The sequence below is a fragment of the Dipodomys spectabilis genome, unplaced genomic scaffold (genome assembly GCF_019054845.1).
Source record: "Dipodomys spectabilis isolate Male_0828 unplaced genomic scaffold, ASM1905484v1 ptg000136l, whole genome shotgun sequence".
Lineage (NCBI taxonomy): Eukaryota > Metazoa > Chordata > Mammalia > Rodentia > Heteromyidae > Dipodomys > Dipodomys spectabilis.
The window spans coordinates 6,161,215-6,305,393 of NW_024870813.1; the positions used below are offsets into that span (position 1 = coordinate 6,161,215).

The window sequence follows — 144,179 nt, forward strand, 5'->3', positions numbered from 1 at the left end:
AATTAACCACCAGAAAACTGGAAATGGAGCTGTTGCTCACGTGGTAGAGCACTAACCTTGAGCAAAAGACCTCAGGGATAGCACCCAGGTCTGGAGTTCAAGTTCCATGACCAACAAAAACAAGGTTGGAGATGTGGCTTAAGTGAGAGAGGACTTGCCTAGCAAATGCAAAAATAAAAGTATTAAGGCGGCAGAGCTGAGGTTGAACAAAACCCACTGATTCTGCAATTCAATCAACCCCAAGTTCTCTGTGTTGGGGTTCAGAGGGAAGAGGGGGGAGGAAGGTGTGGAAGCCAACCTTCCTTCTAGACCTCAGGGCCAGACATGATGGTGCTGTGCTCGCCTGTGACAGTAGAATGATTGTTGAGGAAATGGAAGGCATTTTTTAAGAAAAAATTCAGTCAGGCTCTGATGGCTCATGCCTGTAATCCAACTACTCAGGAGATTGAGATCTGAGGATTGTGGTTCAAAGCCAGACAGAGCAGAAAAGTCCCCATGAGATTTTTATCTCCATTAACCACTCAAAAACTGGAAGTGGCACATGGTTCAAAGTGGTAGAATGCTAGCCTTGAAAAAAAGAGTTCAGGAACAGTACCCAGGCCCTGAGCTCAAGCCTCACTACTGAGATTTTTAAAAAGGAAGGAAGGAAGGAAAGAAGGAAAGAAGGAAGGAAGGAAAGGAAGGAAGGAAGAAAGGAAGGAAGGAAGGAAGGAAGGAAGGAAGGAAGGAAGGAAGGAAGGAAGGAAGGAAGGAAGGAAGCAAGGAAGGAAGGAAGGAAGGAAAGGAAGGAAGGAAAGAAGGAAGGAAGAATTCAGGGACAGACACACAAGAGGAGTCTTCAACGGAGCAGATTTCTTTAAACAAAAGCTAACTTTGATTGAAACAGGACTGACTAAACAGCCATACTGCTTGCTCAAAGGAACCTAAGGGGAGCAGCTTCATAGAGAAATCAAATGGGCTCCCAGTGTTTAGGCACTTTCAGTGGTAGGGTTCAATGATTATGCTAATGATTTATGGACATAATTGCAGAGTTTTCTGAGAAATGGGAGTGCATTTCCGAGACCCTGGGAATGGGGAGTGGTGTCCTTAAAGCCAAGATGGTGATGGGGGGAGGTAAGCTGTAAAATTGGGACTTTATTGAGGTGTAACAGAGACCTCTGAATATGTTCTAGCATTAGGAGCATACCTGTTGGGGTCATTGCTGAGGACCATTTGGCCACTGCACCTAGAAGCAGCCTTGACGGTAGCCAATTGTTATTTCAGAGCCATGGTATCACAAGATACTTGACAACATATATCTGAAATGGAGCTGCAGAGCTCTGTTCCCCAGCTCCTCCGTGAAAGGATTCCCTTTCTACATGCCCATCCCTTGTCCTGATGACCTCTAGCAATCATTCCTATCTTAAGTTATGACTCCATGCTGGCACATGGTTGACCATCTATTTTCAGGTAACGAATAGATATTGATTGTAAGAACTCAAAGTCTCTTGCAAAAAATAGGAGTTTGAGATCTTAGTCCATTTATTGTTGTGAGAATACCTGAAGCAGAGTAATTGATAAGGGATAAGTTTCCTTTAATTCATGGTTGCAAAGGCTAAGTCTAAAATCAAGGCCGTGGCATCGTCCTGATTTCTAGTGAAGGCCTTGTACTGTGTCATATCAAGACGAAGGACAGAATGGCAGATATGATTTGGGGAGATTATTTGGTGGAAGGCAGACCTTCAGCAGCTAAAGCAGCAGAACACAGTCTGTTATGATAATCCCAGTGAGGGGCTCCTGACTTGTGTCTCTAATGAGGTGGGACAAGAAGTGAAGGCCCCTGTAACATGCCTTCCCTGCTATGACCTCAGTTAGAGGAGGAGCATAGACATGTGAATGGTTTCATCCTTCCTTGAACAGCCATGTCATTTACTCTGAGCCTCTCTTCTGACTTTAATTAGTTCTTTACATCTTCTACTAAGACTGTGTGAATGTGTGTATGTGTGTATATATTTCTACCTGTACACTATAACTCTTTATCTTCCTTTTCCAACATGCCTTGGACATATACACAAATCATCAGGGCAGACATTCAAAAGAAAGTCTCCCTCTAAGCACAACTCTACTTGTTCTATGGAAAATTTGATTCCTCTACAGTTCCTTCCAGTCACTTCTCTTAGTGGCCAGAAGATTTCCCACATGAGCTTTGAGAACAAGTCTTCTTAGCAAAAATATCTGTAGTTCACCGCTACCCTCCAATATTAATTGTCATGGAAATATTACCATAACCTACTCAAAAAGTGGGAGTTGTGGCTTGATGTTCAACAAGACCCAGTTGTTGCTCATTAAGCACTGAAGCCCCAATGTTAAACATCTGTGTCACCTCAAACTCCCAAAGTCTTAGTGCCTGTCTTTTTAGTGTCTCACAAAAGCACAGTCAACATACTCAAGCATTCCAAAATATCTTCCGGATGATCTGATTGCTGAGGGTTCTGAATGCCTTACTGAGGATCTGATTGCTGAGGGTAAAGATTCCCTACAAGGCTGTGGGAGAATGTAAATATATGTTCCTGCTAGACTTCCTTGCTTAAGGCTCAATCATATTGTCAAAGAGGTATGGAGTCCCAATAATCATTCTGGAACTCTCCTCTCCCCACTCCCACAGTACTTCCTCGGTTTGAAGCCAGATTCTTGCACATGATGCTGCCTTTCCCACCATGATTTCATGCCTAGAAAGACTGAGTGAACTTCCCAGTCAAATTCCACCCAAATCCTACCTCCCAGAGTGGACACAGCTACAGCCCATACTAACAAACATCATTAACTATTATCATAAAGTCCAAATAGGCAAACAAATGCTATCCTCCTCTTTTGTGCCCCTTTATGGACATACTTCTACAATAATTAAAAGAGCTTTCTGGCTCTACACAACTTTGAGTTAAGGGGTGGGAGAAGTCAAGTCCGGGAAAGGCATTTAGAAGGTATAATTAATTACATTAATCCCTTTTAACAATCAAGGCAAGTGAGACTCAGAAAAGCTAAGAGCTTCTGAATCCCAGAAGGGAGAACATGGTACTTAAATTCAGGTCCTCTTGTTCTGATGACTTTTTTCAGTGTAGCCTCTCTAGGCAGGAAGTTGCTCTAATTGAGCACCTACTAGGAGCCAAGTGTCCCACATAATTTCTCTCATTTGACCTGGAAGTGTTCCATGGGGAAGATGTCACTGCAAAACAAGATTGTAAATAGCTTGTCAAGGTAACCCAGAAAATAAGTGACTGAAGCAAAAATAATAAGTGACAAAAATTTAAATCCCCTAACAACAAATCCTTAAAGAAATAACTGCCCAATATATAAGTGGGCTAAAGACTTAAAGAGAGACTTCTGTGAAGAAGAAATAAGAATGGCCAATAGGCACATGAAGAAATACTCAACCTCTCTAGCCATAAAAGAAATGCAAATCAAAACAACATTGAGATTCCACCTCACCTCAGTTAGAATGGCTATAATCAAGAACTCTAATAACAACAGATGCTGGATGGGATGTGGATAGAAGGGAACCCTACTGCATTGTTGGTGGGAGTGTAAACTTGTTCAACCACTTTGGAAAGTAGTATGGAGGTTCCTCAAAAGACTTCAGATAGAGTGCCCTTATGACCCAGCAATCCCACTTTGGGGCATTTACCCAAATGATCACAAACAAGACCACACTAAAGCTACCAGCACAACTATGTTTATTGCAGCATTATTTACCATAGCTAAGATATGGAACCAAACCAGATGCCCCTCAGTGGATGAATGGATCAAGAAAATGTGGTATATATATATATATATATACAATGGAATCCTATCCTCCATCAGAAAGAATGAGATTGTCCCATTTGTTAGGAAATGGAAAGACTTGGAAAAAATTATATTAAGTGAAGTAAGCCAGGTGCAAAGAAACATAGGTCCCATGGTTTCCCTTATTTGCAATAATTAGTATATGTCTGAGACAAGCAGAAAAGGTCAGATAAGTTGATGTTAGGTGAAATGAACCCCAAGATAAGGACCCAAATAGTTTTACTTTCTTGCTATTGTTTCTAACATATTTATAAGATTATTTCTTTGTTGCTTTGTATGTCCCTCCCCCATGGTATAACTTCTGTTTTTCACTGTATTTGTTGTTGGTATAATTTGTGGAGGGGAAGGGAAAACCAAATTGTTTAAATAGGGAGACAGGTGGACCCATTGCAACAATGAGATGTGCAAGACGTTATATGGAAAAACAAACTTTACAACTTTGGCACAGGGCTTGGGGGGGAGGGGAGGGAGGAGATGGGAAGGCAGGGATGGGAAGGGGAAACAAAGGAGGAGGCCACAATGCTTGATAAGAAATGTACTCATTACCTTGCTCATGTAATTGTAACCCCTCTGTACGGTATTTTCACAGTAAAAAAAAAATGGGGGAAAAAAGTCTAAAACAATTGAATGGGCTTAGTTTCTGCCAGAGTAAGGGGCAGGGGTCAGAGGTGAGAGCTACATGGGGTTGTCAGACTTTAGATGGGAGTGTGTGCCGAGCTTTTCCCTTCTCTGTCCTAAACTCATGACCATGACAGGTGCTAAAAGCTTCTGGGCTCCAAGATCAGATCCCGCAGGAGCCATGTCTTTCAGAAAGCAGATAATGTTTCAGAGATGTGGTTGGCTTTCTATTCAATCGCGTTTTAAGAAGAGGCCATGCCTGCTGATGAGCAACAGCGGGAATGAATCCAGGTCAGAACTCTCTCCGTCCTGAAGCGTCCCTTCCCCACACTCTGTAAGGCCAGGGCCCACACAATGGAAGAATAAAAGGTAGGACCAAGCTATCCTCTCTATGAATAGCGGTAGCTAGAGAAGAATGAAAGAAATCTTACTCTTTTCATTGCAGCTTTTATTTCTTCTCTGACAAAACATTGTGTGTGAAAGGTCACCCTTTGGGGTTGGTGGCTTTCTTAAGAAGGTGCTTACTTGTTCTCTAGTCCTTAGTCAGGGACTACGTGTGTCAAAGATGGAAAGGTTGATTGGCCGCGACTCATAAAATCTTAAATTGTGACCGTGTGAATAGGTAAAAATAAAACTTGTCTGGCCTCAAAGATTCAGGCTTTAAAAAATAAATCATTGAATTTATGAGTTGCTCAGCTTTCAGATATTTCTCACCAATGCTGGCTTTTGATATAAACCAGTGAGACACTGATTTCCCAGAGCAGTTCCGGAAGTACATCCTGTTTTCACCCATCTGCCCACTTGCTCAATGACTTACCTGTCACCTATGAATCCATCAGCCCATTTGTCTATCCACCCATTTGTCTACCCATCTACCCTTCCCATTAGGTTCTCATATGCTGTTGGCTGAGTACCAGGCTCTGTCCTATACACAGAGGTGCTATAGGAAACTCAGAGACATGTTGCCTACCTAGCAGAATTGTCAGAAATATAGCACAACCTAGTTGACAATGATGTGTTATTTCCCAAAATACAATAAGCCAAAGCTTTGGGCCCTGAAGGCTTAAGCTTCCTCCTGGCTGGATGAATTTATGTGAACACTTTTATTTAAAGTACACACACACACACACACACACACACACACACACACACACACACACACACAAGAGTTCCCATGCTGTCCCCAGGTGCCAACACTTAGCCAGTTTCCAGTCTGCAGGAGGTTTTGAAGACCCTGGATCCAAGCAGGTGGGAAGACTGGCATCGTGCCTTGATACAAACTGCTCTCTGCAGGCAGCTAAGCTGGAGAAACTTCTCTGTGCCTAATGAAGAAGAATTGGGCTGGCAGCAGCCCTTCACCTTGGCTACAGTTTACAGTCACCTGGAATTGTTAAGAGTCCCTCTGCTCAGACTGGACCCAGACTCGTTAAATCGAAGAAACAAAGGTAAGAGCCAAAGATCAGTAGTCCTGTAAGTTCCCCCAGGTGAACCCAGTGGAGGGCACACTCCCAGTTCTCAGCTCCAGCTCTGAGAACTGAGATGGTCTTGGTCCAGCCCCTCACAATCAGCTACAGAAAGATGAAGGCAGACAATTCTGCCCTAGGAAGAATCACAACTCTAGACAGGTGATTCATGCTTGTAATCCTAGTTACTCGGGAGGCTGAGATCTGAGGATCATGGTGTAAAGACAGACTGGGCATACAAATCCAAGAGATTCTTTTTTATTTATTTTTATTTTTTTTACAATTGTGTCCCATTCCAAGTACAGTGATAATTCTTTTTGGTACTTTTTTAATTGTAAAAATATTGTACAGAGGGGTTACAGTTACATGAGCAAGGTAATGAGTACATTTCCTTATCGAGCATTATTGCCTCCTCCTTTGTTTTTCCCCTACCATCTCTTCCACAACTACTCCCCCCGCCACCCCCCCCGACCAAGTTGTAAAGATCATTTTCAACATAGTGTCTTGTACATCTCATTGTTACAAGAGACTCTTATTTCCAATTAGCCACCAAAAAGTCAGAAGTAGAAATGTGGCTCGCGTGATAGAGTGCTGGCCTTGGACAAAAAAAGCCAAGGCACAGTACCCAGGCCTCACTACCAGCATAAAAAAATAAATAAATAAATACAAGTAAAACCAAAATAATGAATAAACAAATTGTTGTTTTATGTACCACAAGTTCCACATAATAATGTATACACTTCGTACGTACTGGTCACGTGGGATTGCAAGTGGTCTTTTCTATGGAAACATGAGGAGAATCACACTCCAGCTAGCACAACTCTCTCCCAACAGAACCATGCAGGGCTCCTCTGCTATCCCCCCCTCCCACCACCCCACACCCCCTCCCCCCACCCCAGCCTGGGTTCCAGCCACCTCCAATCAGGACACATCTTCAGTGGCCATCAGTGCCCAGGTTTCACCATGCCTGCCAGAGGGAGGGGCATTTTGCCTGAGGTGGAGGGAGGTACCATGTTGGGGCCTTGGGCCTCAACTTTCTAGTCCTCTCTGTCTAGAAAGAACTACAACGTTTGGCATTTTAGCTCTCTCAAGGTACAAAGTTAGGCAGTTTAGCTCTTTCCTCTTGTCTCTTGCTTGCTTCCCCTTTTCACTCCATCCTCTACTCCCTTCTTACATGATTTCTTCCCTTAACAATGAATTTGAATTGACCATCCAACCCCTTTTTTGCTTCTGCAAAGAAGTTCTGTCCCATCTCTATGAATCTCCCCTCTGGACAACAAGACCGTCACCCTAATTTTTGTTTCCTGAAGCATATGGCTTGAAGAATCTTCCTTTGCTGACTGCTGCAACTGCAGGCTGTATTTTATCAAAATAAAAAGCTGTGTGTTGGGCTGGGAACCTGGCTTAGTGGTAGAGTGCTTGCCTAGCATGCATGAAGCCCTGGGTTCAATTCCTCAGTAGCACATAAACAGAAGAAGCCAAAAGTGGCACCGTGGCTCAAGTTGTGGCGTGCTAGCCTTGAACAAAAGAAGCTCATGGACAGAACCCAGGCCCTGAGTTCAAGCTCTAGAAAGGGAAAAAAAAAGCTGTGTGTTTCCTTTGTTGGCACACCCCACAAGAACCCACTTGCAACTTCAAAAATGGTTCCATTAAATGCCAGCTCTGTGGAGCAACAAAGCATGCTCCCAACCAGGCCTTCCCAACCTTGACTGCAGTGAGCATCATCAGCCCAGGCCTTCAAGGAGGAGGCCTGAGCCCTGATCTCCAGAGATTGTGTGTGTGTGTGTGTGTGTGTGTGTGTGTGTGTGTGTATGCAGGTACTAGAGCTTGAACTTAGGACACTGCACTCTTACTTGATGTTTTTCCCCCAAGGTTCATCTTCTACCACTTAAGCCATACCTCAACGTCCAACTTTTTGGTAGTTAAAAGTCTCAAGGACTTTCCTACGCAGGCTAGCTTCAAACCTAAGATCCTCAGATCTCAGCCTCCTGAGTAGCTAGCATTACAAGTGGGAACCACCAGCACCCAGTGAATTGGAGTTTTAATTGGTCTGCAACCAGAAGCCAAGCACCAAGGTTGAGTTGCATATGGTCAGAGCTGACACCACTGTGCTGAGGAGTCCAACGCTTTGTCTGCTGGGAGACCTGCCCTGATGGCCAAGGAGACTTCTTCTCTGACGAGCCTTGACCAGGGATGGACACAATGCAGTGAGGTCTCCTCTCTCTTACCCTCCAGCAGCTCTTGGCTACCTCCAAACTCCTCTGGTGGCACCCATACCACTGCAGGAAGCCACCCTGCAATTTTCAGAACGAATGCAATTTTCAGAATAAATTGTTTGGGCCTGGTGTACTTTTCAATCACCAAACTCTCTGCTGCAGACATCACATGCACCGCTGGCCTCTCCTCAAAAGCCCCTAGTCCAGCTGAGGAGATGAGTACGTGAACAAGGGCTCACCCCTGCGTGATGATCTGTGAATTCAGTGGGAGCACAAGGAACTTTCAGGGAAGGGACAGATAGGACCAGCAAGACCAGAGTCCAGCCATGTGTAAGGAAGATGGAATGTAGAGAAGAAATTAGAAGGAGCAGCAGGTAAAGAAAAGCCCAGTGGCAAGGAAAGGGTTAACTATGGGGAAGAGATTGGAACAAAGTGAAGAGGAAAAAACGACCTCATTGTTCATCCTATGACTGGGGTCCTTGTCACCTCCTCTCTGGAACTTTCCTCTGCCTCATCTTTTGCTATATATCACAATTGAGGGAAGGGGGCGTAAGCCTTAATCTGAACTGTCATGACATCATACCTAACCATATTAACAAAACTCTGTAGTAGCAACTAACTTTCAGACCATGTTCAACTCTCTCCACATGACTCACAAATGTCCTTTCCATAGTCCATTCAAATCAAGATGAAAAGAAAAATGTTCACCTGTTGTATTTGGTATTTCTGCCCCTTAAGTTTTTTTCAATTTAAAAGTCTCTTCCTTCCCACTGTTTTTTCCCCCCCCCTAGGGTCATTTTCTTTTTGAAAAAGAGATGTCATTTGTCCTATATAGTTGTTAAAGCAAATTGGAGACCAGACTTGAAGAGTCCATAAGCAAACAAAGCCAGTTAGGCCTTGCTACAGTTCAGATCTTAAATGTCCCACCAAATGCCCACAGTTAAAGGCTCAATCCTCAGACAGGCAGTAACGGAAGCTGGTGGGCCATTTAAGAGGTGGAGCCTAATGAGAGGCCTTTAGGCCATTGAGCTCCCACCTTTAAAGTGGATTGTAGAGACCCCAATTTCTTCCTTTTCCCTTTCAGTTCTTGCATTGTGGTGCTTATGCTCAGTTACTACCAGAACCCGCTGCCCCACCCCCTCGGCCATCTAAAAGCAATAGTTCTGCCCAATCATGGATTAGAATTTCCAAAACTGGGCCAGCATAAACCTCTTTTCTACAAAAGTTCATTGTCTGAAATGTTTGTTACAGTGGTGGAAAGATGGCCAACAGCTTTCCTAAGTGTCTTTAACTGTGTATGTTTTGCACACATAAGTGAAACTTAAACTATTTCTTTTCAATGCCTATTAAAGGAAAAACAACCTCAGCTGCATTGATCACAACTTATAATTAACTACCCAAGGACTTTGCCATGGGATAGACCAATCAGAAATTTTCATCCTGTAAAATGTGTCCCTTGGGTTCTCTCTGTAGATGTCCTGATCCATTTTTGGTTTGGAGAGCTACCTAATCCACAAATTGTTGTTTGCTCAAATAAGCTCTTCAGTTATATTGTCTCAGCTTGAAGTTTCATTCTGTCTTTGGCTCCCTGCATTATCATAGGAGTGAAAAGTCCCCAGCATGAGTAAGAGGCAGAAAAGCTTGCTAAGAAAATATTTTCTCTTTCTTTCTTTTTCCTTTCTTTTTCTTTTTGTGACGTTCTTGGGCTTGATCTCAGAGACTCACATTCTACCTTGGCCTTATTATAAGCTCACAGCTGGCCCTCTACCATTTGATCCACATCTCCATTTCAAGCTTTTACCAGTTTGTTGGAAATAAAGGTCTCTTGGATTTGTCTGCCTCCACTGGCTTTAAACCAGGAACCTGAAATCTCTAACCTCCTGAGTAGCTAGGATTACAAACATAACCCACCAGCACCCAGCTTGGGAAAATACTCTAAATAAATCAAGTAAAACATTCAGTTCTTTTTCTTACATGAATGTCTCAACTTATGGTTTGAACTGAGGGGAAAACTATAGGGTGCAACTATTTCCACTTTATGCTTACTTTTTGGGGTGTGCTCCAGACTGCAGGAATGAGGCGGAAAGGTTGTGTCCAGGAATAAAGGATCCGTCAACAAAGGTAAGAAGGTACTAACTGAGGTACTAACCATCTCAGGAGAGATGAAGAAAAACTAACACAGTGGAAGAATGTTTCCAGTTGTCCCCTCTACATCCCCTGAAACAGAACCCAGGGAATACTGAAACCTGTTCCACCTGAGCCACTGGCCTGCCCTGCCCCCTGTAGGTAGGAATCCTTCACAGCAACGACAGAACTTCTGCCCTGATTTCAGACCCAGAATCTTCCAAAAAGGCTCTCACCAGGTGCCGGTGGTTCACGCCTGTAATCCTAGCTACTCAGGAGGCTGAGATCTGAGGATCACAGTTCAAAGCCAGCCTGGGCAGGAAAGTCCATGAAACTCTTATCTCCAATAAACCACCAGAAAACCAGAAGGGCTCTGTAGCTCAAGTGGTAGAGCACTAGCATTGAGTTGAAGAGCTGAGGGATAGCGCTCAGGCCCAGAGTTCAGGCCCCACAACAGACAAAAAAAGGCTCTCCCCCAGGTCTCATTTGACATCCTGTCCTGAAGGAGTAGATCACCAGCTTTATATCCCTAGGAGATTGTCCCATGTACCTTCCCATATACGTAAATGAGGAATGGAAGAAATAGGGTACTCTAAATACAAGGAGCTAGATGTTAACCTTGAAAAGGTCTTCCAGTCACAAAATATATACAATCAATGGTAGGAACCATCGGACAAAATGGCTACATATTCAAGACTACATATTCAAGACTATATATTCAAGAATGCAGCATATAAGTTATAAGTGTGGTGTGGCTATTTTCTTTGTTGATGTGGATTGGGTGAAATATGACTTTTCAGAGTTCATGTTTGAAAAGCTTAACCCTGAAACAATCCTAGTAACAGTGAGTCCATGTCTGAAGTTGCATAGCTTATGCATCCCAATGTCAATAATGAAACCCAAATTTTGAGTGACTTGGTCAGAACAAAAGCTAGCTTCTCTTCTATAAGTATTTGCAGGAAAAAATAAACGATACAATGCCATAGAGAGATAATCAAAGCATATGAAACCAAGAAGAAAACTGAAGATAGGAGACCTTTTAGAGATGTATTGGGTGATTGTTTGATAAATATGAATTCCATCTTTCTTAATTTGGGGAAGATTGGGAGTATTTGCAATTTATTTAGTTTGTGTTTTGTGATATTTTTTCCTATTTTAGATATGCATGTTTATACCTTTTTTAAAAACTTAGAAAAAAAGTAAAGTTACAAAATAGATGAATTAAGTAGTGATAATTGGCTTGGCACAGTGTGATTTAACAGAAAGATTCTTCTAAATCTCCCAGGGCATTTTAATTATAACTTCATAGAACATTACAGCTTGACGAGAACTTTGAGGTGATTCGTGTACTTGATTCCTGTCTGAGGACAGACAGATGAGGAATCTAAAGCCAAAAGAAAGAAGAAAGGAAAAAAACAAGGAATCAAGGCCAAAGTCACACTGGAAGATAGTGGCAAAGTCAGAATTAGAAGCCCCTGCCTCCTATTCACATCTCCCCAGGTCTCTGGGCACAAAGCTGCCGCTCTCTGAGTTTTGCTGAGGGAAACTTCCTTCATCTACATTGAAGCCTACTTACAATGACAAAGCCAGGTACCCAGGCCTAGCAAGTGGAAAGCAGGGCATGTGCCCACAGTGTTGCTTTTAATCCACACATTGTACCTTCTACACAGACAAGCTCTGAGCTTCCCATCTCGCTTGCAGAGGAAGAGGCTGAGGGTGCCTCCTGCTGGCCAAATGAAATATTGAAGGCCTAGCCACCTCTCCTCGCAAATTTTGCTTGGGACTCCATGGGCTTAAGGGGCATAACTAAGAAGTGGGACTAAAATGGAAAAATTCCCCCATACTACAGGGGAAAAGAAATATTCCATAGCCTGTGTGTGTGTGTGTGTGTGTGCGCGCCGGTACTGGGGCTTGAGCTCAGTAACTCAAACTCTTGCTTGGCTTTTTCACTCAAGGCTGCTGCTCTAGCTCTGGAGTTACACCTCTACTTCCAGCCTTGGGTGGTTGATTGGAGATAAGAGTCTCAAGGACGTTTCTGCCCAGGCTGGCTTTGATTCTCAGTGCTCAGATCTCAGCCTCCTGAGTAACTAGGATTACAGGTGTGAGCCGTCAGCCTCCATCTGGCTCCATAGACTATTCTGTCAATTCTCACCAGCAATCAGGATTCAACCCACTGAGATTCTGAAAGGATGGAGAGGAGGAAATGGGCCACGGATGCCTTGAAATTTATCATGTCTTCACATCACTCCACGAGATCTTGTTAAAAAATAAAAGGCACTGATTGGCTAGGTCTAGGGTGGAGGCCGGGATCTTGCATTTCCGATGAGCTCTCAAGTGCTGCTGCCAATTCTAGTTCCACATTTGGAATGGCAAGAGGATGGATGACAGTACATAGACTTTAGAATCAGGCCTCACTGTCCAAGCCTCCAATCACACTATCTGTGTGATCTCATACAAGAGACGGCTCTATCTTCAACCTAAAATGCTACAGATTTAAAATGGTAATGTCCACACCTGTCTCATGACGCTCTCGTGTGGCGTGAACAGATAACAGATGACAAAAAAGTACCTGGGATGATGGCTGGCTCACAGTGGCCATTCAGTGACCTTTACCACCCAGCAGGCCATTGACCAACAAGGGGCTTTGATGTGCACACACACATAAATCACAGCACCTCACGCTCACACATATCATCATTTCATTGATGAGTGCCTCGTCACCAAGGCTAGATCCCCCTGCTGTGTGAACCCCAGGATCACAGTCAGTTCACGGAATGGTGGTCTCTGTTGTCTCTGATGGATGAGCACCTCTGTTTCTATCCCAGCTGGAACAACGCTGTGCACCAAGATTGATGCCTGGCCACCACCCAGAGAGGAGCTGCATTTTACACCTGCTCTGAGCAGACAGTGGAACCTGACCTGCAGGCAAAACGTTGTCAGAGCACAGAGGGAGAAAGCTGGTGCTGCATGGCTACATCTAGGCTCACACGTTCATATCAGGGCTCTGCAAATGAGCAGCCTCAGTTTCCTCATCTGTACACTGACATGAGGATAACAGTATATCCGGCGTTGAGCATAGAATGTGCGGATATCTTTCAAAGCAACCCTCTTCCTTGCCTCGGTTCCACTTGCGTGAGAGGGCTTAGAAGTTAAGGGAAACTTGGATACTTTCTTCATTACACCTCTGCACCTACCGATGTAGTTAGAAACAACAGGTGTTATAAATATGGTTTAATAGAAACATTATTTTGCATTCAAAGAGTTTAAAACAGGCATCATAGCCTGTAATCCCAGCTACTGAGGAGGTAGAGATAGGAGGATCACAGTTCAAGGCCGAGCTGGGTGAAATGTTAGTGAGACCTAGCCCCCCCCCCCAAAACAAAGAACAAATCAGGTATAGTGGTGCATGCTATAATCCCAGCTACTTGAGAAGTAGAGATGGGAAGATCTCAGTCAGAGGTTGGTAAGCAAAAGTGTAAGAGTAACTGAGAAAAACACTAAAAAGTAAGCACTGTGGACTATGGTTAAGGGACAGTGTGCTTGCTAGACAAGCAGACTTTGAACTGCTTATATAAATAAATAAATGTAAGCAAGGGGAGAAAGAAGGAAATGAGAGACCAAAAAAGAGGGAGAAAGAGGGATAGATTAGATTACTAAAAGGTTAAAGGGCCATCTCCCCATTTGGGTCATATTTTGAAACAGAGTGACTGAAACATTTATGTCCTATCTCCCCCAACACTGGCTTCCAGCTTACTCTCTCACACTCTCTAACACATGTACTCTTAATCTCTCTCTCTCACTCCTCTCTCTCTGTATCTCTGTCTCTGTCTCTCTCTCTCCCCTCTCCTTCCTGCTTTCATGTCTAATAATGCTAAACTCTCATAACTCCCCAGCCCCAGGCTCCCTTCCACACATCCACGTGCATAGGTGCATGCCCCTCCCTTTCCTTCTCTCTTGCTTATCCCAGACTTCCCACTCAAACACCACCTGTGGCTCTAGATTGCAACAGAACATTCATCAGGTAGTTCAAAGGATCACCAAGAGCCGGGCATTATAGTGGCATGAACCGTCATCCCAGCTCTACAGGAAGTATACACAGGAAGCTGCTCCTCATGAGGCCAGCCCTCAGAACAAAGCAAGATCCTACCTGAACAAGCAGCAAGAGGGGTTGGGCAGGTGGCTGAAGTGGTAGAGCGCTTGCCCAGCAAATGAAAGACCTGAGTTCAAATCCAAGTAAAACCAAAAAGAGAAGTAATTTTTCAAAAATTATTGGAGGATGAACAAAAATGAAAGGAAATATGGTCAAAACCACAGCCAAGGCCATGGGTCTGTGCACAACCACACTGCCAGCCTGCAGCCTACCTTGGCCCAGCTCTGGCACCATCACCATTACAAGAGCATTATCATTATCATGGCACCAAACCTTTCCTGGTGCACGTCCTCTATGTCACGTACACACACACACACACACACACACACACACACACACACAGTTCTTGAACTGTGCCTCCAATGCCCTTTCAACTTAACCATCTGCTTTGAAAGTGTTCAAAATACATTTCTGTGGCTGCTTTCGTCTCCTTCCCCAAAGCTGACCTTGAAAGAAAAATCATACATGAGTGATTTATGAAGCAAGTTCTCCCAGACTCAAGAGAAGATCTATGATGGATAGGGGCGGGGAGGGAAAGAAGAGGAAATAAAGAAGTCCAGAAATGGGAGAATCCTGGCCAGAAACAGATCCCAGGCAAGAATGAACAGAGTGTATAGCTTCAGGCAAGAATAAACAGAGCATAGCTAAACAAGAGGGCAAATAATACCTCACCATTGCCCCTAAACTAAATCAAGGTGCTATGTTTCCATAGTCCACACTGAAGAGACCTTGGGGATGGCAGCTGGGGTTAGAGAACAAGATGGAAATCTTAACTCCAAGATAATGCCTTGCAAAGGAGCTCTGATCGCTCTAGAGCCACCAGCAGCAGCAGGTGAGAGCTGCAGAAAGCAGGATAAGAAGCCAGGGTGGTGAAGGGGCTGGAAAATGAGCTCACTGGCCCCATCCACTCCAGAGCCCCCTCTAGAACCCACAGTGCAACCTGTCTCTGATTTGTCCTTGTGCCTCCAGCACCCAGCACTACATCAGAGTCTAGCAGGCATTCAGGAAATAGACAACTGAGGAGTGAACACACACTGGCTGGACAAGACATGTGGGTTTCCAGGGGATAAAAATGAAGCAATAATAGGGATACAGGTGGACCCATTGCAACAATGAGATATACAAGTTGTTATGTCAAAAAATGAACTCTACAATTTTGGGAGGGGGGATTATGGGTGAGTGGGTAGGGTGGGATATGGGAAGGGATGGGAAGGGGAAACAAAAAAGGAAGCAACGATGCTTGATAAGAAATGTACTCATTATCTTACCCATGTAATTGTAACTCTTCTGTATGGAATTTTCTTTTTTTATTATTTTTTTATTGTGAGAATACCATACAGAGGAGTTACAATTACATGGGCAAGATAACGAGTACATTTCTTATCAAGCATTATTGCCTCCTCGTTGTTTCCCCTTCCCATCCCTTCCCATATTCCCCTCCTCCCCCCACCTTGTCCTCCCCCCACCCCCCACCAAAGTTGTAAAGTTCGTTTTTCGACATAACAACTTGTACATCTCATTGTTGAAATGGGTCCACCTGTATCCCTAGTTAAACGATTTGTTTTTTCCCTTCCTCTCCACAAATTATACCGACATCAAATACAGTGAAAGCATGGGTTATACCGTGGGGGAAGGACATACAAAGCAACAAAGAAATCATTCTTATAAATATGTTAGAAACAATTGCATGAAAGGGAAAACAAAAACAAAAAAACATTTGAATACTTATCTTGGGGTTCATTCCCCTAACATCAACTTATCTGACCTTTTCTGCTTGACTCAGACATATACTAGTTATTGCAAATAAGAGAAACCATGGGACCTATGTTTCTTTGGGCCTAGCTTACTTCACTTAATATAATTTTTTCCAAGTCTTTCCATATTCTAACAAATGGGGCAATGTCATTCTGTCTGATGGAGGCATAGAATTCCATTGAGTATATATACCACATTTTCTTGATCCATTCATCTACTGAGGGGTATTTGGGTTGGTTCCATATCTTAGCTATGGAAAATACGGTATTTTTATTTTGGGGGGGGGTCCGGTTGTGGAGCCTGAACTCTGGGCCTGGGTGCTGTCCCTCAGCTCTTCAGCTCAAGGCTAGCACTCTACCACTTGAGCCACAGCACCACTTCCGGCTTTTTTCTTTTTGCTTATGTGGTGCTGAGGAATCGAACCCAGGGCCTCATGCGTGCAAGGCAATCACTCTACCACTGAGCCAACCTCCCAGCTCAAATATGGTATTTTCATAATAAAATTTTTTTTTAAAAAAATGAAGCAATAAGCCAGGCGCTGGTATCTCACGCCATCAAGAGGCTGAAATCTGAGGATTATAGTTCAGAGCCAGCTGGGGCAGGAAGATTAGACTCTTATCTCCAATTAACCACCAGAAACCCAGAAGTGGAGCTGTAGCTCGAAGTGGTAGAGTGCTAGCCTTGAGCAGATAAGCTCAGGGACAGTGCCTGAGTTCAAGCCCCATGACCAACAAAAAGAAAAAAAGGAAAGAAAAGAAGCAGCAACAGAAAGCCTGAAGAACCAAGCAGGAAGATGGCAGGCATAAATGGAGGGTTTCCAAGGCAGATTTCCATTTCTTTTACTGTTGTACAAGTCCTGACCACACCATCCTCAGAAGGGATCTGCTGGGGTCTCCTGGCTCTGCTCAGGGAGCACTGTCTCCAGAGAAGGCAGTGCACTTTTCAGTTCCCAGACCCAGCAGGATTATAGCTTCCTGACCCTCACAGGGGGAAGAGAGGTGGGGATAGAAGCTACAGTTAATGTGAGCAGCTTCTTGAAGTCATATAAAATAGCCGAAGGACACGGACGATTGGCTGCGGTCACTTGCTTGTCTTTGCCCACTAGCAAATGCAAGGTAGGACCAGATATGCTTGTAAGCCCCTGACAGATGAGCTTTCCCAGGAGAACCTAGAAGGCTTCATCCCAGCAGCCTCTGAAGAGAGGGAAGGCAATTTTGAACCCTCTGCCTTTGGGCTGGCCATCCTCAGAGGAAGCTCAAAGTTACAGGGCAATTCCTTCTCCCAGTTTAAAGAGAAGACCCTGAAACACACAGATAATGACCTGGGCTCTGTCCCTGAACTCTTTTGCTCAAGACTTGAGCCCACAGCTCCACTTCCAATTTTTTTGGTAGTTAATTGGAGATAAGGGTCTCAGGGACTTTCTTGCCCAGGCTGGCTTCGAACCACAATTCTCATATATCAGGCTCCTGAGTAGTTAGGTTTGAGCCTGTGGTGCGTGGCATGACCAATGGTGCCCGTCAGGCACACTATTTTTTAGGGGGACGAGGTGAGAAGTACTGGGGATTAAACTCAGTCTCTCAGACACTCTACTGCTTAGGCCACCTCTCTGGTCCCTTTTTTCCTTGGTTATTTTCAAGGGACTCGATGATGGCTGGGCTGTGATCCTCCTGTTATTGCAGATGAATGACAGACAAATGACTTCTGCTTTCCCTGTAGCTGAGGTAACAGTGCACACAGCCATTGATTGAGATGGAGTCTCATGGACTTGGACTTTTCTACCCTGGCTGGCCTCAAAGAGCAATCCTCAAGCTCTACCTCCAAAGTTACAATATTACAGGTGTGAGCCACTGAACCTGGCTCAGACGCAGGGTTTATTGACCCTGAGATCTTTCCTCCTTCAGAAATCTAGACATGCAGTACCCATTAGGGTTGTTTTCATCAGGGAACCAGAAAATCTGTCAAATCCTTGCTTCTTTTGAAAGTTTCTTCCAAATTGCCTTTATCATTAAAAAAATTTTTTTCAAACATTTCCCCAAGTAGAAATGATAGAAAAATGGATCTCCACATCTCCTCAGCCAGCTTGACAATGACCAACTCAGTTTGGCCTGAAGGCCAAAGGCTGAATTCCAAACATAAGTGAACTACTTAAAAGGCCACAAATTCACTGAACCTTGTTCAACCCTGATCAATGCAACCTTTGCACAGGATACAGATTCTTCACATTGGCAATGGAAAAAGCATCCGAGCAAAGGATAGAATACCTCGAGTTGGCTGAGCAGTCTCCAAAGGAACCACACGTTTTAGAGTTCTGGAGTGTGAGCCTGAAAGGATTCATGGCACCCCACCCGGCTTGGGTGGGGTCTGACAATGAGCCATCTCCCAGCCCTCCAGGTCAGAAGCCTCAGAAAGGCAAAATCAGGAAGTAGAATGGGCCCACCATGATGTCATATAGGCCCTATGTACCTGAACAGAAAGACTGCAATAAGCAGACAAACCATTTCCAGTGTGGCTATGCAGGGGGAGCAAGAACGTTCATGTCATGTGAATCCTATAGCAGAGATCAGCCAGCCAGGGTCCATCAGGGAAGCAAGCAATACAGACCCCAAAGATGAGCAGCTGTTGAATGGAATAGAGCATCTCCTGACAAGCAGACGACCCCTAGCCAAACCCATCAGACACCAGGATCCACCAAAAATCCCCCAGGGCTGGAAATCCACCCTACAAAGAAGACAAGATTGTAAACTGCCTAATTTCAATCTGAAAAACCTGAGTTTGTCAGTAATTGGAAATTGGAAATCAGGACCTGGACATTGTCCCTTAGCTTTTTCACTTAAGGCTGGAGCTTTATCACTGGAACCACAGCTAGATGTCTAGCTTTCTGGTGTTTCATTGGAGAGAAGAGACTCAGGGACTTTCCTGCTTGGGCTGGCTTTGAACTGTGATCCTCAGATCTCAGCCTCCTGAGTAGTAGGACTACACACATGAGCCACCAGCACCCAGCAAGGTTGCATTGCTTGTCCTGTTTCCTACGTTAGGCAGAATGTCATTGACTCCCCCAAAGATACGATATCTTTATCCTGTACCCTGTGGAGGGAGATACTTTCCTCTAGAAACATAGCCTTTATTTCCTTAAAATATGCTCCTGCGGAGGCTCACACACAAGCAATGGCTATCAGCATCTGTAGTATAAGAACATTGTTGGTGGTTGGTTTTTAAGATCCCTGGATTATATATCTCGATGGAGATATATTCTTGCTCTCTGCCACCCTGGGAGTCTGACCTATTTGTTCCAAGCCCTTCAAGAGTTCTAAGCCTGTGACTTTGTCCAACTAATGGGGAGATCAATAGGCATTAGAAGGAGAGAGAGAGAGAGAGAGAAAGAGAGAGAGAGAGAGAGAGTCTCGGTATGTATTTATTGCCCTGGCTGCCTCTCTATAGAGTTTCTTGAGCTGGCTGTAACCCTGGACAAAGCCCTGCCCTTCCCAAATTACCAACTCTGTGTGTACTCTCTGTTCTACATTTTCTTGTCCCAGTCCAAGTGGGTAACGGCTAAGATGATAATTGAGTTTTCCTCAAATGACCCTTTTTGAGGCTTTCTGTTCTTCCTACAAAGACAATGGCTAAAGCAGATCTGCTCTGTCTCAGCCATACTCGAGTGTCTGCAGAAAACTTGTATATTCAATGAGGCAGAAACATGAAAAAAGAAACAGAGATGGGGGGGAGGGAGAAGCTTGTGCATCTAAAATGAGTTTCTAACTTTTTCTTCTCTTTGAGTCATCATTGTACTTTTGAGTGCAGTTGGTTAGAAATTACAGTTTCAGGGGCTTTCAAAATTGTTGGGAGAGATGGTCCCTCCCTTAAGCTAATAATTGAATTGCTTAATGGAGAACATAAACTTCTGTGGTGAATACTGATGCTTCTTCTTTAATGGTGTTCTGCACATCACCTCCCAGCCTGGGCTTTCTTACTCTTCTATGTGTATCAGGTAAATGTTGTTAACTCACAGTATTTCTCCCCTGGTATATACTAAGTAATAAAAATTAAGTTGTTGCTAAGATGATTTTATATTTCTGCTTCAGCTGAATTAGTGTCTGCTTTTTTTTAAGGTTAAGAATGTGTCTAAGGGAGTGTTGTTAATTAGTTTCCCAGTGGCCATTCTTTCAGGGACTCCATGCATCTTAAACAAATTGCTAAATTGTTCATGGCAAACAGTATTTTGTTAGACAGTCTTAGGGAACAGTCTGATTTGTTCCTACAACTTGTGCTAGAGCCAGACTCTGGGCTACCTGTGATACTGCTTAGAGTTTGGGTTTGTTTTCTCTATGGATTAAAGAATTAAAGGGCAGGAAAATGTTTGAGGTAGTCAGAGCAGGATCATTTTGAAAGCAAAAGATACAGCAAAATGGAATCCTTATATAAGAAGGGGTCCCTGAATGGGGATATAGGGCCCCTCGTTTTCCTCCCCCTAAGGGTGTGTTCCTAATCCAATTGGTCCAGGGGTAGATATGCCCTACAGGGAGTTTCATGATTGGTTCTCCCACTTTGCAGCAGGAACCTGGAAGTTTCCCTATGACAGGATTCCCTCCTCTCCAAGCATAAAAACAGAAAAGCCTCCTGATTGGATGGAGGCTGGGGACAGGCCCCAGGCCATATCCATAAAGAGTGCATGCACTAGGACCAAAGGCCCCATGGGTTAACTGCTTTTGTCACTTTTCCCTACCACATTTATCTATCTATCTATCTATCTATCTATCTATCTATCTATCTATTGTCATTCTTGGGGCTTAAACTCAGGGCCTGGGCACTGTCCCTGAGCTTCTTTTGCTCAAGGCTAGCCCTCTACCCCTTGAACACAGCACCAATTCAGGATTTTTCTGTGTATGTGGTGCTGAGGAATCGAACCTAGGGTTTCATGTGTGTTACGCAAGCACTCTACCACTAAACCATATTCCCCCCTACCACATGAGAGCCGATTTCAGACATCATTTTTTATCCCTATCTACCTAGCCAATGACAACTAACTTCCCCTCAATAGCTCACAGAATTTTTAAAATTAATTTAGTGATATATTAAAACACTATTTTCTCATTTCTGTGTAATATTTTGGTAGGTCTCTTTGTTGTATTGGTCATAAGTGCTCTTTACTTTTCACAAATCCTTAGAAACTAGAAATTGAAAAGATGTTTAATTATCCCAAAGAACTCTTGTAGTTCTGTTCAGCCACCAGCTGCCAATAGAAAGATGAGACTGAACACAATACCCATGCCAGATACAAGAGCCGGTTCATAGTGCCCAGGGAGAAAGAAGAGTCATTAAAGAATGGCAGAATGAAAAACAATCATTGCAGCCAGAGTAAGCCAGATTTAAAGACCCTCGAGATCTGAGAAGAGGGAAATTTATCCAGTGGACATACCAGCATAAAGATAGAAAAGGCAGTTAGCAGGGCACTGTATTGATGGAAGGAGTCAGGAAAAGAAACACGAAGAGCAAAGCAATTCATGGAAGGTTTCAGCTCAATGTCTGGTGGATTCTAAAGTTATCAATACAAAGTCTACCATCTCCTAGGCTCACAGAGTGTCTAAGTCTGTGGGTGCATACTGAAACTCTTGCATAGAATTTGTCCCTGATGAAAAACTTGGCTATGCAAATGCTTATTTTGTGGGATAAGGCAGGAGGAGAGTATAATATCCTTAAAGGTCCATTTCAGTTCTATAACACACACACACACACACACACACACACACACACACACACACACACACACACACAACTGTGGTGTCTCCAGATCTTCACTTATACCGATGGTTCCTCTCTTACAAGCCTCCTCCATTCTTTTTAACATTTTAATTGTCTTTTCAAAACTGTGCTTTTAATTGACATAACCTTTACACTTACTTATGGGCTATACTATGGTATTTGCATACATGCATATATGATATGATCAGAGTAATTAGCGTTTCTGTCTTTTCTTTGTATTTGGAGCCTTTGATAGATAAGTTTCTATAGACTATGTTCTCTCAACTAGACTATAGAACACTAGATCTTATTTCTCCTTACTACACTTTAGGACCCTTTATCCAACCTCATTCTACACTTCTCCTGTCCCTACTCTTCCCAAGCCTCAGTAATCACTATTCTACTCTCATCTTCTCTGAAACCCGCTTTTATTAGCGTCCAATAGAATAGCAGACAGTATTTGTTTTTCTTTGTATGGCTTGTTTCACTTAACACAGTGTCCTCTACTGACATCTATTTTGTAAAGAATGCCTGGGATTTTTTGTTGTTGAGTAGTATTCCATTGTGTGTTTATACCACATCCATGTTCATCCAATTGTTTGTGAATAGTTCTGCAATTCACATGAAAGTCCCGGTATCTCTTTCCTTTTTCCTTCGGGTATATACCCAGAAGCAGAATCACGGAATCATTTTTATGTGAAGTCTCCTTACTGCTTTCCATAATGGCTATACTAAGGGCTGAGTGTGGAGCTCAGTGTTAGATTGCTTGTTAGTACACAGGAAGCTTTGGGTTTGATCCCAGCACTGCAAAAGGAAAAGGAGGGGAAATAGGTGGACATACGGCTCATTCGCTTTCCCACCAGCAGTGTATACGAGTTCCCATGCTTCCCAAGCTCAGCATGCTTGTAAACATTTCTTATTTTTTACTTTTTTTGTTTGGCAATAGCCCTTCTGAGTGGGGAGAGATGACATTTTGAGTTGCATTTCCCTAGGGATTCCACCTGGGAAACATTTCAAGACATTAGTAAAGCAGTGTTTTTTCTGGATAAGACTCCACGAGCGGCAAATGGGATGCTGTGGAATTCTGAGCTTCCGCAGATCAAAGGAAACAGCCAACGTAGTGAAGGGACAACTAGAGAATGGGAGACAATGCTGGCAAGTATTCCTACAGAAGTGAGTTAATATCTAGAATAGGCATTAACAAAAAAAACAGTAATCTGGAATTTTTATGGGAAAATGACCTGAATGGATATATCTCCAAAGGAGCTATATATATGGCTGACAAGTAAACAAAAAAACATTCTCAACACCAGCTCTTCTCAGGAAATGCAAATCAGGACAGAGAGTCAGACTATCTACCAAGCTTGCTTCATGGATGACTATAGATAGCTCAAGCCTGCCAGGAGTACACCTGTAGCTAAAGTTAGGTGTACTAACTTACTGCTCAAAGGAGAACACATGCCAGACAAGTCATGGGACGTTGAAAGGGAAAGTCAGGAAATGTACTGAGACTGGGGAGCTGGAATTGAATATCCTTAGCAAATATTGCTCCGAATCTGTAAGCTGGACTTTGCTGGAGTGTTCAGTGGTTTGGGACTTTGGAACACAAACATCATGAGATGTATACCCATGTCCCTAGCAGTATTATCACTGGCATGAAAAAGTAAAAACAAGTAACTCCTGCCTGTCATCCTAGCTGCTTGAGAGGCTGAGATCTGAGGATGACAGTTCAAAGCCAGCCCAGGCAGAAAAAAAATCTATGCAACTCTTATCTACGCTCCCCCCCCAAAAAAAAAATAAAAATAAAAAACACCAAAAAGCTGAAAGTATTGCTGTGGCTCAAGTGGCAGAGAGAACCTTGAGTGAAAAGCTAAGGGAAAATGCCCAGGCCCTGAATTCAAGTCCCAGAACCAGTGCACATGCACACACGCACACACACACACACACACACACACACACACACACAAAGCTGGGTTCTCAAAGTGTGGTCTTTCTGTGCAGCCACAGAAGACCCCTCCCCTCAGCTTCTTAGAAATTCAGGAGCTCATGTCCAATCCCAGACCCTTTGCAAGAGGCTCTACACTTCTAACATCAGAACACGTTGTGCTCACACATTCCAGTTTGAGAAGTACTAGTTTAGGATCTAGGCAGACTCAGCAGCCTGTGCAGATTCATCTCTGCTCTGAGCCTTCCCAGAGAAGCATCCCATGGAACATACAGAGCCTCTTTGAGCCTTGGATTCCCTAAGTACAAGATGAAGAGGAGAATGTAGTCTCCCTCAGCATGACTGTGAGAATTCATACACAAACATGCACACACACACACACTTCACAGAACTTACACCAACATTTGTCAGTATGATTACAGAATCTTACGTCATTTTCATAACCATTGTCTGAAACAAGCAGCATGTTGCATGGCCCAGAGAATGGAGAGATTCATTGGGAAATACAAGTTAGTCCTGAAGGTGAATATTCAAGAAGCTAACTCACACTTATAATCTTAGTTACTCAGGAGTCTAAGACCTAGAGGATCACAGTTCACAGCCAACTCAGGCAGAACAATCTGCAAAACTTCATCTCCAACTAACCAGCAAAAAGCTGGAGGTGGAGGTGTAGTTCAAGTGGCAGAGTGCCATCTGTGAGCAAGAAAGCTGATTAAGAGTGAAAGGCTTTGAGTTCATGCCCCAGTAATGTCACAAAAGGAAGGGAGGAGGGAAACAAAGGAACAAGTCCCAGATATTACAGCTCTTGTTTTCCTTTAAATAGTGCTCTCTCCCCTTTTATCCCATGAACCCTCAGACAATCCCCAAGAATAGCTACCATGAAGAGAATCACCCTGCATCTGTACCCCATTTCCCTTAAGTCCCTAAAACTTGTCTTCCATAGTTGCATAGTACCTTTCACCTTTCACAACTTCTCTTTCTAGCTATAGATTGTAAAATTTCCCTCTACTGAGTCTTGTAGCTAACTGACTGCTTTTCATTATATGTGTAGAGCTTAGAAAAAGAGAGAGAGAGAGAGAGATGGGAAATTCTTTTATTTGAGAATCCTGACATTTACTAGCATAATAAAACTCTCGAGATGAAATTGCCGTTTTCCAGACAGTAATTCCATTTGCAGGACAACTTATAAGGAATTTATTTTAAAGCCAGGTAAAACCTAAAATATATGAGACATGCAGAAAGTGCAGACCCCAAATAAAACAAAATAAATGTGCTAGGGATAGAAAAATTCAGCTGTTGTCTTTCACATATTAATTAGGAGCTGACAAGAACAACAGCCCGGGGACTCAGGTTCTCAACCCATCTTGGTCTGCGTTCAGAGCTGCTGCTGGAAGTTTCATTCAACACGTTGGAAATCATCACTTCATTTCCCCTGACATGTCCCTTGCTCAGCATGACATTGTTGTGGTGTCTGTAGCTGCGGTTCATAAGACATTTCATTTGGACAGAGTTTCCCTATTTGTTGTTTAACTGATACTGCCAGCTAGCAAAAGCCAACGGTGGCTATACCGAACATTCCTCTTCCCACTTGTGTGTAGTTTTAGAGAGGTTAAATGATTTCAACAACTTCTCACGGTCGAAATGGAACAGAGCCAAATAGAAGCTCGGTACCTCTGAGTCCCAGTAGGAATGAGGAAATTGGAATAAAACCAGCTATGGCTTTAAATTAATTCTGCACTCTCAGTGCAGCGCCTCTATCACTACCTACCCAGGGAGGCAGGCAGACTGAGAGGAAGTTATAGAGCAACGTTGCAACACTGATATTTATTAAACACAAGTATACTGTGGGTACTTACCCAGGTAGATCCTGGTGGCCGGAGATCCTGACTTGAGACTTGAGTCTGGGATATAATCCCAGAGTAAAGTAGGGAGAAGTGCATAAAATAGAATGTATTGTGTCATACTGATCTTCCCACTGCCTGGTCTCCTCACATCATTATTCCATCTTACAGGACTGCCTTCTATGGGTCCATAGTAAGAGCTGTCCCTTTACAGCAGAAGCTCAAAGAGGAAGAAGGGGGGAGAAAGAGCCAACCAGCCTCAGGCTCCCACTGATCTAGTGTCAGCTACTATAGGCCTTAACTTACCAGCCCTTTTGAATGTTGACTCCTCAATACGAGGGGATGAGAGGCCTATATACAGTACAATATGTGGGAAAGCACCATGTGATCCTGATCAACACAGGCAGGAAATGCAAACCCCATGCAAAATTGGCTACAGGGATGGTGGCTGGGGAGACCAGTGATCCAAGCTCCAAAGAATGGGTGTGGGCAGAGGTTAAGCAGAACATAAGAGATGTTGAAGACAGCTAGCCAGTGAAAGAAAGGAGTTCCCTGATGAACCCAGACTCCTACTGTCCTCTTGCATTCACCAAATACAATGACGTGAGCATTTAGAATGTGAGTACATGAAAGGGGGAAGATTTGAACCTTCTCGACTCCAGAGCCTATAATCTACCCATCATAAACTGCCCCATGTATTTGGCCATAAATGTGGAACATAAATTCCACACAAATAGGCACCATCCCTGAGAGTTACTAAGGAGTCATTGGAAGAGTCTTCTGGTCAATATAAAGAACCTACTTAGATGAAAGACCAGCAGAAAGACCAGATGAAAGATCAGCATATAACATGAATACGGAAAGTACCCTAGAGAGGAAAGGTCCCTATAGTGTCTAAAAACCATCCTTAAGTTCATAACCTTCCCCAATTTGGGGACACATCCATAAGAATACATGAAAGCCAGGTATCAATTGCTCATATCTGTAATCTTAGCTACTCAGAAGGCTGAGATCTGAGAATCATGGTTCCAAATCAGGCACAGCAGGAAAGTTTATAAGAACCTGATCTCCAAAGAACCACAAACAAGGCCAGAAGTGAAGGTATGGCTCACGGGGTAAAGTACCAGCCTTGAGTGAAAAATCTAAGGCCCTGAGTTCAAGTCCCAGCACTGACACATTTTAAAAAAAGAGTACATGAAATAGCTGGTTAACATTACTAAATCAGGGTCATAATAAGATTCGAAGACATAGGAAGGTGACAGAAGAAGTTGAATAAGGAAAGTAGCACAAAGTCAATCATCAGTCCTGGCCTGAAAGCCTTGGGTAATCCCAGTGGTCTTATCAATGAGGGCAATGAACTCCATGCAAGACGCAGTGTCTGTGGACTCCACACAAATCCTTCATTTTTACGACTTTATAAAGAATGAGAAAGGGGAAATAACTTACTAGAAGTCATTACTGACAAGCATTGGAAAGCTCTCCAAAATGCTTTCATTCAACCATCATTGACTGAATATCTACCATATGTTAAATTCAGAGTTAGGCACTGAAATCCTTTCGGGTTGTTAAAAACTGACCCGTGCACTCAGGGAGTTCCAACAAGGGCAGCCATGACCAATAGGCTTTGTCTTCTGCCGCCATCACTAGACTCTCCCTGAAAGGGCTACGTTGGTTATCAGCCATTTCTGTTCTGAGCTCCACAATGGGAACAGTCACACAAATTTCATCTATGCACATTCCTTGAGATTGATTCATGTATGAGTTCCCCTTGGATCTTCCAGAAGGCTGTAACATTTAAGTTGGAAAGTTTGCCGAGTTTTTTTTTTAAGGATGCCCAAAGGAATCCAATTCATAAGGGGAAGAAAAAAAATCATTCAAACAACAGATGGTAGTCTGGCGGGCTGTCTCTCTGCCCACAGGGTTCCTGCAGCAGCTCTCCTCCTGAAACGGTGATGATTTCCTCCTAAAATAGAAGAACAAAAGGAAAATTCACTTGTAATTATGAAAGTGGTTTAAAAAAAAGTCACCTCAAAGAGTCTGCCTCAACATCCTGATTCCTGCTCTAAGAAAGGAGCCCTTCAAGTACTGGAAAATCAAAGACATTGCTGGGCACTGGTGGCTCACACCTATCATCCTAGCTACTCTGGAGGCTGAAATTTGAAAACTGTGGTTCAGACTCTTCAAGACTCTTGTCTCTAGTTAACCAACAATAAGCTACAAGTAAAAGTGTGTCTCAAGTGGTTATGAGCAAAAAGCCAAGTGACAGAGGTCCTGAGTTCAAGCCCCAGAACAAATTATTTATATATATACATATATAAGTATATATATGTATAAACACATATGTGTATATACACATATATACATAGATATACATAGATATTTACATATATATCTATGTATATATTTACATATATCTATATAAGCATATGTATACATATATGTATATATGTACACACACACACATATAAAATTGTTTTATATATAGTGCCAGTCCTGACAACATAGAATTACAATATAGAATGTATGAGTGTGTGTATGTGAGTTATGTGTGTGCGTAGTGTGTGTCTTATGCCAGTCCTCAGGCTTGAACTCAGGTTCTGAGCAGGTATTGTTCCTGAACTTTTTTGCTGAATGCTAGTACTCTACCACTTTAGCCACAGCTCCATGTCTCAAATTTTGGTGGTTAATTGGAGGTAAGAGTCTCATAGACTTTCCAGCTTTGACTGGCTTTAAACTATGATCCTCAAATCTCAGACTCCTGAGTGACTAGTATTATAGATGTGAGTCACTGGTACCTGGAAACACTTTTTTTTTGCCGGTCGTGGGGCCTGAATTCTGGGCCTGGGCGCTGTCCCTCAGCTCTTCAGTCAAGGCTAGCACTCTACCACTTGAGACACAGTGCCAGTTCCAGCTTTTTCTGCTTATGTGGTGTTGAGGAATCAAACCCAGGACCTCACGCATGCAAGGCAAGCACTCTACCACTGAGCCACCTTCCCAGCCCTGGAAACACTTTTTAAATAAAAAAATAGTAGGAGGGAGGCCAGCGACAAAGGAAGGATCTTGAAAACAAGATAGAAATAGATGGTCTAGAGACTGAATGTAGAATTAAAGCTAAAGTTGAAGTCATGCTGAAGATGAAGATCCAACATGTTAACCTCAGATAGATCAGGAAATGGTAGGAAATATCCTATGATACCCCCTTCCTGGATAGACAAAGGACACCCCTAAAGTTCAAATACTCTCATGCCAAAAATAAGCTACTTATGGTCAACTCCAACCCCTAGAGCATGAAGAGACTGGGTTGGGGGTAGAGGAAGAGAAACTGGGCAACCATGAGTAGACCAGAAATTAAAGTTGGAATATCACATCATAAATGCAAAATTTATAAATATTTAAGGATCACTATGACTATAAAAGAAAGATGCCAAAGTCAATCATAGAACTGATTCCTAAGAAAATACCAAGTTCATAAAGCAAACAGAAGGAGCCTTTGAGAGCTGTGCATGAACTTTCTCAACAGAATAAAATGAGTCATCCATGAAGCAAGAATGGGCATGACATTTTTACTGAAATTTTTCAGTGAAAGAACTAAAAAGGCATCATGGACATAACTGAAGAGCCATTGAGAAGCTGAAGAAATGACCGGATCAATAAGAAAGATATCCAAATCAAAAAATAGACAGCAGATATGAAGAGATGGCTTCCTGCTGAAGAAGAAATCACAGTGACCAGTGAGTATATGAAAAGATCCTTTGCTTCAGGGGAAATCTGAGAAATGCAAGCTAAACAATTGGGAGACACAGTGTCTGCTCACTGACAGGGAAAAAATAATCATGAAATCACCAATAAATCCTCAGCGCTGGCAGCAGTATAGGGAGAAAGCCTGATACGGTTTTGGCAGGAACGTAAACTGGCATCATGCATTGGGAGGGCAATCTGGCAGATCTTTGCTAATTAAAATGTGCCTACTTTTCTTTCCAGCAAATCCAGTTCCAGCAATCCATCCTAGAAAGTTACTACTTGTGTGTCCATAGGGAAGGTGACACATGCATCGTGCAGAGGGCTCTGGAGCACCGTTCAAGGTCGTAAGAAACTGGAAGCTGCGAAATGGGTGTGAGGGAGGAATGTAAGTGATTAAGCTGTGATTCACATTGATTCCTGGGGACCTCGTGCATTTACAAGGATTGGCACTGTACGGACACCCAAAGATCTCATAGACACATCTTTATAACAGCCGACGCAAGTGTTAGGTGTTTTGTTCCAACACATTACAAAATAATATCTCTGGGATGGCAGGCATGGCTCAGGTGGTAGAGCACCAAAGAGTGAAAACATCAGATACCAAGTTTGAGTCCCAATCTTGGACTAAAAAAAAAAAAACCATCCTATTATCTCATTGAAACTGCACAGTGAACTCAAGAGAAGACTTTAGGCCAATATTCAGACTTTAAGTAGTGGCCTAAAATCATGCTTTATAATGATGTTAGGATTTAAAGCAGTGTTCTGATTCTAAAGACCAGGCTTCCACACACTTAATTTCATGATTTATTAATCATGTTTTAATATAGAAAGTTGCTGAGCTGTAAATAAAGAGTTATCTGATTTCTGTGAAAAGTGATTTTAAAAAAATGCATTCCCTTATGTCCATAAGTTTTTAGATTAGTTCCCAGAAATTACCAGCAAGCTGGAGAGGAAGGACAGAAACAGAGATTTAACATGAATGAGGCTTTCACCTGGTGTTGTGTTTGATGTTTCTTACAATGTAATCAAGAAGACAATGGTGTGATTAAAATTCAATTTATAAGAGATCTCCATGTGGGCACATATGATACCTCCTCGTAGTGCCAGAAATCCAATGGTCAGTCTCAAAAGAGTTTACATTTGGAAGAGAATAAAAGGCTTCACAGCTATCTGATCTGGCCTTCCTTCAGAGCCCTGCCCTGAGAGACAGGCATTTACCCTTTGCCTGAAATACTTTCCGGAACAAGAAGCTCATCATTGCTAAAGGAGCTTGTGATAGACAGGGCAAACAAATATTGTGGCACTGGCAGGGTGCACACGTTGTGGACTGACAGCTGCAGCTTAACTCCTGGTTCTAGCTGGTGTCAGCCGCCAGACCAAAGCCAAGCTTTTCAGCCTCGCTGGCATTGGCTTTCTGAACTGTGAGTGGGCTAATATGCTGGGGCTAACATCCTCCCTAATAGAGCTTTGAGATTACATGAGGGCAAGGAGTGAAGAGCAGGCGCAGTGTCTGACTCATCTTCTGCTTGCTCTGGCTTCTCCCAACACAAGGAGACAGCTGATCCTGGTTACTCCCGATTTCTGGGCAGTGGTCTATACCAGGTATTTGTGAATGGGGAAATTTTCCTTCCTCCTTATCTTTCTTTTTTCGTTTTGGTTTTGGTTTTGGTTTTGGTCAGTTGTGGGGCTTGAACTCAGAGCTTGGGCACTGTGGCTGAGCATTTTTGCTCAAAACTAGCACTCTACTACATTGAGCCACAGTTCCACTTCTTGTTTTATTTTTGTTTTATTTTGAGTGGTTAAATGAAGATAAGAGTTTCACAGGGACTTTGTCTACCTGGGTTGGCTTTTGAGCTGCAATCCTCAGATCTCAATTTCCTGATCTCAGCCGCCTGTATAGCTAAGATTACAGGCTGGAGCCACTGGCACTCAATTTCTTCTTCCCTATTTTCCTACCTTCATTCCTCCCTGCTTTCCTTCCTCTCCCTCCTCTTCCTCCTTCATTTTTCTTCTACCTGTTCCTCTCTGGCTCTCTTTGTCTCTCTCTTCTGTCTCTGCATCTGCCTGTGTCTGTCTCTCTGTCCTCTTTTCTCTTTCTTCCCCTCCATCTATCTTTATTTCTTCTTTGAAACAGTTTTTCCTACTTTGCCGAGACTGGCCTTAAGCTCATGACCCTCCTGCCTTAACTTCCCAAATACTGAGATTACAAGCACCACCACACTAGGATGAATGGGTAGTTTTCTGTGGGCTTTACACATAAGGGCAGGTTCAGAGCTGTTTTTCAGGCCCTGGTAATATCCATAATGAGATAAAGTTACCCGTCTCTGAGAGTCCCTGTTATAGCAAAAGCCCAGGGCTGGGAAGGTGGCTCAGTTGTAGAGCGCTTGCCTTGCGATGCATGAGGCCCTGGGTTCGATTCCTCAGCACCACAGAAGCAAAAAGAAAAAAGCCGGAAGTGGCGTTGTGGCTCAAGTGGTAGAGTGCTAGCCTTGAGCTGAAGAGCTGAGGGACAGCGCCCAGGCCCAGAGTTCAGGCCCCATGACCAGACCCAAAAAAAAAAAAAAAAGCAAAAGCCCAATAAGCAGAGTCAAACAATTCTGTGATCCTTTCTCCATCTTCAGAGCTCAGGTAGATGCTGGAGACTTAGAGACACCATCACTGTCTCACTAAATATTAAATATACCCATTTGCCTGGTCTTAATGATTTGAATTCATTCTCCCATGTCTAGATCATCCGCTCTCTCTAGTGTGTCTTGCCACACTCAGAAGCTACCAGAGGCCTGGTGTAAGGTATCTTTCAGGTGACATTTCCAAGATTGAGATACAGACTTGGAGGAAGGATCAACCTACCCAACCCTTGTTGGTGACCACAGGGAGCACTCAGGTCCTCAGATGAGAAGCAGCCTAGGGACAGGGTGACAGGTGCAGCTGTGAATCACAGCCGGAGACAAAGGAGTACACTGGGCCTGGACAACCTTGGGTCTCTTCTGCCCAAATGTTCTATAGCTATGAGACTGGCAGCCCATGCTGGGCGCTCACAGCCTTGCTTTGGCTCTCTTCAACCCAAGTTTCTGCCCCTGTCATGCCCAAGAACACCCTGAGGAGGGCTGGCTACCTTGTGGAAATCAATGAGATCTGTGAGGGTGGCGTGACGATTGGGGTCCACTCCCAGGAAGCTGTAGAAGTCCCCAGAAGCATCCACGAGGAAATGCTTGAAGCCCCTCTGCAGGCGGTAGGAAAGGGTGTACCCCCAGATTTTCTCACTGACACGGACCAGAAATGCTCCTTCAGCCATGTTCTCCAGGAGCTCCTCTGCATCTTCTCGGCTAATTATTCCTAATTTTAGAAGGAAAATAGAAGTCAATAGGTTCTGCACCTCCTTCCTCTTTTTTTCTCTGCTCACCCCTGCCCCTCACTCTGTGGCTCTGCCCATGAGCCCAGTTGTGCTGTCAGAGCTATGAGAAGGACAAGGCAGACAAAGGACTGGGTAGAATTTGATGCAGAAGGGATATCTTGATCCAGGGAAAACAGCCATGAACCCAGTCTCTACAAGAACTTGAGTTGAAGCCTGGCATTGGTGGCTCATGTTAGCTATCCAGTAAGGCTGAGATCTAGGGATCATGGTTCAAAGCCAGCCCAGGTAGGAAAGTCTCAACTACAAATGAACACCAAAAAGCCAGAAGTGGAGCTGAGACTCACTCAAATGAAAGAGTGCCAGCCTTGAGTGATAAAGCTAGAGAACCAGCCCTGGACCACGAGTTCAAGCCCCAGTACTGGAACAAAAACAAAAAAAAAAAAGAAAGAAAAAAGAACTTTTCTTAAGCACCCTTCTTACAAATAAATCAAGAATAATTTAGATTGATTGGCGATGCAAGGAATTAGCAATGAACTAGAATAATAGCATGTATCGATTACAAATACAAGTCAGCCAACACCACGCTGTGGAGGGACGGAGAGCCGACTTTGATGGGTTACACCCAAATGACTGATGGTGGCCCCTGCTCTTACCAACCTGGTAGTCTAGGTGAGAACCTAAAATCAGTACTTCCCCTTAAGGCATACTTCCTCCAACCACCCATGCACATTGGGCATGAAGCTTCTTAGTTTCACAACAGGACATTTCTGTTCTGAGAAAAGAATCCATATAGGTGTCACCACCATAGGCAATGAGGTCTTCAGTCTACTTTACTGTACAGAAGCCGGATCTAGCCTGGAAGTGTTTCTCAACTGGCAGCAACCCCTGGAAATGCTGTCAGGGAGAGAACCACGGTCTTTGGGATTATATAGGACAGGCCTGGTGTCTGCGAGGCCAAACTGCATGATGGGGAGGAGAAAAGGGAAGCCAGAAGAGGTAGGTCTGCTCCCCCAACTCTGCCCTCTGCTTGGTTATGGGATCTTCTAGCCCAACGCTTAATTTCCCAATGTCTTTTGACATTTAACTGATCATCACCTATCAAGGCCCATGATGGCTTTCCCGTCAGACACAGGATTCTCTGAGGGTATTTGTGAAAATGTTGAGCCCCGTGTGATGAACTGTAGTACACTGACCCTACACACACACACACACACACACACACACACACACACACACTTGTTTGCTCTCTGTCACACTCAGGAAGATGGCATGCGCGTGCCAATACTGGGTTTGAACACAGGGCCTTGTGCTCTCAACTGGCTTTTTCTGCTCATGGTGGGCACTCTACCACTTGAGCCATACCTCTACTTCTGGCCTTTGGCTGGTTAATTGGAGATAAGAGTCTCACAGAGCCAGGTATCAGTGGTTCATACTTGCAACATATCTACTCAGGAAGCTGAGATCTGAAGATTGTACTCTAAAGGCAGCCCCAGCAGGAAAGTCCATGAAACTCATATTTCTAAATAAACATGTATTATATATAATATACAGATATATCTTATATGTGTGTGTTCATAGACATATATAAGAAATTATAAAATAATATTCATATATTTATATTTCTAGAATGTGCATGTTAAATCACCTAAATTAACCACTAAAGGCAGAGGTTGAAAGTGTATAATCTCTAAATAATGAAGGTCAAAAATAGGATGAGAAAAAAATAAATTTTCAATAAATCATGAAAAAGCAAATAACAAAAATAAGAATGCTGCACTTCTATCCAATTTTGAAGTTCACAAAACTGAATGCGATAGTGTCTGGAAGTTAATAGGCAAGCAGTACAGAAATCAGAAGGAATGATGGTTAAAAAAAAACTGGAGCCAATGATAGCACCCCATGAGAGGTGAGAACTGATCCACTTCCCAGCCCATTGCTGCGTCTGCTCCTCGGGCTTTCTTATGCTCTTCACAGATGTGTATGCATACATTGTACACATCCAATATTGCCAGACCTGGTAGCACACACCTGAAGTCCCAGCTCTTTGGGAATCAGGGATACAGCTATTAAAATGATGAAATACTTGCTAAAAATTGAAGAGTTAAACTTGAAGAAAAACCCTAAAACCAGAAAAGACTGGACTATGTTTCCAAAAGATTGCCAATCATTTTCTTATTTTTTTTCTTTTTGTTAATTATTATTTTAAATCAATATATAAAAAGTATATAGGCTGAGTTGGGTACAGTGGCCCAAGCCTAGTTCCTTGGGAGGCAGAGATTTGGGACATCATGGTTCTAAACCAGCCCCAGTCAGAAAAGTTCAAGAGACTCCATCTCAGCTAATCTATGGAGATCCTGGCACATCTGTCATACCAGCTACAGGAAAGCACAAGGATCATAGAACAGACCGGCCCAAGCATAAAGTGAGACTTAACCTTAAAAACAGCCAATATGCTAAGCACCAATGACTCACACCTGTAATCATAGCTACTCGGGAGGCTGAGATCTGAGGATGGTGGTGTAAAGCCAGCCTGGGCAGAGAAGTCTATGAGACTCTTATCTTCAATTAATTGCTGAAACAGCTGGAAGTGGAGCTGTGGCTCCAGTGGTAGAGCACTATCCTTGACGAAAATTGTTCAAGAGCCCAAGCCCTGACTATAAGCCCCAGGACTGGCACTCAAAAAATAATAACCAATGTAAAAGCAGGCTAGGTATGTGGTCCAAGTGATAGAATGACTGCCTCCAAGCACAAAGACATGAGTCCAGTCCCTCATACTGGCCAGTGCTATACATATTTGTATAATGCCAAGTGATATTTTGACTCAAGATTATCTTTGAGCATTTTTGAAATCACTAACATGAAATAGTGATCCAAAGTAAGATGAGATTCCCTTATCAAAACACATAAATTAGACATTCCATCTTTTGCATAACCTTCAAGCAACAATTCCAGAGTGTGGAGATAGAGATAAAGATATAGAGATGGACCAAGGTGACTACCTGGGAGATGCCAGTATGGTAAACTGGAGAGTTTTCTCTTGCAGAATTGACCTGTAAGCCTCATTACCTGGCAAAGCAGGATATCTGCCTGCATCCCTGGTCATTTCCTACCAAATGCCAAAAGCACCTCTCAGTTATGACAGTCAAAACTATCTGTAGACATTATCAAAGGAAGTCATGATTACCCAGAAAGAAATTACTGCATGGATACCATCCAGGAGCCTCTAAGGCATGTTGATAACTGAACAAGAAAATTTACTCTGTATTTTATACTGTAATGTATAATGCTACTTATGCAAAACCATGGCTTCCATCAGGTACCTATGGCTCATGCCTGTGATTCCAAGAAGCTGAGAGCTGAGGTTTGCAGCCAGCCTGGGTAGAAAAGCCTGTGATGAGACTCTTCTCTCCAATAACCACCAAAAATCCAGAAGTAGAAATGTGGTTCAAGTGGTAGAGTACCAGCTTTGAATGAAAAAGCTAAGAGACAGAGCCCAGGCCTGAGTTCAAGCCCCAGTATCAGAAATATTTTTTAAAAAATACCATACCTTCCATCATATCTTTACAATCACAAGATCTATGACCACAATAGTCCCATCTGTTACACACACACACACACACACACACACACACACACACACAGTATCTTCATGTCTACAAGAAGTATCTAGAATTGAGAGTATTATTCCATACCCAGCATGAATAAGACATAAGCATATGCCCACCACTATGCTAAGAAATTTATAAGCACTAGTTCAATCAGTCCTCGTAATATCATCACATCAGTATTTCTTTTTTTTTTTTTTTTTGGTCATGGGTCTTGAACTCTGGGCCTGGGCACTGCCCTCAGCTCTTCAGCTCAAGGCTAGTGCTCTACCACTTGGGCCACAGCACCACTTCTGGTTTTCTAGTGGTTTATTGGAGATAAGAGTCTCACAGCCTTTCCTACCGGGCTGGCTTTGAACCGTGATCCTCAGATCTCAGCCTCCTGAGTAGTAGGCGTGAGCCACCGGCGCCCGGTTCACATCATTATTTCTATTCTCATCGTTTTACAGTGGAAAACAAAGCTAAGAGAGATTGAGTCAAACTAAGGGATAAGGCTGGCTCAAGAGAAAGAGACAGAGTCAAACAGAGAGAAAGAGAGAAGAGGGAGGATTGGAGAAGAGATTAAGTGGCCAAACCAGGAGAGAAGAACATGCTTCTAATTGACACTCATATTCGTGTGTGTGTGTGTGTGTGTGTGTGTGTGTGTGTGTGTGTGTGTGTGTGTGTGTGTGTGTCCTGGGACTTGAACTCAGGGCCTGGGCACTGTCTCTGAGCTCGAGGCTAGCACTATACCATTTGAGTCACAGCTCCACTCTCAGCTTTTTAATGGTTAAATGGAGTCTCACAAACTTTTCTGCCCAGGCTGGCTTCGAACCACAATCCTCAGATCTCAATCTCCTGAGTAGCTAAGATTACAGGCATGAGCCAACTGGTGCCCACCAAAGTCTATATTCTTTTTCTTTTTAATCTTTAAGTACTTGTACAAGGGAGCTGCCATTTTAACAAAGCAGGTTATGAATATGATACACCTTGACCAATGTCATGCCTTTCAACATTTTCATCCATCATTCCCCAATAAACTCTCACTCTTCTTAATTTTATAGGATATACATTAGATTCGTGGCTACATTCTCCCCCTCTTCCTGTCTTCATTAATCCACCCTTAAAATGTTGTACAGAGGGGTTACAGTTACATGAGTAATGAGTTACATTTCATAGCAAGCATCCTCCTTTGTTTTCCCCCTATCATCACTTCCCTTCCCACCTCCTCAACTCCTCCTGTCTCCCCCACCCCACCCCACCACACACCCTGCCATTGTAAAGTTCCTTTTCAACATAGTATCCTATACATCTCATCGTCATAATGGGTCAGGCTGCATCCCCATTTAAGCATTCTCCAATATCTCTTCCCCTCCCAAAATTACAAAAAAAATGTATATACAAGGTGCAGAACACCGAGAGTTCCCTTATCACCCAGCAATCCCATTTTTGGGCATATGCCCAAATGATCACAAACAAGGTCATACCAAAGCTACCAGCACAACCATGTTTATCACAGCATTATTTATCATAGCTACAATATGGAACCAACCCCAATGTCCTTCAGTAGATGAATGGATCAAGAAAATGAGGTATATATATATATATTGTATATATATGAATTCTATGCCTCCATCAGAAAGAATGACATTGCCTCATTTGTTAGGAAATGGAAAGACTTGGGAAAAAATTACATTAAGTGAAGTAAGTCAGGCCCAAAGAAACATAGGTCCCATGGTTTCCCTTGTTTGCAATGACTAATACATGTCCAGGACAGGCAGAGAAGGTCAAAGGCTATGCACATATGACCACGTGAGATAATGTTAAGCAAAATGTACCCCAAGACAGGGACACAAATGTTTTTTTTCTTTCTTGCTAGTGTTTTTTAATGTACTTACTGTGTGATTCTTTTGCTTCTTTTGTATGTTCTTCCCCTGACTTTGCCTTTTTAAGGAATTACACTCTTAGAGTCTTCTTTCAAATCTACCATATTTCAGTTAGTACATTCTTCTTATTAGAGTGGATAGTCTGTTTTCCTCAGGTGCAGCCCAGACCCAGTGCCTTCCATGCAGGAGCTCCTGGAGGAACACGTGTATGTGGTATGGATGGGCCTAACCCACTCTCTCCTCAGGCCTGCTGTGCTCCAGGCATAAACCAGAAGGGCTCAGGCAGGAAGTCTGTGGAAACCACTCAGTCACCTGCTATTCAGGATGAGCCAAAGACAATGAGCCAGTGGGCATTGACCACAACCAAACAATCAATACCCAGAAGGTCTAAGTTTGGTCAGAGGCTCCACACAAGTAGTGTGGAGTAGAAGATGAGCAGTGAGTATAAAATCTGCAAGCAGAAGGCACTGGGTCTGGACCAGGGAAGATTCTGGAACCAACCTTCCATAGATACAGAGGTATGACTTCCCTTAATCTTCCAGCCTTGCTGGAACTACAAAGACCCTCTGCCCTCCATTCTAGGCACAATTTCTGCTCATAGATTTTACAGTCACTTCTGCACACCCCACCCCAGGATTTCCTATGAATGCCAAACTCCAAAGATGATCTATTCCATTATATAAATGATGTAGTCTTTGTCTAAGCTATGATCAACATCCTATAGGTAATACTTTGAGTCATTTTGGGCTTGCTTATAAAATCTAATACAACATTTTTTAAAACCATGCAACACGATGATGTTCATTGTACGTTCAACCACTGTAGGAGCTAACTACATTTTCCATCCTCAGTTCATTGAGGGATTGGCAGATGTGAAAGTCATGGATATGACTGTATCTATCACTTTGCTGAAAGCTGACACCAAAGCTAAACAAGTCTGGGTGGCCTGCCATTTATGGCCTACCCTTGAACAAGTCCTTCTCTCTTTGATGATGAGAAGGACTCACATTGATACACACAAGCTCTTGGGCCAGATTAAGTGAAGGACTGCCCATGGGAATCCTGGATGATGGCACTACAATGTTGGTGACTTCTGGGTAGGACACAAACTCAGTTGGCTTTGGTCTTGGTCAACTTCAAAGGTCGATGGCAACTGAATACAGCTGTAATAGGACACCAAGACAAACACCAACTATACAACCCTGAGCCCTTGACAAGGACTAAAAATAGATGTGCAGAGCCTGCTTGCTGGTGTGCAGGACTCCATTGATGAAGCCTTCAAGAATGTCCAATGCTACAGCGCCCCCTTTTGGGTATCTACAGAACACGACAATGTAGAAATCGAGATGGGCCTTGCCAAGAGAAGCCTCTATTCATCCTTTATGTGTTGCATCTGGATGTTGAGAGAGCCGGGAGTACAGAAGGCCCAGCACACAAGCCCTCTACCAACATATCACAGCAGCCCCTCAGTGAGAAGCCAGCAGCTCCTAGCCACCACCCCCCCCCCACTCAATTCTTACATCAGACTGCTCTCTGATGCCTTCCTTAACCATCTTGCGGGATCCCACACACATGCCCTCAAATAACACCAACAGCTTCACTGATAAAATATTTGCCCCTTTGCTGCTAATCAATGGCAGCCCCAGATGAGAAAAGGTATTTGTGCTTTTAAAAGTCGCTGGGTTCTAATGGACCCACAAATCACACTCTAGCACCTCCTCAGAGATAACCAGGTATCCGTCCCCAGTCCCCTCCTCCAACTCCATTCCAGCCCCTGAAACCATTAGCTTAGCATTGAACCTGAGCCACCAAATGAGCTCTTATGATTTCTCTGTTAGCACTTTATCCTCAGAAGAAGAAAAAAAAAACAAAAATGTAAAGAAAGAAACGCAAGCAAGCCAAGCACCACGTTTCCCTTTTTTTATGTGTCTCAATTTATCTGATGTGCGTATTTCTTAAAGCCTTCACTGCGGCTTCGCCTCATCAGCTGACAATTCCTCCATTACTGCTTAGCTATTTCTCATTCATTTTTGTGACTTCCCTTTCTTTGTTATTGCCATACTTCCTAGACGATGTCATTAAAGAGGCTGGAGTTATTAAGCTCTTCATTCGCCACAGTTTCTCAAAGCATCCTAAAGCCACGGAGAGTGTGATAAATGAGTTCATCTTTTATCACCCCAAATGAAATTTCATCATGGTTAAACTGCTGAGACAAGGGTTTCACTGGACAAGCTTTTTGGTTCCAGGTATATTTATGCGCAAGATCAACCCTACACAAGTCCACAACTGTCCAGGTTCTAATTGCTAATGCCACTTGGGCCAGTCAGCCTTCTGTCATCTTAACAAATACGCAAGACAATCAACTTATAAGGAATGAAGATTTATTTGGGCTCATGGCTCTAGACTGTGACCTGGCAGACCCAGTGCTTTCAGGCCATGCATAGAGAAGCTGAATGGCAGTGGCAAGGAATACATGGTAGAGCAAGACTGCCTGCCTACAGCCGGGAAATGAAAGACAAGAAGATTCCATGAGGTCACCATCCCTCTCACAGACATGCTAGCAATAACCTGAAGACCTCCCACTAGACACTAACTCTTTTTTGTTCTTTTTTTTCTGTGCCAGTCCTGGGGCTTGAACTTAAGGGCCAGGGCACTGTCCTTGAGCTTTTTTTTTTTGCTCAAGGCTGGCACTCTAATACTTGAACCACAGAACCACTTCCAGGTTTCTGGTGATTAACTGGAGATAAGAGTCTCATGGACTTTCCTGCCTAGGCTGGCTTCAAACCCAAGATCCTCATATCTCAGCCTTCTGAGTAGCTAGGATTACAAGCCAGGATCTACCTCTTAAAAGTTTCTGATGCCTCCCAACAGTACAACCTTGAGGACTGATCCTTTACCATACAGTTATTCAGGGAATATTCCAGACCCAAATCCTCATGGTAACATGATTTCTGAAGCTAGCTACATAAGGATCCTGGGATACAACCTACTTCAACTGAAGATGTAAATTTATATGATTATTTGCCTAATGCTAATTCCATACTACACTGGCTACTTGCTAGAGTAGAAGCCTGGTGATTTTTCTCTCTATAGACTGGTCTTGACTGGTCAGTCCTGTTGACCTTCTGACAAGAAAACTGTTCATCTTCTTTTGCTTTCAGTCTATGCACTTCCAACAGAGTGTACTCTGCCTACTCCATTCCAGGATGCAATGTGACTCTGGCCTGTCCAATCACACATTACCAACTCCCAGCCACCAGGCTTGGTTCAGGTATGAGTACCTGGCCAAAATCAATCCACCAATGCAATGATTGGGACTAATCTTGGGGCTTCTGGGAGAAAACATGCCCTCCCTGCTGGCTGTATTTGAATTGTGGAGAATGTTGGCACCCTACCTCTGTGTGATGATTGATTGAGGATGAAAATAACATAGCAGGTAATAAGACTCAAAGACAGAAAACAACAACAACAACAATCCAGGGGCTGAAAGCTTGTCAAGTACCTTGGATCAAGCAAAGCCTGAAGATAGACCTACTTTTGTTTCTTTTCAATTATATGCGCTGAAAACGTCTCCTTTTGTTTATATTGCTCTGTAGGGGTACTTTCCCATTGTTTCCCAGTGAGCATAAGTTTTGTAAAGGTAGCAAAGTGGTCAGTTCTGTCTGCCATTTTATGTCCTGTCACTTAACATCTGCCTCGCCCACTACAGAGCTTGCTATTAATAATCGACTAGTTAATACTTTTTAATTCCTTAATACAAGAAGCCTCTTCCCAGTGTCCTTGTCCTGTTAGCTTAACAGTCCCGAACACTGGCAGCTGCCTGCTTGACTCTGACTATTGCATAAGAATACCTTGCATGGCAAGCAGCCATCCACTCCCCCAGCTGGGGAGTTCTCCAGACGGCAAGAACTATCAACAGCAGCCCCCCCCCAGGAGCTTTCTCTTCTACTAACGTGCCCTGTGCCTCTTTAAACCCACATCTCTGGACCCAGGTATCATCTCTTTAATAGCCTCCTTTTTCTCAAGACAGAGCTCAAAACACTGAGAAACGATGGCTCTGTTCTTCCATCTATTCCACCCCGCAACCTCTCTTTTTGAAAAGGCACAGTTCCCAAGTCATCCTTTTAAATGATTTCTATTCCTTTCCCTTCCCTCAAGCACTTTTGAAGCAGTAATGTACACAGGGCGTATAAGGATGGGAGCACATTTTGGATCCTAACAGATTCTAACCTTCTCTGTACCTTTCTAAATATGGCCAGTGTAAGAAGGTTCCTGTCCTGCTTTGAAGCAATTACTCTGCATAGAAAAGGTCACCCCCATTGGCAGGCTTCCTGCAGATTGTACCACCTAGGTGGATGGGGCATGCTTGCTACCCACTGGATGTGTGATAGAAGAAGCATTAAGCCAAGAACACCTCACCAGCCAGGGCCCTGTGGCTCATCCCTATAATTATAGCTACTCAGGAGGCTGAGGTCTGAGGATCACAGTTCTAAGACAGCCTGAATAGGAAAGGCCGTGAGACTCTAAGCTCCAATTAATGACAGAAAAAGCCAGAAGTGGTGCTATAGCTCAAGTGGTAGAGTGCTAGCCTTGAGCAAAAGGAGTTTAGGGATAATGCCCAGGCCCAGAGTTCAAGGCCCAGGACTGGCCAAAGGTAAAAATAAAAAACACCTCTTGGTAAGAAATGTACACATTATCCTGCCCATGTAACTGTAACTCCTCTGTACAGTATGTTCACAAATAAAATTAAATTAAATTAAAAAATAAAAAATAAAAAAATAAAAAAAATAAATAAAAAAAAAAAAAAAAAAAAAAAAAAAACACCTCACCGGACTGCAGCTGTCTCCCTACTTAAGCCCAGGTGAGTCCCACTCAGGACCCACTCCTAGCATCTGAGCAGAATCCCACAGGAATAACTCACCAATAACTCCATTCTCGATCACATAGTCCCATTCTGTGCCAAGCCCTAAAGGCAAACAGCACTACAGCCAGTGGATTGCTGCCAAGCCAATAAACCATGGACCATATTGCAAGTGTTCTCTATAAGTAAAGTTCCAGAAGAGAAATGGGTTCTGAATGAGCCAATGTTCAGGCAAAGGATGCTCTTAATAATTTTAAATACATGCTGAAGTCCACAAATATATTTTTCTCCAAGTTAAGACTGTATGCACTGGCATTTCTCAGGAGTACTTTTATATGACTGAAAGTTTTTTTCCCCTATTTCCTGGAAGATAACAATGAGCAGAGAAGAAAGAAGGAATTGCTTTTCCTTCACTTGTTTTGGTAGTGTTGTGTCCTAGTACGAAGGCCTGGATACTTTCACTTTGCTCTTTTTGTTCAAGGCTGACACTCTACCACTTGAGCCATAGCTCCACTTCTGCTTTTTAGTGGCTCCTCAAAGGTAAGAGTCTCATAGACTTTCCTGCCCAGGCTGGCTTTGAACTGCAATTCTCAAATCTCAGCCTCCTGAGTAGGTAGGAATACAGGAATGAGCTTCCCGTGCCCAGCTCCTTCACTTGTTTTAACCTAGACCTGATTGGGAAACCTATAGTCCCAGAGGAAATCCAGCCCCAGTCCCATCTCCCTCACTTTGTTTACCAGAAGAGGTGGAGTTGTGGGCAGTTGATGCCAGACTCCAGAACCTGTCAGTCCATGCATCAATTTGGCTCCTTGTAAAAGACAAAATGCTTTGTCACCTGGATTTACAGGTATCCTGTAAAGCCAGTTTCACAGGTGAGGAATTACAGGTCACATACTCAGGGTTGCATAGCCATTTGGATTACACTAGGTACTTCTAAATATTTGAGGAAAGGGGAAGAAGTGCAAATCCAGGTGTCATAGTCATTCTCAACCCTCAACTAGAATCTACCTAAATTAACTAAGAATGTCTTACCCAGGAAAGGAAAAAAAACACCACCCTGGGATTGTAATAGATTGTATTGTTGGCTCCCCAACTCCACCTCCTTTTATGTACAACTTTGAAGCTCCTCACAAGAAAAGGACAGAAGGTGTTTTTCCCACCCCTCCAGTCTGTGACAAATCAGGGCCAACAGTATGAGGCAGTCAGGGCAGTGCACTGCTTCTAAGACTTAGAAAGCCCTACGTGCTGCCAATCAATCTCTGGGCCTGTTGCTATCACCATGAGAAGGGCAGGCTGGACCAAGCCCAGGGGCTCCTGGAGGGGCAGGAGAGATCCATGGTGGGCCAGCTAAGAGGTCCTAAGGTGCTATGCTGGCAAGACCAGAATCCCTGCCGACCAGCAACAAACTCTCCCTAACAGGCTGGTACAGGCTGCCTGTGGGCTGGTAAGTTCCTTATTTCTGGGGGCTGGGAACAGAAGGAAGCTGAATATCTGTTTTTCCAGACTTTGGCGTTTGAAGAACAGATAATGTTATGAAAAAAGAAAAAGTCTCCCTCTTCTTCCTCACTTCACTCATCTACCCCTCTCCTCTTGGTCTCACTCCTCCTCTTGCCTGTACCCCTTTCCTGGTGCTTATTTTGACCTATCATTTCTAAATAATTAAACTATTTGAGCTCTCCATAGAGCCTTTTACGAATCAGTTAATTCCTGTGTAACCACTTGCCTACCACCCAACATGTTTACTCATAGATTTAGAGACACATTCATTGTAGATATCACAAAATTAAGAAAGGTAAGAGCTGAGGCCAGCGTCTCACACGTGTAATCCTAGCTATTCAGGAGACTGAGATCTGAGGATCATGTTTTAAGGCCAGACTGAGCAGGGAAGTCTGTAAGGCTCTGATCTCCAATAAACCACCAGAAAACCAGAAGTGGCACTGTGGCTCAAGTGGTAGAGTGCCCACGTTGAGCTGAAGAGCTGAGGGACAGCGCCCAGGCCCAGAGTTCAAGTCCCATGACCAACAAAACAGGAAAAAGAAAAGTGAGGTAAAAGGGTAGGTTGAAGTGGGATGAGAAGGTTAAAGGGGGTAACACCAATCAAGATGTATTGTATTCATAAACTGCCTTGTTAAATGGCATCTCCCCTGTACTACTTAAAAGATAATTTTAAAAAAATTAATGTCTCAGGAACAACAAAAACCTGCTCACATTTTGACTTTCCCAGTGAGGGCAATGTTGAAATGTAAGCACTCTTCACTGTCACTATCCATTGACAAACGGTAGGACATCTTGACACTACTGTTGAAAGAAGGATGGAATCATAGAATACAGCACAGTCCTTTTTTAAGGAAAGTCGCTTGGTCATTCTCCACACGAGACTTGACTGCTAAATCGACTCCCATGTCTTAGCCACTTTCCTTCCATCTGTGTGGTAGGACCTGCAGCAGAACACGAAGTCAACTGCATGATTTCTGACACAGTTTGTTCTGTGACATAGAACTTACTACTTTTTTTTTTTCATCGACCTGCAAAATAAAGCTAAAGAAACATTTGGACACCTCTATGCTTCCTGATTCCATTGGCTGCCATGAGCACCTAGGAGCAAGCAGTACAGTGCCAACCTCCTCCCTCCACAGGACATTTGAGCTGCACTACAGGTGTCAAAGGTGCTATGCAGCATTTCCATGACAAGAAAAATGCATCCACAAGAAGGAAGGTGGTGATGATGTGCAAGCTCTCTCCAGGGACACAGGGACACACACACACACACACACACACACAACATGACAGAGGTGAGGGGCAGGAAATGCCCAGAGCCAGCCCCAGGGACTGCCTGGCTCAGTCCCTTATGAGTGTTGACCATCTTCTCACTGAGTCACAAAGAGCCACTCCATCCTTCAAGTGGACATGTGGCGCCCTGGTGAATGGTCATTATACTAGATTCCACCGTTGATCCAAACCATTGACAACCTGGTGGACTCTGGCTGATGAAATGTTAGCAAAAGTGTCAGGTGTCACTTCCATACAGAAGTTTTAGGGCCATCTTGTGACTCAACAAATTTTCACCAAGTCTGATAGACGAGGCCCCTCCTCTGTCTGAGGTCTAGATTAACTTCCACAGCCACCCCCCACCCCAAGAGGCATTGACACAAAGAGTGAAGGCCATTGAGCCTTTGGGTATGCTTGTTACTGAGCCTAACATGCACATGATGACCTGCACAGTGAAGGTGCTAGGACATAGGGCCCAGCCCCTATTGAACATCTAGCCAATAGAGAAGACAAGCAAATCTCTTACATGTGGTTCTGGATTTTCAGATTGTTCCTAGTCTCTGAGGAGATGCACCCACCTCCCAGGGCCCAATTTGAAGAAGAAAGGGCTATTCTATGGAATTAGGAAGTCTGGGATCTAATTCCAACTCTCACCCTTCACTTTTGCCCTCAGTCATTCCTCCCATGGCACCAACTGTGGTGGGCACTAAGGAAAACAGATAAGGTCCTTAGCCTCCTGTGCCTACTACATTCAGGCGAGAGAAAATACAGACGCCAATGGAACAAGCAATTTTAAGGAAGTGAAAAGGTTTGATTGAGAGGAACTGAGAAAAGCTGCTTGAGGAGAGGATATTCCAAGTGAAGAAAGCAAATATATCAACCATGCGAATAGCTTGAGGGAGATAGCAAAGGGGGAGCAGAGCTATCACAAGGGCAAGGGGTCTGTGACAAGAACTGATGACTTATCTGAGGAGCAGAAAGAAGGCTCCGGGGCAAGGTGGGCAGAAAAGGAATGCTAGGATGAAGTTGGGGTGGGGTGTAGGCCTTGTTACCTAGCGGGGCTGCAGGATGGCGTTTACAGTCCACTGCATGTATAAAAGAATGCAGAGCACTGGGTGCCAGGAGACTGAAAATGGAGGATCACAGCTCAAAGCCCACCAGGGAAGGAAAATCTGTGAGACCCTTATCTCCAATTGACTGCCAGAAAGCCAGATGTGAAGGTGTTTCTCATGTGGTAGAGTGTTAGCCTTTAACAACAACAAAAAAAGCTCAGAGACAGAGCCCAGTCCTTGAGTTCAAGCCTCAGGACCATAGTTGCACATAAACAAAAGGAAAACAGAGGAAGCAGGGAAGAGACAGGATCTGGTTAAGGTGAAAATCGTCTTAGGATGCTGTGGAGAATACACCATTTCAGAGCCAGAATAGTAGGGAGACAAGAAGGCAGCCCTCTGCTTCCTGGTGGCTGACCCTTTTTTTTTTTTTGGTCAGTCGTGGGGCTTGAACACTGGGTCTGGGCGCTGTCTCTCAGCTCTTCAGCTCAAGGTGAGCGCTCTACCACTTGAGCCACAGCACCACTTCTGGTTTTCTGTTGGTTTATTAGAGGTAAGAATCTCACAGAGTTTCCTGCCCAGGCTGGCTTTGAACCGCAATCCTCACATCTCAGCCTCCTAAGTAGCTAGGATTACAGGCATGCGCCACCGATGCCCAGCTTGGTGGCTCACCTTTGTGGGCTTTGACAGTTGTGGGAACCCTAGAGCCCCATGAGAGCTATGTGTGGGTGTAGCTGTGTGAAGGATGATTGGATGGTGTGTGTAGAGAAAGCCTGAAGCCAGCGGATGACTGCTGCTGCATGTTAGCTCTGTTGCATGCTTCAGAGAAAAACAACCGAGACACAGGATTCGGAATGCTCACCATTACACAATGATCCCATCCAGAGACAGGATGAGTGCTTCCTCTTTTGTGTGCCCTAAATGTCTACTGCCTCCAGACCTCCAGTTATCTACCTCCTGGAAGGTGCCCTTTGTTCTGTAAACCCAAACTACACCAGGCTAATGTGTACTGTATTCTCTTACCAGTTAAAAACTGAGGACAAGCCTGGGCACTGGTGGCTCATGCCTATAATCCTAGCTACTCAGGAGGCTGAGATCTGAGGATCTCAGTTCAAAGCCAGCCCAGGCAGGGAAGTCTGTGAGACTCTTATCTCAAATAAACTACTCAGAAAAAGCTGGAAGTGGAGCTGTGGCTCAAGTGGTAGAGCGCTAGCCTTAAGCACAGAGTTCCAGGACAGCACCCAGGCCCTGAGTTCAAGCCCCAAGACTGGCAAAGAAAAAAAAAAAAAAAGAGGACTGGCCCTCTTGGTGGCTCATGCCTGTAATCCTAGCAACTCAGGAGGCTAAAATCTGAGGATCAACATTTGACGCCAGCCCAGCCAGGAAAGTCTGTGAGATTCTTATCTCCAACGAACCACCAGAAAACCAGAAGTAGTGCTGTGGCTCAAAGTGGTAGAGCACTAGCCTTGAGCAAAAAAAGTTCAGTGCCCAGGCCCTGAGTTTAGCCCCTATGACCAACCAACCAAAAAAAAAAAAAGAACTGAGTAATCTCAGGTGCTCACTGAATCTGTCCCCTGGGCTCTCTCCTGCTTTTCTTGACCATATATGTCTTGCATATATTTTCTTGCATATATGTCTAGACTAATCCTTTTCAATCTCACTGCATCCATTGGACAAAATTTGTCACCTGGACCAACAGTGCCACTACCTTTGTGCCCTCTGGCAGTGCTACCTATGCCTAAATTGCCCCATTTGTGAGCTTGTTGCCTGTACATCACAGCTCATGTGCTCTTCGGGCTCCTACAGGTGAGGGTGAAGTACAAGTGACCTTGCCCTGTCTTTTATGCCTCCTTCTGTGCACCATTAAGGCCTTCACTGAAACCACAGCCATGCCCAGAGCTTACCTACTACATCTTCCCTCTGCCAACCATCTACTAACCAAGATACCAGTTCTCTGGGGCCAGCAATGGTTCTGGGATTGTCTTTCCATCTAGATAGAAGGGGGAAAATATGCAGAGGCTAGCCAGGAAATAGCAAAGCAGTTCTTGTCACCAGGACAAATGCAGGAGAAATACAGGCAAAGGTAGAAACTAGCCAAGCTTCCAAGAGACTGGTAGGTGGGACAGAGAGACAAGTAAAGTCAGATGGATGATCATTGTGGCAGATCAGATCGTTCTAGGAGTTTCCAGGCAAAGCTGAGCTCAGTGCTGGTTAGGGAGTAAAGACTCAGGAACAAAGCCAAGATAAAGCTTCTTCTAAAAAGCTGGCAAGTTGAGAGAGCACAAGGAACAGACAGGAGCCATCCTGGATCCGCCAGTCCTCACCGACCTGCCAGCTGCCCAGAGACCCAGGAGCAAGCTTCGTCAAAACCATCTGCCTCACTAGAAGAACTGCCCTGTTGACTCTGAAATTCATGAATAAATAATAAATGCTTCTTTGTTTTTAAGCTATTGACTTTCAGGGTGATTTGTCAACCAGTAAGAGCTAGGGGATGCAGACAGGGGACTGGTGGCTGGCAAGCCATTCCGATTTTTCTACAGCAGTTTCTGCTGAAGTCACAGCACTGTGTCTCTGCTTAAAGCCATTGGTGTGTTCAGATCTGGACTGGGGCCATGACCTTGAGATATATTCTTGAACTTGATTTTACAAGTCACTTGGTAACTTATGAACACTTCCTCTCCTTGTGGAGCCTCAGTTTCTACATCTTCAAAAAGGAACGAGATGACAAACAATGAGCCACCTAGCTCTAAGACTCTGTTTGGATGACTGTGGCCTATTTATTCAGCTGTCACTCCTCAACAAGATTTTTTTCAGAATTTGAATGTGTGGAGCTATGGCTAGACCCCAGGCTACAAACTCAGATAGCAATAGGTGAGCCCTTCTGGCCAGCAGCTCAGAGTCCACTGAGAGCTGCCTGTCCCTTGAGCAGAAGGACTCCTCAGTGGAGCCTGGATGGCCATGGGGGCCATAAGATGGAAATGAGCAGGACTGGTGTTCACCTCTCCATCAAGCAGATAGGGTGCATGTCTTACATCCCGGGGGCCTCCAGCAAGAAGCTATTGGGAGCAGAACTGAGGCAGTGCAGACAGAGCCTAAATTCTCCATTCCTCCTCCTCCCCCTCAGAGGGAAGCAGAGGAGTAGACACCACCTGTTACCAGGCCCAAAAGAGTGGTCCTACCATGGAACCAGGGGGCGATGGATTTGGTGTTCCTCTCGAAGCCAGCCTGTCGAGGCAGCTGCTCCTCCTTAAACCAACGGACGATGACTTCTCTGGAGAGTGGGCGCAGTGGGCGCTCCCACGTCCTGCTGAGGCCAGGGACAAGGACAGGAGGGAGAAAGAGGCAGAGAAAGAGAGGGATGGGAAAGGGTGAGAGAGAAGTGGAAGGAAGAGGGAGAAAGAAAACAGAAGGGAGAAAGAAAGCAGAAGGGAGAAGGAAAGCAGAAGGGAGAAAGAAAGAAGGAGTAAGAGAGGGAAGGGAAGGGGTAAGGGAGAAGAAGAGGGAGGGAGATGAATAGAGAGAGGGAGGGAGAAAAAAAAGAGAAGGTCACTGAGTATATGCATGACACCCATGCTTGTGCCTATAAAGAAAACCCCAAATGCCCTGGTACTTGAAAAAGTCCCATTTGCACCTTATAATGCAAAAGCTATTATTTTCCCCCCAAAAAATCAAAGTGTTATCCCATGTTTCAGAGAACCACACAGGAGGGAGTGACACAAGGACATGAAGATGTAAAAGAGAAAGAATGATGCTTTCCAGGGTAGGGATGCATGCGTTCTCGGGGGACTACCTCTCTCCCCTCCCCCTGCTCCACCAACAACAGCTGAAGAGTTTTGATTTGTGGCCTTCTCGAGGGATCCTGTTGGCAACTAGAGCCCACACTTTTTGAAGGCAAACACAGAAGAGCAAATAGAGAGAGAAACCAGACAACTTGCTCTGGAAAAATGGCTGAAAGAGGAAAGCAAATAAGAACGAAACAAAACCAGCCATTGTCTGGCCATGGACAGGGTATCGGTGAGGGGGTTGGGGGAGGGTGAGCCTGGGAAGAATCTAAGGACAGTGGACCGGACACTTGAGATGCTTTCTCACAGGTGAGCTATGATTTCGTTGCATCTATGTCAGGACTACAGTTTGTTGTTGTTTTCATGTTTGTTTGTTTGCAGAACTAGGGGTTGACCTCAGGGTCTCCTGCTTGCAATGCAAGTACTCAGTTACCAAGGACTCGAGCCAAGTCCTAGACCATTTCTGACTTTAGTTATGTGTCAGGTAGAGTCTCACGCTCCCCCACCACCACCTCCAGGCTGGCCTCTGACCCCTGTCTTCCTATCTATGCCTCCCACTAGCTGGTATGACAAGTATGCACCACCACATCCAGCTAGAATTGCAGTTCCTAAGTGCACACAGGGACTGGACCATTTTAGACCCTGGTCACATTTGAGTTAGTCTACAATGGAGCCAGGAAGGGCTAGACAGCACATGACACACAACAGGCTCCAATAATGTGTGGAGTCAGTGTAGCAGGACCACACCGCATAAAACATGGTGAAAATACTTCTGATAAAACAAGGCTTTAGCCCACCTGGAACAACCCTGGCCTCTCTGTTTTCCAGCTGAGCCTGGTACATTCCTGTTTTGTCATTGCTACCCACCTAACAGCATTGGCATTCACAAGTCACTACTGTGTCTTTAAGCATAACATAGACTCTAACTCCCCATCTGGTATTCTGGATATCGGCCCTGAACCAACATACTGGCATGGAACTCAGCCTCACAACGGATCCACTTATACTCACCTGCGTGCACACACACACAAGAACAATAGTGAACACGGAAGATGACAGAAAAGATGCTGTAAGAAAAGTAGAGGGCCAGGCTACACTGCACCACTTAAAGCCACTGTGCCAGCCTGATTCTCACAACACCCAAGGCAGACTACTTATAAAAAGGTTTAATTTTTACAGTTTCAGAGGCTGAAAGCCTAAAAGCAGGCAGCCCTATGGCTTCTGCCTCTGATGAAATCTAAGGACCAGTAATACCAGGGCAAGAGCAAGTTCACCAGCAACAGATCACCTTGCAAAGAGTGGCAAAGAGTGGTCAGGATAGGGAAGTTATAAAAACTCACTGCACTGAGAACTAGCTCAGAACTGTCCATATAGATTACCTTGAGTCCCTTCCCCTGTCAGGCCTCCCCCTGCCATCCCCCTCAGAGACCTAAGGATCCTACTTGGTGCCACCTAACATCGTCACACTGGGAGCCAAGACCCCACTGCATGAATCTTGAGGGAGGGACAGACTCAAACCACATCCAGACATAGCAGCCGTCATCCTCAAGTGTGTTCTTCAAACCCAGCACCTTTTAGTCCCCTCTCTAGGCTTTGCTCCAGTCCCTACAACCTTCCAGCTGACCTTGCTGTCCATCTTCCTGAGGATACACACACACACACACACACACACACATCCTCCTTTCAGTCTCTGTAATTTCTGTCTCTCTGTCTCTCTCTGTGTCTCTCTGTAGCTATCTGTCTGTGTCTCTCTGTCTCTGTCTCTCTCTTTGTCTCTCTTTGTGTCTGTCTGTGTATCTCTCTCTGTCTGTCTCTGTGTCTCTCTCTTTGTCTCTGTGTCTCTCTGTGTATCTCTGTTTCTCTCTGTCGCTGTATCTTTCTGTGTATCTCTGTCTGTCTCTGTCTCTCTCTGTCTGTCTCTCGGTGTCTGTCTTTCTCTGTCTCTGTCTCTGTCTGTCTGTCTGTCTGTCTCTGTCTGTCCCTCTGACCCTCTGTCTCTCTCTGTCTCTCTCTGTCTCTCTGTCTCTGTCTGTCTCTGTCTGTCTCTGTCTGTCTCTCTCTCTCTTTCCCTCCCTCCCTCCCCCCCTCTCTCTTGTACTAGGGCTTCACTCAAGCTTGTCACTCTGCCACCTGAGACACACCTCTACTCCCAGCCTGTTGCTAGTTAATTGGAGATAAGTGTCTTGGGAACTTCTCTGTTTGGTCTGGTTTCCAACCATGATCCTCATTACTCAGCCTCCTGAGTAGCTAGGATTATCTACCTGGCCTTTCTCTCTACCAAGCAGACCTAGACACCCTACCCCACTCAGCCTCTTCTACTATATCCCCCCTAAACAGCTGCTCAGAGAAAAGATCCTCTTAGTTTCTAGGGCTCTGCTCCTTAGAAGGCAATGGGGGCTATAAATAACAGTGAGGACTGTCTGCTCCCTCTTGTCTCTCTGTTTCTAAGCAGTGAATCTGGATTTGTTTCTAGGCAGGGAACTTGATTCCCCAGAATATAAATGCTAGTGATGAGACAGGTGTCCCAAGAGCCTCCTAGCCAGCAGCCAGCCACACTCCCACACCTGGGGTTCTCCTGCCTTGGGCAGTATGCATCTACCCCTCCACATGGACAAAAGTGTGCCCACCCCTCCACATGGACAAACGTGAGAATCGCCTGCACCAAAGAACTCAGGGCAGTAAGCCCTGCTGTGTGCAGGGGCTGCCTCTCCCCTACTGATTGCACACAGCCCACCCGGAGCCTGGAACACCATGAACCATGCAGCGTCATTGCAGACGCCCAAGGGACAGATAATAGGCTTCTTGTTCAAAGCACACAAGCAGGAAAGATTTTTCAATTTTGCTCCCCAAACTCAGAAAACATAAAAACATTCACTTTATAAAAATCGAGAATTTCCTCATAGCCATGCAATCTACCACCTGAGTGTAAGATAAATGGCAAGCTGAGGGAAAAAAAATGTTTCTCAGAAATTTAAAAAAAAAAAAATCTAAGTTTGGACACCAGTGGTTCACGCTTGTAATCCTAGTTCCTCAGAAGGTTGAGATCTGAGGATCACAGTTTGAAGCCAGCCTGGGCAGAAAAATCTGTGAGACTCATCTCCAATTAATCACCAAAAAGCTACAAGTGGAGCTCAAGTAGGTCAAGTGACAGCATTGAGCCTTTTGTGATGAAGAGAGAGCACAAGGTTCTGAGTTCAAGCCCCAGTACCAGCATGTGTGTAGGCACCACACACACACACACACACACACACACACACACACACACACACAGTCTTTCTGCCTAATATTTAAGGAGTATCTAGAAATCAATTTTTAGAAAATCTGGTATGAGAATCAACACACAGATAAATACAAAGGCAGCAGGTGCCAGTAACACACCTGTAATCTTAACCACACAGGAGGCTAAGGTCTGAGGACCCCAGTTTGAAACCAGCCCAGCCAGTAAAGTCTATGAGGCTCTTACCTCAAAATAGCCAGAAGGAAAAAAAAAAAAAAGCTGAAAGTACAGCTGTGCTTCAAGTGGTAAAGCACCAGCCTTGAGCAGAAAAGTTCAAAGACAGCACCCAGGTCCTGAGTTCAAGCCCCAAAACTGGCACCAAAAAAGAAAAAAATATAAACATATACAAAATGCTTGATTCCTCTCACGAAGAAATGCGAGTTGGAATCTGCTCTGAGATGTTATTCTCACAGAAAACTTGGACCACACCCTGCTGGCCAGGCTAGCAAGGAGCATAAATACACACCAACCCTGCAGAGGGTCAAATACAGAATCCCTGACCCAAAGCTCCCACTTCAGAAATTCCTCTTGTAGATAATGATTGCAATTATATGAAATTAATTTCTAGGGGATGACGATTCAAAGGACTGTTAGTGATGAAGGTTTGAAATAACACCAATGCCCACAATAGTTTTTCGTAAATATCTATTTATAAGTAAGAATTGATTTGTAAATAAGCATTTATTAAAATAATATGTACAATATTTAAAGTATTTATATCTATGTATTATATTGATACTATATAAAATATACTATGTGATATATAAATATAAGAATATAAAAATATGTTCATAACATTTTTGTATTTATTAAAATATTTCTAAAATATAAATGTATTAAAATTATAAATTAGTTTAATGATAATAAATGCAAGAATAATAAATGTATAAATAATGAATATTTATCAAAAACCCTACTTGTGGGCACTGATCGCGTTCATGGACATTCCTGCCCGGAGCTGGCTTCCAGCTGGGACCCTCGGCTCTCAGTCTACTGATTGGCTCAGCAAGGCTGAGCAACTGCCAACTTGTAAGCCTGCGGGAGTGAGCCCCTGCCTGCGCCCCGCAGGACACTGCGGCCCGGGAGGGGAAAGCCCCGAGCCCCCCGGGGGACCCCCAGGCCTCCTCCCCCCCCCCCGCGGACCCACCTGGCCGGCGCGGCGCGGGGCGATGGGGGGCCCGGGCCGGGGAGGTGATGGTAGAGTCGGGCCTCCCGCGCGGGGTTCTGGCCGAGCCCCTGGAACATGGAGCTGAGGCCGGCGACCGTGCCCTCCTGGATGGCCCGCAGGGAGTGGCGCCGGGACTCGTCGCGCGCGCGCTGCGCCCCGCGGCTCCGCTCCTCGTCGGCCGCCTTGGATCTGCGTACTGCAAGGAAGAAGGGGAGCGTTGGGCCTCCGTCCGCGACCCTCGGGGGGAGGGGGGCTGGGGGGGCACACCTGCAAGGACCCCTCGGGTCAGCGGCTCCCGGCTGCACGGAGCACCAAGCCCCAGCTCCAGTGACCCGCGCGCCCAGACCCAGGAGTGTGGTGGAGAAGTGGGGGGAAGAAGAGGGGGTCTTCGGACAATGAACACTCTACAGGTTCGAGACTCGAGAGGCCTTTTTCTCTGGCCTTGTGCATTTTGTATTCCTCAAGAATAGAACATGTCACCGCCGAATGGCCTTGAAAATACCGTGTGTGAGCTGGGGGCCTGTCATTCTGGCTACACGGAGGGGCTGAGATCTGAGGATTGAGAGTCAAAGCCAGCCCAGGCCGAAAAGTCTGTTAGACTCTTGTCTCTGATCAACCAGCAAAAAGCCGAAAATTGCAAGTGTGATTTAAATGGTGGAGCACCAGCCTGGACTGGAAAAAGCCAAACAGGAACTCAAGCCCTAATACCAGCGCTGCACGCACACACGTATCAGAGTTCATAATCTGTAAGGAGCCAGAGCAGGAGAATTTCCCTAGATCTATGTTGGAGGGTGGATGTGTTTTTCCCCACTCCAAACTCATGCTGAAACTTGCTTTAATATAGCAGAGTTGGGGGAGGGGCAGGGAGCATGATTGAGGTGTGAGACTGGATTTCATGGAATGAATTCATTCTTGGAGAGCCAGTGGTTAAAAGCAGGTTGGCTCCTCTGTGCTCACTACCTCTCCTCTTGCCCTCGGACTTCCAAGAACCCTGAGACAAAATGAACCTGTTTCCTTTTTCAATGAGCAGCCAAAGGTGTTCTGCACAACAACAGAAAAGGAACCAAGACAGTCGGCAGAGATCGAGAGGAGACTTTTCTCAAGAACAAAAAGAAGCAGAAGGCCATTCCAAGCAGGAAAGCTGGGCTCTGGGGACCCACTGACTTTCAGATACCAAGAAACCCACAAAATCTGCCAGACATTGTGTGAGAAACTCAGACTGGGTCAGCATGCCCCATACCAGGCTTTGCAGTGACTCCATTACAAGTTGCTCTAAAACCCCATGTCCTATCAGGGCCAGTAACCCTGAGGACTTTACCGTCCCCAGGGGACAGCAAGATGGTGACAGACAGATAGGGATTTATGCCCTTGACTCCTGCTCTGGCATTGGGCAAGTTTTCATCTCTCTGGGTCTTAGTTTTCCCAATCCTGAGAAGTAGAGACATTGCTACCCAAGGGCTGCTGGATAAAGTATCTAGAATCCCATTCTTATCTCTCCTGCTCAGCTCTTTCAATACTGAAGACACATAATAGTGAGCTTTCTCTCTCTGTCTCTGTCTCTCTGTCTCTCTGTCTCTCTCTCCCTCTGTGTCAGTTGTGGGCTTAAAGTCAGGGCCTGGGTACTGTCCCTGAGCATTTTTGCTCAAGGCTAGCACTCTACCACTTAAAGCCACCATGCCACTTCTGACTTCCTAGTGAGTCAAAGCCTGCTGGGGCTGGCTTTGAACTGCGATCCTCAGATCTCAGCCTCCTGAGTAGCTACAATTACAGGCCTGAGCCACCAGTGCCCAGTTATGGGTTTCCTTTTGACAGGATCCCTGTGAGCAGTCCACATCTCCACAGGTACAAGCAGGCTAGTTGTTGTAAGAGGGTGGATTTTTGCCATTTTCGTACATAGCGCACGCTCATTTAGAGCCTGGTTGTGCCGGCTCAGTGCTATGCAGGACAACTATTGAGACTGCACAAGCCACACACTGCACACCACCAGGGGGCGCAGTTACCACATGGTCATCATAGCTGTCTTCAGTTACTTGAGCCATTTTCTGATAAATGACAGAGGAATTGTGTTTCTGGTTTTCACAAGGCCACTGTGTTTGGATGCTGCTGGCTGCTAAAGACTTCTACATACTAGCTAACAAGTTCTGCTGTGCTTTGCCAGAGATAACAGGAAGCTACAAAAAGGAGTCACCTAGGAGCGCAGCACAGCATTGGCTCACGCCTGTAATCCTAGCTATTCAGGAGGCTGAGATCTGAAGATCAAGGTTCAAAGCTGCCCAGGAAGGCAGAAAAGTTTGTGAAACTCATCTCCAATTGTGAAACTCATCTCCAATTAACCAGCAAAAATCCAGAAGTAGGGGGTGTGGCTCAAACGGTAGCATGCCAGACTTGAGTGAAAAGAAGCTGAGAGTGTGAGGCCCTGAGTTCAAGCCCCAGTACCAGCACACACACACACACACACACACACACACAAAACACACACTTGATTGAGCTCCTGTGGTAGGAATAAACCTGATAAAAGAAAGAATGGAAACCTGGAAAATAGAAATCCAGAAGAATAATAGTAGGGAATCTGAGCTAAGACATAGTCAGGAAAAGGACTGAGGAGAGAATGGAGGGGCAAGTGGGTGATGAATTAGAGATTAAGAAGGTGGTGTCTACATGTGGGCTAGTGTACGGCTTGGTAGTGAGCAGGAGAGAGAGAGATCAGGATGGCAGCCAAGATTTTGTCCTTGACAGTAAAGAATGGTACCGGTGGAGGAAGAGGAGACCTGAGGCTTGGAACTGGGAAGGAAGAGCCACCTGTGGAGTTCGAGTAGCTCTGGAAGATCCTTTATTGCTGCCCCCAGGCCCCGGTGGCCCCTCTCTATGGAAAACTTGCCTGTGGTTCCTGGGACAGGCTACCTCCCCTCTCTTCTTCTCTCCAAGGGGTAGTGTCAGCATCTACCCTCATAGGTCAGGTGACCAGCACCATCCTGTAGAGCAACATCAGCAAGTGATGGGTACTGCCGTCCCTGAAAATCAGTGGGGAACCCTCCAACACAGAGAGATGTGGGCCATGTGAATGGCTGCATCTGTACTTCATCTCTTCATGTACAGAATGGTATGGGGGTGGGAGGCTCCTAGGGCTGCTTCGACATGCCAGGTCGTATATGAAAAGGGTCCTGTTGTAGAGGCTGTGAGATCAGGACACCGGTGTGTCTACTTACAAGGGAAATGGTTAGGGGAAGGAGGCTGAGGGAGGTTCAGGTGTTCCTCTCAGGGAATAGAAAAAATGAAAATCTGTGCACCATGAAGGCTTCCTGCACTGTTAGAAGAGGAAATAGGTACGTAGGTGTTGGGGGATTCCACCCCCCCACCTCTTTCTCTCTCTCTCTCTCTCTCTCTCACACACACACACACACACACACACACACACACACACTTTTGTGGGCCCGTGTCACCTGAAGAAAATGTGTGAGTTGGCACTAAAGCAAGTTTCACCAGCAGCTAACTTGGGCCAAGGAAAGAGGGGGGCTCTCAGCCCTACCCAGAGTTCCTGGGGATAATGGCCAACCATCCTTATCCAGCTGGTAATGGCTGCTCACAGTGCCCTCCTGTGACCATCAGGCATAACTGCAGGAGTCCCTGAGGACCAGCAAGCACTACAGGAGAGTTGGAATGACTCCACCTTGGTAAAACTAAGCCCGTAGGCATTCTAGGGCAACTCTAGGTGGCAGAACCCTGGACGAGGCACACATCGGATACAGAGAGGCTCAGGAGATCACTGGTCAGAACTGTAATGCCCAAAGTACATCAGCCAGAGTCTGGGGACACTTCAGACTACTTCCAGGAGGTCCAATGTGCACCCCAAGGTGAAGGGGTCTGTATGAGTCAGCCAGGATGTTCTCCTCCTGAGATGGATTTGGTGTCCTTTCAGTTCATACATTTTTTTTTACTTACAATGGAATTATGGGGATTTCACCTCTTTTAACTCAAGTAACAATGGTGTCCATAGAGAACCTGCACAATCAGTTCTCCTGCCCAGCAAATAGAAAATCCCTTCTTTTGTATTGTCCTTGAGCTCACCTTCCCAAACCAAGTTATACTTTGCTCCATCCCAGTTCCAGGCCAGAAACCATCCTCACCAGCTCAGCCAAACTTAGCCTCTGCCCAGCCTACTACATGTTAGATCTGACTTCGGACCAGGATCCAGGTATGCTCTTTAAGAAGGAAGGGGATGGAAGAAACATCACAGGACCCTGAGCTGAGCCTACACACACACATTTTTCCCTGAGCTCTGTCAGCATTCTCGGGGGCAAGGACAAGAGAATAGGATTCCTCTTGTTGGTTTGGAACTGCAACCCAAATAAACCAAAGATAAGGGTGAGCTGAGCTCCAAAGTCATTCACACCAATAGTCCTAGCCATTCAGCTGGCTAAAATCTGAGCAGCAGGGTTTCAAGCCAGCATGGCAGACAAATCTAGATAATTTTATTACCAATCAACCAGTACAAAGCCAGAAGTGGAGGTGATATTCAAGTGGTAGAGTACTATCCTTGAGAGAAAAAGCTAAGCAAGAGCAAGAGGCCCTCAGTTCAAGTTCTAGTGCCAGCAAACACACACACACACACACACACACACACACACAAAATGGACAGGAGTGGATCCAGGTCTTGCTATTTGCTCTAAAATCTCATTTACATTTCTAACCACACAATACTAATAAATAGCATTTCCTGGTTCATCACTAAATCTCTGGGCCACAAGACATTATTGAACTCTACAGTCCTACAAAGTTGAAAAATTATCAAATGAACTGGCCTATTAAATGACCTGAAAATATTCATAGAAGCTAGAGGCCTGGGATGCAAGCTAAGTACTAACTGTACTCAAGTGATACTAAAAGAGGTAACATCCTTTTATTTTTAACTTGGAGAACTTAATTTGGCTGTTTTATTAAAACCACACCCCCTCCCCAGAGTAATGGCTCCCTCGATCCTTCATATTAATCAAAATAGCTTTGTTAGGTTTGAATGACAAGCTTGGAGTTTAAGTCATCTTGAGACTGGGGCTTCACTATGTAGCCTGACCTTGACCTCTCAATTCTTGATTTGTAATCAGGCACTGGTGGCTCATTCATGCCTATAATCTTAGTTTCTCTGGAGGCTGAGATACGAGGATACTGATTTGAAGCCAGCCTGGATAGAAAGCCCAAGAGACTCTTATCTTCAGTTAAAGATCTTATCTCCAGTCTCTTGTTTTATCTTTATCCATCCTGAACCCAAGGCCATGACTACATTATAATACCTCCCATGACTGATGGCATCTGCTTTGACTATAGGTTAACTGTGTCCCCCAGAGTACCACTCATTGAAGGTATGATCACCGGTATGGCAATACTAAGAGTCAAGGAGGCCTTTAACAATGGAACCCAGGAGGGCTGGTGGCTCACACCTATAATCCTAGCTACTCAGTTAGCTGAGATAAGAAGATCACAATTCAAAGCCAACCTGGCAGGAAAGTCTGTGACACTCTTATCCCCAATTAACTGACAGAAAATCAAAAGTGGGCCAGGAGCCGGTGGCTCACACCTTTAATCCTAGTTACTCAGGAGGCTGAGATCTAAGGATCTTGATTCAAAGCCAGCCCGGACAGGAAAGTCTGAGAAACTCTTATCTCCAATAAACCACCAGAAAAACGTGCTGTGGCTCAAAGAGGTAGAGCGCTATCTTTGAGCACAAAGAGCTCAGGGATAGCACCCAGGCCCTGAGTTCAAACCCCACAACTGACCTAAAAAATGCAAGCAAGCAAGCAAGAAAGAAAGAAAGAAAGAAAGGATCCTCCATACTAGTCCTGGAAGCCTGGGCACTAGTTGCATCAGGCCTGCTGGGGGAGGTGGTGCTGTGCAGATATGTTGTTTGTGGCAGCCACAGGCCAGGGCTCATCATGTGTGCAGCAGGGGAAGTGGCTCGGGTAAGAGGATACAGGAATGACCTCAGTTCCTCACAATGGCCCAAATGGAACCTGGAACTCGGTGTCCCGGCAGCCACACCTCTAACCAGCCCCAGCCTGCTCACTTCTCAGGAGACAGTGGAGACGGCGTTATGTTGCCTTGTGGTCTCCCCGCCTCGCCCAGCTCCGGCCTCAGTAGCTCGTGGGGAGAGCGCCTGGCCCATGCCTTCAGACGCTGGACGGCATCTGGATCCGGACCTCCACATTCCTGGAGGTTACCCTGGAGGAACCCTCAGGCAGTCACAGCCAGCTCAGGGCAGGCCTACAAAAGCCAGGAAGGCACTCTGACTTCCCATGGCCCAGCCCAGACCCCCAGCGCTGAGGGTCTCAAGTTCGGAGTAGGAACATCGGCCAAGATGCCCCCACAGCAGGCTGTGGCAACAAAAGAGCCACAACAGCACCAAGGTACCTTGGATCTCGGCCTGGCTCTCCCTATGACTACCGAGGGAGAGCAACTTCCAGATCTGGTGGAAGAAGAGGAGTTACTGAATGGTCCAGCTGCTGAAGACCAGGATCAAGCTCTGCCATCTCCAGCTGTGGCAACTGAAGACGACCTAGCTGCTGTGGATCTTGAACTGGCTGCCATGCTCACAGGTCCTGAGGGAGGCCGACACCCAGCTCAGGAGGAAGAAGAAGGTTCCTGCAGTGACCATGAGGCTGTGGACTTCGAACTAGCCCTTCTGTCCTTGGCCATGACAGAGCAATATCTGGCAATGGCAGCAAGAGAGTTCTAGCAGGTTTCTGATGGGCTGGATCTCAACAGGGACTACTCCCTGTATCTGAGGTGTTCTTGGCTCCTTTTTGACTCTCCTGGATGCTTTTGAGATTAATGGGCTCTGCTCTCAACTAAAACAGACCCACCTCTACCCGTGAAGGAGAACTGAGTTCCTGCAGGCTTAGCCCAGCCTCACCACAATCCAGATCCCAAAGGACAAATTCTGGGGTAGATGTCAAGACCTCATCTTTCCTACATCATCCTGAGTGAGCTCTATGGAGCTCCTGCCCCAACACCAGAGGCCTCCTTCCCTCCCACTCTGGAAAACACCTGTTCCTTTTTTTCTTCTTATTTTATTCAATATTCAATATGTAACTTAAAGTGGTAGTTTTAGTAAGCGTTCATTGTTTATTCAAAAACAAACTGGTCCTAGCTAGGTTCTGGTAGCTCATGTCTCTATTCCCAGCTACCCAGGAGACTAAGATCTGAGGATCAAGGTTTGAAACCAGCCCTAGCAGGAAAGTCCTTAAATTCTTATCACCAATTAACCACCAAAATGCTAGAAGGGGGAGCTGGGAAGGTGGCTCAGTGGTAGAGCGCTTGCCTTGCATGCCTGAGGCCCTGGGTTCGATTCCCCAGCACCACATAAGCAAAAAGAAAAAAGCCGGAAGTGGCGCTATGGCTCAAGTGGTAGAATGCTAGCCTTGAGCTGAAGAGCTGAGGGACAGTGCCCAGGCCCAGAGTTCAGGCCCCACGACCGGACCCAAAAAAAATTCTCGAAGGGGAACTGTGGCTCAAGTGGTAGAACATGGGCCTTGAGCAAAAAAAGCTCAGAAACAGCATTCAGGCCCTGGGTCCTAGCCCCAGGAACACACATACACACACATACACACACACATACACACACACATGGATCCTAGTGGGAGGTAGGAGGGATATTAAGTGGTTCTCTTGGGAACATGGGAGTTAGTCCTTGGAGGAACAAGTTGTTACAAGAGCAAGGCTGAACTGCTGTCTGGCTTCTTTTTTTAATTTTTTCTTTTTTTTTTTTTTTTTGTCAGTCATGAGGCCTGAACTCTGGGTCTGGGCGCTGTCCCTCAGCTCTTTAGCTCAAGGCTAGTGCTCTATCACTTGAGCCACAGCACCACTTCTGGCTTTTTCTGCTTATGTGGTGCTGAGCAATTGAACCCAGAGCCTCATGCTTACAAGGCAAACACTCTACCACTGAGCCACCTTCCCAGCCCCTTGTCTCACTACGTGATCTTCCTCTAGGATGCCATCTGCCAATGGGGCCCTGGCTGGAGCCTGCACTATGCTGTCTGGACTTCTAATCTCCACAATGTTTTCCTTTCTGAAATCTAGGGTATTTTGTGATCCTATTGGAAAGCAGACCAATATAATGACCTTACTTTGCTCAGTGCTGTTCCCCCTAATATGACACCTTTTCTTGCAGTCTACCTATTATTCCCCAAATCAAATACCACCTACTACACAAGATGTTTCCAAAAAGCTTGCTTTTCTCCAAATGGTCCTCCCCATCCCCTTCCCCACTCCATGTGTTTATAGAAACTCCTATTGGGACATCTCATTGAATTGTAACAACTGTTCATGTGAGCCCCTTTATCTAGAGTGTGAGATTTTCAGGACAGGAAATGTACCTGTAGGCACAGTAGGAGCTCAAGCAATATATCTGGTTGCTCCTTGGTTGGAGGGGCAGTGTTGAGCACTTCTCACGAGCTGCAGGCCAAAGCATTGCAGGAAAATCACACTGTCACTAGGATCGCCTGGAGCTTGCGTGCTCAGAGATACCCAGCTCTGAGCTTCAGTGGAGACAGCACCTCTGTGGCCTTTTGGGGGGCTGATTCAAACAACTTTGTTATTCCAAGTATTCTGACTGGTGCTCTTACGACCTCTGCCCACACCCCTTGAGAGTGGAATGTGGGAGTTCAAGGGCTCCTTGGCAGTGTATTTCAGAAACTCCGCAGGAAGGAATCAAGGCAGGCTCCTGGCTGCTTTGTGCAATTTCCTGTGTGGATAACCTGGGACCTGGATATCCTACATCTGTCTAGTCCTCAGGCTAGAGCACAGGTCCAGCAGCAAGGAAGGAAACAAACCTTCACTGTAGCAGATTCCCCAGTCGCGCCTGCTGAATTTGTGCTTCGCTTTCAGTTTCTCTCAATAAAATAGAAACACCAAAACCTACTGTGCCTCAAGGCGCTCCTAAAACTTTGTGAATTCTCAGGGTTTGGCACATATAATTGAATATTTTTTAAAAAAAATCTGACCTCCATGCAAAGGGCACAAACAGACCATCAGGAATATGTAGCTTTATACCTGTAGTCTTAGCCCCTCAAGAGACTGAGATCTAGAAGACTGGAAGTTCAAAGCCATCCCAAACAGGAAAGTCTCAGAAATTCTATCTCCCAATAAGCAGCAAAACACAGAACTGGAGGTGTGGCACTAGTGGCAAAGAGCTAGCTGTGAAGCTGGGCAATGGTGGCTCAGGCTTGTAATTCAAGCTACTTGGGAGGCTGAGATCTGAGGATCACAATGCACAGCCAGGTCAAGCAGGAAAGTCCATGAGAGTCTGATCTCCAATTAACTACCAGACAAAAATCTGGAAGTGGTGCTATGGTTCAAAGTGGTTGAGAACTAGCTTTGAATGAAAAAAGCTCAGGGACAGTGTCTAGGTCCAGAGTTCAAGACCTATGACTGAAGGGGTGGGGAGGGAGACGAGGGGAGGGGCAGGGGGGTAAGGAAGGGAGAAGGGACTAGCTGTGAGCAAGAAAGCCAAGTTACAGCATGATCCTGAGTTCAAGCTCCAATGCTAGGGAAAGGAAACAAAACCAACAACAACAACAAAAGTGAAAGAACCATGGCCCGGAAGTTCTCAGTGGAACCACATCACCTTGGACCCTGCCCTTGATGAACAGTGAGCTTTGCCTATGATATGTATGTGTGGGCCTGTCCCTGAACGGAGAAAACACATGATATGGACCCAGATCCCAAACCCCACAGCCTGGCACTGTGACTTCGGGGCCTTGCGGAGCCTGGGAGGCCTCCCCCTCCCTCCCATGGAAAGCCTTTCCTACAGCTAGTTAGTCGAGAGCCAGCCTACAAATCCTTGCACCTGGGCCAATAGCTATCTGCCATAGTCTCCCCCAAGGCCTGATATGAATGACCTGGAGGGGCTGCCTCCATCCAGAGCCCAGTGGAAGTACATCCTAAACCTGCCTGTCTTACCTCTTCAGAGAGACTCCCCATAAAAGCTTCTGCCTGTGATTTCTCACTCCATCTTTCCCTCCACCTTCCATGCATCTGACCCTGGGCTCCATGGGGCCCAGAGTGGAGTTCCCCTCCCCCCTCCAGCTCCTAGGCCTCTCAGTGGCTTCTGTCATGAGGAAAAATATCTATCAAGGGGCTGGGAAAGTGGCTCAGTGGTAGAGCGCTTGCTTTGCATGCCTGAGGCCCTGGGTTCGATTCCTCAGCACCACATAAGCAGAAAAAAGCCGGAATGGCGCTGTGGCTGGCGCTGTGGCTCAAGTGGTAGAGCACTAGCCTTGAGCTGAAGAGCTGAGGAACAGCGCCCAGGCCCAGAGTTCAGGCCCCATGACCGGACTCAAAAAAAAAAAAATCTATCAAAACCATAAGGAGATCAGGCACTGGTGACTGGAATTCTAGCCCCTAGGAGGCTGAGATCTGAAAATCAAGGTTCAAAGCCAACCCAGGCAAGAAAGTCCATGAGATTCTTATCTCCAATTAACCACCAGAAAACCAGGAGTGGTGCTGTGGCTCAAAATGGTAGAGTGCTAGTATCAGGCAAAAGAGCTCAGGGACAGCCCTCAAGCCCTGAGTTCAAGCCCCATGGTTGACAAAAAAAATAAAAATAAAAGCCATAATGAAATACCACTTCTCCTTGCTTAATACATTAACAATTACAAAGGTTGAGGTCGAGGTGAGAATATCATCTTTCAGCAATGTATTTTTAAAAAATATTTCTTAGGTAAGATGCACAGAGCCACCTTCTGAGTCTTCCTATGTCTGGAAATGTTGATATGCTTTCCTCACATAAAACTGCGAATTTATCCTCTCAAATTCCAACAAACTCCAGGCACCTAGTACAACCCCGGCCTTCATCTGCCAGCCCTTCTCCAGCTTCTCTTTCTATCACTTGGCAAGCTCCAGCCACCACACACTCCCTACGCCTGCCACAGCCTGTGCCACTGATGTGCATGTGTGGGCTTCCCTCTGGAGGCCTCTCTTTGCCTCTATGATCCCTATGCCAACCATCAAGCCTTACTCCATCAATCCTCTGGAGCCCACCAGCATAGGTGGCATGCATCCTGCACACCTTTAGTCTACTCTTCTGCTCTGGTTGGAATCCCTCCAACACAGAAACCATGATACTCATGACTGGATCCCCAGGGCACAGCACAGAGCCAGGAAACTATTGGCAGCTCTGCCATCCTAGCCTACATGTTTATAATGTAAGAAATCTCTGGAAAAGACCCATAAGCCCCTTGGGCCCGGCGCCCTTCCTTGCTGGGTCCCCCAGCAGGACCATGCACATGGGCAAAGCCTTGTGGGGTACTTCAGGGCACTGCAGGGAGGCTGAGTATTTCCTCAGTACATGGGGGGTGGAGGTGCGGGCTGGACACTTGGGCTGGCAGCAGGTGTGACTCACATTGCTCCTCCCACTCTCGCTCCTCCTTCTCGCTGGTCTGGCAGTGGAGGTGGGCTTGTTTGAGAGTCCAGTACAGTTCCTTGGCCCTCTGCTCCTCCTGGAGGCGAATCTGTTCTTCTCCTCGCTTCCTCTCCTCTTCCTCTTTCCTCTAGGAAGTCATGGGGATAGACTGACATTAGAGGAGAGTAAGACTTTTGGGAAGCTGAAGCAGATCCGGGCTGAGCTGTCATGGATGCGTTACGCCGGTGATGAGCCTCCTACCTACCCACCCAGATCTCAGTCCCAACACAATTGAGATCAGGACACTTGGGAAGAATCAAATTGGTTGAAATATGGAGACTAATTTGTAAACTCTAAAACTGTAAGCAAAAGTAAGGATAGTAAGAGGAGCCTGAGCCATTCTCAGTCAGGAGAAACAACAATGTAAACAGGTAAAGTGAGGGACACAAAAAAATCACTCCTCCTGGGGTAACAGCTCTTCCCAGGTTGCACAGTGGGTTTCGTGGCCTTCTAATGGTGACCCCAACACTCACTGGCCCACCAGGCACCGCCTGACATGCTGTCGGCGCAGGCCCCACCTGCAGAGGTCTTGCAGGCAGCCAGTCAACCCCTGCCTAGACCCCTGTTCCTACTCCCTTGCACTCATTGAATGGATTTTATAACCAAGCCCCACAGGCTGAGGGGCCAAAGCGAGAGAACTACCTGTCCTCACAGTCCTGAGGTCTGCACATCAGAAAAGCTGCTTTCATTCTTTTTATGAAAAAAATATCCATAGTAACGACTAGATATACAAGGGGATTTCATTTTAACATGTCCATGTGTGCATACGGTGCACTTTGGGTGTGTATGTGTGTTTATATGGTATTGATATAAATATTTTTGTTGCACAGAGGGTCATTTGAGGACCTTTTCCTTAGGCTGCAGGTGACTTCTCCCCACCCACCATCTCTTCCACCCACATGACCTTTGTTCTGTATATGTGTGTGTGTCCATCTTTGTCCAATTTCCTCTTCTTTGAAGAACACCAGTCTTATTGAATTTGGGCCCAATTCATCCAAAAGATTTCATTCTAGCTTAAATGACTCCTGTGAACACCCTATGTCCAAATAGTTAGATGCTGAGGTTACCAGAAGTTAGGGCTTCAATATATGGATTTAGGGGAGACATGATTCATCCCATAATAGAACACAGAGAAGAACCAGGGACAGGGCCATGGATAAATGGGGCCTCCCCATCTCAGATGACAGTGGTTTTCTTACTCCACCCAGCTATGACTAACATGAAAGAGGACACTAAGTGACATTAAGTGACAGTGCCACCTCTTTAAGAACGGGAGTATCACCCAGGGAGTCAGAAGTCTGCAGCAACGTTCTTTCAAAGGAAAATGACTGGCCATTTACAGTGACAAAGGCAAGCTCTTTACAAGCAAAGAGATGACAAAAGGAAAACATTTCACAACTACAAACACACAGAATTGTGTCTTTCTCTCCAAGGTCTTGCTAAAATGATTCAATTCACACTACTGAAGTTGACTAAAAATTCTTTTTTCTTTTTTTTAAATGACAATCAGAAATCTTTGGCCACTCTGAGATACTGGAAGATACGTTTGAAGAGCCAAAGGCCAACCCAGCCAAGAAGGAGATGTACAGCTCTCCCATTCCATCCAGAAATGGACTGATTGGCCTGCGGTAGTTGCCTAAATCCCCCTCACTAATAATGCATCAGTAACAGCACAGGAGTTCACAAAGGCCTGGGTCTGCTCACCCAGTGGACAATGTCATGGAGACAAATGTTGCATCAGAAAGACATCGTCATTATCATGGAGGCAAATGCTGCTTCAGAAAGAAACCCTACCTGAATCATTAACCAATAGAATACAAGCATTTGGCACCAGTCCTGGGACTTGACCTCAGGGCCTGGGTGCTGTTTCTTAGTTTTTGTGCTCAAGGCTAGTACTCCACCATTTGAGACACAGTTCCACTTCCAGCTTTTTGGTGGTTAGTTGGAGAGATAAGAGTCTTACAGATTTTCAGGCCTGGGCTGGCTTTGAACTGCAATCCTCAGCTCACAGCCTGCTGGGTAGCTATTATTACAGGTGCAGGTGAGCCACCAGCAGCCAGCATCACCATTATTTGTGTTGGCATGCTACAACAATACTGTGAGAAATGCCTAAAAGCTACTTTTGCTGTTTTCTTGGGCCCAAGAATTAACTAAAAATAAGAGAGTAACATCCCTGCCTTCATTTTGGATGTGGCTCTGCTGGAAGCCATTCTCTCTCTAGTCATGGAAGTCACTTTAAAACTAGGATAACATCCTTATGACAAGGGATCACACCTGAAAGGGACAATAAAGCATCCTCAGGGGAAAGACCAGCCTTGCGAAGTTGTTTATTCTGACCAATGATAAGAGCAGTAACAACTTCTTTGGAACCACTCTCAAAACAAGGATTGAAATCATGATCATGGGACATTGTTCCTGAGCTTTTTCTGCTCAAGGCTAGTGCTCTACCACAGGAGCCACAGCTTAACTTCTGGCTTTTTTGGGTGCTTAAATAGAGATAAGAATCTCACAGATGGAAGTGGCACTGTAGCTCAAGTGGTAAAGCGCTTGCCTTGAGCTGAAGAGCTGAGGGACAGCGCCCAGGCCCAGAGTTCAAGCCCCACGACCGACAAAAAAAAAAAAAAAGAATCTCACAGATGTTCCTGCTGCAGCTAACTTCAAACCATGATCCTCAGATCTCAGCCTCCCAAGTTGTTAGGATTACAGGTATATCCAGTGGTGCCCAGCAACCAGGCCATTCTTTGATCGAGATGGTTTAGTAATTATGCCTGGGCATGTCATGGAAAGACAGAACTTCAGCTCTTCTATAGCCATCTTTGGGAGTATAGACATGAGCTCTATGTTTCGTAGAGCATTGGAAGCAGAGAGAGAGGTATGCTTGATTGTTTATCTCTACTAACCCAGTCCAGACATCATAAATCCCTTTGGAAAAGCTAACTTCAGTTACCTGTTATTGAGCAACTAGCTACCAGAAACTGGAATTGATGACAATAACAATTTCACTTCCTTATGATTCTATGGGGTAATGATTCAGGCAGGGTTTGGTGGATGGCTTTTCTCTTCCACACGGCCTCAGCTGAGGTCAGGCCATGGTTGGGCTCACCCCTGAGATGGGCTGGTGGCTTAAGGAAGGATTTGGTGACATGTCTAGCAATTCAATGCCCCTAGCCACTTTTGCTCTGTGGCTAATTTGGATTTATTTTGTTTTGTTTTGTCATTACAGCATGGTAATCTAGGGTAGCAGGTTTCTTAAAGGTCAGCTCCCAAAAACAAACATTGCAAGAGAGGCAGTTAAAGGGCTGCAGATTTGTGCATTCTGTCCTTATGAGTTGCACAGCTAAAATACATTACCAAGTAACACTAAAGGCATGGCTCAAGTAGCAGAGTGACCGTACAGTAAGTGTAAAGTCTTGAGTTCAAGCATCAGTTCCACCAAAGGAAAGAAAAATACCTGGGTGTGGGGAGGGGAGGAGGATGGGAAGGGATGGGAAGGGGAAACAACAAGGAGGCAACAATGCTTGATAAGAAATGTACTCGTTACCTTGCCCATGTAATTATAACTCCTCTGTATGCTATTCTCACAATAAAAAAAGAAAAAAGTGCCATATATGTACAAGAAAGTTGTCTCAGGATGTTTACTATTACAGTATATTTTATGCTAGCCCCAAATGAAAACCACTTAAAGTCATCAGGAAAGAATTGAAAAAATAAATAAAGCCAGAAATGAATAAAATGTGAAAACCATGAACGATTTATAAAATTTGTAAAAAATTGAATCCAGCCTTAGAAATTGATGCTTTATGTTTTTATGTCTTTGTGCGTTTTATAAAATAGAAACAGGAGTCAGACACCAGAGGCTCACACCTGGAACCCTAGCTAGTCAGGAGGCTGAGGTTTGAGGACTATGAGTTTAAGCCAGCCTGGGCAGGAAATTCATGAGACACTAATCTCCAAATAGCCAACAAAAAGCAGGAAGTCGAGCTGTGGCTCAAGTGGTAGAGTGCAAGCCTTGAAAAAAAAAAAAAGTTTAGGGATACTGTCTAGGCCCTGAGATCAAGCCCTAGAACTGGCACCAAAATAAAAGAAAAAGAAAGAAAAGGAAAAAAAGGAAGGAAGGAAGGAAGGAGGGAGGGAGGGAGAAAGGAGGGAGGAAAGGAAGGGAGGGAAGGAGGGAGGGGGAAGGAAAGAAGGAAGGAAGGAAGGAAAGAAAGAAAGAAAGAAAGAAACTACAACTATGCATTCAAAGGGAGGGAAAGAAAGAATATAAAGATTATACTTTAGCAGCTTCAGAAATACTGTTATTTCTCAAGTATAAAGCAAACATGGAAGAATATTTATACTTGTTGAACTTGTGAGTTGCATGCTCCTGTATATTTGTGCTACCATCTACATTTTTATATGTTAAAATTTAAATAAAAATTGATGGCCTATACCTGTAATCCCTTAGGATGCTGAAGCAGGAGAATCTCAAAACCAGCTTGGGTAAGAGTTTAGCTAAAAATAATCCTTATTTACTTTAATTTGTTTGCTTGAGTGAATCATCTGTAAATACACACACACACACACACACACACACACTTTTCTATGTTTTTGTCAGCATTTGTTCAACTTGCTTGCTCAGCTGGTACTGTCCTATTTGACACATCCTACTCACCCTCTTTGGCCCTAGGATAATTAAGTAGGGAGTCTCATGGACTTTTCTACCCATGCTGGCTTCCAACAATAATCCTCCAAGTCTCAGACCCCTGAGTAGATAGGATTACAGGTGTGAGCCACCAGCACCCAATATATATATTAAGTTAAGTGGCAGTTAGTCATTTGTGCTGTGTTGTAGACATCAAAGCTTGTCTGTAGGCTAGCACAGGCTCCATATGAGGAGAAATAAGTTCTACCTCACAGAGGAAGCAGTAGTGAAGAATTTGCCACCAGCCATCTGGAATCTTCTACAGAAACCTCTCAGATAATGTTCCAACCTATGTTTAACTATTTCCTGGGATGAAGAGCTTGACACAATGGCAAGCCAAACAGATCTCACCCAAATACCCAAGATGGTAAACCTGAGTTGACTCCAGGGCCCCGTATCAGATGCTCCCCACAGACACTGCCCTGTGCAGCCCCTCCAGAACTCTCAATACAACGCAAGTTCCCGAGCCTCCTCAGAACAAAGACAGCCCATATCAGGATGACATTCACACTCAACAAATGATATTCTAAAACCAACATACTGGCACGTCTTTCTTCCATTGGAAATGACACCGACATTCTACATCTGAGTCCCTCAAATGTGAAGACTCTCGGGTCATGCCAGGTAGCTTTACTGACTCCACCATGAACCTTGGCACAGAGCCTCCTACAATTTTTCCACCCCTTCTATCACCAAAACTCTCAGGGAGACCATCAACCAGAGAATCTCCTTCAGGAACATGATCCTCTTTGTGCACCCAACTCTACCAAACTCAGCTCCCAGTATCTGAGCTCAGCCTTGTGGAGGAGGGAGCCCACAGGGAAGCAGATGACGGTCACTGCTGGAGAGAGTAAAAAAGAATTGGTATTCCTCCTCCCCGGCAGACTAAAATAGTCATCAGCCAAACCAATAACACAAATCTCTCCCCCACTGCGGACTGGATTGGACATATGATTACAGAAGCATTCTTGCTTGCAGTAGGCATGCCCTACTCCACAGGACGGTGCCTGCGTTCACAGGAGATGCTCCGGAAAGGTCTGAGGGCTTTATCAGGATTTTTGAAAACTAACTCTCCCAAGCCCGATCTGGCATCTGTTTGTTTTTTAAAATGAAGTCTTAGTGAAAGCAGCCAAATGCATTTCTTCACATATTGTCTGTCGCTCCTATTATCCTACCAAGGTAGAGTTGCGCAGTATAGTGCAGAAGGTAGGACTCCCACAGCCTGAAATACTTACAGCCTGGCCCTTTGCACAAATGCCTTTGCTAACACCTACACCTCAATGCCAGGAGCTATGGAACTTCCTTCCAAGTTATTCAGCAAAACAACAGGCAAAAGAAAATACGTATGCACATATGTGTGTGCATATATGTGTGTGTATGTATGTATGCGTGTGTATAATGTACATATGTGTATATATAAATATGCAAACACATGCATACATGTATACGTATATATGTGAGCATGAGACAATGGATAAAGAAGATTAATACATTTGGCTCATAAAAAATTTGAGCTTCTGCACATCTATAGTACTGAAAATAGCAAAACCAAAACCAAGAAAAAACCTGAGAAAATATTTGCAATATAAATGATATTTTTTAAGCTGTCACTATGGTGGGGGTGGGGGTCTTAAGCCATTTAGAATAGAATGGGCAGATGTCATATACATAGACCCCCACATCTGCACCTCTATATAACAGCTCCTCCCAAAGTCTCATTCAAAGAGACTGGCCCAAACTATAACTTGGGTGTCATGTCCCTGTGCTATGGATGATACCAGGCCCCACTGAAGCACCTGCTGTCAGGTGCTGGTGGCTCACACCTGTAATCCTAGCTGTTCAGAAGGCTGAGATCTGAGAACCACAGTTCGGAGCCAGCCTGGGCAGAAAATTCCATGAGATTCTTATTTTTTAACCAGCAGAAGGACCTGAAATGGAGGTGTGGCTCAAGTGCCAACCTTGAGTTCAAAAGTCAAGTGAGAGCATAAGGTTTTGAGCTCAAGCCCCAGTACTGGCTCTAGATAAATAAATGAATAGATAGATAGATAGATAGATAGATAGATAGATAGATAGATAGATAGATAGATAGATAGATAGATAGATAGATAGATAGATAGATAGATAGATAGCCTGCCTGAGGAAGCTCGATGCTACCAGAAAAGTGAGTTGTTAGAGCTAGCCAGAACCTAAGAAGAGCTGTTTAGCTGTCCTTTCCTGGAGCATTTCCTAAAGAGAACCTACCATTGTGAATATGTGTCTCTTTCAACTCAAAAGCATCCTCTCAAAGACTTGAGAGCCATTCCTCTCAGTGTGACCATCCAGCAGGAAAGGTCTTCCATCCTTCCAGCCAATAGACACAGCTCCTAATTGCTCTTTGTGACTCCCAAAGTCTACTGAGAACCTGCTATTTCCTCTCACCACTGGCCCAAACATCCAAGTGTAGTTCATGTGGCCTTGCCAATTCTCTGTCCCTGCCGGACCTTGAGTTTCCTCATCTGACTAGAGGCATGGATGGACTCAAATGGTGTGTCCATCTCCTTTCTGCTCAGACATGCCCGATTTCCGGTCTCATGAAGAAAAGTCTGAGCCAAACAGCCCTGCTGGCCTTGTGGGCTAAAGCAGGCGGCTTTACCCAGAAGCCCATGCAGTGGCTCACCTTGAATTCCTCGTGGATGCGTTCCTCCAGGATTTTGGCAGCCTTTCGGTCCTCCATCTCCACTTTCCACTTCTCTGCCAGGATCCTAGCTTTCTCATTGGCCAGAGCATCTCGAAACTTCTTGGTGATCTCTGCCTCTTTCTGTCTCCTTCCAAGAGAGTACCCAAAAGGAATCAGCTTGAGCGAAAAACCAAAAGTCCAGGTCACAATGGAACTTCAAATAAAAACAATGAGTAATTTTTCCTTGGAGTGGAGAATGGCAGATATCAAAGGTCAACCAAACTCCATATTTGCACAGGAGGAGAGAAATAGGTACTCTCACATGGGAATGTCAGTGTGATAGGGCTTATCAAACCTTGCCATCTTAGAGTTTACTCTTAGCTTCTGCAACTGCACTTTGCTTTTGTGACTCCATCTTAAAGGTAGCACTGCACCTCCACCCATGAGACTAGTTCCCTATGGCTTGACATTTTAAAATATATGTATCCACTGATCCGTCTATGTTCCTAAGTAATGGGTCATGGAAATGGGTCAGAGAACTGGTCCTAGAAATGGGTCACATTGCCCCAGCTCAATGCTATGCTTGACTTCTGTAGCTTCCCGCTTGGCTTGCACCTGCAGGAGAGAACTTTAGGGACTTTCCACCCCTGAGCAAAGGGGGCCTCAGACCAGGCTTGGTACTGCCTTGGGCACCTGATTACCCAGTGTAGTCCCAGCCAGCTAATAAAGACTTTCTATCTGCTATACTCTGTGTTCATGTGGTCTCTCTGGTGGCTTATCCCCCACTATAAGTCAGAAGGATCATTCTAGAAGCCAGAAAAACAAGAATTGGAAATACAAAATGTTCATCAGAGACTTTTTATAGTATAAACAATTATATTGCTGGGTGCCAGTGGCACATGTCTGTAATCCTAACTATTTGGGAGGATTATATTTGGGAGCCAGCCCAAGCAGGAAAGTCTGTGAGACTTCTATATCCAATTAACCACCAAAGGGCCAGAAGTAGAGCTGTGGCTCAAGTGGTAAAGTGCTAGTCTTGAGCAAGAGCTCTCAGGGACAGGGCCCAGAGCCTGAGTTCAAGCCCAGAACTGGCACACATGCATACACACACACACACACACACACACACACACACACACACACACACACACACACACACATATATCATGTCTTTCAATAGAACCAATAAACTGGACTTGTCACATAACAAATACTATAGAACAATCTTAAATAGTATCAGGAATCTATATGAATGGAGTTGTCAAAGTGTAAATAAAACAGCTTTCAAAGCATGTATCATCTAAGTGGTTAATCTTGGATGGTGGGTCTTGGCTGTGGTTTTCATTATTACTCTATAGATTGCAATGTTATTTGCATGCCTTTGTAATTTTTAAACTGGTTCACTATCATTTGAAATGGAGTACGTTAGAGTCAACTCCAAACTTGTATTTGAAAATTTGATGGAAAATACTAAAAAGCTGTGGATGAAGGAAGACAGAGTCTAAACTTTACAGGGGACTCAAGTGTCGGTTCAGTGGGGAGAAACTCAAGCAATGTAAAGAGGGCCAAGCTGATTAACAAGGGTGGCTCCCGCCTTCTGTACTGTCCCCCTCCCCGCCTTCTGTACTGTCCCCATGACAACCATGGAAGGCAGAGGCCAGAACACATTGTATGTATTAGGCAGGTGAATCTATACCACATGCCTATGGAAAGGGGTTGTCACACACACACACACACACACACACACACACACACGCACTACTGATGTGGAAAATGAGGCCCCAGTTCAGCTGATTGCTAGACCCTGGACTTAAATTCACAGGTTCACCTGATGCAAGACTCCAATGCTACTTGTCACCTGATCTGAGCACAGCTTTACACAGCCAGCCAGGCAAATACCATCTCCTCCCTCCTATGACAACCTGAGGGTCCTCTGCCTGGATCCCCACACCAGGACTCCACACTCAGGCCCCACCCAGTGCCCTCCAAGCCACCGCCCCTCACCAGAGCTCCTCGGCCTCCCTCTGTGCCTGCAGTCGAGCCCTCTCAGCAATCAGCTCCTCGGAGATCTCTTCATAGGGCTTGTCACCAGGGCCTTCGCCCATGACCCACACCCAGACCTCGCCATCCGCTCCCAGCAGCCACTGGAGGTGCTTGTTGCTTGCTGCCCCCACAGTGGGAGGAGAACCGAGAAAGAAGAAGAAACACATCTGATTTCCAATTAATAAGAAACATCCTAGCCGGGTGCCAGTGGCTCACACCTGTCATCCTAGCTACTCAGGAGGCTGCGATCTGAGGATCCTGGTTCAAAGCCAGCCCAGGCAGGAAAAGCTATGAGACTCTTATCTCCAATTAACTACCAGAAAAGGGAAGCCATGCTGGGGCTCAAGGGGTAGAGCACTTGCTTGAGCTGAAGCACTCAGGGACAGTACCCAGACCCAGAGTTCAAGCCCCACAACTGACAAAATAAAAAAAGAAAGTTAGAAAAGAAGGAAGGGAGGAAGAAAGGAAGAAAGGAAGGAAGGAAGGAAGGAAGGAAGGAAGGAAGGAAGGAAGGAAGGAAGGAAGGAAGGAAGGAAGGAAGGAAGGAAGGAAGGAAGGAAGAGAGGAAGGAAGGAGCACCCTAAAAACTGGTCCAGGGCCCCCAACTATCACACCACTGAGCAGACTGCTGTCATCCAAAAATGGAACCCAGAGAGATACTTGTCTGACTGAAGGGCCAGGACCCTCCTTCTTCCTCTATAGAGCACAAACAACATTCTCCTGAGCTGGCCTCTAGAACAGGTGCTCCAGGCTGGACCAGAGAGAACAGGAAGAAGGGGTGCAGCACCCCTGGGAGGAAGTGGACTTGTGTCTCTTTGGGCTGGAGCCTGTTAGGAACCAATGAACCTTTTCTCCCTCCTTCTTTGTGGCTGGAAAGAAGGAATCAGACATGGTGGAACTGCAAGATGAGGCAGCCTAGGGCCCTGCATCTCCATGACCTGCATCATACTGCAGTATAAGAAATACACCTGTAATGGTGGTGAGCCACCAAGATTGCCAACAGCCACAACAGAGTCCATTGATGGCTAAAATGGAGATCTGTCTCAAAAATGATGGTGTTGCTAAAATGAATATAAACTGGGTGTCATTGTTTTAGCAGTTGGGTAAGTGAACTGAATGGCTGGAAATACATGTCATGCAGGAGAAAAATAAATAAGTCTGCTCAAAATATCAGACACTGTTAAAACTTAAGAGACAGATCCCATGCTTATTAAGGGAAGAGTTTGGAAAAACCAAGTGTTATTCACGTGTGTGGCTAGTAGCTACGGTTTACAGAGAAATTCGTTGAAGAAAGAATTGAAAGCTTTGCAAGTAGAAATAAAATCCAAATTTTGGGGTTTTTCTTTATAGGATGCTATGTGTTGCAATGGGAAAAAAAGAAAATAAAAAAGAAACTTGAATACCAGTAGATCTAGACTTAGATTCTAACTTCATCTCCAACCTGTTTCTCAAAGCAGGCAGTGAAGCCTTCCTGAGATTTCAATGGCTCCATTAAAAATGATAATAATTGCCAGGCTATCAGTGGTTCACAACTGTAATCCTAGCTACCCAGGAGGTTGAGATCTGAAAATCACAGTTCAGAGCCAGCTTGGGCAGGAAAGTCAGTGAGACTCTTGTCTCCAACTAAACAGCAAAAAAGAAAAAACCAGAAGTGGAGCTGTAGCTCAAGTGGTAAGGTGCCAGCCTTGAAAAGGTGCCCCAGGTCATGAGTTCAAACCCTGATATAACACATCAAATAAAGAAGGCTAATTCATCATGTTGTTGGGTCAAAGACACATACAAAGCCATCATGAAATGTCTTACAACTAAGGGTGTGCCATGGTTGAATTTAGATCTCTCTTAGTAAGACAAGAAACAGGTATGTCTTTCAATCAATGACTCTCACATTCTATGAAGAACATATAGGTACTTTACAGATCTGAGGGACTGGGTAAGCTGAGCATTTGAAAGTCCTAGCAGAGGTCAGATGGATCTCTATCTAGATGTGTTCTCCTTGCTCCCAAAGAACACATGGCTCTTAGGCCTTACTGTGCCTGTCACTCTGATCTTTTCCTTCATAGGAAGAAAAAGCGAATGAGGAAGAAGAAGAGAAGGAGGAGGAGGAAGAGGAGGAGGAAAAGGAGGAAGAAGAGGTGGAAAAGGAGGAAGAAGAGGTGGAGGAGGAGGAAAAGGGACCCCCTGCGGGGTTGCCAGGGAGTAAGCACAGGAAGAATAGGGAGAAGCACGTGTGTGCGTAGTGTATAGGAGATTTCCTTCAGAGGTTAGGAATATACTGTGGAACTAGATAGTGCTGATGACTGAACATCTTTTTTTTAATTTATTTTTATTTTTTTGTCAGTTATGGAGCCTGGGCACTGTCCCTAAGCTTTGTTGCTCAAGGCTAGTGTTCTACCACTTTGAACCACAGCATCACTTCCAGTTTTCTGGGGGTTAATTGGAGATAAGAGTCTCATGGGTTTTCCTGCCCCCGCCGGCTTTGAACCACTATCCTCAGATCTCAGCTTCCTGAGTAGCTAGGATTACAGGCGTGAGCCTGTTCAAGCCTGTTCAGCACCTGGCTTGAACATCTTAAATGTAGTAAATGTCACTGTCTTGCCTGTTTCTAAGTGGTTAAAATGGTAAATAGTACATTGTGTGTGCTTTATTACTTTCAGAGGTGGCAAGTGCTGGGGAGAATATCAACCAGATTGCTGTAACAGAGAGATGGGGATGGGGCTCTCTGAGAGGGGCATCAGGGAGGAAGGCCCATGAGAAGGAACCGGCCTCTTGAGGGCCTGAGGAAAGGCCCTCCCACACAATGAGACACAAAGGGGTAGAAATTACAAATGGTGGGGAAGAGATGGGTAGACAGATGCTCAGAAAAGCATTTGTATTTCATCGATCTATGCGTCTCTGATCATATAAAATAATATTTATTGAAATGAACTCCAGGAAATGGAAACAAGAGGGGTTTTCCCCCCTCTGTTGTTGTTTTTATTACCTTTTCTTTTTGTCTTGTTTATTTATTTCTCCCTGGGAGGCACAGAAATGGGAGGACAAAGGGTGAACAAATACAGTGGTACTCACTGGACACTGTGGAAAATGAACTATACAACAGGAGGGGGAAACTGGGCAAGATCCAGGGTGACATTATCCAAAAAGAAATGTCCTCATTACTTTGACTTATGTAACTGTAGCCCCTCTGTACATCACCTTCATAATAACAATTTTGTAAACATTTTTAAAGAGAGTTTTTAAAAGTATGTGCAACATCAGCCATGGGCGAGGAGGAGGAAGAAGAAAAGGAGATACACTATCTTAACAGGTTGATAAGACATGTTCAGGGATCCTAAAAGACTGGCACACAGCTCAACCGGGCACAGCAGACGCCTCTTCTATGCCATGTGAGTGGGTGAGGACCTCGAAGGAAGATGCTTGAATGAGGAAGGAAGAGAAACGACAAAAAGAAAAGAAAAACATCAGCCCTCAGAACAGGGCCAAATCACAAGATGCGCATCCTGACTCTATTCTGCAGCAACTGGGGTGAGCTTGGATGGTTTGGCTCCCTTCTGTGGGGTTCAGCACTTGAACTAGGGTCGGGAAGCCTGCCCTGCACCCCACAGAGACATGGGGGCATTGGGGGAAGAGCAGGCATCTAGTAGATATAAACTCACCTTCATCATGCTTTCAGAACATGATGCAGGCATGAGACTCCCTCACAAAAAGCTCTTTGGCCTCATGGGGCACAGCATCCCTCTCCCTAAGTCATAGCCAAACAGTTCCTAAGGGCAGAACTGAAGCTCTGACCAGGACCCTGACCTGGAGAAGCATATATATTCTTCAGAGTGTCCCCTCATTTCTAGAAATTTAATTACCTAGAAAAGAATCTTATGGGCCAGAAACTCAAATGAGTATGACATATAATTTATACATGAAACTGTAGGCATCGATGAAGGACAAATCTTGGTATAAATATTTTTGCATTTTGAAAACTGAGTCATCCGTCTTCTTCCGGAAGGAGCTACTGGACCCATGGGAGCCCTCAGGGCCCAGGCCTGGTGGAGCGGGAAAGGTAGATCATCATCTCCACCAGTATATGATGCCACTGCCAGCAAACCCAGCTCAGAAAGGCCTCAGACTTGGCACAAGTCACACCCCTGCCCCAGTCTCCTCCTTGGAGTCCTGCTTTGTTTAGGGGCCCCAGTGACTCACTCCTGCAATCCTAGCTACTCAGAAAGCTGAGATCTGAGGATCCTGGTTCAAAAAGAGACTCTTCTCTGCACATCACCAGCAAAAAGCTGGAAGTGGAGGTGCGACTCAAGTGGTAAAGTGTCAGACTTGAGTGAAAAAGCCAAGCGAGGGAGGGAGGACCTCAGTTGAAGAAGCCTCAGGAATGACCCTCAGCACCCTCCCCCCCAAAACACCTATCATTCACTCTGATTATGTGAAGGTCGAGTGGAAGAAGGCTGTGGGAAATGAAAGAAAGGGAAAAGGACCAGCACTGTGGAGTGTAATGTGAGTACTGCATAAACAAGAGGGACCTCCACGTACGTAGCAGCCTTCTTGTTTCCGTCCAGGGGTCCTGAGCCATTGCCTTTGCTCACACACCCACAGTCTTGACTGGCACATGACCGCATATAAACCACACTACTTCTTGTCTGCAATTGCTATGGCCACTGGGCCCTGGCCCAGTGTCCTTTTGCTAAATGCACAGCAGGGCTTCGGGCCCAACCCATAGCCTCCTCTCATAGGAGGATCCAGAGCAAGAGGCCTGGTACAATGAGAACTCTTGAAGGGAGGAACTGCCAGTGGCCAAGAACATTCGTTGGGGTTAATTAAGATCTTGCATTCTCCCATCATGCAATTCACATACACCTGACCACCATCTGAGCTCCCAGTGGTCCCTCGGAATGTGGACCTATCACAAGACAAAGCAAGTCTCCATTTCCCCGATGTACTATAACCCTGTCTAGTCCCTGCTACAGCCTGGACCTGTAGGTGGTCTTGATCAAAAGACAAAAGCACCTGGCGAATGAGGCCTGACAGCTCAGCACCGGGTTTTGAGCCCCCAGCCTTCGACCTACCAATCCCCTTCTTGCAGAAGAGCCAAGCCCGGCCTTACCGTCTCTTCTACCCACTCAGACACATACCTCGCTTCACCTTCGGGGGCCTGAGGCCATCTGCCTGAGCCAGGGCATCCCAGACCTCCCTCTCCCTCCAGCGCCTCAGCTGCTCCTCTCGCATCTTGTAGAAGAGGATGTGCTTCTGCACATCGCTCAGCTCAGCAAGGAGCTCGGGGTCGATGTACATGTCATGGAGGATCTGCTGCAGCATGATGCACCCCAAAGAGCAGCCAGGCCAATGCCTCGGGCCACCCCTTCAGCCCTAGATCCTCACTCCAGGTCCATTCCCGGCATCGTCATTGATTCAGCATCGTCACTTTCCATCTCAGCTCCCAGCCAGCGATCAACTCATCTCTGCCCAGGACAGCATCAGAGGCCTGTTGGGCCAGACAACAGGCCCCTGGGAACTTAGCCGCCGGCAGCTTGTGGGAGCACCCAACACTGGGGTTTCTCAACAGTTGCCTGGGTCTTGACTTCACCTGCGACAAGGAAAAGGATCCAAACTTCCAGCTCAGCAGGGCAGTGCCCAGCTCAGCCCAGCCCTGCCGGGGCCAGTCAGTAGGTGTCGAGTGATCTGTTCGTGGAAGGTAACGATGACACCAGCCATATCAGTGACACTGCCCTGGCCAGTGAGAACTGATCTCTCCCGGGCAGATAAGAGGAGGGAAGAGGAGGAGGAACCATGGGTAGCTTTGCCTACTAATTCCATGTCTTCTAAATCAATTTCAAATAGAAGCCAGGGGAGTCAGCCAGGAGTTTCTGGGTTCCCCTGGCCCCTGGCTCTACCTTCTACCCTAGCCAGCCTTCTTTTCAAGGCAGACTGAGGTAATGCTTTTAAAACTCTGCCTTTGGGGAGAGAAAAGATCTTTCCCCCCATCTGTATCATAGTGAGGGAGGAAGATAAAATGGACATAGTAGAGGCAGCGTAGGGTTCAAGGACTTGAAATAAGCTATCTGTCTTTCCTCTTCCCCTAAAGTGAGCCCCTGAAGCTATGCTGGTACTCACTGACAAATCCACCATGGCTGATCTGAGAAATTGTTGATTTTCTTGTTGCTGCAGGTGGCTGGAGTTCACCCCTCCAAAAAGGAGGAGGAGGAGGGGGAGGACGGGGAGGAGGAGGGGGAAGAGGAGAGGGAGAAGGAGGAGGAGGAGGAGGAGAGGGAGGAGGAGGGGGAGGAGAGCCGGAAGGCACATCCTAGTCTAGATCAGAGGTGCTGACTAAGGTAGTATATTGCCACCTGCTTGAATGAAACCCATCTGGAGGGCAGGGAGGAGCTACAGTGGCTAAGACCGAAAGTTCCTGACTAAGCATAAGCTTGAAAGCCACTCTGCTCTCAGTGCCCTTCCATTGAGACGAGGAAATTGGAGTTCAGTGGAAGTAAGTAAGGCTTGACCATGGGCTTACCCTGTCAGTAGGTTGCTGCTCTGATTAAGTTACTGGGCCTGAGCCAGGTTTCAAAGGGTTGGAAGATTGTGAAACACCAGGAGACCACAAGCAAATAAGGAATCGGATTTGGCGGGCGCTGTGGCTGGCTCAGCTCGGTGATTTTCCCTTCCCGAGGACAGTGAATGAGGGTCCTCTGCAAAGTCAACACACACAACAAGGAAGGACTAAGCAGGTTGACCCCAGGGCCCCAAAAGAAGTGTCATCAGGCACAGTGGATCAGCCTTGGGCCCCCGCCAAGCCCAGACCTTCTCAGTCCCCCCACATACACAGCTGGTGTATAAGGGCTGATCCTTGGAGCTCTGGGCTTGTAGCCTGCACCCCTTGTTCTCTCTCCACTCTCCCCCAGCTCAAACCCCTGGCTCCCCTTCTCTACCGGTTTCTTGACACAGCATCTTACCAGCACCCCCATCTCTGCCCTGGCTATTGCTGTGACTGGGTGAATCCAGACAATGGGAAGACAAGGAACCAAGGGGGTTGGGCTGGCCATCTGCTGGCAGTGTCCTTTCTTTCCGGGGCGGGGGGGGGGGGCACAGATTCCTATAAGGGAGCCATGCAGAGCTGCAGAATGGGGCTGGCACATGGCCGGGTCTTCGGGCAGGTGGTGGTGGTGGTGGTGGTGGTGATGGTGGTGGTGATGGTAGTGGTGGTGATGGTGGTGGTGGTGGTGGTGGTGGTGGTGATGGTGGTGGTGATGATGGTGGTGGTGGTGGTGGTGGTGGTGGTGGTGGTGGTGGTGATGGTGGTGGTGGTGGTGGTGGTGGTGGTGGTGATGGTGGTGGTGGTGGTGGTGGTGGTGGTGGTGGTGGTGGTGGTGGTGGTGATGGTGGTGGTGGTGGTGGTGGTGGTGGTGGTGATGGTGGTGGTGGTGGTGGTGGTGGTGGTGGTGGTGGTGGTGGTGGTGATGGTGGTGGTGGTGGTGGTGATGGTGGTGGTGGTGATGGTGGTGGTGGTGGTGGTGGTGGTGGTGATGGTGGTGGTGGTGATGGTGGTGGTGGTGGTGGTGGTGGTGGTGGTGATGGTGGTGGTGATGGTAGTGGTGGTGGTGGTGATGGTGGTGGTGGTGATGGTGGTGGTGGTGGTGGTGGTGGTGATGGTGGTGGTGGTGATGGTGGTGGTGGTGGTGGTGGTGGTGATGGTGGTGGTGATGGTAGTGGTGGTGATGGTGGTGGTGGTGGTGGTGGTGGTGGTGATGGTGGTGGTGGTGGTGGTGGTGGTGGTAGAGACACTGGCAAGGTAAGGGGGGAGGGGAGAGGGAAGGGTGACCCCTCCCAGAGCCCTGTTTTGTGCAACAGAGAGGCTGTTTCCTGATGATCCGCGGTCAGTGGGGCAGGAGGCCAAGAGACACCGAATCTGGGACGTGACAGGACTGCGGATGGAGGCCTGGCCTGTGGACTGGGTCGGGTTTCTCACCTGCGAGCTGGGTCTGCGCGTCCTGCAGATTGGACACGACCCTGGCGCGCCCCCTGCTGGCCACAGTGGGCGCCGCGCGGCTGCGCACAGAGCCCGAGACCGGATTGTGTGTACACACACACACACACACACACACACACACACACACACACACATGCACACTGCAGAATCCCAAGGGTGACTTCGTACACCCTCCAGGGTCCCCCCCAGCCCTTCAAGCCGAGGGGCAGCAGTGAGATATTCAGACAAGGTTTCTGAACGCTTCTCCACGGTTGCATTTTGTTTTCAATGGCTGATGCAGAGGAGGTGGCCTGCATGCATGCATGCATGCCAGGGCTGGGGCACCAAAAGGCTGGAAATTGCCCGGAGGTCCCTCAGAGGGAGGCAGGGGTCTCCCTTACTGGAGCACTACCCCTATCACAAAGACTAGGTGGGCACATGAAGACAAAAAGATTCTAAGGAAGGATTTAAAAAAAAAAAAAGACTAAGGTTGATTGTCTGGGTGAGGTGAAAGTCGAGGGCCCGTGGAATGCGGAGAGAAAATCCGGAACGCGGTGCACAAAGTAATTTTCAAAAACATATGTTTAATGCCAGGTGCTAGTGGTTTGGGCCTATGATCCTAGTTCCTCTGGAGACTGAGATTGGGAAGATCAAAGCCAGCCCAAGCAGTAAAGTCTGTGAAACTCTTTATCTCACCAAAAAAAAGATGGAGCTGTGGTTCAAGTGGTAGAGCACCAGCCCTGAGCAACAAAGCTAAGGAAGAGAACACCTGTACACACACACACACACACACACACACATCAGTAGGGGCATTAAGAGAACAAATTAGAGCATGATTTGGGGGAGGGCACCAAGCCTCTTGAATGGGCAATCTTCTTCCATCCCAGAGCCTTTGCAAGCATAGGGTCTGTCATTCCTCTGCTCAAAAATATTTTATTCCGCCGGGCGTGGCTCACGCCTGTAATCCTAGCTACTCAGGAGGCTGAGAACTGAGGATCGAGGTTCAAAGCCAGCCCGGGCAGGAGAGACCGTGAGACTACTATCTCCAATAAAAACCACCAGAAAACCAGAAGTGGCGCTGTAGCTCAAGTGGTAGAGCGCTCACCTTGAGCTGAAGAGCTGAGGGACAGCGCCCAGGCCCAGAGTTCAAGCCCCATGACTGACAAAAAAAAAAAAAAAATCTTTTATTCCATCAGAACCCAAGTGATCATGTGGACCCAAAGGGCCTCCCACACACACTCCATGCTGTGTCCCTCTCCCCACCTATCCAAGAACACCTCCCTCCAGCATCCCTGTGTTACTGGCTGCAGCTTGCGAGGCTCTCTCTGGGCCTTGAAGCTTGACAAACACACCAGACACCTCCTCCCCAGGACCTCGCACTGGTTCTTCCCTCTGCCTAGGATCCACTAGGTTCAGACAGCAAATTCCAGTCCTGACTCCAACTTGCTTCTTTTCTTGTCATGCTGGAAATCAAATCCACAGACCTGCTACTGAGCTAAATCTTCAGGCTAGCTCCAACTTTGTGTGTGTGCATGCATAGCATGAGTACGCATGCGCACGCACACACACACACACACACACACACACACACGCACACACACACACACACACACACACACACACACACACACACACACAATCCTGGGGTTTGAACTAAGAGCCTATGCTATCCCTGAGCTTTTTTGCTTAAAGCTAATGCTCTACCACTTAAGCAGCAGTTCTACTTCTGGCTTTTTTGGTGGTTAATTGGAGATAAGAATATCACAGGCTTTCCTGCCCAAGCTGACTTCGAACCACAGTCCTCAGATCTCAGCCTTAAGAGAAGCTAGGATTACAGGTTTGAGCCACCAGTGCCCAGTTCAGCTCCAGCTTTCTAACTCCCCTGTACTCAGATCCTCCTGCCTTTCCTCTGCTCTGTGTGTCCCTTAGCACTTTCTTGGTAAATTACTCTTTTATTTATTCATTGGTTGCTATGCTTTTGTCTTGCTCTTTCCCAACTAGGTAATCTGTTGGTTTACTGGTGCAGGTTAGTTCACTGGCGAACACTGTTCAATACATAGTCATGCAAGATAGAATACCTACTGCCGGGCGGGGAGGGGGAACCTTCTGAGGTGGAATTCACCCGTCTATGCAAATGCTGTGGAGTTCTTCAGAGGAGAGCTCTGCACAGAAGTTGCCAGACACTTGGACCTGGGCATCGCAGGCAAGTGGGCACTGTAGCTGGATAGAGGGGAGACAGAATCTGTCAATTGTCTGGTATAATGTGCCATCAATTTCTGCCATTTTTCAGTCAGTGTGTGGTACAGATAACTTTGCCGAAGGGTGTGGGTACCAGGAAGTGGGATGTTTGGGAACTACTTTGGAGAGTGGCAAGCACAGATGAATTTGACACATCACACTGAACATGGTGTGTCCCGAGGCCATCTTATGTAAGCCTAGATCCTGTTCCATAGTTTACATTCATCCCAAATATTTGGTGTGTCTAGTTCCTATGGTGAGGAGTCTTTGCATATTGTTTTCTGAGTAGTTGCTGCATTCACGCAGGAACATGTAGGTTTTTCTGCCTACACCTTCTTTTTTATACCTATGGCTTTCACTGAGCCCTTGGATTACACAGCCAAGGCCCAGCGATGCCCTGAGTACACTTCTGTAACCCCTTCTCTGGGTGATATCTTACCAGAATACAGAATACCAGAATACAGGGAAGACCATCCTGTAGTTGATCTTCACATGATGGCTGTGCCCAAGCTCTGCTGTGACTAAGATGCTGGAGGCCTGTGGCCATCACTGACTCTAGCCTGTATGACTGAATGTGCCAGAAGTGAGGGTGTGCTAGAACAGACGATTGGCTTCTGTCTCTCTCTTCCTCTCTCCTCATCCTTCTCTCCTCCTCCTCCTTCCTCTCTCTCTCTGTCTCTGTCTCTCCTTGTTCCTTACTCTGTGGAAACCATGCTATACGAACTGCATGTAGAAGATCTGAAGCTCATAGGAGAAATCTCAGCCCTGGCAAAATAGTTCATCCTAACTCTCCCATTCTGGAACCTAAACTCCTCTACACAGCTCAACTGTTCCTAATTCCTAACTCTCAGGAAGGTATGAGATACGAGATACGTATGTATTGCTGATGGAAATTACCATACTTGGGGGTGGCTTGTTATGCAGTAACACACAATGAGTACCAATAGTCCCAAGTTAACTTATTTTGTATCATTTCAAGCCAAATCTGAAAAAAAAAAAAAGTTGGGAAGTGGGGGTGGGAAGAGTCTTGATAAAATAAACCTCGAGTTGACTGATAAGAATGCACAGTGGGCTGGGAAGGTGGCTCAGTGGTAGAGTGTTTGCCTTGCACGCATAAACCCCTGGGTTCGATTCCTCAGCACCACATAACAGAAAATGCTGGAAGTGGCGCTGTGGCTCAAGTGGTAGAGCTCTAGTCTACCACTGAGGGACAGTGCCCAAGCCCAGAGCTCAGGCCCCACGACCGACCAAAAAAGAAAAAAAAAAAAAGAATGTACAGGTGAGGGCTGGGAAGGTGGCTCAGTGGTAGAGTGCTTGCCTTGCATGCATGAGGGCCTGGGTTCGATTCCTAAGCACCACATAAGCAGAAAAAGGCTCAAGTGGTAGAGCGCTAGCCTTGAGCTGAAGAGCTGGTTGTGGGGCTTGAACTCAGTCTGGGCACTGTACCTGAGCATTTATTTCTTCAAGGCTAGTGCTCTACCACTTGAGCCACAGCTCCACTTGCAGCTTTTTGCTGGATAATTGAAGTTAAAATCTCAGGGACTTTTCTGCCCAGGATGGCTTCAAACCACCATCCTTGGATCTCAGAATCGGAGCCAGGATCACAGGCGTGAGTCACCAGTGCTCGGCTCACAGGTTTTCTGTGAGGATGTCTGGTTGTCACTTTAGTAGCCACCAAATGAAAGGACTCTGCTCCTAGATGCCTAGGTTGGTTCCAACCTCATTCCTGAGAAGCACGGTGAACAGTGGCTACTTTGCTGGGTTCTATTGTAATCTTGGGGTGAAGATGGGGTGTTAGAACACACAGCCTTGGGATTCTAGTTTGATGTCAAATGCCCCCCCACCCCGCAGCCCATGACGACTCTAATGGCAGGTGGTGGTGGTGGACCATGAGGAGCAGGGGCCTTGTGGGAGACTCCAGATCACTGGGGGTGTCTCCAAAGGGGATTGTAGGAGCTCAGGCCCTTCATCTCTTGCTTCTGCTTCCTGTTCTTGGGAAGAGTTTTGCTCTATCACATGCTCCTGACAGGCCCAAAGTAATACAACATCCAACCATGTCCTGTAAGCTGAAGGAAGCCTTCCCTCAGCATACGTTAATTACCTCAGATAACTTGTTATTATAATGATAGAAAGCTAATGCAGGGAAGTTATAGGAACAACAGCAACAAGGGCCAAAATTGTATTAAAGCACAGGCATGCTGCGCAGGGAGATTTCACCAGGCAGGGGCCAGTTCTTAGAGCATCCCTACAGGTTCCTTTCTGTACCTCCACACCTTCCTCCCATTCCCACAGCTTCCAAGAATATTGAGATCCCACAGACAAAGAAGGACACATTTCAAAAATGCAGCGATGTGCCTGGCAGTGATGGTTCATGCCTGGAGCTACTCAGGAGACTGAGATCTGAAGATCATGGTTCCAAACCAGCCAGGGCAGCAAAATTCGTGGGATTTTTCTAATTGACCACCACAAAGGCAGAAAATGGAGCCTGTGGTTTAAGCAGTAGTGATAGCCTTGAGCCAAAAAAAAAAAAAAACTAATGGACAGCACCCAGGCCCTCAATCTATCACCATGTCTGCTAACATCTTTTGCTTAGATGAGATGTGTGATGTTTTCAGAACAGGGAGCCTACTGACTCCCAAGAGCCCAGGTGATACCTTCTTTTCTGGATTTGCCCCTAGGTAAACCCACATGGTGGAGCACTGGGCTGAAATGGAAAGATGCAGATTGAAGGGTGGGTGGGATTTGGGATGGGGGGGGGAGGAGAGAAGGCATGTTCCACAGGTTTAGATGCAACTATTGAGATGTCTGTTTGCAGGAGTGAATTGAGAAAGAAATACAAAGCCATTTTGCAGATAGTCAGGTCTTGGGTAACAGATATGGCCTAAGGCATCCATTCTGAGAGAGGACCACCAGCACCTCCCACAGCCTTCCACAGTGGCTAGCTGTTACCTGGAGCAAGTCTCCAGACTCCCCTTTTCACCATGAGGCAGACTTTGATTCTTCTGGATTACTTACCTGGGGTCAGTGAGCCCTGCTAGAAGATGGGTAGGAAGTAGAAGGAAATGTGTGCTAACATAGCCCTGCTTTGGGTTTTTTTGGTAGTTAATTGAAGACTCAGTCTTTAAGATGTAAGCCCATCTCCCTGGAGAAACTTAAAGTGTGTGTGTGTGTGTGTGTGTGTGTGTATGTATTGGAGCCAGGCACTTAAAGTGTGTGTGTGTGTGTGTGTGTGTGTGTGTGTGTGTGTGTGTGTGTGTGTGTATTGGAGCCAGGCACGGTGACTCTCAGCTACTTGGGAGGGAGGCAGAGACAGATTGCAGTCAGAGGCTCATCATAGTGAGAGTATGAGCCCCTATGTGAAGAACAAACTACAAAGTAAAAGGGCAGTGTGTGGCTCAAACTGGTAGGGAACCTGCCTAGCAAGCATGCAGGCCCACAAGACTCTTTTTTTTTTAAAAAAAAAAAAAAACCTTTCTAAGAAGTCATTCCAAGAAACTAATCGCATGAGCTTTTTCTAAGCCCTTGCAAAAAGCAATTCACTGCATCAATGGAAACATCCAGCTGCAGAAGTGAACCTGGAATGTGAGCCAAGCCTCCCGCACTCTGCTGGGCTGTTTGCCTGCCATGTGCTTCCAAGAGCAAGGAAGGAGGGCGATCCCTTCCCTGGATGGCCCATCACAAGGACACACCTGGCTTGTCCCAGGTGAAGTGGTCCCTTCCTGAACCTCAGGTGATGAGGAAGCCAGCCAGGAGAGCAGACAGAAGAGGAAATCCGATCCTGTTGACGTCAGTGAGCCATTTGGATCACACCAGCCCTGAAACTCACCCCACCCCTGGACTTTCCAGTTTCAGGAGCCAGCGTCTGTCTTCCCTTCATTGTTCAGATGGGTTTGAGTGGGGTTTTCTGTTACCTGGGACAGTAAGCAGCGGTCCCTGGAGAGCAAGGTCCATTGCTGTGGCACAGCCCTGCCCCAGATCTGAATGCACACCCTGGGAGCAGTGTATTAAGGTAAAACCAATCACAGGACACCATGTAAAATGACTCCCGCTTGCATGCAGCTCTGAAGACACTTTCTAGAAGGAAACTTAATAGTGTCTGCTTTAGGATGACAAGGCACTATCCATTCTATAGATTGCTTTTACTTAAGTACGTCTCAAAAGGACTAATTTGAAAGTTGTTTGAGGTGACAAAACTACAGCCCAAAGTGATCATGTATGTGGGTTGTCATTAAGCCACACTTGAAGGTTTGGCTGGAGCTTTAAGAGACAGTGGACAGGAAGTAGATGCATAAGGACATGATTATCTCGGAGCTTGGTAGAGAATAATCTGCTCTGTGTGCTCTGAAGCAGGATCTTACCACTGGTAACTTCTTCCCCAGAACAATGTCCACTTAATTAAGGCATCTCTAACTTTTTTCTTTCTCCAAGTGACCCTGATTCTACAATGCCCATTTTATGATTTCCCTGCAGTACCCTGGAGTCTCCAAAACACATCTGGGGGGGAGGGGGGGGAGGGTCCTGAGATTTGCACTCTGAGCCTTGTGTTTACTAGTCAGGTTCATGCTCTAACACTTGACCCATGCTCCCAGTCATTTTGTTTCTGCCTTGATTTTTAGGCTGGGTCCCACACTTTGGTCCTGGACTATTATCCTCCTACTTCTACCTCCCTCCACAGCTGCAATAACAGGCCATGCACCATCACACCAAACCTCAAGAGCACTTTAAGGGGCAGGCTTTTAACGCAGCCTTTGAGAAAAGGCTAGTTCTGACTTCTCAGGGGACTCAAAAGGCCCTAAAGGTAGATGATGGTCTCTGGATCTTTGAAAAGCATCTGAACAAATGAGCACAGCCACTGCTATAGAGGACTGGGCTGTCCAGAGGCCCAGCAGCAGCTTCCTGAGCACAATTAGACAAGCACTGGCCAAGGTCCACCAAGAAGACAGTTCCCAGTTTCAGAGCTGATGATCTAAAACTCCACAGTGGAGGGACACAGGAGCCACACTCATATGTATGTCTCCTTTCCCATAGCTTCTAAGAGTAACCCACTTGAGAGGCTATGTCAGACCCTACAATGTCCAACATATAAAGCCCTCCCTAAGCCTACTGTGTGAGCAACTCAGCTGTAGGAAAACAAGTACCTTCCACAAAGCCAGGGAGCATCCTGTGCATGGTACACAGTGCTGCTACCTATAGCTCAGGTCCTGTAGAGATGTGAACACAGGGACCAGTATCAGGGCCTCTAGCCCAGGACAAGGAGCAAGCTCCTTGGGCTCAACACCGCACTTTTCCACAGGGCCCCAACACTGAGCCAGGCATCCAAATGCAGGTTCCCAGGGCAACCAACACTTCCACTTCCTACATTTTCCAAATGCCTGAGAGCCTGCTGGGGACATGAGCTGAGAACTTTCAGGAATTGGCTGGGTTCAGGCTGCTTCCATATGCTGATTTCATTCTGCAGGAGCCAATCAGATTTAGAATCAGGGCTGGAGGCCACCAAGCCTCAAGCTTTAGCTGCAAGATAATTAGAAATGAGGAGTTCAGGGTTTACACCCTACCCTTCCAAATCCTTGACAGTAACTTGCCTTTCTCTGAGCCTCATATTTGGACATAAAAAATGGTTTCCTGCAAGCTGTTCTAGTGAAAGAATGAAGCTATTCCATCCCCAGTACCACGAGCACTCCGTATTCTGGTAAGGTTCACTACCCATTCATCTTTAGTGCTATTTGTATAAGGAAATCAAGTGTTAGGCTTCTCATGGAGCTGTGCAGATGGCCTTCCTGCTCAGGACACAGCTCTGTCCTGTGGGCAGTGGGAGGCCCTAGGTGCCACTAAGAAGGGCAAAAGCACACAATGCCAGCCAATGCCTGCAAAGGATGGGGAGAAGAGGTCAGAAATGGCACTCGTATGCCTCACCGAGGGGAGGGTTAGCAAAGGGAGGCCCAGAGCATGAGTGAGGGGCGAGAGACCAAGCCAGGGTCTGGGTCTGACAAATGGACAAATGGAGTGGGGAGACGGGCTGAGGAGGGCAGAGAGACCAGCCAGAAGCTGGGAAATGGAGAAAAGAAAGCAATGGTACTACAGGAAGGAAAGGTGAGAGACAGAACTGGCAGGGGAATGTCAAGGCAAAGACTAGAGAGGAGCTGGCAGGTCACAGGAAGGGGGTACTGACACTGAAGTGAGTGTGTAAGGAGAAGAGGGTGCAGGTTATACAGTGCTTCTGTCCAGCCCAAGGACAGGAAAGGTGGGCTCAGGGCAGCCAGGCTGGCCCCAAGCCTCGTGGTGGGTGCCATGGTATTGGGGGACTTTGATCTGTGGTTTTCATCCATCACATCTACTCAGAGATGGACTGAAATGGCCCCCAACCTTTTTTTTTTTTTAATTTCAGTCGGTCATGGGTCTTGAACTCTGGGCCTGCATGCTGTCCCTAAGCTCTTCAGCTCAAGCCTAGTGCTCAACCACTTGAGCCACAGTGCCACTTCCAGTTTTCTGGTGGTTAATTGGAGATTAGAGTCTCACAGATGTTCCTGCCTGGGTTGGCTCTGAACAGAATCCTCAGATCTCAGCCTTCTTAATAGCTAGGATTAGAGGCATGAGCCACCGGCACCCAGCTCCCCCAATTTTTATAAACTATCAGGACACAAACCCAGGTTTGGCAGTCATGGCTATACTTGACCTTGAACAGGGACTGTGACCTGGGCAGATGGGATAGCAGGAGCTGTCCAGAGCCCATGGTATCAGTGCAGCCACCAATACTCCCCAGAAGGCTAGGTCAGACACAGACAGACAGATGGACAGACGGACACATACACACACACACCACTACAGATGGGCAATCCAAATCAGGACATGCAGCTTTGCACGGCACAGAGTCCAAACTCCAACCAGGTACAGGACCCCTGAGCTCATTAGCTTGGCTCTGTAATACTGCCGAGGGCTGCAGAGACACAAACAACCTGATGCACGTTTCCTCCCATGTGAATTAAAGTCCTTCCAGCTCAAACTTAAAGCTGGGGGTGGTAGGACCCGGAGCCACACACTTGTCTGACTTGTTCCCTACACAGAGAGGGTGAGTGTGACGTACGCCAGGGACAGCCTAGACTTCCTGTCGGTGCTCCTCGGTGGAGTGGTGTCCTCCATTGCTATGCTTACTACTGAGATGCTTAACACCATTTTGATGAGGACTCAAAACAAAACAAAAACAACCAAAACAGCAACATTAATACAAAGATATATTCCATAAAAGAGTTTGGCAGTCAAAGAAGCATCACGCTTCCTAAAAACACAAGCATTCTTCTTCCTCTAGTCTACAGAGAATTGTAAAAAAAAAAAAAAAAAAGTTGTAATGTCGTCATCATCGTCATCATCATCATCATCATCATCATCATCATCAACAAACATCCACCAGTATCACCAAAATACACCACATTAGAATGTTTACGGCCACAGTGGCAGGTGACTGAAGTAGCACTCGATCCCTGAACAGTGAGGACAGACAGATAACGATCCAGGGAGAAGCATGAGCGCAGCCCAGCCGAAGATGGACACTTGTGTCTTGGCTCTGCATGTAGGTGACCACTAGAAGCCAGTACAGGCCAGACTTCATCTCCAAGAGTAAGCCCCGGAACAGCCCTGAGGGGAAGAGTAGACACGGGGACCACAGGTACGGCAGGGGAGGGGTCCCTGGGAAAGTTAGAGATCAAACATGGCGAGCTTGTGGGAGGGTGTAGCTCCCAGGAAGAGCATGGCAGGTGCTAGGTTTCCAAGTCAGCTATCTGGGGCTGGGGTTCTCTAGGCGTGCTGTAGGGAGGGACAGGGCAGGATTTAAATTCTGGGTGACAATTTCAGTAGCACCAAGACCAGAAAACAGTGAGGAAAAGCAGGGTGACCCACTGGTTGGTGGAGGCTGGGGGAAGCTGTGGGATGTGGGGGCTGTGGGAGGGAGGCGGCCTGGTTCTGGAGACTTGGGGAACCGAAAGGAGGTGCTTCAGTCCTAGACACCAATAAGGCTGCTTAACAGGAAATTCTGGGGGTCGGGGAGGGGGAATGAAGGTACAGTGTGGGAACATCCTTACCCCTATAAATAAACTATTTACACTCTTGAAGATCTTTGAGAGCCAGCTCTCGGCAGAGAAGCGGGTCCCCCACCTCTGCCCACCAGGGGGCCCTGGAGCTTAATGCTAGGAGATGGGCGGCTGTTCTGTCCAGGGGGAAAGGCAGGAGCTGGTACATGTCACACACCCTGGCTCAGGCTTACTTCACTAGAACATGGCTGAGGCTCCTGTTCAACCCCACAGATACCACTAGCAAGCCGTGTCCACCAGGCCCCTCCTCCTCTCCTAGGGACAGTCCCTGTGCTGTTTGACCTGATGGAGGTGGAGCCTTGTCCTCCTCGATGCCCCGCCCTCCGTGAGGGTGCCCCGCCCCCAGGCTAGGCCACTGCCCGAGGTGTGGAGTGAGGAACGGGGCAGCTGCTCTCAGACTCAAGCCCTCCCTGCTGCCTGTATGTCTGTCCTCAGTCACCACCCCCTAGAAAGACACATTCTCTAGCTTGGGATATACCCTGGGGGAGAAGGGATCCCATCTCAAGTTCTGGGCGTGTATGAAGGAGCCCTCAGTCTTCAGCACCAGCAGACAGAAACAGAGAGGTCAGGTCCCGCTGATGCCGAAGACGGGGTGCTGGCTCTGCGTGGCGCTGGCAGCGTCCCTCCCAGGGGACGTTCGGGGTGAGGGCGGTGGTGGCCCTGGCCTCCACCACGGCATGGCTCAGCTCCGCTTGCTCCACTCGGCGCCTCAGAAGTGATGGCCCGCCTTCACCGCCTCAATGTCTGAGATCAGGGTCCTCGCCAGGAAGATGCCAAATATCTGAAACCAAAGCCAGCATTCTCAGTGGGCATCGGCGCTAGGAAAAGCCCATTCTCCCTGCATCTCGAGAACCCCGTAGTCATCATGTCCCTCCACAGGGGAAAGCTGGTTTCCAATCACTGACAGCCTTGATCAGCAAAGGAGGTCACCGAGCACAGTGGCCAGAGGGTCCCCTGTAGAAGGGAAAACCCCCCTGAGAGGCCAGGGGACAGGAAAGCGGTCCTGAGGGGATGGCCCGACCCGAGTTCCCACTGTGTGGAAATGTCATCTTCCATTCCATAGCTCAATACCTCCTAAACGCTGCCACTTCCACCCACCCACCAGGGGACAGACACCCGAGCACCGCCATCCAGCCTCTAGTGATGTGCTCTGAGGAGGCCTCTGGACCCTCCAGAAGGGCCCACACCCTTCCAGCCTCAATTCAGGGAGTGGACTGTGAGGAGAGGAATCAGAGCTGAACCCCACACACAGTTATAGGCACCCTGCGGTCCGGAAGCACACAGAGCCCCTTGGCCTTGGGCTCTCAGCTCCTCTCACATCACTCCCATGCTGGACAAGGGTTCGAGGATTCGGGTCCCTGGGGCCACACCTGCAGCAGGGAGATGGCAATGAAGACGCCAGCCACGATGTAAATGTTCCTCGGAAGCCAGCCCTCCAGCGCCTGGATGCAGCCTTTTGTGAAGATGAACTCATCCCACTTGCTCTTCAACTGTGGGGAGACAGTCTTGAATCTGTGTACACATGGAGTTCCCCACCCTACTCCCCTACAAAGAAGCTCCCTGTCAGCTACCTGTCCTCCTAGCTACTCAAAAGCCTGAGATCTGAGGATCACACTTGGAAGCCAGCCCTGGGCAGTGGAGTCCATGAGACTCTTATCTCCAATTAACCACCAAACAGCCAGAAGCGGAGCTGTGGCTCAAGTGGTAGAGCACTAGCCTTGAGCAAAAAGAGCTCAGTGACAACACTCAGGTCCTGAGTTCAAGCCCCAGTACCAACACACACACCACACACACACACACACACACACACACACACACACACAGTGAGAGAGAACAATATAAAAGTGAAATGAAATGAAATGACATGAAAGATCTGTACGGACAGAGCTGAGGACAGAGACCTCTCCAGGAAAAGGCACAAGCCCTGGTCTCCCATGTTTGCTCTTCCCAGGGCAGGCTGCAATCAGGTCACCATTGAACCAAAGGCTCCGGGACTCAAAAAGCAACTTGCTAGACTACAGGGAGCAAAACCTAAAGAACTGTCATCCAACAGCTCCCTTCAAACCGTGTATGCTGGGGTTCTCACCTGAATCCTGACATCGTAGCCACATTGTGTGTTCACAACTTTTTGCTGTAGGAAAAACAAGAAAAGTCATCAATATTGTTCTCGCTAATAGCTAGCTGATAGTACAAAGTTCTAGAAAGGTTACAACCTAGCACCAGCAAACACCTGAGGAAATCCCATCACAGCTCCCATCCTCAGGCTGGGATGGTTGTCCCTGTTCAGAGCTAGAGAGTAATTATGTCAGCCATCTCCACGCTTCTTCTATAGCAAGAGAGATGAAGGGCAATGCACAAACCAACAGACACAGCTCTATCTGCAGATCATGCTAAACATGCACTCTACCCTCAGCTATTACTCTTAACCTCATAAACCTTTACTCTTTCTAAGTTAATTATCTCAGCATATTTTGTTAGTGACCAAAAACTGACTACAACTATCACTTAGAATTAGCTAAAAGCATCTTTGGCTCACAAGTCATATGAAACAGCAGGCCAGATTTGAGTCTTGATCCACAGTTTGCCAGTCTTTATGGTAGGCAGTAAAAGTTTCAGTTGCTAAATGCAATGCTGACTACACTGGTGTTACTTCCCAGACACCTTTGGAGACCTCAGCCACGATTTGTGTAACAGCAGCAAATGCAGCCTCAGACCCAATGAGGAAAAGCTGCCCCTGACACAGAGGTTCTGGCCCACGGCTCACGGCCCGCATGCTCACAGCTGATACTCAAGATCCTGGTGACCTAGTCCCAGCCATACAAGAACTGCACACAGACTTTGCAAAGGGCTCAGATTTTTTCAGACTCAATTCAGGCAAAGGGAACACATCTTCCATTGTCACCCTAAAACTCAATTTCTGGAACCCCAATGACATGTGTCTTGGTGCGGGAATGAAACAAGGTGAACAGAAAAAGAATAGAAATCAATTGTCCACCTAGAGAGGCTGTGCTCTGTGGGCCCTGTGGAGTTCTGAGTTCGGAGGACACAGGTGAGCAGCCCGGGGGGGGCTATGACATGCAGGACCTCAGGATGTAAGAGCCTGGGGTAGGGTGGAGAAAGCATGGCGAACACCTTGGGTCTGCAGGAAGAGTCAGCCCAGGGCACTCTGAGAGTCTGCAGGAGCCACGTGGGCTCCACGACGGACTTACCGCGGGATCTGGCACACAGCAGGAGAAGGGCACCCCACACTTCTCGCGGCTGTAGCTGGCACCGCTGCAGTTGAAGTAGACATTGAGGTCCCAGTCCTCAGGGCCATACGCCCCACAGCACTGGTTCTGCAACCAGAGAAGTTGATAAATGTCAGCGACACTGGTACAGGGTATGGGTCTTGGCATGGCAGAAATGAGGCCCACAGAGATGCTAGATGACGCCACTGGTAGCCTCTTAAGGAGGAATGAGCAGCCATGACATCCGAGGCTCACTCATCGGTGCCCCCAATCCAGCACAGGTCGGGGAGCTCAGCTCCGGTTCCTGTTTTGTGAGAAGCCTTCCCTTCTCCCTGGACTCGTCCACCTCCTAGCCCCTTCTCCCCTATCGGGCCCCTTCCATACGCTCCTCTCCTCCCAGGGAACACCAAAGGGGCTATGCTGGCCCATCTCTTTATGGGACAAGAGTCATGATTAGAGAGAACAGCAACACAGCAACCCTGCCTACATGTGAGCCCTCCACTCCAGGGCAAACAACGTCCTCCCTGGTTTACAGATGTGGAAACCCAACACTGGAGGCACATGGCCATGCTGAGAACAGTACCGGAGAGAAGATCTCACTCCTGCCCTACCCCTGTGGCCAGCACGTGAGTGGATGTCGTTACTGCAAATGATCACACGGACTGCCTTGGCTTTCCTTTCGTGTAAAATCCCACCTTCCCTACCCCCACTCTTTCACTATGCCATATGTCTTAATGACTCCCTAATACAGCAAACACAGAAAGTTCTAGAACTTTCTGGATCTGGAAAAAAATTTTTTTTTCAGAAGGAAAGAAATCAAGCATACACCCTGCTTATAATCCCAATGCTCAGAAGCTAAGGCAAGAGGATCCGGAGTTTGAAGGTATTCTTGAAGAAAAATGGGTAAAAAGAATTGATACAGAAAAAGACAATGTTCTTTAGGCAATGCAGGGAAGGAGCGCTTGAACCCGAATGAGGAAGACGGCAGGCTGATGGCCACGTGAGCATGAAACAGAGAAACTGTGATGCCGAACAGAACAGGAGGACGTGGGAAGACAGCTGGGATCTGGGGCCTTTCACAGACCCACACAGGTCAGGAGCAACAATTTGGTGGACTCTTGGGTGATATAAATAAATGGTTTCGGCTGGGTGCTCTGATACACAAAACAAGGGGATCCAAGTCGTGGCTAAGAATAACAGTGGATCAGAGTTATTTTCAGGGCTTCCGAGTTTGTTTTCTCCTTGGAACCAAGCGTTCCATAGAAAAGGTCTCTCGGAAGCTGAGCTTTCTGGTAGAACAAAGATCAAACAGGAGGTCTCTGTGTAGGCCGCTGTGGCAGGGCGTGGGTTCCTCCCAGAGGACCAGGGTGGCTGGGGTCCAAGGCTCCAGGTGCACATGAAGAAAGAAAGGGAGCAGATGGACTGAGGGCCACAGGCTGGAACTGCTTAGACATCCCTCTCCCTGGGGACAATTCCAGAGAGGTCACAGCCCTCCACAGGAGGAAGCTTCCTTCAGGCAACTTGCCCTTCTCAAACAGGAAGGGGAAAGCTCCCCCCCCCCACCCACCCCCCAGGAAAGGGACAGGAATAGCCTCAGACAGTAAGTCACAAGTTTGGAGGGAAGAACTCTGCCCACTCCTACCTACCCCCATGAGTCCCAAGGTCCCAAAGGGGCCTGTGGCTGCCAGCGTGGATATTGGGCAAGCCTGGAAACAGCTGGGTCCTAAAACATGGGGACAGGGAGGACTGGGCTCCTGGGAATGGATGGCTACCAGGACTTACTGCCTACTGCAAATGGGGGGAAGATACACTGAGATGGAGCCTGGATCAGCCCATCATGAGCCAGCACAACTGATACTCCATGGCCTTCCTGCTGTCTGCCACACTGAAGGCAGAAAAGCCACTGCAGAGGAAGGCCTTACCCCCCCCCCCCCCCCCGCCACCACCCCGCCTTGGCTTGGAGCAGCAGGATGGTAAAGGCAAGAGAGTATGAGCTCTACCTGGAGCCCATCAGGAGTGGCACTTACTGCTTTTTGCAGGGAGTCGATGAGGTTCTGCAGGTCAATGTCATCCCGGTAGGATCTGATGTTGCTCTCGAAGAATTCTCGGAACCGGTCCCTCACCCAGTCCTGGAACAGGAAGGCCAGCACGGCCACCGCCAGCTCCAAGAAGAAGATGAGCACGATAGCCCCGCAGAACTACAGGGACAAGGATGGAGTGTAGAGTCACAGAGCCACTAGAGTGGCCCTGCAGTGTACCCCATCCAACCCTGCACCAAGGCCTGCTGCACAGCCTGCAATACAGAGACCCCTCGTGCCCGGCAATGCCCCATTGTCAGCCAGGGGCAAGCACTATGGTCAACAGGGCACTCAGTGCACTGCTGGTAAGGATGCAACAAGCCAAAAGGATGAGAACACTCCAACGAGAGCTGCCTATCATTTCCTAACAACGAGCCCTCCCCCACAAGAGGACACCTGGTCAGGGAGCACAGGCCCTCACTCTTCCTGACAGAGCCTACAGTCACATTATCCAACTACTGTCCATGCACAATCAACCGTCTGAGTTCCCAGAAATCTCATGTGTCACCTCTACTTTAGGGACAAGGAGACTAAGCACCTAACTCCCACAGGCACCTAGCTCCTTAGCAGCACTCTCTCCTGCCAGCATCCCTGTGTGTGAGCACAGGGTGGTCAGCAATGTGCCTCCCTGGAACACCTGTCACTCCTCTGCATCCATCTGCAGCCACAGGTCCACACTGCCTCCTGCCCAGGCAGGGTCTGAGGCCTCTGTCAGAAAGCAAGCCAGACCGCTTTGCCACAGGAAGCGAAATGCTAAACATAGTTGGGGTTTTTTGTTTTGGTTTGTCTTTCAGGAGTGTTTTTGTTATTGTATGTTTGCAAGGGTAAAGATCAAAATGTTGGACCTCGAGCAAGCATTCTACTGAGAGCCATTCCAGCCCTATTGGTGTTTTGGTTTTGTTTTATTTTGACAGGGTCTCACTATGTAATGCAGACTTGCTCCAAACGCTCCATTCTCCTTCCACTTTCGGAGCAGCTAGGATTATAGGTGTGCACCACTATGCCAAGCTTAAACATAGTATTTTTAAGAGAATTTTTTTAAAAAACACCCTAAGAAATATATGTATTTTGCTTTTTAAACTAAGAAAGCTTGACCTAATAAACTCAACAAATAATAGATTATTTAAAATAATGCAATAATGTGTTTCCCCCTCCAGGTGCTATTTAATTTGAGCTGTATGCATTTAAAAATGAATTTGTATCTAAACATAAAACTAAACTCTTGATAACGAGCAGTTCGGCCAGAAAATTAAGGATTCTGCATTGCATAGCCAACAGATTCACATACCCTGGAGAAAGGAAATGATTTCTTAATGAAATTGACAACATCTTTTGATCTTAGCCAGGAAGAGCAAAGGTGGAAAAGCAGACAAACAATCCTTTCAGAACTTCTGGGCAGAGATAAAAGGCAGAGGAGAGGAAGGAGGGACCTGTACACACACACACACACACACACACACACACACACACACACACACACACACACACACACACACACACACACACACACACACACACACACACACACACACACACACACACACACACACACACACACACAGCTGACTCCCCCTCACCAAGGGCCCCAGTGCTCCTGGGTGAAGAGCCTGCTCAGCAAGGCCTATGCCCCAAGTCTTACCTTCAGCAAGGCAGCAGGATACAGAGGGCTGGCCCCTGCCTCCACTGTGAGCCAGGTCCCACATGGGCCTGCCCAGCAGAGCCTCCCCCTTTACCCCATCACCCCTTACCCTTTCTGTATCCCACCCAGATCTGGGGTACTCACAAACTTGAGCAGGCAGATGTTTTCCCGCAGGGCCCCTACACAGCCAGCAAACCCCAGTGTGAACATCACCACGCCCACCATCAGGACCAGCACCACAGGGTCAATTCCATGGAGCCGGGTTACTTTGGTGAGGTCGGATAGCACACCCTGGAAGAGTCAGAGAAAGCAGGGCAGCCTCAGCCTTGAAGGGGAGCCAAGGGTACCTGGGGTTGGGTATGGGAAGGGGGCGGGGGGGTCAGGTCTGAGGCCTCCCAAGGCTCTGTCCTATCATTAAGAGCCAGGCTGGAGTATGGTTCTGCGGGTGCTTTAGAGGCTCCCTCTGCCCAGCATCCTTGGCCACCTCAACCCTCAGAGACCCTCCCATGAAGTTCCTGCCAGGCAGACCTCAGGCTTTCTGTGTGGCCTACAGGTAGCCTCTGCCAGGCCCTAGTAGAGGGTAGGGAGGTATAGGGAGTCCTGTGGCCAAATTGGCCAGGCGCAGCTTCACAATGAGCACTCTGGTGGAGTGCTGGTGCAAAGCAGGTAAAGGCTGCGGTGCTATGCATAGCACTTTCTGTGTGGTGGAGGTGTTTAGTATTGGCATTGCCCAAAGAGGTGGTCACTGAGCACTGAGAAGGTGGGTAGAGATACCAAGAACTGAATTCTCGTTTGTATATACTTTAACTTCATTTAAATACAAATAGTTGTGTGTGGCTAGTGGCAGCCACATAGAAAAGTTCTGTGAGATCTAAACAGGGAAGGAGAAAAGAGCAGGCTGCCCAGGCAAGCTATGCAGCCAGCCCCAGACTGAGGTCTTGGCCCCATCAGGACGCTGCAGCCCCTGAAGCAGCCACATGGTGGCACTGTGAGTCACAGTTTACATCCGTTTCTGGGTCACTGGGACAAAGGAACACTGCATTCCAGATGCTGCTATTTAGGGGTTCACAGACCACTTTGAAACACAAAGACAGGTCTTACATAGTCCATAAAGCTCATGACAGGAAAGCCCACACTTAAGTGTTCCTGGAGCAAAGGAAGGAACCACTGAAGGAACAAAGGGCCTAGGACTCTACATGGGGCTTCCGTTTCCCTTAGCCCCTTGCTCGGTCCTCTTCCCTCCCTGGTCCAGTAGGGATTTCACCGCTCACCACCTCCCTGGAATCAACCTCCCACAGGGCAAGGAAGGCCCCAGGGCTCCACCTTGCCCCTGGCCAGTCTCACACCCCTGGCATACCAACTGTCCCTTGTCCTTCTGCATAGTATGAGCCTGGTCTCCCCTCCTCACCTCTCCTAGGCTGGGCTAGAAATCCACAGGCCTAAAGACCGGTCCCACCACAGGGCTCCCTGCTCTCAGGGCTTCTTCCTGTGGGCCAGTACCTCAGAAGTAAGCACAGGTGCTTGTTTGCTCCCAAGTCACAAATGGGGAGCAGGGGAGGGGGAGCCAGGGAACCACTGGAGGCTCACATATCTGAAACCTCCCGAAGCCTTACTGGCTTAGCAGTGGCCACAGCAGTGCAACCCTACTGCCGGCAGCAGAGCCAGCCCCAAGGGCCAGGTCTATAAAGACAGGCCCCACTGCAACAGCAAGGCTTGTTGTCAGAGAACAGACTGGGGGAGGGGACACAAGGAATGGATCTGCCTGGTAACTGCGGCCTGTTATGGGTTCCACCTACCTTTTCACTCCATGCCCACAGCCCAACGCCGAGGAAGACAACTCCAGCCAACTAAGCAGGGGCAGTGGACAGGGAGAAAAAGGAAGGAAAGAAAAGTTAGGTCAGAAACCAGCACTGTGAACACAAACATGCTTCAAGTTAGAGCAAAACCCACATGCCAGTCAGAGAGGCTCTTGGCTCTGGTCCCATATGGCCCCTTGGTCCTACAGATGACAGGAGCTCTCTACCCTAAGAAAAGGAAATTCCATCTCTGCAGGTCACCAGCACCTACTTTGTCTGAAAGCCGGACATGCCCTTTCAACCCCCAGTGGTCCTATGACCCAGTTGGGGAGGAAAACCCTGTAGAGTGAAACATCTTCCCCCATTCAGGATGGGTGTGCTTACACAGTCTTCGGTGTGTGAGACACAGGTGAGGATCAGCACAGGATCAGGCAGCTAGGAACACAAACTACCACCTTCCTTTCCTCAGGCCCAAACTACAGAGAAGCAGCTACCCATGCCCTTCACTGGCCAGGGCGGGGCATCTTCCCATGTCCCCTACAGGGGCTCACATGCGCTCAGGAAATGCTGGGTTCTAAGTAATGAATTAAATGAACCTGCCCTGGCCACGTGCTGGTGGCTTACACCTGTCACCCTAGCTATTCAGGAGGCTGAGATCTGAAGATTGCAGTTTGAAGCCAGACCAGGCAGCAAATTCTGTGAGACTCTTACCTCCAATTAAGCACCAAACAAAAAAAAAAAAAAAGAAGACGAAGTAGCTGGAAGTAGAGCTGTGGCTCAAGTAGTAAGGTGCTACCCTTGAGCAACAAAGCTCAGGGACAGGACTGGGAAGGTGGCTCAGTGGTAGAGCGCTTGCCTTTGCATGCATCAGGCCCTGGGTTCAATTCCTCAGCACCACATAGGCAGAAGAAAAAAAAGCCGGAAGTGGTGCTGTGACTCAAGTGGTAGAGTGCTAGCCTTCAGCTGAAGAGCTAAGGGACAGTGCCCAGGCCCAGAGTTCAGGCCCCACAACCTAAAGAAAAAAAAAAAAAAAAAGCTCAGGGACAGTGCCCAGGCCCTAAGTTCAAGACCTAGGATTGGCACCAGAAAAGAAAAAAAAAGTCTGACCTAAGCAGTGAGCTCATCAAGAAGTGTCCCCAGACCCCTCTTCCCATTGCAGAAGCCCATTAGGGCTAAGGGCAAGTACATACCCAAATTACCAAGCAGGCTCCTAAGGCAGGGAGGAGTTTTCCTCTGAAACCAAATGCATCACGCTGAGGGCAAGTCAAGCTGCCTCCTGTTTTTCTGTTAACCACTTTACACCTTCAGGTATCTCAGGATAAATAACCGAGCTAGGTCTCCCCTTGACTGTCAACTCCCTTCAGTGTATTCTTCAGCTGTGAGCCACCTGCCTCTGCCCATTTTATACAACACCAGACTCATATAGCTGAAATGGGAAGTCAAAGCTCCTTCAATGAAAGCCTCGGGAGGTTTCATCGCTTCAAGATCACAGATGTCACGTTCAGCAAGTGCACACAAATCTGAGCTTTTGCCCAGTTTTCCAGTGTTCCCAGTTTCCTATGCCTGGACCCCACAGTGCTCCGTGAACCCCTGCACTGATATGGATCTGCCAGGACTCCCAAGCACAACACAAGGGCCCAGGGAGGATTAAGACCAAAATGGTAGGCATCAAGGAGTAGGGCTCTACCCCAAACCCCCATTCATTTGCTAACCCACTCTTCAATTAACACTGGCCACACAGGCACAGACTTGATGTGCTCCACCTTGGTCCTTTTAACCACCCCCACACCACACCAACTCCCGGCTGATAAGTTCCCATTTTCTCCATCAGAGCATGAACTCCTCTCTGCTCTCATTGTCAAGGACTGACAATGGCAGGGAGCGTCACCCCACCATGCCTCCAGTTGCCCAAAGATTTTACTGCTCTTTTGCAAAAGCTGGAAGTCTTTGTTTCTCATCTTATCTTACCTCAGTGGTGACCACTTGGTGGACACACCTAGCTTCAGGCACATGGTCCACATTGCCTTGCCCCTGCCTGCTCTTCCTCCCCTTCTCACTGCACTTGGTGCTGGTGCCCTTCATCCTCCAGATAAAACCAATTTCCCATGGCTCACCATGACTGTCTGTACACTGCTGACTTGCAGAACCAGATCTGCAGCTACGGCCACTCCCTTGCATCTCACACCCTATGGCTGTCTCTCTGGCTTATCCATCTCTGATATAGCTAATGAGATTCCAATGTGACCAGGCCCCAGTGGAGCTTTGATCTCCTGCGCCTCACCCTGCTCCTCTTCATTTATTAGATAAATGGTGCCCTGTCCGCCTACTTGGTTAAAAGAAAACCCAGCCCGTGTGCTGGTGCTTCCTTCCTTCCCACCCTGCCTTCAAGCCAAAACATCCAACTTTCCTTAAATGAGCCAGACCTGCCTGGGTCTACATCCCACAAGGCACCCTCTGAGACCACTGAGCACCTCTGAGCCTCTTGAACCCTTAAAAAATACAGTACTCCCCTGGAGGGGACTCAGGCCCAAGCCCCCTCAGTGGATGGCAACCTTTTCAGATGCCCACAATTTTCATTCAGCCCCCACATACTTCAAAACATCTCTGGATTACTTATAATGACATATGCAATGCAAATGCTGTATAAATAGTAACATTGTGTTGTTTAGAAAACAATGCTTTTTAACTCTGCATACCTTTCTCACCACCCTTCTCACTACCTTGTCCCCAATTCTCCCTGTTTAACCTAAGGCACCAGTGTCTGCACACCTGAAGATGGCTGAAAGTGAACTGAACTGCTGTCTTCACTGTTGCTGCTGGGTAACAGATCTCTCCCTGCCCTTCACCCTGTCTCTTTATTTGACATATGGTGGGGATAAGCATCTGGACATGACAGATGGGAATCCTGGAGTTTTCAGAACCTTGACACTCTTCCCTTGGTTAGGTTGTCTTCCATCCACATTGGTAGCTGGCCCCCTTCATTCCATTAGGTTCTCCAACTGCACTTCTCCAGAGTAGCCTTCTTTTACCTCCCAGGTGGAATGGCCCCATCCATCCCTCCGGGGCCATCCCTCGGTGTCTCCTTCTGCTTGATTCTCCTCACAGCCCTTACCTAGCCCACATAGAGGGTTTTCTTATCACTTCTTCCCAGTCAAGCTCTAGGGGCACGGATGCCTGGTTCCAGGTTGTAGCCTAACAACCAGGAAAGGGACCTGGCACAGAAGAGACACAGAGGAAGCCCACATAAGATCCTCACCAGGGCTTCAAGACAGGCGATTGCAACCTGTCCCAGGTCCACATGGTCAAGCCCCACACAGGGCTGTCAGCCTAGCTAGAGTCAGGGCAGAACAGGGCCCGAGGCCATCTAGTGTTACCCTGAATACAGAGTTCACAACAGACTTTCCAGGCCTGCCCAACTGCCCGACTGCTCTCCACGCCAGTCCATGTGTCCCCATGACAATGAGAGAAGGCTGCCTTGCAACACTCAATGGTCATGCTGACCTGCAGTTGCAATTCTTCCCCTAGATGACTAGGGACACAGGAAGTTTGTTCTGCCAGAGCTCACAAAGCAAAAGTCCTCGAGACGTTTGCCCATGTCCTCAAGACAGAAACGCGGGAGCACTGTGCTGCGCAGGGGCAGGCTCCCATTCAAGTCTGGTTCCAGTCACCACCCCAGACGCATGCTCGCTGCTCCCAATCCCCCCTAGAGCCCCGTCCTCAGATCAGACCCCATGGCATACCTCAGTTCTCTTCTCACATTACTGGGGCCCTGATCATCTTTTTATTCCCCATTGTGTGTGTGTGTGTGTGTGTGTGTGTTTAAAGGAAGAACTAAAATGAACTCACCCCACAAAGGAGCTTGCAGGCAGGGAGAGGGGGTGCTGCCAGGGGGTGTCACATGTCAGAGCATGAGTTCAAAGCAGGAACTTTAGGAAACAATGCTCATTTTAGAGACAAGGAAACTGAGAGAAGTCCAGAGAGGGTAAATGACCTATCTGGGTGCCCATTAACAACCCCAGGGCACCTGCTGGCTATGGGCCCTTAGAGCTCTTCCTGGAACTCTGGAGCCAATGATCCATGAAGCCAGGCAGGGCCATCCTCCCTGGTTGCTACCATCTAAAAGTCAGAGCTCTGCTGGTGCCCTCCAGCCTTCAAGTGACAGTCTTTGGCCAAGAGGCTAAAGATCTAATTGAATTACCTACTGAAAATGGACCCTTTACTTTGGTGAAGCCCAAAGGAAAGTCATCCTTGCCTGCTGAGACCCTCAGGCACCTAATCATACTGTTGTGTTACCAGCCAGGGCCAGCAGCCTCACTCTCTCCTGGAAGCTGTGCACTGCTAGCAATAAACCCCATAATACTGGTCCTATTGTCCTCATGTTTCAGATGAGAAAGCTCAGAATGTTGCTATCTGTCCAGTTTTGCACAGCATAAGAATCGAATCTACATGTCTCTGATCCTGACAAAATGTTATTTCATAGCCTACAGTCCACCCGGCCAACCAAGACCAGAAAGAGCAAACAGCAACCTAAATCTTCCACTCTGAGGGGTGTCCACCCAGGAGCCCAGTGAGGTAAGAGTTCCAGGGGCCTCTGGCCTATAAGACTCAACAATGACTCATACCACCAGATACAGACAGGAGGCCCATATTGAAAGAGTCGGTGTCCCAAGCAGAGCCGATGGAAAGAGGATCATGGCCTCTTTAGGAACCATTTTCAAAAACTGACTTATTCACCATAACCAAAGACTCCTATAACACAGGCAAGCTTTCCTCCTGGAATACTCCAGGCTGGCCTAGCCCACCTCTGTCCTGGAGATGAAAGGGAATCTCCCCACATGAGGAAACCTAAGCAGGAACAAGTACCAATGGAAGTCTGGCCACCTAGGAAGGCCTAGCTGGTTTATAAGAAAGTGCTCCAACTCCACAGATCGGAAGCAGCCTTTCACCCAAAATGCAATGGGTGTGGCACCTTACTTCATTTAAGTATATGTGAAAACATTCAGGCAACTTGCGCAGGCCCCAAAGGCCTATCTTCAGCAAAAAGGCAACACTTTTGGCTCCAGCCCTCTGGTCTCTTACATCTTACACAATCCCCTGCTGACTCAGGCAGAGAGTCACAGAGCAACTTCCTTGAGCCTTCTTATGGGCATCTCAGAGCTAACCAGAAGGAAACAGAAGAACAAGGCACTGGACGCTGCAGTTCAGAGCAGGGCTGAGTATGTGGCACAGGTGAACCACCCTCCACCCATTCTCAACATCTAAATACAGGGCCTCATGCAAGTCTAAGACCCTGGACAACAGAGCTGGCCCTTCCTGGGTCACTATAAGGTGGTAAGGGTTGGACGATTGTGCAAAGAAACCAGCTGCGAAGGCCAGCTCTGCTGAGATCCAGGTTATGGAGGGGCTGTGGGGTAACACCTAGCACCGGCCACACTGCTCTTACCACCAAGAACTCCTGGCCTACCTGTGTTGAGACAAGGCCCTCCTTCTCAGAAGACCATGTTTGACTGGGCTTCTGGAGACAAGTGGTGCAAGATCAGGTCAATGGGGCATTTGGAGCTTTCCCAAGGAGGAATGAGGAAGCTAACACTTCAGCTCCGCCCCTCACACACCCTGTGGCCTTGATCAAGCAGCCATCCATCTCTAGTGGCTTTGGGTGTCCATCGGTGCAATGAGCAAAGGGCACTAAGCTTCAACACCCTAGGTCCTGCTAAAATAAAGGGACTGGGTCTGATTGGCACCATCTTGACTACCTAGTGGATGACAGGGAACTGGGTTTAACTGGTACCACCTTGTCTTCATGGTAGAGGGAGGGAAGTTCCACCCTTAGGTGATGGGCGTGCCTGAATTCCTAGAGGTAGGGGCAGGGACTTAGATGATAGGTTACTGGCCTGTCAGTCCTATGGTTTAAACTCCCAAGACTCTGGAGTTTCCTGTGAACCTACCCCAACCCTGACCCTATTTAGTCCTAGACCAGCTCAGATACCATTACGCCATGCCTCCTTGCATCTTGTGTCTGCTGGCTCTCCTCCACTCACCACGGTGTCCCACTTCAGCTCTCCACTGGAGTTGATCTGGTTTGTTGGTATTGTTTTTCTGCTCTTACGGCTCAGTTTCCTGACAATGTTAAGTGTATTCAAGGAGCTGTAGGTCTTCGTGACAGGAGTCCACCTGCGGTTGCCAGCTCTCTAATAAAGACTCCCAATTTGGCCTCTCAAAACGTAGCTTCTGTTTCTCTCAACTGAGTTCCCATACAACACTGCCAGATGGAAAGCCCAAGGTGAATCCAGGCCTGGTGAGCATAACGAACACCAGGGCACTCGTGGACACTTGAAATGCCATTTCTTCAGAGGGAAAGCAGTGCAGTTGAATAGTCCTGCTTCTCAAGACCAGGGATCTTCTGAGCTCTAAACAGAGCAGGAGCAGCCTTTCAAAGCAGTCCTACAGTAGAAGACTGTGAACCAGCCATCTCTTAAGAGCATGGTAGGTCTAAGAGCACAGCTTTCTCACTACAAGGGAAGCAGGGTCTCAGGCAGGAGGCACTTTGCCCAGGGTCATAAAGCTATCTATCATGAGCCAGTTTTTCCTCCCTTCCTCCCTCACTCCCTCCGGAAGGAAGGGTAGGAACCACCCTTCCAAGAATAAGAAGCACACACGCACGCCCTGTACTGCTGGGGCCCAGAGTTAGGGCCCCACATTTGTCTCTCAGAATCCTGATAACCCAGAGCCAAGGCCCAAGGCCCACCCAGGAATGTGTCAGTCAAGGAAGGTAGGTGGAGGGAGCAGAAATATCCATTGGAGACTACAGGCAGCACCCCAGGCAAGCCAGAGGGGATTCCCATAACTGTCTGCCACCACTGATACAGGTTAAGTGATTCACAGTACGTAGAAACCCAAAGGGCCACAAGGTAAAACACTGTCGGTAATGCTGTCACCGTGGGAAGCTGCCACAGCAAATGTACAATGAATGGGGGATGGCTGTGTTCCAATAAAACCTTATGTGCAGAACAGGCGGAAGCCCAGGTTTGACCTGCAAGCCACTGCCTGCCAAAGCAGCATTAAACTACAACTAAAGCCATTGGGACCAACAGTCCAAAGACAGGATTTCCTTTGGCCCTGGACACAAACTCCAGGCTTACCCCCTAAACTCTGGTCTCCGTGGCTGATATGGTTTTTATATATTACTTTATCTGATCCTGATAGTTTAAACTGAAAGTAACCCAAACAATACATTTCCATACTAATATATTCCATACTTCATACTGTTCAGGAAGAAGACGCGGGTGGAAAAACTACCTACATCTACTCAAATGGAAAGGAAAAAAATGTGACCTACAAGGAAAACAAAGATCACAAGTAGGGGTCACAGGAGAGACACAGATAGAATTAGCAAACAATGGGAATCTAAAGGAAAATATAAACATGATGAGAAGTAGAAGATGTAAGAGAAACACAAATGGAATCTAGAAAACAGAATGCCAGAAATAAAATTTCACTAGACATATTTAGCAGCCAATTAGACTCTAGAGAAGGAAAGGTCAGTAAGTGTGAAGACAATGCAGCAGAAACTATACCAAATGAGTGGAGCAAGGAGGCAAAAATAACCAAACACTCTCCATGGCCTGCAGGAAAGCAAAGGGCACAAAAAAGGCAGGGCATATTTTTAAAAAGCGGGGAGGGGAGTCAAGTTACTCCTAGATTTGATTTAAAGAAAACAATACAAAACACTATAAACTCACAAACATCAGAGGCCTAGTGAACCTCACACAGAATAAACTTGGGAAAAAATGTGAAAATGATAAAAAAAAAAAAAACTTCCTTTTTTCAGAAACTAGGGGCAAAAAAGCAAAATAATCTTCAAATAAGTAGAAAGGGAGAAATAAATAAACACAGCAATCAATGGCACAAAGAGGAGACAGTTGGTAAGAGTTGCAAAAGAATGTTGATGGCTATGCCATGAAGTACACAGCTAAAAATGATTGCAATGCGAGGTGCCAGTGGTTCAAACCTGCAACACTTGTTACTCAGAAGGCTGAGATTCAGAAGATTACAGTTCAAAGCTAGCCTGAGCCAAAATCCTAACGACCCTATTTTCAAAACAACCAGCAAAACAAAGAGCTGGAGGAGTGGCTCAAGTGGTAGAGCACCAGCCAAGAAAGCAAGCCATGCAAGTACAAGGCCCTGAATTCAAGCCTTAGTATTGTACCCTCCCCCCCCAAAAAATTACCACAATACATTTTCTGTTAAATCTATTTTGCCATAATTTTTAAAAATAAAAGATGGGCGTGACCATGGAATTAAAAGCAATGGAGAAAATACCTAAAAGTGAGACAACTCAAGTCTAATTTAAGGGGGAGGAGGGGTGTCATACATTAAAGAACAAATAGTTGAGGTGGAAGAATAGACGGGAGATGGAAGGTACAGGGAAGCTTCTAGAGTGGCTTTCCTAAGTGAGTATTCTTTTGTCTAAATGACACCTCAATAGACATGGTTTTATAAAAAGGATTTCTGAAAATAAAAAAGCATCAGTAGGATGGGAGTAAGGCACTCCCCACAGGAGACCAATCACTCTGGTAGACTGTTTCTTTGCTATGTACCAATTTGGGCTGCAGAGTTAGACACACACGCACGCATGCGCATGCACACATCTACCCCAGGTTACGTTCTCTCCCAAGCACCCTGAAAACAGGAAACAGCCATTTTACACCCCCCACCCTAACCTCCAGCACCAACCTGGGTATACCTTGGACATCCTTCCTCAGGGGTAAGAGGAGAGAGCAGGACCGAGGCCTGCAAGCACCCCAGACCACGCTCTAGTTCTAGTGGATCTGTGACTGGGCAGTGCTTGATGTCCTGGTGAACCACAGTGTGAAAATACACACTTCTACCACCAGTGCCAAAAGATAAAGGCAGTCTATTTCCGGTGAATTGGGGCAGCCCTTATGGAGAAGTAAACTTAATTGTATAAGCACTTAACCTCACTCCAGGGAATGTGTCCTAGCAACTAACTTTCTTTCCATCCCGAAAGGGGAAAATCTGTATTAAACAGACCTAATCATTAGACCCATATCTAGGATAAGGAAATGCTGAAACAACCTATAAGTCCAATGGGGAAATTTCCAGGGAAAAAATACAATTAGGAAAATTACATAGCAACCTGGTATGCTCTGTAGCAGTTGATGCTGATGAGAAAACAAAAGACCCAAGAATGAAAGCATATCGCTCCCAAGGACAGGAAACCGAACTGCACCTGCACACAAGGAAACTAGCTAGAAAGGAGAGTGCAGTAACTTTCAGATGCCTCCCTTGGAATTCTTGAATTTTCCATGCCATTATAAAAAAGTACAGGCTTGGAATGTGGCTTAGTGGTAAAGTACTTGCCTAGCATGCATGAAGTCCTGGGTTCAATTCCTCAGTACCATACAAACAGAAAAGGCCAGAAGTAGCACCTGTGGCTCAAGTGGTAGAGTGCTAGTCTCAGGCACAGTGCCCAGGCCCTGAGTTCAAGTTCCAGGACTGACAAAAGAAAAAAAAAAAGCTTGAAGAGAAAACTTCAGAACAAATAAAAACATATTCTATCATTTTGGAAATATTAGACTTTCAACTGCATTAAGAAATGGAAGCACAAGCTGGGTACCAGTGACTCATGTATGTAATCCTAGCTACTCAGGAGGCTGAGATCTAGGATTGCTGTTCACAGCCAGCCCGGGGCAGGAAAGTTCATGAGACTCTTCTTATCTGCAATAAATGTCCAGAAAACCGGGAGTGGCGCTGTGGCTCAAATGGTAGAGTCCTAGCCTTGAGCTAAAGAGCTGAGAGACAGTACCCAGGCCGAGTTCAAGCCCCACCATTGACAAAAAAAGAAAGAAAGAAAGAAAGAAAGAAAGAAAGAGAGAGAGAGAGAGAGAGAGAGAGAGAGAGAGAAAGAAAGGAAGGAAGGAAGGAAGGAAGGAAGGAAGGAAGGAAGGAAGGAAGGAAGGAAGGAAGGAAGGAAGGAAGGAAGGGAGAAAGAAAGGAAGAAAGAAAGAAAGGAAGAGAGAGAGAGAAATGGAAACAGAAAGCAGGCACTAGTAGTTTGATAATCTCAGCAACTCAAGGAGACTGAGATCTGAGAACTGAGATTCAAAGCCAGCCCAGAGCTCTTAGCTCCAATTAACCACACAAAAAAAAAAAAGCTGGAAGTAGAACTGTGGCGCAAGTGGTAGAATGCTGGCCTTGAGCAGAGTTCAAGCCCCAGAGGCAGCACAAAAAAAAAAAAAAGGAAGCAGAGAAAACATTTACATTACATTCACTCTGGCCTGAGGACTAGGCCTCCGGGTCTGATAGCACTGGACAGAGTTCAACTGCAACAAAGCAATTCTGTCTGGGAAAACCTGTCATCAGAACCACTCAGGAGGCTGAGATCTGGAGGATCATGGTTGAAAGACGGCCTTGGCAGAAAAATCTACTAGATTCCATCTCCAAAATAAGCAGCAAAAAGCAGTGCTGAAAGCAAGGCTCAGGTGGTAGAGTACCAGCATAGCAAGCAGAAGGCCTTAAGTTCAAACATTCAAACTCCAGTACAAAGCAGCATGTGTGTGTATGTGTGTGTGTGTGTGTGTGTGTGTGTGTGATGATGATGACACAAAACACACACACACATTCCCATCAATTAGAAAACTCTGGAAACAAAAGACCGCTACAAAAGGATGCAGACTACACCCACAAAGGCACTATACACATGAGAGAGTGTCTTTAATTCCTCCACTCTTGCCTTGGTTTCCCTGTGGAGTAGGATGAGCACAGATCCTGGTATGCCTGAGACAGGCCCAGGATGTACCTGTTGTTCTGGAAAAACTCTCCATAGCATCCCTTTCACTCCAAAAAGTTCCGATTTGGACCATAAATTGCATGCTCACCATAATCACAGAAACGATTTAATATGGAGGGAGAGGGGAGGGCTGGACCATGCTACCATGCTGTCCCATAGCACAAATACCCATAGTCTCATCTCATTTGCAAACAGGACATACATATGTTAAGTAAGCTCAAAGGCTAATTCACAAACTGTATAAGTAGAAAGCTGAGACTTACCTAAAGACGCCAATAGAAGAACTTTTAAACTAAAGACAAGCAGAGGCCTCTCCTTGTTGAGTAATACAAGCCTATCATCTGTACTTAGAACAGATCTGAGTTGTTGGAGGTTTGAGGTTTTTTTGATGCCTGGGGCTTCAACTTAGGGCTTGGGTACTGTATCTGAGCTTCTATTTGCTCAAAGCTAGTGCTCTTCCATTTGAGTCAGAGCTTCTCCATTTCTGGCTTTTGGGAGTAATGTATTGGAGATAAGTGTCTCATGAACTTTCCTGCCCGAGCTGGCTTTGAACAACAATCCTCAGCCTCTTGAGTAGTTAGGATTATAGGAGCCACCGATACCTAGGTCTAAATTCATTTCTAATCATTCTCTAAAATAGATCTAGACCAGGGCTTTCCAGATTAAAGGCAATGTCTTCAGTGGGAAGCAATCCTGGAGAAGCAGGTGGCAGTACCCACCCCTCTAGAGAATTCACCCAGCAAACCCAGGAAAATTCACATTCTCTGTGGAACCAGGTGGGGTATAAAGACAGAGAGCTACAGCTGTCCCACGCCTCCAGAGTCCCCTCGCCCAACCTCCCTCCCTCTGAAAGCCAAAGAGTGAGATTTTAAAAATATTCTGATTGTGGTAAATATGCATGATATGAAACTTAAATAGCATCCATTTTTAACCATACAGTTCTGTTGTACTACGTGTATTCTCAGTACAGGGCGACCATCACTACCATCCACCCATGGAATTCTTATCTTGCAAAACTTAGACGTGAGACCTTTAAGAGGTGGCTCAGACATAAGGATGAACACAGCAATAAAACACTGGATTCAGGATGGTCACTGAGCTGGTGTGAAAACGTGTCCCTGGGCAGCTGAGTACAACAGCCCCAGGGCCAAGGCTCTGTTCCAATGAGCCTCTCAAGAAACAGAACTGTCCATGCCCTCCGCTATGGCAGCAGTAAAAGTTTTACTCTAGTTTCAAAAAAACAGGATGTGTCACCCGATTTGGAAAAAATAGTTGTAGTGTCAAAGTTTGTAGAGTTCATAAGCTTTATAGACCATGATAATGACAATGTGCCATGTGAAGGTTAAAATGTGTTTATGACTTTAGCTAAGTATCACTATCCCACCATGCTGTGAAATGTATGTAATCATTTAATTTCCATAAAGAAAAAAAAATCAGCATGAGTCAGGTCAGTACAGTTGGAGGGGCAATAGCCAGATGTACAAATGTTCAAAATGTCAGGCTGCCCATTAAGCCCATGTGTGCCCCTTCCCCCATGACACATCTGGCTTGGGAAAGGGACAGGGGAAGGGGGGACAGAGGGCTCTCCTCCAGACAGGAGCAATGAGGTCTGGGACGCCACACGTAGCAAGGAGAGCCCATCAGGGGGGTGTCATAGGCACCACATCAAATGTAGACCAATGTCATCCTACTCCAGAGCTAGTGATAAAGTTACTGGAGGAAAGGTATCAGAGCACAGGAAGTTGACTGTGATGAAAGGCAAGCCATGGAATCCCACCCCACCCCCCAAATACATTGAAATGAGACAGTGGGAGTTAATGTGTAAAATAGAGATTGACAAGCTGAGACGTCTTTTTAAGGCTGCCTGGTTCACAAGAGTTCTAGTCCCAATACGAATGGCCAAATCTACCATAGTGGTAAAAATGGGGTCTCACTAGCACTTGGGCTGACCCTCCTCCTCCGTCTGCCCCAGACACAGACAGGGCTAGTCAGCTTTCCCTTACTGTAACAAATACTCAAGACCATCAGTTTTCAACAAGAAAAGCTGTTTGGCCCCAAGGTTTTGTAGGTTTCAGTCCATGATTGGTTGGCTCTGTTGATGTGAGGCCTGGGGGGGGGAGGCCGTGGGGGGGGGGGGTGTTGCTAAGACCTTCCACAAGGGCCCATCTGTTAAAGGTTCCACCATGTCCCAATAGAACCAAGACCAGTAGACTGGGGACCAAGCCTCTGGGGGACATTTAAGATCCAAATGACAACAGATAGTATGGATTAACCCATTAACTGGCCTTGCTCCTATATGCTTGGGTCGCATCATCCTCCTTCAGAGGTTCCATGTCAGCCTCTCCCTTTCCCAACCTCACTGGCAAAGACACACATAGCCCCATTCCCATTACTCGTGACCATCTCCAGCCCGTGCCCAATTTCTCTTCCCTTTAAGGCAAGGGCCCCCAAAAGAACCATTTCCCCCAGTCACCTCTCCCTTCTGCACTTTCTGATGGCAGACTTTCCATCCCCCTCGTCCCACCCCACCCCCAGAGCACGGAGCAGCTCAGTCAGGGTCACCCCCACCTGACCAAGCCACCGCCAGCTTTCCATAATCTCCTGACCATCCTTTTACCATGGACCACTCACTCACAGTCAGCTCTGAGCAGACGGTCCTCCTCCACCCAGCCTCCAGCACCCCTGGACTCCAGACTTGCACCTCTCCCCAAGTTTTGAGGCTCTCAAATAGCTCACCCTTTCCTCAAATGGCCAACTCATTTTCAAGATGGCTACCAACAAAAGAACCCTATCTCCACAGGGAGTTCAAACTTACCAAACGGTTCCCCAAACCCCACTTTCAAATGTGGTTCACACCACCCTCTTCTCCTCCCTGTGCAGATACTGCCAAGTCAGGATCACACCGTACAGCTTACAACCTTCCAAGAGTTATTCAAAGAAGGAGAAAATAATTCCAACTGCCTACTGGGACCTTTGTGACCCTTCCTGACCTAGCTCCCGCGAGCTTTCCTCCCTTGTGTCCCCTTCCTCACAACTCCAGCCGCATGCCTTTCTTCTGTTCTTTGCGCCTGTTGAACTCATTCCTACCTCAGGACATTTGCAACTGCCATTCTAATTACCTGGAGCCTCCTCAGACTCTTCGCTACCTTTTCGTTAATATTCAGGTCTCAGCCAGAAAGCTCCAAGTCTCCTCAGAAAGCTCTTCCTTGACCACCCAAAGAGTTTCTTCCTGCTCGCTCTCTATTATCTCCCAGAACCTAGGAAAGGTCCTGGCCACAGTCAAATGAGTACAAAGTGCCTTGCTGGGACAGGCTTCTGGGACAGAGCCTTCCGATCCCCAAGGTTGGGTTGGGACCTTTCATCCATCCTTGGTTCACCCATCATAGCACTCCTCAATGGTTCTGAGGTCAGGGCTCATGGAGACTGCCACTAGCTCATCCCAGAGCCAGCAAAATATGGGAAGCATCGTAACTTACTAAGGAAGACACACAAAGGAAAGCAGATCCTCTGCCACGCTTACCCAAAAGACGATGTTGTAGCTGAAGAGGAGGTACTTGTACCAGCAGCTGACCTCGGCGTTCGAATATCTGTAATAGTGCATCTTCTGAGAAGCGGGACCTGCAGAGACAGTGACCAGTGAGAGGGCAGGCTGAGCTGTAAGACCTCCCAGAGCTGCTCCCCCAACAATGGGCAAAGATACGGCTCCACACACTCCAGAAACTCAATCACAGTTTTCCTCCTATCCTTTTGCTAGCCCAAACACAGGTCTACTGTCAGTGGCAGAGGTGACACAAGAATCAAAGTCAGTTTGCAAACACAAAAGCCAGCGGCTCTCGCCTGTAATCCTAACTAGAGGCTGAGATCTGAAAAATCAAGATTTGAAGCCAGCCCAGGAAGGAGAGTAGATGAAACTCAGGACTCTTATCTCCAACTTACCACAAAAAGCTGGAGATAGAGATGCGGCACAAGTGGTTGGAGCCTAGCCTTAAGCTGGAAAGCTTAAGGGGCAGCACCCAGGCTCTGAGTTCAAAGAAAGAAAAAAGAAGAAACATAGACTCCTGTTCCTCCTGAAATAGGTTCTGTGACTACTCAGCCCGGAGGGATGTGAGAGGCCCCAGACCTCCTGACCTCATCACCCTAGCCAGGAGGCCAAACGCCTGTAATCCTAATTACTCAGGAGGCTGAGATCCGAGGATCACGGTTCAAAGCCAGCCTGGGCAGGAAAGTCCATCAACCTCTTATCTCTAATTATCCAGCAAAAAGACAGAAGTAGAGGTGTTGCTCAAATAACAGAGACAAGCTTGAACAAAAAATGGTAAGGGAGAGGGCCCAGGCCCTGAGTTCAAGCCCCAGTACCAGCACACATACACACCTAGTCAGAGAGAGGACAATCACCTCGAGCCCACTCATCCCACCACCCTCCGTCTCCCACCATCTGAACACTTCTGAAAAAACCTTCGTGCAGTATTCTGTGTGCCAGAAAACAGCTGTGGAGCCCGAGCAGCCAGGGCCACACAGGCACCGGCAAGGAGAAGCACAGGCGCTCTGAGCAGAGCCACAGACCAGCGACAGCAGCATGGCCTGTCCTCAGCCGGAGCCCTGCTCTCCTGGAACCTAGGGTCTCCAACTAAACCAGGGACTCACTGACCAGTCCCTGGTCTCCCTGACACCAAGAGCCCAGTATCCGAACCCCTACTCTGTACAGTAGGCCTGGGTTGGGCCCTGAAATTGCACTACTGACAAATTCTTAAGGTGACTGAACCATACAGCCCCGATCCAGCCCAGTGAACCAGGTACCAGCACAGACAGGCTTTTGCCAATCCCTTCACTGATCCTATGAAGGCAGAGGATCAAGCTGGCTCCTAAAGTCAGCTAGACGCCATATGGCATTCACCTAGTTCAATATTTCACTAACTCTGGAGCCCCAAGCACTGGGGGTTGTTTAGTTTTTGCTTTGGGGCATCTGGCAATGATGATGAGAAGTTACAGATGGCAGGACTAATGCATGTCGTTAAAAGAAGTAAACCTAAAAATTGATTGAGAATTAAAACCCAAGTTTGTAAGCTAAAATTCGCAAGCAGCCAACTCGGCTAGAAATGTGCTCTGAAGCAGGAGGAAAGTGACCTACGTGATAGAAACAGAAAGCTGGTTCCCTCTTACAGACAAGGCAATCCAGGTCCCCCACACTTCCCTCTTCACTGAGGTTTCTGGAGAAGCCTGGAATGTGTTGGAATCCTGGGAGGTGCTCTCTAGCCACCCTTTAACCCAGCATGGCAAAAGACTGTTCCAGAAGCTCTAAGCCAACAAAGCTCTGAGGCAATAAAGCCAGAACACCCCCGCTTTCTCTGTGATCATAGCTCCACAGAGAAACTACCTCACTTAGCAAAAGCACTGCAGATTCATCCCTGCTCCTCTGCCACAAGCCATGGGGATAGGACCACTCTGCTGTGACACAGGGACTCTCCCCTACAGGCAACTGAGTATGGAAAAAGAAATGGATAAGCTCATGAGCCCTCATGGGGTGGCAGAAAGCAGGGTGCCAGAGCTCCTGAGGGTGCTGGGACCCTCCACAGTCCTCCAGCTTCCCTCCCCTTTCCTTCCCCCATCCACATCCCCCCACCCCCACCTACCCCCACCAGGAAATAGCTTACTTGCACAGCTGCTGCAGGAGGCCAAACCCAATCGGAGCATCACAACCATCAGGATATAAGCTCTCTGGGATGGGGAAGTTTATTTCTGCCAAGGGCCACTGGATATTTATAAATAGCACCTATGCTGACCAGAAGCCTACATGTCTGTCCCATCATAAAGCAAGTTATTTTGCAAGCCATAATATGAGTCAGAGATTGCCCATCCTGCAAGCCCAGCTCTCAAGGTAACTCCAACACTCAGAACTGCACCACAGACAGACCCTGATCAGCCCTCACACAGTATGCTGCATTCAGCATAACCCATGACACACCTGCCGCTAACAACAATGGAGTCAAACAAGGAGAATTCAGGTCTTGGGGTGTGGATGTCCCAAAACCACTGATTTCCCTATCCTCAACACTCAGAAGAGGAAACTGTTACAAAAGACAGAAAATTTAGTCTTTCTTCACCCACTTCCCTCCACCTCTTCCCCTAGCCTCAGGCAGCCTCTGGTTCTGGGGCCCTGTGAGGATATGGAAACATGTGCTTGAACCTTGGCCTAAGCCCACCCCTCAACAGGCCACAGTGCCTCCCATCCATGGAGGACAAGGCCAGTGCCATGTTCCTGGGGTATAGCAGCTCAGCAGCTTCAGAACCTCAGGGAAGGACAAAAGACTGAGCACTCTGTGAGCCACCAAGAGAGGCAATGACCACACTGCCCAAAAGCCCATGACAGCAATAAAGGCAAAGAGTGTTGAAACTAGAACTCAGATCGGGCCCAAGAGAACTCCAAAGTGATCCTGGTTCCTGGCCTCTATTTGCTAAACTAAATCATATCAGAGGTGTCCTCTATCTACTAGGTTCAGTTAAAGCCAGTATTATTTCTATAGCATGCACACATGCATGGTCTCTCCATCTCTCTCTCTCTCTCTCTCTCTCTCTCACACACACACACACACACACACACACACACACACACACGCACGCACGCACACACGCACACTCCATAAAAGACTTAACTTTCTGAATGCAGACAGGTAAACTTTTCATAAATACCATTTAGCAACACTCCAGCAGAGAAGCTATTTTGTGTGCACAGAAAACAACTAGCAAGACCTCAAGCTGTCTCAACTCCAAGAACTTATTAATACAAAATAAAGCATTTACATGGCAAATAGGCATATGTTTATCAACTCATCAACTTCTGAAAACAGAGGTAAAAGTAGAATTATTTAATAGTGTAGTTGATTAGCAATCTGAGAATAATTAAATAAGCAAAAATCAATCTAAATATCTAAAGTATGTGTGTACACACTTGCGTGTGCCCAAACACCCTGAGAACAGAGTATTTCAGGCCCAGATTAATCATGTTCCCTTTTGACGCAACAGAAAGAAAAAACAATCAATCTCAAGTACAAGATTATATAAAAGTCCCACATGATTAAAAGTAACATTAAAATAATATACAAATGATAATTTTTTACTACAGCAATTATGACAAAGGTTAAATATTTACAACACAGGGAGATTTATATTTAATAAAACAAAAATTGGTTTCAAGTAAACAAAGAATATGGCCAGCATATGGAAATGGCAAGCAGATCATTAACAGTATAAAAAATATTCACCATCACTGGAGATAAAACTGAAAGACAACCCAGAGACACTATTTTACACATTTTAGTCTAACCAACTGCCTACCACTATTGGTGGCAGGCACGTTCAGATCCAGCACACCACACCAATATCCTCTGGAAGGTAACATCACAGACATCAAACAACCCCCCTCACACACACACCCCCAAAAAATAAAGTTAGGCTAGCCAAGTGGTTCACAGCTGCCATCATCCTAGCTTAAACAGGAGGCTGAGATCTAAGGTTCAAACATAATCCATGAGACTCTTATCTCCAATTAATCAAGAAAAAGCTGGATATAAAAATGGGACACAAGTGGTAGAGCACTAGCCTTGTGCAAAAAAGCTAAGGGACAGTGTCTAGTTCAAGCACCAGTACCAGCACAGAAAATGAATGAATGAATGAATGAATGAATGAATGAAGATAGAGCACGTTGCAGCAACTACCTCAGTGTTTTCTTAGGCTGTAACATTCCCCCCTACTGATCTTTTATCATTTATTTCACCACTTCAGAAGTATGACAGTGAACTGGCAATGAGAAATCAGTAAACAATGACTACCAATTGCCTTCGTCGTACAAGAAGATAAAGCTTAATCATCCAGGCCCAAATCTCAGTGTAAAGCACTGGACTATCATGAATAAGGTCCTGGGGTCAATCCTTCTTACCACCCTCCAAACACGTTAACAAACCCAATCCACTCTGCACACCTGCACATACAACTAAAATGTCTCCTGAAACGGTACTTAGCGTCCTTATCACATGCCTCACTTTCTAGATTTCTCTTGTCTTAGATAAGACTAAGCCTGTACCCGTGTAAGGGTGAACTATTGTTTAGGCAACAGAAGACTCTAGCCCTGTCTCTGGGCCAGACTTTCCCTTTCTCAGGGCTGACTCTTTGTTGCTCGTACCTGAGTATTTATTAGGAGACAACTGTACACAATGCTTGTATTTCTACTCCCTAGTCTTTCAGCTGTGCTGTCCTTTTTCCATGCAGGGAGATTTGTTTTATAGGGGGAAAGGGAAATACTGGTCTTGAACTCGAGGCCTCACACTTGCTATGCAGGTGCTCTACCATCTGAGTCCTCCAGCCCTTTTTACTTTAGGGTATTTTTCAGATATGGGCAACCTTTTTTTCACTTTTTGCCAGGTACCTGCCTTAGACTGTGATCTTCCCTCCCAAGTCCCCATGGTCAGCTTATTGACTGAGATGCAGTCTCACAAACTTTTTGTACAAGCTGATCTCAAACTCTGATCCTCTGGAATGAGTAGGTAGTATTATAGGCATCAGCCATCCTGCTTGACAAGGATTTCTTCAGTCCTTGTAAACCTTGTTTCTCCCTAAGCCACCCCCTCAGACTTGTCCTTTCCCATCTCTCCACTCTATAATTATAGTTAAAACTACAGAGCTGACTGGAGTAATTTTCAGAGTCAACATAATGATGATCATGTGAGCTGTCAGAGCCACGTAAGCCATGATTGCTTTTCTTTTCCTGTACAACTTTTTCTTTTTTCTGAAGTGCATAGGTCTTATTTTTCAATTTGCTTAATTTTCTATGAATTTATCATTAGTCAACTTTAAGTTCAATGTCAGTTTTCCAAATTTCCTTTCAGCAAGTTTCTACCCACAGATGTTCTGTTCCTATTCCTTCAAGAAACCATCTCTTCCATGACAGAGCCTTAGGTAGTGCTGTGGTCTGTGTAGTACGGTCAGCACCTGGATGGCAAGTAGACTCCACCCTCCTCACAGCAAAGTCTCCACCCAGTACCTGTGTTACCTAGGCAACTGGGACACCTGGAAGAGGTCACATCTGCATCCACTGAGGTCACATCTGAATTTGATGTGGCCACACCTTTCTCCGCCCATACCCTAGATAAGGCCTAGCCCAGGCCCAGACTCTCTCTGCTCTCTTCTAGCTCTTTCTTAGCTCTTTCCTTCTCTTCTCTTTCCCAGCTCTCTCTTTCCCAGCTCTCTCTTTTTCCTAGGCCTTTCCCTACCACGTGGAGGACCAAGATGGCCTGGTGCCAGCCGGAACGGTGAATAAACCTACCCCTTACCTGAATACCACGTGCGTGGTGCTGTTCTTACTTGGCTACCTCTTTTTAAAAATCTAACAGTCTGGAAAGGTACGCAAGATCCTCATGGTCCAAAGAAGCTCCTGTCTTGGCTCACCTTTGTGGAGAAAGTGCAGATTGTGGCTTTTCCATTCCCACAGGTCTGAAAACATCCTTATTCCACCTTCACTGTGGAAGGAGTCAGGTCATATGTAGATGAAGGCATCACTCCCGTATCTTCTACATTCTGGTTATTGAGAAGCCCCCAGCCACTCGGATTCTTATTTTTGTGTTTAATCTGTTTCATTTCTCTAAAAGCTTGTGGGACCACCTCCCCTGAATACTGAGATTTCTGGGTTAGTGATGCGGACCCACCCAATCCACATGGCTCCACAGCTGGTGGGCCTTCCCATATAAAGAACATAACTCTCTATTCCAGGAAGTGATTTCCTTCTTGATGATTTTGCCACCAGCATTCTTTTCTGTCCTCCTTCTGTGCAGTGGCCGGTCCTAGAGTCTTCTTACCTCTTCTGCCCTATTCCCAATCCCTTCATCTTTTTGCTTTATTACCTTCCAGTAATTCTGATCATTTTGCTTTGTTCTTTTTTTTTTTTTTTTTGCCAGTCCTAGGGCTTGAACTCAGGGTGTGGGCACTGTCCCTGAGCTTTTTCTTTTGCTCAAGGCTACACTCTACCACTTTAGCAACAGTGCCACCTCCAGTGTTTTCTTGTTTGTTTGGTTTTTTGGGGGAATTGTTGTTTTTTCTGTTTATGTGGTACAGAGGAATTGAACCCAGGGCTTCATGCATGCTAGGCAAGCACTCTACCACTAAGCCACATTCCCAGCCCTGTTCTTAATTTTTAAATTACCTTGTTTTCTAAATATGCCATTTTTATAATATCCAATTCTCATTTCGTGGATATAGTATTTCTCTTACTTTGAGGAAATGTCTTTCTCCCCCCCCCCCCCCCAAAAAAAATGTTCCTTCCTTCAAATGGGAGATGTCTATTTATTTTGTTTTCTTCTATAATGAGACTCTTCAGGTATCTAATAAAGCCTGGTAATCTTCATGATTAAGAGTGACTAAGGAACTAACTAGAAGCTCTGAGTCCTCAGGCAGGTAAGTTTCTTTCTACGGTGTACTAGCAAGGCTGTTTCTGGGAAATCCTTGTTGCCTCATTTGTCTTTTCTTTCTAGGCTAGTTAGGATCTCAAGTGACATTTCCTTTTAATTGGCAAAGGACTGGCTGTTAAGTGTTCTAGAAACCAAATGGGGTTAGAAGACTGAGGAATAGAGATGGCCTCAATAAAAAACCCCAGATACACCTGGAGTCTCAAGCCATTGATCTCCAACATCTAGCCACAGTGGAGTCACCCAGCATTGGACAGGAAGAAAGGAAAACTAGAGACAAAACCAACTCTTTTCTCTCTCCTCTCTCTCTTTCTCCTGTCTCCTCTCTCCTCTGTGTATGTGGTACCATACTAGGGCTTGAACTCAGGTCTTGGCAGCTGTCTCTTAGCTTGCTTTTTCTGTTCAAGGCTAGTGTTCTACCATTTGAGCCACAGTTCCACTTGCAGTTTTTCTGATGGTTAATTGGAGATAAGAGCATCTCATATACTGGAGCTGGCTTCAGACTCAGCCTCTTGAATAGCTAGGATTATCATCAGTGCCTAGCTCCCAAGCTCTTTTATTTACCCACCTATGATCTCATCTTCTCCCCTCAGACTTCCCAAAGTAATCTGATGCCATCGGTCTTTACATCTTAAACTGTATCATTTGCCCACCTATTCCGAGCTTGCAATACTTTTCTTTTTCTTTGTTTTCGTTTTTTCTTCCCTATCCTCCTTAGCCTGGTAGATTGATTTCTTTCTTTAAATTCCCCTTAACTGATATGGGGTTTAAGAGAAAATACAATTAGTACCTGTTCAATTTATCATTTTTACCTTACACTCCTGAGAAGATTTCAAAATATTCTTACTTAGTAAAGCAAAATAAAAAAATCACAAAGTATAATCCTCTCCTCCATAAAAGGCAAAGAGACTTTGTACATACAATTAAGGTTATTAATCAACTAGTCTGAAAAAAAATTGTGTGTCCAATGTACAGTCATATTTTGATATGGGAGGGGAAAATGGTTCCAGGTCCCCAACAAAAGCCAAATTCCTCAGATGCTCAAATCCTTACATAAAACAGTGCAATATTTACACACAAACACATCCTCTCACCAACTTTAAATCATCTCAAGATTACTTAAAATACCCAAGACAACAAAACTACTTTATAAATAGCTGCTTACTGCATTGTTTAGGGAATGATGTCAAGAGAAAGCATATGTACGTGTATATGCTACAGACAGCTTCCTTTCTGAGTCTATTCCATGTGTGGTCAATTGACTCCACTGAGGCAGAAACCACACACACCCACAGGTCCAACGGTAATTACATAAGCTCTTAAAAGCACAGCTTTCTCCTAGCTGAGGGCAAAGGCAAACATCAGATTCTAAAAGTGAGAACACTTTGGTGCACTGTTGCTAGGTCTGACACGTGGAGGCCGCCTGCAAAGGCCAGAAGCTCCAGGAGTTTCGGGTAGCCTTGGCTGTCTGGCAGGAAACAGAGACCTCCTTCCTACAACAGCAAGGAGCTAGAATGCTGCCAACATTGTGAGCCAGCCTGCAGGGGGGTGGATTCCCTCCCCCCACCCCTCCCCAGAGCCTCCAGAAAGGAAAAAGCCATCAGTGCTGTGACTTGGGTCTTCTGAGGGAGACCCTAAGCAGAAAACTAGTTGAGCTCTATACTACTTGGATTTCTGACCTGCAGAAACTACAGTAATAAATATACATTGATTTAAAGTAGTGGAGGGAGTAGGGAAGACAGGAAGAATAGGACAGACACTAACTCAGAATAAGACTGGGCCTTTCAAACCCCAATTTACTAAGCGTTTGTGACTTCTCCCATTCATTTCCAGATCAGCTGTCAAACCATCCTCAGCCATGTGTGGTGGCACACTGCTGGGATCCCAGCACCCAGGAGGTGAAGGCAGGAGCCTCTAGAGTTGCAGGACAACATGGACTATGTAATGGGTTCAAACCCAATCTAAGCTACAATGTAAGACCCTGTCTATGAATGAATGAATAAATAAATGAATGAGTGAGCGGCTAAACAAATAAATCTGTCATCCTCACCTGCTAGAACTCCCTTAGAACAACTACCCATGAGCCTCCATCTGATGCTGGGTTGTCCCGCACTCCAGGGAATCAAGACCCTGCTCCCCAGCCGGACCCTGAGAGGAGGATGGCCACCTGTGACCAGCCTAGTGTTCTCCCCGCGGTTGTCCAGCATGTCCCATCTGCTTGCTCTCTTTGGACAACGTCTGTTTTAAAACGGACACTCTCTGGGTCATATAACACAGCAAGTAACATGAACTGGCTAAGACTGCAGAACCCTAGTTCCCTTCCATTTGTAGTCTAATAAGATTAAAGTTCAAGAGGTTCTGACACACTGTATCACTCCTGATACAGAAATATGAATAGTGCAGAAGAGACCAAAACAGACAGACAAGCAGACATACTGGGACCAGGGGCACTGGTGGGGGAAGGGGGTGGGGTGTCTCAGAAGATAGGGCAAAAAGGGAAGTTAGGCTTGTGAGCTAGACAACATGAACTCTGATCTCCTGGCTTCAAGCATCAGCCCTCTGGAATGTACACTTAGCACCCTCCTGGGAGCTACTTACATACTTCACCCCCCTCCCCACCCCCCCACTATCATTACTACTCTGCTGGAGGCCTAGGTCAGTGTCCAGCCATTGAAACCTCCCCAAGCTCCAGGCACTGAAGTAGACCATGGACCACGGCCCTACCAAGATCCCTCAATTAGTGTGGCCACCAACTGAGATCCCAGAAGCATCTCCCAGAGCTCCAGGCATGTAGGCCATCTATCTGCCTAGGAGCTATTCTTGACTCCTCTGCTCTCCCTGCTGAGGACTTCAGCTCAGTCCTTCATCAATCACCTCACTGGGAACATCTGCTCTCCACCTCCACCTTCACGTTCACCTCGCTTCTTGTCTCCCTTTTCCACCCATATTCTGAGCTGTAAATGCCGCTCAAGTATCCTCTGATCTCTCTTCCCTCTCATTCTCCAGAGTCAGCCATTCACCAAGATTCTGCCTTTCCCCTGGTCATGATCCAATGAAGCCCATCCCAGGGAAGAGAAGCCACAATTCCAGAATTGGACTCCTCTGCCTCTCCATGTAGCATACTTTGGGTCACCTTAGAGGGGCCTCAGAGCTCACAAGGCACTACAGAACATCCACAAGCTAAAGAAACAGGCTGGCCCCAGGGCAGCAGCCTGGGAGGAGTAGGTGGCCATGGAAGAAGATGGAGAGAGGCCTATAATGGTAGCCACAGCAACTGCCTCCCTCTTCCCAGGAATCTGACAGAGCAGCTGTGGTATACTTCTGCCCAAGGGGCTGCAACTGTGGGAGAAAAAGGAAGGGCTCAGCTCACTCTGACTCACAGTCAGAAGTGTCTACGTCCTTGGCTGACTCAGCCCCCATTACCCAACAATACCCCCACACCCAGGTCTACCAGCGACGCTCCCAAATCCCCAAGTGTGATTCTACCTTGGGAAGACACTATAAGGCTGTACAGCATTTAGAGTGAGATAGTGACAAGGACAAGGCCTGCCCCAGTGCCCAAGCGTGGGAGGAAAGTTCCAAGGCCAACAGGCCCTTGACGAACAGCGCTGCAATTGAAAGCTCTCTGTGTGGAAGTTCAACAGAGGCCAGGCCACCAGCTGTGAGTGCCACCAGGCTCTCCAACAGGGCCTGGGTTCCAAAGTGTTTGGCTTCCTGAAAAAAATCACTGAACTTAGCAAATTAAGCATTGTGTGTTCCTACCACCAACTCACAACTTCAAACCTGCTGAGTGTCAGAAACATCAAGGGGGCCTCCTTGCTAATTTGGTGAGAGGCAGCTTTTGTCTACTTCAGCACAGGCTGTTGCTGTGTGGAGAAAGGAGAAAGAGCAAGTGGAGGGAGGGTGGATGTGGGTCAGAGAAGGAAAGAAAAGGAGGAGGGCTCAGCAGGAAAGGCACTAATACTGGAATGGAGGTCACCTAATCCAGGGATTTTTTTTTCTCCCAATTTACTATTTTTATTATTTTAAGCGACATGAGCTTTTATTCAAAGAAATCTGACCCAAAAACCCAGCATGGAGGCAGGCAGAACAGGTCACTTTTCTTGGTAGGCGGCTGGGAGGAAAAAAGCTCCATAAGGTACCCAGAGGAAAAGGATGGACCTGGTCCAGCTGATCCCACATGCCAGAGAATCACTCTGGAAGATGGTTCCAGAATCACATCCAGATTAGTTCTGTAAGACTAGAGCAGACCTGGAAATGTACACTTTAAAGAGTACATTTTTGAAAAGTACATTTTCAAACTACAAGCTCCCACTAATCAAATCTGAAACAATCTGAGTTTTAAAACAAAAAAAAAGTGGGTGCCAGTGGTTCATGCCAAGCTATTCAGGAAGCTGAGATCTGAAGACTGAAGTTTAAAGCCAGCCCGGGTAAGAAAGCCCATGAGACTCTTATCTGCAATTAACCATCAAAAAGCTGGAAGTAAAGCTGTGGCTCAAGTGGTAGAGTGCCAGCCTTGAGCGAAAAAGCCAAGGAAGGACATAAGGCCCTGAGTTCAAGCCCAAGCACTGTCATAAAGAGAAAAGGAAGGGAAGGAGGGAGAGAGGAAAGAAGGAAGGAGGGAGGGAGGGAGAGGGAAGAAAGAAGAGGGGAGGGGAGGGGAGGGGAGGGGAGGGGAGGGGAGGGGAGAACTCAAAAGCCCATAATAAGAGAAGGGGGGGGGGAGAATGGAAGAAAAGGGCTGCTCATAGCAGAATGCTAAAGGATAAACGTAGACTGAATTATGAAATTAAATCATCACGATTCAGCAACCTTGACAGATATAACCCACTCTGTCAAAACTCATCTATGGGTCTTAAAACTAGTTGATGAACTAATTGGGAAAAAATATTTACCAGCAATATATCAGACAAGGGGTTAACATCCTGTATATACAGGGAACTCAAGAAACTAATCCCTCCCAAACCTAACAAACCAATTACTAAATGGGCAAGGGAACTAAAGAGGGACTTCTCAAATGAAGAAATAAAAATGGCAAAGAAACACATGAGGAAATGTTCATCATCCCTGGTGGTGAAGGAAATGCAAATAAAGACAACCCTGAGATACCACCTTACCCCAGTCAGAATGTCCCACATCCACAAATCAGCCAACGACAAATGCTGGAGGGGATGTGGAGAAAGAGGAACCCTATTACACTGCTGGTGGGAATGTACACTTATACAACCACTTTGGAAAGCAGTCTGGAGGGTCCTTAGAAAGCTAAAGATTGACCTCCCTTACGACCCAGTCATACCACTTCTAGGCATCTACCCTGAACAACAGGAACCAATATACAAGGACACGTGCACCTCCATGTTTATTGCAGCACTGTTCGCAATAGCTAGGATATGGAAACAACCTAGGTGCCCCACCACAGATGAATGGATCCAAAAATTGTGGTATCTATACACAATGGAATATTATGCAGCCATTAGAAATGACAAAATAATGGCATTTGCAGGGAAATGGATGGAGCTAGAAGGAATCATGTTGAGCGAGGTAAGCCAAGAACGAAGAGACAAACGGTACATGGTCTCCCTCATAAGTGGATGCTAAATCCAAAAGGTTAGGTGATACGACAAAACTAACAGGACTTAAGAAACAAGGAACTCCCGCTCATCTGGTTGAACCACTACTAAATATCCTCATGCTGCTGATCACAAATATGGTATATAACATGTGAACACTGTTATATATTACAGACTGTGGTAGACAATTTGCTCCAGGGAAGTTAGAATGAACTTGTGACTTTGAAATTATGTAATCATTTAATCACAATCAAAAAAAAAAAAAAAAAAAGAACCTCGGGGAAGGGAGGGAGGGAGGGGATGGTAGGGGGAAAACAATGGAGGGGGTAACAATGTTCAAGAGGAAGTGTACTCATAACCTCACTCATGTAACTGTGACCCTCTGTATAGTAGCTTTACAATAAAAAAAAAAAAAAAAAAAAAAAAAAAACTAGTTGATGAAACTTTGACAGAAATAGTGTATTTTCACAGACTCAAGTGTCTCCACAGGGCACTGGTTAATTACAAAGGACACCCTAGTATTTAGGGTGGAAAAAGATAGTAAACAACACAACACAGCGAATATCTGTGTTAACATCACCAGTAATGAGTCAAATTGAGTCACACAGAATTCCTGTGCCTCCCAGGGAAAGGCACCCAGGCCACATCATCTCTGCAGAATTCCAGAGCAAATCGCCTAACCTGAACATCTAATCATGGGAAATCTAATCATCAGGAAACACCAAACAAACACAGATTACTGAGGCCTATACAAATTAAGTGGCCTCAAGTCAAAACTTGAGTATTTGTGGTCCTTTTCCTTTAAAAACAAAAACCAAACAATTAAAAAAAAAAAAAGCAACAGCAGCAGCAGACATAACATTAAGGCAAACAAACAAGCCTGGGCCCCAGTAAAGATTTTTCAGAATGATTCATCAAGCAGCTTCAGGGCAACACCTGCCCACCAGGTGAGGCAGGGCCTGGTCCAACCACAGCAGCTGTTCACCCACCCCCCAGCTTTTCAAATGACTGGTGAAAAGGAAGCTTGGCTCCTCCCTGGCTTGCAAGCTGATTTCCCACGAGGCTTTCTCTCCAGTATCAAAGGTGAAATGGCTCACTCCAGAGGGAGCATGCGGGGCTGGGACTGTCAGGGCTCCTTGTACCCAGTGTCCTGAATAATGATATAAAAACTAAATCTGGGCAAGCTAGCTACACACAGAATCTAGTACACGTCCCTGGCAAGGAGAGCCTCTTCCTCAGCCAGCCACACACAAATGTGGACAGTGTGGAGCCATTTACAGTGCATCTCCAAGGGGAACAAGAACAGGGAGACTAGCAAACCAGGCCCCCATACTTCAGGAGGTCTGATCAGGACCCAGCCACTCTCAAGAGAGGGCGGAAGGGATAAGGGATTCCTAGGACAGCAAGGCAGAAGACAACCCACCCAGCAACCCCTCCATGTGCAGGCCCACTCTAGTCCTTTGTTGTGGGAAAAGGCACCACTGGATTTGTTTATACATGTTCTGGGTACTGCAGCACGCAAGACACCCAGGACACGGCTGCGCAGAAAGCTCTGAGCACAGTGGGGCCCTGGCTCATGAACCTGGACTCTATTCTCTGCTAAATGCAGTCAAGTGGATACTAGAGGGCAGGAGGAAGGAAGGATGGAAAGGAGGGCAGGAAACAGGATAAAAATGTTCCATAGAGCAGCTAGTTCCAATGTTAGCTGGCAAAGGGCACCATGTCTACAGACACACCAGTGCGGGAGCAATGGCAGGGCCTGGTAGATGCCTTCCAGATGATGGTGCATAGATGCCTGAATTGTTGCTACAACATTCTGCGTTTGAAGACAAAAACCCAACCCACTCCTCCACTTTACTGCCTTCAAAAGAGAATATTTCCTACCTAGCGCAAAGCTACCCAGGGTCTCCCCCAAGGGAAGCAAAGAACCTGGAGGGGGGGAGGGGGGGAAGATTATAAAACTAAAACCAAACAAACAAACAGCAACAAAAAAACAAAAGCGCATATATATACATAAAACAAAAAACCTTAAAACTGTGAGGCCTAGTAGAGAAAAACAAAGTGTTCAAGAATATCCAATGAGAAAGGAATAAGAAAGATTATGCAAAGCAGTGGTGAGAAGGAGCAGGAGACAAGAGAGTCATGAGAGGATTAGCACATCAACCACCATCCTCCCCAACCACTACCTCCAAAAAACAAAAAACAATAAAAGAGTACCAGGCTCCAAATGCTGGGCAGGGGAGCCAGTCTCCCCAGTAGCCCTTTACCAGAATGTAGGGGTTAGGCCAGCTCTGCTAGTGCCATCAGATAAGCCACCTCAAACTCTGTTCTGCTGTTTAACTATAAAATGTAAATTTACACTGATCTATTTATTTGAACATCAACACACACCAAAACATCTTTATACGGAGTGCTTTGATTTCAACAAAATACAAACCACACCTTCAACTCAATTCTGCCTGGCCTTCCTCTGGAACATACTGAGGGGGGACAGATGGGATGGGGTGAGTAGCACCAGATGGCCCAGGGAGGCTCCAGTTAACCCCAAAGACACCTGGCCACAGCCAACAGGGCTTCTGAGACCCAGCTCCACCTCCAGGACACTTCCAGCAAATGGGAGATCTGCACAGCAGAGGCAAAGGGCCACAGAGCAGAGCTATGGGGAGCTCCAGACCTGCTTCACAACTGTAAGGAAGGTATGAGGGTAGACTACAAATCCACCAGACAGATTAGAAACAGTATTGGAGTCAGTGGGCAGGTGTCCGGGCCTGTGCTTCTGGAAGTCTTGTTAAACACAGATCCTGATCCCGCTGATTTGGGGTAAGCCTACCCTACCCCCACCCTACTCCCACCAAGAGTCTGGTGATGGTAATGCTGCCATCAACCAGGCCTAGGGCAGCACTTTATACAGTGAGCATGGCAGGTGCCTGCCAAGAACAAGCCACACCACCAAAGCAAAGACGTAAAGCCACCATTATGGGACGTACATCCTTACTGGGCCCCATGTAGATAAGTGGGACACAATCTACTTTCCAGTGGATTTGTTTGTTTTTGCAGTGATGGGGACAGAATCCAAAGGCTCCTGCATAGGGGTCAAAAGCCATACCACTGAGCCACACTCCCTAGCCTAGCCCTGATGGGATATCTTTATTCCCACTTCACAGCTGTGAAAGCTGCTCCTACCAAATGATGTAGCCCTTGGCCTTCTTCCAGTGATGTGGGGCAGAAACACAGGCAGGAGCAGCGACTCTGGCTGCCCATACCCCACCCTGACAATGGGAGGAAACAGGAGCAGGCTCTGGGAGGAGGTGGGGTCCAGCAGGCAGGGCAGAGGGCCCAGGGGATGGAGAGAAGGCATGGAAGGGCAGATAAAGAGTGAGAACAACACCCTAAAAGGGCATGAGGCAAAAAACATTTTACTTCCTGGAACCTGTTAACAAAACAGGGACAAAATTAAAATCTACACAAGGCACTAAGAAAAAAGGGAATATTTAGATACAGAGGCTATCGCTACCTTTTTTTCTTTCTTTTCTATTTTTATCACCTTTAAGTAGTTGTACAAAGAGGTATTCAACAAGTCAGTTTACAAGTACAATGCATCAGTCCTTTCATGATTCTCCCCCATGCCTCCCAAACCACCCCTCCCCCAGTTTAATTTATAGGATATGCACTGAATATTCTCAATACAGAATATTCTGCTTTCTACCCCCTCCTTCACTCTTTACTCCCTTTCCCCTTGACCTCCCCCACGCACCTTTTTAAGTGCCACTTTCCTGGTATTCATTTCGTTTGGACTGTTAGTTTTTCTAAGGAACTGCACACTTTGATTTCTCCCCTGCAAATACCATACTCTGGTGAATACATTTGTGAACACTTGCATAAAGCCCTATATGTGTTTACCTGGATATTTATAAATTAGATCTATGCTCCACATATGAGAGAAAATGTGTTATTTGTTTCTCTGGGCCTGACTTACTTCACTTACCATAATTTTGAGTTCTACCCATTTCTTTGCAAATGATGTAATATCATTCTTCATAATAAATGAGTAGCCAGGCGCTGGTGGCTCAAGCCTGTAATCCTAGCTACTCAGGAGGCTGAGATCTGAGCATCATGGTTCAAAGCCAGCCTGGGCAGGAAAGTCCGTGAGACTCTAATCTCCAATAAACCAATAGAAAACCAGAAGTGGTGCTGTGGCTCAAGCAGTAGAGCTCTCAAGCTCAGAGTTCAAGACCCACAACTGACAAAAAAAAAAATTAAGTTAAAAAAATTAAAAAATGAGTAAAATTCCATTGTGTACATATACCATATTTTCCATTCATCCATTGAGAAGCATCTGGGCTGTTTCCATACCTTGGCTATGGTGAATAATATGGCAATGAACATGGTTGTGCAGGTGGCTTTACTATATCCTGATTGGTAATCCTTTGAATAAATACCCAAGAGTGGGATTGCTGGATCATAGGGTAGTAGTTCTATATTTAGTTTTTTGAGGAATCTCCATACTGCTTTCCAGAGTTGGTGAACAGGTTTCAGCCCAGCCTCCCTTGATGGGAGGTAAATCAAAAGTTTCGCTTCCCTCTCCTCAAGTACAACTTCCCAAGAGAGACTGCCCCAATAAACAATAATAAGGTGGCATTTCCAAGAAAGAGTCAAGTGGAAATCTATGTATGGCTTCTGAGCTGATAATCCTCATAGCCCTTGAGAACATGTGGTGTGTCCTAGTTCAGGGCAGTGGGCTTCCAGGGAAGAACCAGACACTGATTAACAGGGTCATCACTATCCTCAGCAACTGGGGTAGGAAATGGCCAGGAGATGGGAGCCCTCTGTTCATCTCACCTGATAGTATTATGGTATTTTCTTCCAAAAGTTCCAAAGTTGGCGAGAGGCTCAAGGTAGTGCCAAACTCTTTTGGAGTTAAATTCATAGAATTAGTGTGGTCACAAAAACCTTCCCCAAGTCCCTTCACATAGGGAAGTGAACTGCCAAAGTCACCCAGTGAGAAGTGCATGGCCAGGATGGGTTCAAACCCAGCCTCTACCTCCCAGTGCTTTTTCCTGAACACCATGGTCCTGGATCATGACCTTTCCCTCTCTTGTTTGGGTGCAAATAAAATAAACTTCAGGAAGTAAAGCTGTGGCTCAAGTGGTAGTGCACTAGCTTTGAGCAAAAAGGCCAAGGAAACACACTAGGCTCTGAGTTCAAGCCCTAGTAACATCACTAAACAACAGCAAGAACAAGGAAGTCTAGCCCTTTCTGCTTTGAGTGGTAGATACTACAATCTTGACTGACATGAAAACATCCCAAGGTACAATGTTTTGTGGGGCTGAGACTTCCAACACTTGGTTGATAAAGAGTCAGCCAAGTTGATCAAAACAGATGGGTCTGGAAAGGGTAAACTAAAGTCTTCTATACAAAAACAACTCTTCCAAAGCCTGGTCTCTTAGAGATTATGATGTGGTTTAGAGCCCAAGAGACAGAATGAGTTCAGAAGCAAGCACCCCCAGATGTGCATGAGAATAGCCCTGAGCCCTGCCTGTGGCCTCCCTGGAGGAGTGCACCTGATGCCCACCAGCAGCTGGGAGAGGAAACAAGAGAGACCTTTGGCTGTGAAGGGGCCAGGGCTTATGCACTTCAGATAAGAATCTTCAAAACAACAGAGACCAAAATAAAGAGAAATGATTTCACCACCAGTCTTGCACCGATGGCTGAGCTCTTTCTAGACTTCGTTGACATCACTGTGTGTCCACTGCTTTTTTCTTAGAACCAAGTGGCTAATTCCCTCTCTCTCCCCTACGCCTTGCCCCCAAGTAGCCAAAAGCAAGTGATGTCCCACTTCTCACCGTCAGCTCAATATCTGATGATGCTAAACTCTCTGAGTGATTCTAAACAAAGGGAAACCTCAGCTTCGCTGGTCGGTGGAGATACAGAAGAGAAACCAGGTGCAGCCAAGCCACTGGCCAGTGTCATGAGGGTTTCTGTCCTCTACCCACTGCCTGCAGCTCGCTTTCAATTCAAGAGCCCAGAGATGGCAGAACAAAGGAAAATGGCTGGGGCTCAGGCAGCAAGGGTGGCTGCTGGCTGAGCTGCCAGCAAGCAGGCTTTTCTGCAGCTGAGTGCTCAAGAACGGAGGAGGGACACGGGTGAGCACAAAGGAAGGTGGAGGGGGACTACAAGACTGACAGCAACCCAGGCACGGGCCTGGCCCCCACCCAAAGGCGCAGCTGGGCCGAGAGGGCTGGGCAGAACAGGCTTCCCAAGGCGTGGGCAAGCAGCTGACAAGCCCAGCAGTCAGAATGCACTGCCTCAGCTGCTTCAGACTCTTACCCAGGGGGCTCCAGGAACAGCGTAGGACTTGAGAGCAGAAGGGGATCTGGAGAAAGGTGCCCACAAAAGGCAGGGCTCCCCTGGCCCTGGGAGCAGGGGGCATAAAGAGGGGGCAGGGCAAGGGCAGAACCCTGAGTCTGAAGTGCGGAAAAAGCCGGGGAGAGGCTCCCTGCAGCCTGCGAGGGACCTTACCAAACACAATGGGCTCCCACAGCCAACAACAATAGCAGCCCTGGCCACGCCCTCCTCCTGACCCCACCCCCCAAAATCCACAATGAGAGGCAGCGGGAAACCAGGGCAGAGCCCGTGAATAGCTCCACTGTCAGTCCTCAGGCCCCACCTCCTCAGCCACACAGGTCAGGCCTAGCTGCCACCCGGGCACAATAGAAACCTCTGTACTACCCAGGGCCAGACCCTGGACAACAGAGCCCGCGGGCATGGGAAGCTCTGGAGGTCTCATGGGGACTGCATGTGACTGCAGTGTGGTGAACACTTCTTGGCGTGAGGGTGAAGGCAGGGGGGCCAGGGTCGAATGGGGGGAAGGGGATAATCTGCCAGCCAGTCTTGAAATCTCCATTTCCGGTTCTGCCCTCGCATGGGGTGGCCAGAGCCACACAACGGATGGCTGTGGCCTTCAGAGACACACAGAGGCTACAGGGACAGGGAAACAGCCAAAGAGCTAGCTCTAAGCACCGAGGAGCTGGCGCACACGCCCTCTCTCACAGTCCCACCTCCCCGATGGGTTTAGCAAGTCTGCTCTGACCCCTGCTTCTGCTCAGAAAGGAAGTGCCAAGTCAAAACCGAAAAGCCATCTAGCATTTACCCAGGTGCCTCTTACCCAGGCTTGTACAAGAATCACATCATGCCAGCCAAGCCTGGCTTCAAAGCAAGCCGAACTGGAAGGGGAGGGGGGGGGAACCAACCAGCAGAGGATCCACTGAGGCCATGGCAGGAAGCCAAGAGCGTCATACCAACCCTGGAATCTGCTTCACACCACAGATCCTGTGAACTCCTGGGCAGCCCAGAGCCACAGTGAGATGCCACTTCTCTCCACAGCGGGTACCTCACCTCACCCTGTTCTGTCATACTTCTGTACACAGGCCTCATGGACCCACAGGACACTGCCAAGGGCTGTACACATGATGCTCATGGACAGGGGCATGAGCTGGACCAGACAGAGCAGGGTGGGAACCAGCACATATCCCCCTCCCAATTCTAGTTGAGCTGAAATAGCCCTTTGCGGAAGAAAACCTCAGAAACTTCCATCCTAACCTCTTGAAACCAAAACAGCTGGGTTTCTCTCCTGATAGAAGCATCTCAGCTTTAACAGCATGGCCATCTGCAACTTGGCTTGTTGAAGGGAAATACTAAAAAGGGACCTCAATGTGCACAGGGAGGGAACTGGCAAAGTGAGTTAGGGCTCACCATTCAGCATCAGGACCATGCATGTTGAAGTGGAGTGACTCCCGGAGACTTTTTTTGGAGTGAAACTTGCTGAGTGCAGCACACACAGTACACCACCATGGGACTAAGCTAAAGGAGTCCATACACGCTCAAGGCCGCACCAACCAGCTGGGGACCGAGGTCCCAGGGGAACACAACTGAAAGGGTCAGGACAGAAATAGGAATTTTCACCATATTTTTGTTCTGTGGTTTTGTTTTGTTTTGTTTTGTTTTGTTTTTGGTCATGTATATATTTTTGAACAATAAAAGAAGCTAAACCTATTTGTAACACCTAAGATGTATGACTTAGAGATGCAAAATATTTTACCAATACCAGGCCTGGATGGTCCACACATGTAATCCTGGCAATTTAGGCAGGAGGACAGCAAAACAGGCCCTCTTGGGCTACAGAAGACCTCATCTCAAAACACTTTACTGGTGGCTCTGAAGGCAGCTCCTGTTATCTCCTTAGAACAATCAGCTGGGGGAAGAAAAGAAGGGGAGGAATAATAAATGGGGGAGAGGGAGGGATTACCTGAACAGGAAGCAACTCAGAGAACTTCCTGATTACAATTCTACCCCAAGGCCCAAAATAGAAAGTTTCCCCACGAGCAAGAAGATTCTGACAAAGGCAGAAAGGGGACTACAACTACTCATCTACAGCACCCTTGGCCCAGGCAAATAGCCACGGGGAGGCAGGACCTAAGGCATCCAGCAAGACCTTTCTCCTGGAGCCTCTGCAATCACCAATGAGGCTCCAAGTCCTTGTGCGATGGACCCATCCCCATTTCAACAGCTAAAGAAAGCTATTTCAACAGATTTCTGGGCCTGGCCCAACTCCAAGAACAGGCTAAAAACAGTTTCTCCCAAAATCGCAGCTCAAAACCCCAGCCTCTTAGCCACAAAATTCCTTGTACCTTTCAGGGAAATGGAAGGTGCAGAATAGAGTTGTGAGACAAATGCATTTATATATTTATTATTTGCTAAAAGGATACATATGTTGTTTAAAAGCCCCCTTTAAAGGGTGTGTCAATAAATACTCTGCACTCACAAGCCTGATGCATTTCCTCCTCCTCCCAGTGATTCTGCCCCTCAGGAACAATACAAGAACCATCCTAGGCTCTCCTGCTGCCCAGGGGATGGCCATTAGAGTCCTGATTGGCCACAACACTAAGAGAGAGACCGAGACCTGCATAGCAAGGAGTGGTCCAGGAGCAAGACACTGAATGGAGCTCCCCCACATTTACCCCTGGGGCAACACAGCAAGCCCAATTTGATGACTGCCTCAAGTTCAAGGCCCGCCCAGGCCACAGAGAAAGGAGGTCAGGAAGGGAAGGTGTGCTTCGCTTCTCTCCAAAATGTTTGCTGATCACTGCCAGATGTTCTCTAAGTAACCCTCAAGTTACTGAGTACAATCTCCATCTCACAGCAAGCAGAACCACACCAACACTTGGAGTCCTCCCACTCCAGCTGCAGAGAACAAGTTCTTGCCCCCTTAGAGGGCCCAAGGCAAGCCCTTCAGCAGGTTTTACCTGGACCCACAACCCTCCATTAAACCAAGACCAGCTTCTTTCCAGGGTTCCCTCCCCAAGGAGGCACTGAGCAAACCATGCCTTCATCAGACTTCCAAATGGGGAGCTACCGGGCTGCCTGAAGCCAGGCTGGCTCTGCAGAGAACTGGGCACCCACCCCAGTACATGGGTACCTGCCGCCTCCTTTCCTATTCTCAGCACTCCAGAACCTTCACGAATGAATGCCCACCATTATCACTCTTTTTCCATATATGTCCCCACCTAAAACCTTGCCCTGTTTACCAGGCACCTGTGGCTCACACCTGTAATCCTAGCCACTCAGGAGGCTGAGCTGAACGATTGCAGTTTGAAGCCAGCCTGGGCAGAAAAGTCAGTGAGACTCTTATCTCCAATTAATCAGCAAAAAGCTGGAAGTAGAGTTATGGCTCAAATGGTAGAGCACTAGCTTTGATGAATGAAGCTAAAGGGGGCAGCACCTAGGCCCTGAGTTCAAGCCCCAATTCAGGCATTTAAAAAAAAAAAAAAAGCACTTATCCTGTTTACACCATTACTGGTATGTCACAGGAAGCAGATAGACAGCAAGAGACAATGACTGGGAGGCAGAATGGCTGCAGAGGTCAGGGCTGTCCTCACTATTCTTCTCCAGCAAGGGTGGACACAGGCTTCAGGACCTCAGGAAGCTGAGTAGGTTCCAACCAGCTTTCCTTATAACCACAGGCAGCCTGCTTCCGACCAAGCTGGCTGTTTGAGGGAGAGCATCCCCAGGCGGAAACAAACCAAACAGGTCATCTGTGCCAGGGAAACTGGTGAGTACTTGACAGGAGGGGCAAACAGAAAGCCAAGAGGAGTTCCACTCTGGAGAAGGAAGATGGAGATTGGCTGGAGACAGAGATCCAAAGGGTTCAGACTGAGGACAAAGCTGGTGCTCCCATGGGCAGAATCCCCAGCAGCTCCCACAAGAAAGACCCAGGAATGTGTAGTCCAGGAACATGTAGTCCAGAGGAGGGGGGGAAGGAGGGAAAGTAGAAGAAGGGAGAGAAGGTGGGAGGGAGGGAGGACATCACTCCACAGCACCTCCCTAGGCCCAGCTAAGACTGCAAAGTTGTCAGACTGGTTTGCCAGGAACTAGGAAAGCAACACAAGGGAGGGACTCCATTCAGAGGTCTTCAGAGGTCAGGCTGGTAGAGCTGTCCAGAGGAGCATGGTTGACAGCTAAGAGATCAGCAATGGGGGCACAGAGGCAGGGAGCTGCAGGGACAGTAGGCACAGGTCTACATTATGTCCCACGTACATAGGGAAGCCCAAAAGATGGACAGGAAGAGAGCCAAGAGAACCGAAGAACTAGAAACCGAAGAACTACAGTTTCTGAAAACAAGGAACCCCTTAGTTCAGAAGCCACAACAACTATGGCAAAGATGGCAGGTGGAGGAGCATCAGCAGGAGAAACACTCCTGAGAAACAAGGGTGAGTGATCTTGGGGTCAGTCAAGTGCAAGAACCATGGGCAAGATTGAACACAGAATCAGACACCAGTGGTTCACACCTGTAATCTAGCTACTCAGGAGACTGAGATGTAAGAATCCTGATTTGAAGCCAGCCCAGGCAGAATAGTTCATGAGACTCTTATCTCCAATTAACCAGTAAAAAGCTGGAAATGGAGGTATAGCTCAAGTGGGAGAGTGTCGGCCTTGAGCAGAAAAGCTAAGGGAACAGTCCCCAAGCCCTGAGTCCAAGCCCAGTGCTGGTATAGGGGAAAAAAGGGGGGCGGGGTGTGGGAAATAAATCTTGTCCTTACTAAACCTATCAAGTGATCTGAGCTCTCTGACCTTGGGCTTCTGCCTCTATCCTTATAAAACGGCATTTCAGCAAGAATTCCACTAAGTGCATCCTCCTATCTACTCAAATTATCTTTCTACTACCATCCCCCAGATAATATCTGATCCCTGGCCTGCCCTCAGCAAGAATCCTGTTAGGTCCATTTGGCAAAAATTTCCTTATCTTCTTAGAAATTTTCAAGAATCTCTGTGCACTGCTCCTTGACTGTAAGTTCTCATTTTCCTTTTTTTTTTTTTAAGTTGAACCCAACTTCAAAAACTCTCTCTCCTATTTAAAAAAATCTCACTGCAATAGTTTTGCCAGGTTAGAGCAGTTTTGTTTTGTTTTGTTTTTTTCTTTCTTTTTTTTTTTTTGGGTCCGGTCGTGGGGCCTGAACTCTGGGCCTGGGCGCTGTCCCTCAGCTCTTCAGCTCAAGGCTAGTGCTCTACCACTTGAGGCACACTGCCACTTCTGGCTTTTTTTCCTTTTTGCTTATGTGGTGCTGAGTAATCAAACCCAGGGCCTCATGCATGAGAGGCAAGCGCTCTACCACTGAGCCACCTTCCCAGCCCGTTTTTTTTTTTTTTCTTTAACCATACAGAGTTCCCTAAAGCTGCAAGGTACCCATCACTCCTGCCCCTCACTGGGTGTCATACACACATGGTTGGGGGCTGGCCTCCTCCAAGTATGTGGGAGGCCAGGGGTTAGAGGCAACTGCATCCTCTCCTTAGAGTGGCAAATATGGAAGGCAAACAGCACCACAGACCATCAGCCCAACAGCTGGCACACACATCCAGAAAAATCCCAGGGAGGAGGTTCACTAGCCCCCTGTCCCATCCCCTCCTCAAGTCTCACCCACAAGACAGCACAACCTCAGTTCTGTCAAGTGCCAGGGAACAGAGTCTGAGGGGCACCAGGAACTCATCTACTAGGATCACAGCAGCTGCTTCAAGGCACTGCCATGGCTCTCAACCACCCAAAACAGAGACACCAAGGAAGGAAGAGCCAGTTCCCCTCCAGCTATCTAGCTGATAGACACATGATTTAGGCCTTTTACCTGGCTGCTCAAAGAAGGGGAAAAAACAGATCTCAAGAGATCAACATTTCAACTCCCGGCAGCCCAGACCCACTTAGGCTGATTACCAGGCCAGCTGCCTGACTTCTAAGAGAAAACCACAGCCCTGCTCAGACCCACCCAATCCTGCCCCACAAGACCAAAGGGTGGAGGAAGTGGAGTTCCCAGAATCAGATGCTGATTAGCCTTTGCTGAAAGGTTCCCACAAAGATGATAGCTATCCCACACCAGAGTGTTGAGCCCAACTCAGGGGCTTCAGATGCTGCTTTCCAACCCAGCATTGTGTGTGCTTCTGCTTCTCAGCAACACAAGGCAGGAAGGCAGACTGCATTCTGCTCACTTTACAGCAGATACCACTCAACAGCTGGCCTGCCCTCTATCCACCTGCGAGCAAAGCTGTCCATCTTTGTGCTACATGAGCAGAGGCACTGAATGTTGCCCTCTGGCTAGTCCTGTGCTGAACCAGAACCACCATTTGCTTGGTCTGAACCAAATCCATGTGCCGTTAAGGGAAAAATAGATGGGAGACTATGAAACTCAACCCATCGCAAATTCACACTCAAAGACAGAACACTGATGAAGGCAAGATAAAGCAAATCAAAAACACCTAGGCCAATGATTCTCAAAATACGGATCTACACAGCTCCAAGGACTGACGACCAGTCAAAAAGGTGCTAAAAACCACCATCACCTCCATTCCACAGGTGGGAAAACAGAGGCTCTAGAAACGGAGGGAAGTATACCGAATTAACCAGGTCTTCACATCCCCACCAGTGTCTACTGGACCTTCTGGATACCACCAGAAACCAAGGAGGGGACAAAGCACAAAAGTAAACATCACAGTGTGGCTAGCTCTTTAACATTCATCTGTGGTGGCCTAAGGACACAGAGGCAATAAGCAAGAGGTGTCTACTACTTTCTACAGGCCAGAGAACCCACACTCAAGCCATCCTCATACTCAGTCCTACTCTCCAGTGGGATCCGAACTCCAGTCACCACGTCCTGTCTCGGCCACCATTCCTTTCCACACCTTTTTCTAAGGCTTGCAAGTTCGGCCTGAGTCCCACAAAGGAAGGGAGGAGGAGGGCTTGGCTGCTCCTGCTGTTAGGAAAGGTGACTTCACATCCAAGTAGGTAAATACAAGATGTGCAAGGGCTCACAAGCCAGATCAGTGTGCTAAAGAAGCATGCCTCTCTTCTGAGCACTAAAGGCTACAAAGAACTAGTAGATGGAAGCAGAGGTCATCGGGCCTGTGTATAAGTGCCTGGCTCCAGGCAGGGACCTGAGCATGCTCAGGAAGAAACCCAACCTAGAACTCATCAGTACTCTTCTGGACCACAAATGAATTAATGAATTCAAGTAATGTGCTCAAGGGCAGAGGACAGAGAAGCAAGCTGTCCTTGCAGACCACCTCGTCCTACCCCAAATGTATCCTTTTGGGGAAGAAAGGGGGTTGTCGGTCATGGGGCTTGAACTCTGAGCCTGAGCGCTGTCTCTCAGCTCTTCAGCTCAAGGCAAGTGGTCCACCACTTGAGCCACAGCACCACTTCCTGCTTTTTCTGTTTATGTGGTACTGGGGAATCAAACCCAGGGCTTCATGCATGCTAGGCAAGCACTCTACCACTGAGCCACCTTCCCAGCCCTCCAAATGTATTCTTTTTTGCCATAATACTTCTGCCTTTCACATGGCACCTTTAAGAAGTGCTTCTTTCACTGGTGACATAGAAACATGCAATGATGCACACGTGTCAATATATGGGGAAGAAGTCACCAAGGAGGACTGGGTGGCAGACAAGTGGTAGGCATTAATGCTCTTCATAAAATGTTTCTGATCCTCTTCCCTTCCCCACTTTGTAGATAGCTCTGGCCATGTCACAACAGCCAATGACATACCACTTTGTGGACAGACACATTTAAGAAGCTAAGTAGGACTCACCATGCTTTCTGTGTCCAGTGCCTAAACATGGATCCTACAGTGAGGGTAACAAAGCAAACGTGATGGTAGGCAGAGTGAAGCCTCTACTTCTTGGGATTGTTGTTACCTCATCAAATCCTGATCTTTCCAGATAGTAACAATCAACAAGCAGACTCAGGGATGTCTGCTGTGTTCGAGCTGTGCCATATGGGCAGGGCAATTTCTGAGGCACCTGCATTGAAAGGGTTCAGT

General features: G+C 46.7%; 2 protein-coding genes across 4 annotated transcripts in view; both read right to left on the bottom strand.

The window, feature by feature from the left end:
* Positions 1-27,351: 27,351 nt before the first annotated feature.
* On the bottom strand, positions 27,352-81,284 carry Sh2d4b (SH2 domain containing 4B). Of its 3 annotated transcripts, XM_042690346.1 has the most exons (9): positions 81,111-81,284; positions 78,952-78,964; positions 75,933-76,092; positions 73,929-74,076; positions 66,529-66,676; positions 55,119-55,335; positions 50,092-50,219; positions 32,524-32,744; positions 27,352-27,630 (listed from the first exon to the last, which is right to left on the bottom strand). In XM_042690346.1, exons 1-9 carry the CDS (start codon positions 81,282-81,284, stop codon positions 27,538-27,540), a joined length of 1,302 nt encoding a protein of 433 aa, XP_042546280.1. In that variant the 3' UTR covers positions 27,352-27,537. The 3 variants fall into 3 exon arrangements, with proteins under 3 accessions (XP_042546280.1, XP_042546281.1, XP_042546278.1); XM_042690347.1 differs by lacking the exon at positions 32,524-32,744 and having other exon boundaries at positions 50,092-50,216; XM_042690344.1 differs by lacking the exon at positions 78,952-78,964 and having other exon boundaries at positions 50,092-50,216; positions 81,101-81,284.
* Positions 81,285-93,381: 12,097 nt separating this feature from the next.
* The window catches only part of Tspan14 (tetraspanin 14), a 53,380-nt gene continuing 2,582 nt past the window's right edge, over positions 93,382-144,179 (bottom strand). Inside the window, exons 2-9 of the mRNA XM_042690318.1 lie at positions 117,321-117,418; positions 102,991-103,041; positions 101,339-101,485; positions 99,505-99,675; positions 97,460-97,585; positions 96,337-96,381; positions 95,621-95,740; positions 93,382-95,031 (exon numbers count right to left, since the gene is read on the bottom strand). Of these exons, the coding sequence (XP_042546252.1) occupies positions 94,960-95,031; positions 95,621-95,740; positions 96,337-96,381; positions 97,460-97,585; positions 99,505-99,675; positions 101,339-101,485; positions 102,991-103,041; positions 117,321-117,401 (813 nt within the window). The 5' untranslated portion in view covers positions 117,402-117,418 and the 3' untranslated portion in view covers positions 93,382-94,959. The remainder of the gene's footprint in view (positions 95,032-95,620; positions 95,741-96,336; positions 96,382-97,459; positions 97,586-99,504; positions 99,676-101,338; positions 101,486-102,990; positions 103,042-117,320; positions 117,419-144,179) is intronic.

Bases quoted from the DNA above. Each gene is read 5' to 3' on its own strand.
- Sh2d4b (XM_042690346.1), bottom strand. From the start codon at position 81,284: ATGCTGCAGCAGATCCTCCATGACATGTACATCGACCCCGAGCTCCTT. The intron at 74,077-75,932 runs GTGAGGGGCGGT...CTCTCTTGGAAG, and splicing joins AGGGAGGCCGAGGAGCTCTG to GAGACAGAAAGAGGCAGAGA. The intron at 50,220-55,118 runs GTGGGTCCGCGG...CCCTGGCCTCAG, and splicing joins CCCCGCGCCGCGCCGGCCAG to CAGGACGTGGGAGCGCCCAC.